Below are 141,442 nucleotides of genomic sequence, written 5' to 3'. Positions count from 1 at the left end.
TTTTTTTTCCATTTTGAGGCGAAATTGTTCCTTTGGGGGGGGTATTGCAATTTTTTGCCATTTTGAGGCGAAATTGTTCCTTTTGGGGGGTATTGAAACTTTTGGCCATTTTGAAGCGAAATTGTTCCTTTGGGGGGGGGTATTGCAACTTTTGGCCATTTTGAAGCGAAATTGTTCCTTTGGGGGGTATTGCAACTTTTCGGCATTTTGAGACGAAATTGTTCCTTTGGGGGGTATTGCAATTTTTTGCCATTTTGAGGCGAAATTGTTCCTTTGGGGGGGTATTGCAACTTTTGGCCATTTTGAAGCGAAATTGTTCTTTTGGGGGTGTATTGCAACTTTTGGCCATTTTGAAGCGAAATTGTTCCTTTCGGGGGGTAATGCAACTTTTTGGCATTTTGAGGCGAAATTGTTCCTTTTGGGGGTATTGCAATTTTTTGCCATTTTGAGGCGAAATTGTTCCTTTGGGGGGTATTGCAACTTTTGGCCATTTTGAAGCGAAATTGTTCCTTTGGGGGGTATTGCAATTCTTTTCCATTTTGAGGCGAAATTGTTCCTTTGGGGGGTATTGCAACTTTTGGCCATTTTGAAGCGAAATTGTTCCTTTCGGGGGGTATTGAAACTTTTCGGCATTTTGAGGCGAAATTGTTCCTTTGGGGGGATATTGCAATTTTTTTTTCCATTTTGAGGCGAAATTGTTCCTTTGGGGGGGTATTGCAACTTTTGGCCAGTTTGAAGCGAAATTGTACCTTTGGGGGGTATTGCAACTTTTCGGCATTTTGAAGCGAAATTGTTCCTTTGGGGGGTATTGCAATTTTTTGCCATTTTGAGGCGAAATTGTTCCTTTGGGGTATTGCAATTTTTTGCCATTTTGAGGCGAAATTGTTCCTTTGGGATGGTGTTGCAACTTTTGGCCATTTTGAAGCGAAATTGTTCCTTTCGGGGGGTATTGCAACTTTTCGGCATTTTGAGGCGAAATTGTTCCTTTGGGGGGGTATTGCAATTTTTTTTCCATTTTGAGGCGAAATTGTTCCTTTGGGGTGTATTGCAACTTTTGGCTATTTTGAAGCGAAATTGTTCCTTTCGGGGGGTAATGCAACTTTTCGGCATTTTGAGGCGAAATTGTTCCTTTGGGGGTATTGCAATTTTTTGCCATTTTGAGGCGAAATTGTTCCTTTGGGGGGGTATTGAAACTTTTGGCCATTTTGAAGCGAAATTGTTCCTTTGGGGGGTATTGCAATTCTTTGCCATTTTGAGGCGAAATTGTTCCTTTGGGGGATATTGCAACTTTTGGCCATTTTGAAGCGAAATTGTTCCTTTCGGGGGGTATTGAAACTTTTCGGCATTTTGAGGCGAAATTGTTCCTTTGGGGGGATATTGCAATTTTTTTTCCATTTTGAGGCGAAATTGTTCCTTTGGGGGGGTATTGCAACTTTTGGCCATTTTGAAGCGAAATTGTTCCTTTGGGGGGGTATTGCAACTTTTCGGCATTTTGAAGCGAAATTGTTCCTTTGGGGGGTATTGCAATTTTTTGCCATTTTGAGGCGAAATTGTTCCTTTGGGGGGGTATTGCAACTTTTGGCCATTTTGAAGCGAAATTGTTCCTTTGGGGGGTATTGCAATTTTTTGCCATTTTGAGGCGAAATTGTTCCTTTCGTTGGGTATTGAAACTTTTCGGCATTTTGAGGCGAAATTGTTCCTTTGGGGGGATATTGCAATTTTTTTTCCATTTTGAGGCGAAATTGTTCCTTTGGGGGGGTATTGCAACTTTTGGCTATTTTGAAGCGAAATTGTTCCTTTGGGGGGTGTAATGCAACTTTTCGGCATTTTGAAGCGAAATTGTTCCTTTGGGGAGGTATTGCAATTTTTTGCCATTTTGAGGCGAAATTGTTCCTTTGGGGGGTATTGCAACTTTTCGGCATTTTGAGGCAAAATTGTTCCTTTGGGGGGGTATTGCAACTTTTGGCCATTTTGAAGCGAAATTGTTCCTTTGGGGAGGTATTGCAATTTTTTGTCATTTTGAGGTGAAATTGTTCCTTTTGGGGGGTATTGCAACTTTTGGCCATATTGAAGCGAAATTGTTCCTTTGGGGTAGGTATTGCAACTTTTGGCCATTTTAAAGCGAAATTGTTCCTTTGGGGGGGTATTGCAACTTTTCGGCATTTTGAGGCGAAATTGTTCCTTTGGTGTGGTATTGCAATTTTTTGCCATTTTGAGGCGAAATTGTTCCTTTGGGGGGGTATTGCAACTTTTGGCCATTTTGAAGCGAAATTGTTCCTTTGGGGGGGTAATGCAACTTTTCGGCATTTTGAAGCGAAATTGTTCCTTTCGGGGGGTATTGAAACTTTTCGGCATTTTGAGGCGAAATTGTTCCTTTGGGAGGGTATTGCAATTTTTTTTCCATTTTGAGGCGAAATTGTTCCTTTTGGGGGGTATTGCAACTTTTGGCCATTTTGAAGCGAAATTGTTCCTTTGGGGGGGTATTGCAACTTTTGGCCATTTTGAAGCGAAATTGTTCCTTTCGGGGGGTAATGCAACTTTTCGGCATTTTGAGGCGAAATTGTTCCTTTGGGGGGGTATTGCAATTTTTTGCCATTTTGAGGCGAAATTGTTCCTTTGGGGGGGTATTGCAACTTTTGGCCATTTTGAAGCGAAATTGTTCCTTTGGGGGTGTATTGCAACTTTTGGCCATTTTGAAGCGAAATTGTTCCTTTCGGGGGGTATTGAAACTTTTCGGCATTTTGAGGCGAAATTGTTCCTTTGGGAGGGTATTGCAATTTTTTTTCCATTTTGAGGTGAAATTGTTCCTTTCGGGGGGTAATGCAACTTTTCGGCATTTTGAGGCGAAATTGTTCCTTTGGGGGGTATTGCAATTTTTTGCCATTTTAAGGCGAAATTGTTCCTTTGGGGGGGTATTGCAACTTTTGGCCATTTTGAAGCGAAATTGTTCCTTTGGGGGGGTATTGCAATTCTTTGCCATTTTGAGGCGAAATTGTTCCTTTGGGGGGGTATTGCAACTTTTGGCCATTTTGAAGCGAAATTGTTCCTTTCGGGGGGTATTGAAACTTTTCGGCATTTTGAGGCGAAATTGTTCCTTTGGGGGGATATTGCAATTTTTTTTCCATTTTGAGGCGAAATTGTTCCTTTGGGTGGGTATTGCAACTTTTGGCCATTTTGAAGCGAAATTGTTCCTTGGGGGGGTATTGCAACTTTTCGGCATTTTGAAGCGAAATTGTTCCTTTGGGGGGTATTGCAACTTTTGGCCATTTTGAAGCGAAATTGTTCCTTTGGGGGGTTATTGCAATTTTTTGCCATTTTGAGGCGAAATTGTTCCTTTGGGGGGGTATTGCAACTTTTGGCCATTTTGAAGCGAAATTGTTCCTTTGGGGGGGTATTGCAACTTTTGGCCATTTTGAAGCGAAATTGTTCCTTTCGGGGGATAATGCAACTTTTCGGCATTTTGAGGCGAAATTGTTCCTTTGGGGGGGTATTGCAATTTTTTGCCATTTTGAGGCGAAATTGTTCCTTTTGGGGGGTATTGAAACTTTTGGCCATTTTGAAGCGAAATTGTTCCTTTGGGGGGGGTATTGCAACTTTTGGCCATTTTGAAGCGAAATTGTTCCTTTGGGGGGGTAATGCAACTTTTCGGCATTTTGAAGCGAAATTGTTCCTTTCGGGGGGTATTGAAACTTTTCGGCATTTTGAGGCGAAATTGTTCCTTTGGGAGGGTATTGCAATTTTTTTTCCATTTTGAGGCGAAATTGTTCCTTTGGGGGGGTATTGCAACTTTTGGCCATTTTGAAGCGAAATTGTTCCTTTGGGGGGTATTGCAACTTTTGGCCATTTTGAAGCGAAATTGTTCCTTTCGGGGGGTAATGCAACTTTTCGGCATTTTGAGGCGAAATTGTTCTTTTGGGGGGGTATTGCAATTTTTTGCCATTTTGAGGCGAAATTGTTCCTTTGGGGGGGTATTGCAACTTTTGGCCATTTTGAAGCGAAATTGTTCCTTTGGGGGTGTATTGCAACTTTTGGCCATTTTGAAGCGAAATTGTTCCTTTCGGGGGGTATTGAAACTTTTCGGCATTTTGAGGCGAAATTGTTCCTTTGGGAGGGTATTGCAATTTTTTTTCCATTTTGAGGTGAAATTGTTCCTTTCGGGGGGTAATGCAACTTTTCGGCATTTTGAGGCGAAATTGTTCCTTTGGGGGGGTATTGCAATTTTTTGCCATTTTAAGGCGAAATTGTTCCTTTGGGGGGGTATTGCAACTTTTGGCCATTTTGAAGCGAAATTGTTCCTTTGGGGGGGTATTGCAATTCTTTGCCATTTTGAGGCGAAATTGTTCCTTTGGGGGGGTATTGCAACTTTTGGCCATTTTGAAGCGAAATTGTTCCTTTCGGGGGGTATTGAAACTTTTCGGCATTTTGAGGCGAAATTGTTCCTTTGGGGGGATATTGCAATTTTTTTTCCATTTTGAGGCGAAATTGTTCCTTTGGGGGGGTATTGCAATTTTTTGCCATTTTGAGGCGAAATTGTTCCTTTGGGGGGTATTGCAACTTTTCGGCATTTTGAGGCAAAATTGTTCCTTTGGGGGGGTATTGCAACTTTTGGCCATTTTGAAGCGAAATTGTTCCTTTCGGGAGGTATTGCAATTTTTTGCCATTTTGAGGCGAAATTGTTCCTTTTGAGGGGTATTGCAACTTTTGGCCATATTGAAGCGAAATTGTTCCTTTGGGGGGGTATTGCAACTTTTGGCCATTTTAAAGCGAAATTGTTCCTTTGGGGGGGTATTGCAACTTTTCGGCATTTTGAGGCGAAATTGTTCCTTTGGTGTGGTATTGCAATTTTTTGCCATTTTGAGGCGAAATTGTTCCTTGGGGGGGTATTGCAACTTTTGGCCATTTTGAAGCGAAATTGTTCCTTTGGGGGGGTAATGCAACTTTTCGGCATTTTGAAGCGAAATTGTTCCTTTCGGGGGGTATTGAAACTTTTCGGCATTTTGAGGCGAAATTGTTCCTTTGGGAGGGTATTGCAATTTTTTTTCCATTTTGAGGCGAAATTGTTCCTTTGGGGGGGTATTGCAACTTTTGGTCATTTTGAAGCGAAATTGTTCCTTTGGGGGGGTATTGCAACTTTTGGCCATTTTGAAGCGAAATTGTTCCTTTCGGGGGGTAATGCAACTTTTCGGCATTTTGAGGCGAAATTGTTCCTTTGGGGGGGTATTGCAATTTTTTGCCATTTTGAGGCGAAATTGTTCCTTTGGGGGGGTATTGCAACTTTTGGCCATTTTGAAGCGAAATTGTTCCTTTGGGGGTGTATTGCAACTTTTGGCCATTTTGAAGCGAAATTGTTCCTTTCGGGGGGTATTGAAACTTTTCGGCATTTTGAGGCGAAATTGTTCCTTTGGGAGGGTATTGCAATTTTTTTTCCATTTTGAGGTGAAATTGTTCCTTTCGGGGGGTAATGCAACTTTTCGGCATTTTGAGGCGAAATTGTTCCTTTGGGGGGGTATTGCAATTTTTTGCCATTTTAAGGCGAAATTGTTCCTTTGGGGGGGTATTGCAACTTTTGGCCATTTTGAAGCGAAATTGTTCCTTTGGGGGGGTATTGCAATTCTTTGCCATTTTGAGGCGAAATTGTTCCTTTGGGGGGGTATTGCAACTTTTGGCCATTTTGAAGCGAAATTGTTCCTTTCGGGGGGTATTGAAACTTTTCGGCATTTTGAGGCGAAATTGTTCCTTTGGGGGGATATTGCAATTTTTTTTCCATTTTGAGGCGAAATTGTTTCTTTGGGGGGGTATTGCAACTTTTGGCCATTTTGAAGCGAAATTGTTCCTTGGGGGGGTATTGCAACTTTTCGGCATTTTGAAGCGAAATTGTTCCTTTGGGGGGTATTGCAACTTTTGGCCATTTTGAAGCGAAATTGTTCCTTTGGGGGGGTATTGCAATTTTTTGCCATTTTGAGGCGAAATTGTTCCTTTGGGGGGGTATTGCAACTTTTGGCCATTTTGAAGCGAAATTGTTCCTTTGGGGGGGTATTGCAACTTTTGGCCATTTTGAAGCGAAATTGTTCCTTTCGGGGGATAATGCAACTTTTCGGCATTTTGAGGCGAAATTGTTCCTTTGGGGGGGTATTGCAATTTTTTGCCATTTTGAGGCGAAATTGTTCCTTTTGGGGGGTATTGAAACTTTTGGCCATTTTGAAGCGAAATTGTTCCTTTGGGGGGGGTATTGCAACTTTTGGCCATTTTGAAGCGAAATTGTTCCTTTGGGGGGGTAATGCAACTTTTCGGCATTTTGAAGCGAAATTGTTCCTTTCGGGGGGTATTGAAACTTTTCGGCATTTTGAGGCGAAATTGTTCCTTTGGGAGGGTATTGCAATTTTTTTTCCATTTTGAGGCGAAATTGTTCCTTTGGGGGGGTATTGCAACTTTTGGCCATTTTGAAGCGAAATTGTTCCTTTGGGGGGGTATTGCAACTTTTGGCCATTTTGAAGCGAAATTGTTCCTTTCGGGGGGTAATGCAACTTTTCGGCATTTTGAGGCGAAATTGTTCCTTTGGGGGGGTATTGCAATTTTTTGCCATTTTGAGGCGAAATTGTTCCTTTGGGGGGGTATTGCAACTTTTGGCCATTTTGAAGCGAAATTGTTCCTTTGGGGGTGTATTGCAACTTTTGGCCATTTTGAAGCGAAATTGTTCCTTTCGGGGGGTATTGAAACTTTTCGGCATTTTGAGGCGAAATTGTTCCTTTGGGAGGGTATTGCAATTTTTTTTCCATTTTGAGGTGATATTGTTCCTTTCAGGGGGTAATGCAACTTTTCGGCATTTTGAGGCGAAATTGTTCCTTTGGGGGGGTATTGCAATTTTTTGCCATTTTAAGGCGAAATTGTTCCTTTGGGGGGGTATTGCAACTTTTGGCCATTTTGAAGCGAAATTGTTCCTTTGGGGGGGTATTGCAATTCTTTGCCATTTTGAGGCGAAATTGTTCCTTTGGGGGGGGTATTGCAACTTTTGGCCATTTTGAAGCGAAATTGTTCCTTTCGGGGGGTATTGAAACTTTTCGGCATTTTGAGGCGAAATTGTTCCTTTGGGGGGATATTGCAATTTTTTTTCCATTTTGAGGCGAAATTGTTCCTTTGGGGGGGTATTGCAACTTTTGGCCATTTTGAAGCGAAATTGTTCCTTGGGGGGGTATTGCAACTTTTCGGCATTTTGAAGCGAAATTGTTCCTTTGGGGGGTATTGCAACTTTTGGCCATTTTGAAGCGAAATTGTTCCTTTGGGGGGGTATTGCAATTTTTTGGCATTTTGAGGCAAAATTGTTCCTTTGGGGGGGTATTGCAACTTTTGGCCATTTTGAAGCGAAATTGTTCCTTTCGGGAGGTATTGCAATTTTTTGCCATTTTGAGGCGAAATTGTTCCTTTTGAGGGGTATTGCAACTTTTGGCCATATTGAAGCGAAATTGTTCCTTTGGGGGGGGTATTGCAACTTTTGGCCATTTTAAAGCGAAATTGTTCCTTTGGGGGGGTATTGCAACTTTTCGGCATTTTGAGGCGAAATTGTTCCTTTGGTGTGGTATTGCAATTTTTTGCCATTTTGAGGCGAAATTGTTCCTTGGGGGGGTATTGCAACTTTTGGCCATTTTGAAGCGAAATTGTTCCTTTGGGGGGGTAATGCAACTTTTCGGCATTTTGAAGCGAAATTGTTCCTTTCGGGGGGTATTGAAACTTTTCGGCATTTTGAGGCGAAATTGTTCCTTTGGGAGGGTATTGCAATTTTTTTTCCATTTTGAGGCGAAATTGTTCCTTTGGGGGGGTATTGCAACTTTTGGTCATTTTGAAGCGAAATTGTTCCTTTGGGGGGGTATTGCAACTTTTGGCCATTTTGAAGCGAAATTGTTCCTTTCGGGGGGTAATGCAACTTTTCGGCATTTTGAGGCGAAATTGTTCCTTTGGGGGGGTATTGCAATTTTTTGCCATTTTGAGGCGAAATTGTTCCTTTGGGGGGGTATTGCAACTTTTGGCCATTTTGAAGCGAAATTGTTCCTTTGGGGGTGTATTGCAACTTTTGGCCATTTTGAAGCGAAATTGTTCCTTTCGGGGGGTATTGAAACTTTTCGGCATTTTGAGGCGAAATTGTTCCTTTGGGAGGGTATTGCAATTTTTTTTCCATTTTGAGGTGAAATTGTTCCTTTCGGGGGGTAATGCAACTTTTCGGCATTTTGAGGCGAAATTGTTCCTTTGGGGGGGTATTGCAATTTTTTGCCATTTTAAGGCGAAATTGTTCCTTTGGGGGGGTATTGCAACTTTTGGCCATTTTGAAGCGAAATTGTTCCTTTGGGGGGGTATTGCAATTCTTTGCCATTTTGAGGCGAAATTGTTCCTTTGGGGGGGTATTGCAACTTTTGGCCATTTTGAAGCGAAATTGTTCCTTTCGGGGGGTATTGAAACTTTTCGGCATTTTGAGGCGAAATTGTTCCTTTGGGGGGATATTGCAATTTTTTTTCCATTTTGAGGCGAAATTGTTTCTTTGGGGGGGTATTGCAACTTTTGGCCATTTTGAAGCGAAATTGTTCCTTGGGGGGGTATTGCAACTTTTCGGCATTTTGAAGCGAAATTGTTCCTTTGGGGGGTATTGCAACTTTTGGCCATTTTGAAGTGAAATTGTTCCTTTGGGGGGGTATTGCAACTTTTGGCCATTTTGAAGCGAAATTGTTCCTTTCGGGGGATAATGCAACTTTTCGGCATTTTGAGGCGAAATTGTTCCTTTGGGGGGGTATTGCAATTTTTTGCCATTTTGAGGCGAAATTGTTCCTTTTGGGGGGTATTGAAACTTTTGGCCATTTTGAAGCGAAATTGTTCCTTTGGGGGGGGTATTGCAACTTTTGGCCATTTTGAAGCGAAATTGTTCCTTTGGGGGGGTAATGCAACTTTTCGGCATTTTGAAGCGAAATTGTTCCTTTCGGGGGGTATTGAAACTTTTCGGCATTTTGAGGCGAAATTGTTCCTTTGGGAGGGTATTGCAATTTTTTTTCCATTTTGAGGCGAAATTGTTCCTTTGGGGGGGTATTGCAACTTTTGGCCATTTTGAAGCGAAATTGTTCCTTTGGGGGGGTATTGCAACTTTTGGCCATTTTGAAGCGAAATTGTTCCTTTCGGGGGGTAATGCAACTTTTCGGCATTTTGAGGCGAAATTGTTCCTTTGGGGGGGTATTGCAATTTTTTGCCATTTTGAGGCGAAATTGTTCCTTTGGGGGGGTATTGCAACTTTTGGCCATTTTGAAGCGAAATTGTTCCTTTGGGGGTGTATTGCAACTTTTGGCCATTTTGAAGCGAAATTGTTCCTTTCGGGGGGTATTGAAACTTTTCGGCATTTTGAGGCGAAATTGTTCCTTTGGGAGGGTATTGCAATTTTTTTTCCATTTTGAGGTGATATTGTTCCTTTCGGGGGGTAATGCAACTTTTCGGCATTTTGAGGCGAAATTGTTCCTTTGGGGGGGTATTGCAATTTTTTGCCATTTTAAGGCGAAATTGTTCCTTTGGGGGGGTATTGCAACTTTTGGCCATTTTGAAGCGAAATTGTTCCTTTGGGGGGGTATTGCAATTCTTTGCCATTTTGAGGCGAAATTGTTCCTTTGGGGGGGTATTGCAACTTTTGGCCATTTTGAAGCGAAATTGTTCCTTTCGGGGGGTATTGAAACTTTTCGGCATTTTGAGGCGAAATTGTTCCTTTGGGGGGGTATTGCAACTTTTGGCCATTTTGAAGCGAAATTGTTCCTTTGGGGGGGTATTGCAACTTTTGGCCATTTTGAAGCGAAATTGTTCCTTTCGGGGGGTATTGAAACTTTTCGGCATTTTGAGGCGAAATTGTTCCTTTGGGGGGATATTGCAATTTTTTTTCCATTTTGAGGCGAAATTGTTCCTTTGGGGGGGTATTGCAACTTTTGGCCATTTTGAAGCGAAATTGTTCCTTGGGGGGGTATTGCAACTTTTCGGCATTTTGAAGCGAAATTGTTCCTTTGGGGGGTATTGCAACTTTTGGCCATTTTGAAGCGAAATTGTTCCTTTGGGGGGGTATTGCAATTTTTTGCCATTTTGAGGCGAAATTGTTCCTTTGGGGGGGTATTGCAACTTTTGGCCATTTTGAAGCGAAATTGTTCCTTTGGGGGGGTATTGCAACTTTTGGCCATTTTGAAGCGAAATTGTTCCTTTCGGGGGATAATGCAACTTTTCGGCATTTTGAGGCGAAATTGTTCCTTTGGGGGGGTATTGCAATTTTTTGCCATTTTGAGGCGAAATTGTTCCTTTTGGGGGGTATTGAAACTTTTGGCCATTTTGAAGCGAAATTGTTCCTTTGGGGGGGGGGGTATTGCAACTTTTGGCCATTTTGAAGCGAAATTGTTCCTTTGGGGGGTATTGCAACTTTTCGGCATTTTCAGACGAAATTGTTCCTTTGGGGGGTATTGCAATTTTTTGCCATTTTGAGGCGAAATTGTTCCTTTGGGGGGGTATTGCAACTTTTGGCCATTTTGAAGCGAAATTGTTCCTTTGGGGGTGTATTGCAACTTTTGGCCATTTTGAAGCGAAATTGTTCCTTTCGGGGGGTAATGCAACTTTTCGGCATTTTGAGGCGAAATTGTTCCTTTGGGGGGGTATTGCAATTTTTTGCCATTTTGAGGCGAAATTGTTCCTTTGGGGGGGTATTGCAACTTTTGGCCATTTTGAAGCGAAATTGTTCCTTTTGGGGGTATTGCAATTCTTTGCCATTTTGAGGCGAAATTGTTCCTTTGGGGGGGTATTGCAACTTTTGGCCATTTTGAAGCGAAATTGTTCCTTTCGGGGGGTATTGAAACTTTTCGGCATTTTGAGGCGAAATTGTTCCTTTGGGGGGATATTGCAATTTTTTTTTCCATTTTGAGGCGAAATTGTTCCTTTGGGGGGGTATTGCAACTTTTGGCCAGTTTGAAGCGAAATTGTTCCTTTGGGGGGTATTGCAACTTTTCGGCATTTTGAAGCGAAATTGTTCCTTTGGGGGGTATTGCAATTTTTTGCCATTTTGAGGCGAAATTGTTCCTTTGGGGGGGTATTACAATTTTTCGGCATTTTGAGGCGAAATTGTTCCTTTGGTAGGGTATTGCAATTTTTTGCCATTTTGAGGCGAAATTGTTCCTTTGGGGGGGTATTGCAACTTTTGGCCATTTTGAAGCGAAATTGTTCCTTTGGGGGGGTATTGCAACTTTTGGCCATTTTGAAGCGAAATTGTTCCTTTGGGGGGGTATTGCAATTTTTTGCCATTTTGAGGCGAAATTGTTCCTTTGGGGGGGTATTGCAACTTTTGGCCATTTTGAAGTGAAATTTTTCCTTTCGGGGGGTATTGAAACTTTTGGGCATTTTGAGAAGAAATTGTTCCTTTGGGGGGTATTGCAATTTTTTTTCCATTTTGAGGCGAAATTGTTCCTTTGGGGGGTATTGCAACTTTTCGGCATTTTGAGACGAAATTGTTCCTTTGGGGGGTATTGCAATTTTTTGCCATTTTGAGGCGAAATTGTTCCTTTGGGGGGGTATTGCAACTTTTGGCCATTTTGAAACGAAATTGTTCCTTTGGGGGTGTATTGCAACTTTTGGCCATTTTGAAGCGAAATTGTTCCTTTCGGGGGGTAATGCAACTTTTCGGCATTTTGAGGCGAAATTGTTCCTTTGGGGGGGTATTGCAATTTTTTGCCATTTTGAGGCGAAATTGTTCCTTTGGGGGGGTATTGCAACTTTTGGCAATTTTGAAGCGAAATTGTTCCTTTTGGGGGTATTGCAATTCTTTGCCATTTTGAGGCGAAATTGTTCCTTTGGGGGGGGTATTGCAACTTTTGGCCATTTTGAGGCGAAATTGTTCCTTTGGGGGGGTATTGCAACTTTTGGCCATTTTGAAGTGAAATTTTTCCTTTCGGGGGGTATTGAAACTTTTGGGCATTTTGAGAAGAAATTGTTCCTTTGGGGGGTATTGCAATTTTTTTTCCATTTTGAGGCGAAATTGTTCCTTTGGGGGGTATTGCAACTTTTGGCCATTTTGAAGCGAAATTGTTCCTTTGGGGGGTATTGCAACTTTTCGGCATTTTGAGACGAAATTGTTCCTTTGGGGGGTATTGCAATTTTTTGCCATTTTGAGGCGAAATTGTTCCTTTGGGGGGGTATTGCAACTTTTGGCCATTTTGAAGCGAAATTGTTCCTTTGGGGGTGTATTGCAACTTTTGGCCATTTTGAAGCGAAATTGTTCCTTTCGGGGGGTAATGCAACTTTTCGGCATTTTGAGGCGAAATTGTTCCTTTGGGGGGGTATTGCAATTTTTTGCCATTTTGAGGCGAAATTGTTCCTTTTGGGGGGTATTGCAACTTTTGGCCATTTTGAAGCGAAATTGTTCCTTTTGGGGGTATTGCAATTCTTTGCCATTTTGAGGCGAAATTGTTCCTTTGGGGGGGGTATTGCAACTTTTGGCCATTTTGAAGCGAAATTGTTCCTTTCGGGGGGGTATTGCAACTTTTCGGAATTTTGAGGCGAAATTGTTCCTTTGGGGGATATTGCAATTTTTTGCCATTTTGAGGCGAAATTGTTCCTTTGGGGGGGTATTGCAACTTTTAGCCATATTGAAGCGAAATTGTTGCTTTGGGGGGGGTATTACAATTATTGGCCATTTTGAGGCGAAATTGTTCCTTTCGGGGGGTATTGCAACTTTTCAGCATTTTGAGGCGAATTTGTTCCTTTGGGGGTGTATTGCAACTTTTGGCCATTTTGAAGCGAAATTGTTCCTTCAGGGGGGTATTGCAACTTTTCGGCATTTTGAGGCGAAATTGTTCCTTTGGGGGGGGGTATTGCAATTTTTTTTCCATTTTGAGGCGAAATTGTTCCTTTGGGGGGTATTGCAACTTTTGGCCATTTTGAAGCGAAATTGTTCCTTTGGGGGGGTATTGCAACTTTTCGGCATTTTGAGGCGAAATTGTTCCTTTGGGGGGGTATTGCAATTTCTTGCCATTTTGAGGCGAAATTGTTCCTTTGGGGGGGTATTGCAATTTTTTGCCATTTTGAGGCGAAATTGTTCCTTTGGGGGGGTATTGCAACTTTTGGCCATTTTGAAGCGAAATTGTTCCTTTCGGGGGGTATTGCAAATTTTGGCCATATTGAAGCGAAATTGTTCCTTTGGGGGGGTATTACAATTTTTGGCCATTTTGAGGCGAAATTGTTCCTTTGGGGGGGTATTGCAACTTTTGGCCATTTTGAAGCAAAATTGTACCTCTGGGGGGTATTGCAACTTTTCGGCATTTTGAAGCGAAATTGTTCCTTTGGGGGGGTATTGCAATTTTTTGCCATTTTGAGGCAAAATTGTTCCTTTGGGGGGGTATTGCAACTTTTGGCCATTTTGAAGCGAAATTGTTCCTTTCGGGGGGTATTGCAACTTTTCGGCATTTTGAGGCGAAATTGTTCCTTTGGGGGATATTGCAATTTTTTGCCATTTTGAGGCGAAATTGTTCCTTTGGGGGGGTATTGCAACTTTTAGCCATATTGAAGCGAAATTGTTGCTTTGGGGGGGTATTACAATTATTGGCCATTTTGAGGCGAAATTGTTCCTTTGGGGGGGTATTGCAACTTTTAGCCATATTGAAGCGAAATTGTTGCTTTGGGGGGGTATTACAATTATTGGCCATTTTGAGGCGAAATTGTTCCTTTGGGGGGGTATTGCAACTTTTCGGCATTTTGAAGCGAAATTGTTCCTTTGGGGGGATATTGCAATTTTTTGCCATTTTGAGGCAAAATTGTTCCTTTGGGGGGGTATTGCAACTTTTGGCCATTTTAAAGCGAAATTGTTCTTTTGGGGGAATATTGCAATTTTTTGCCATTTTGAGGCGAAATTGTTCCTTTGGGGGGGTATTGCAACTTTTGGCCATTTTGAAGCGAAATTGTTCCTTTCAGGGGGTATTGAAACTTTTCGGCATTTTGAGGCGAAATCGTTCCTTTGGGGGGTATTGCAATTTTTTTTCCATTTTGAGGCGAAATTGTTCCTTTGGGGGGGTATTGCAATTTTTTGCCATTTTGAGGCGAAATTGTTCCTTTGGGGGGGTATTGCAACTTTTGACCATTTTGAAGCGAAATTGTTCCTTTCGGGGGGTATTGCAACTTTTCGGCATTTTGAAGCGAAATTGTTCCTTTGGGGGGGTATTGCAACTTTTCGGCATTTTGAGGTGAAATTGTTCCTTTGGGGGGGTATTGCAATTTTTTGCCATTTTGAGGCAAAATTGTTCCTTTGGGGGGGTATTGCAACTTTTGACCATTTTGAAGCGAAATTGTTCCTTTCGGGGGAGGGGTATTACAATTATTGGCCATTTTGAGGCGAAATTGTTCCTTTGGGAGGGTATTGCGACTTTTGGCCATTTTGAAGCGAAATTGTACCTTTGGGGGGGTATTGCAACTTTTCGGCATTTTGAAGCGAAATTGTTCCTTTGGGGGGGTATTGCAATTTTTTGCCATTTTGAGGCGAAATTGTAGCTTTGAGGGGGTATTGCAACTTTTGGCCATTTTGAAGCGAAATTTTTCCTTTGGGGGGGTATTGAAACTTTTCGGCATTTTAAGGCGAAATTGTTCCTTTGGGGGGTATTGCAATTTTTTTTCCATTTTGAGGCGAAATTGTTCCTTTGGGAGGGTATTGCGACTTTTGGCCATTTTGAAGCGAAATTGTACCTTTGGGGGGGTATTGCAACTTTTGACCATTTTGAAGCGAAATTTTTCCTTTCGGGGGGTATTGCAATTTTTTGCCATTTTGAGGCGAAATTGTAGCTTTGAGGGGTATTGCAACTTTTGGCCATTTTGAAGCGAAATTTTTCCTTTGGGGGGGTATTGAAACTTTTCGGCATTTTAAGGCGAAATTGTTCCTTTGGGGGGTATTGCAATTTTTTTTCCATTTTGAGGCGAAATTGTTCCTTTGGAGGGGTATTGCAACTTTTGACCATTGTGAAGCGAAATTGTTCCTTTGGGGGGGTATTGCAACTTTTCGGCATTATGAAGCGAAATTGTTCCTTTGGGGGGGTATTTAAACTTTTCGGCATTTTGAGGCGAAATTGTTCCTTTGGGGGGTATTGCAATTTTTTTTCCATTTTGAGGCGAAATTGTTCCTTTGGGGGGGTATTGCAACTTTTGGCCATTTCGAATCGAAATTGTTCCTTTGGGCGGGTATTGCAACTTTTCGGCATTTTGAAGCGAAATTGTTCCTTTAAGAGGGTATTGCAACTTTTGGCCATTTTGAAGCGAAATTGTTCCTTTGGGGGGTATTGCAACTTTTGACCATTTTGAAGTAAAATTGTTCCTTTGGGGGGGTATTGCAATTTTTGCCATTTTGAGGCGAAATTGTTCCTTTGGGGGGGTATTGCAACTTTTGCCCATTTTGAAGCGAAATTGTTCCTTTGGGGGGGTATTGCAACTTTTGGCCATTTTGAAGTGAAATTGTTCCTTTGGGGGGTATTGCAACTTTTCGGCATTTTGAGGCGAAATTGTTCCTTTGGGGGTGTATTGCAATTTCTTGCCATTATGAGGCGAAATTGTTCCTTTGGGGGGGTATTGCAACTTTTGGCCATTTTGAAGCGAAATTGTTCCTTTCGGGGGGTATATAAACTTTTCGGCATTTTGAGGCGAAATTGTTCCTTTGGGGGGTATTGCAATTTCTTTTTCCATTTTGAGGCGAAATTGTTCCTTTGGGGGGGTATTGCAACTTTTCGGCATTTTGAAGCGAAATTGTTCCTTTGGGGGGGTATTGCAACTTTTCGGCATTTTGAAGCGAAATTGTTCCTTTGGGGGGGTATTGCAGCTTTTTGCCATTTTGAAGTGAAATTGTTCCTTTGGGGGGTATTGCAACTTTTCGGCATTTTGAAGCGAAATTGTTCCTTTGGTGGGGTATTGCAACTTTTGGCCATTTTGAAGTGAAATTGTTCCTTTGGGGGGTATTGCAACTTTTGGCCATTTTGAAGCGAAATTGTTCCTTTGGGGGGGTATTGCAACTTTTCGGCATTTTGAAGCGAAATTGTTCCTTTGGGGGGGTATTGCAACTTTTGGCCATTTTGAAGTGAAATTGTTCCTTTGGGGGGGTATAGCAACTTTTGACCATTTTGAAGCGAAATTGTTCCTTTGGGGGGGTATTGCAACTTTTCGGCATTTTGAGGCGAAATTGTTCCTTTGGGGGGTATTGCAATTTTTTGCCATTTTGAGGCGAAATTGTTCCTTTGGGGGGGTATTGCAACTTTTGGCCATTTTGAAGCGAAATTGTTCCTTTGGGGGGTATTGAAATTTTTTGCCATTTTGAGGCGAAATTGTTCCTTTGGGGGTGTATTGCAATTTTTTGCCATTTTGAGGCGAAATTGTTCCTTTAGGGGGGTATTGCAACTTTTGGCCATTTTGAAGCGAAATTGTTCCTTTGGGGGGGTATTGCAATTTTTTGCCATTTTGAGGCGAAATTGTTCCTTTGGGGGGGTATTGCAACTTTTGGCCATTTTGAAGCGAAATTGTTCCTTTCGGGGGGTATTGCAACTTATCGGCATTTTGAGGCGAAATTGTTCCTTTAGGGGGGTATTGCAACTTTTGGCCATTTTGAAGCGAAATTGTTCCTTTGGGGGGGTATTGCAATTTTTTTTCCATTTTGAGGCGAAATTGTTCCTTTGGGGGGGTATTGCAACTTTTAGCCATTTTGAAGCGAAATTGTTCCTTTGGGGGGTATTGCAACTTATCGGCATTTTGAGGCGAAATTGTTCCTTTAGGGGGGTATTGCAATTTTTTGCCATTTTGAAGCGAAATTATTCCTTTGGGGGGTATTGCAACTTTTGGCCATTTTGAAGCGAAATTGTTCCTTTTGGGGGGTATTGCAACTTATCGGCATTTTGAGGCGAAATTGTTCCTTTAGGGGGGTATTGCAATTTTTTGCCATTTTGAAGCGAAATTATTCCTTTGGGGGGTATTGCAACTTTTGGCCATTTTGAAGCGAAATTGTTCCTTTTGGGGGGTATTGCAAATTTTCGGCATTTTGAGGCGAAATTGTTCCTTTGGGGGGTATTGCAACTTTTGGCCATTTTGAAGCGAAATTGATCCTTTGGTGGGTTATTGCAACTTTTTGGCATTTTGAGGCGAAATTGGTCCTTTGGGGGGGTATTGCAATTTCTTGCCATTTTGAAGCGAAATTGTTCCTTTGGGGGGTATTGCAACTTTTGGCCATTTTGAAGCGAAATTGTTCCTTTCGGGGGGTATTTAAACTTTTCCGCATTTTGAGGCGAAATTGTTCCTTTGGGGGGGTACTGCAATTTTTTTTCCATTTTGAGGCGAAATTGTTCCTTTGGGGGGGTATTGCAACTTTTGGCCATTGTGAAGCGAAATTGTTCCTTTGGGGGGGTATTGCAACTTTTCGGCATTATGAAGCGAAATTGTTCCTTTGGGGGGGTATTTAAACTTTTCGGCATTTTGAGGCGAAATTGTTCCTTTGGGGGGTATTGCAATTTTTTTTCCATTTTGAGGCGAAATTGTTCCTTTGGGGGGGTATTGCAACTTTTGGCCATTTCGAATCGAAATTGTTCTTTTGGGCGGGTATTGCAACTTTTCGGCATTTTGAAGCGAAATTGTTCCTTTAAGAGGGTATTGCAACTTTTGGCCATTTTGAAGCGAAATTGTTTCTTTGGGGGGTATTGCAACTTTTGACCATTTTGAAGCGAAATTGTTCCTTTGGGGGGGTATTGCAACTTTTGGCCATTTTGAAGTGAAATTGTTCCTTTGGGGGGTATTGCAACTTTTCGGCATTTTGAGGCGAAATTGTTCCTTTGGGGGGGTATTGCAATTTCTTGCCATTATGAGGCGAAATTGTTCCTTTGGGGGGGTATTGCAACTTTTCAGCATTTTGAAGCGAAATTGTTCCTTTGGGGGGGTATTGCAACTTTTGGCCATTTTGAAGTGAAATTGTTCCTTTGGGGGGGTATTGCAACTTTTGACCATTTTGAAGCGAAATTGTTCCTTTGGGGGGGTATTGCAACTTTTCGGCTTTTGGAGGCGAAATTGTTCCTTGGGGGGGTATTGCAACTTTTGGCCATTTTGAAGTGAAATTGTTCCTTTGGGGGGGTATAGCAACTTTTGACCATTTTGAAGCGAAATTGTTCCTTTGGGGGGGTATTGCAACTTTTTGGCATTTTGAGGCGAAATTGTTCCTTTGGGGGGTATTGCAATTTTTTGCCATTTTGAGGCGAAATTGTTCCTTTGGGGGGGTATTGCAACTTTTGGCCATTTTGAAGCGAAATTGTTCCTTTGGGGGGTATTGAAATTTTTTGCCATTTTGAGGCGAAATTGTTCCTTTGGGGGTGTATTGCAATTTTTTGCCATTTTGAGGCGAAATTGTTCCTTTAGGGGGGTATTGCAACTTTTGGCCATTTTGAAGCGAAATTGTTCCTTTGGGGGGGTATTGTAATTTTTTGCCATTTTGAGGCGAAATTGTTCCTTTGGGGGGGTATTGCAACTTTTAGCCATTTTGAAGCGAAATTGTTCCTTTCGGGGGGTATTGCAACTTATCGGCATTTTGAGGCGAAATTGTTCCTTTTGGGGGGGTATTGCAATTTTTTTTCCATTTTGAGGCAAAATTGTTCCTTTGGGGGGGTATTGCAACTTTTGGCCATTTTGAAGCGAAATTGTACCTTTGGGGGGGTATTGCAACTTTTCGGCATTTTGAAGCGAAATTGTTCCTTTGGGGGGGTATTGCAATTTTTTTTTCATTTTGGAGGCGAAATTGTTCCTTTGGGGGGGTATTGCAACTTTTCGGCATTTTGAGGCGAAATTGTTCCTTTGGGGGGTATTGCAATTTTTTGCCATTTTGAGGCGAAATTGTTCCTTTGGGGGGGTATTGCAACTTTTGGCCATTTTGAAGCGAAATAGTTCCTTTGGGGGGGTATTGCAACTTTTCGGCATTTTGAGGCGAAATTGTTCCTTTGGGGGGGTATTGCAATTTTTTGCCATTTTGAGGCGAAATTGTTCCTTTGGGGGGTATTGCAACTTTTGGCCATTTTGAAGCGAAATTGTTCCTTTGGGGGGTATTGCAATTTTTTGCCATTTTGAGGTGAAATTGTTCCTTTGGGGGGGTATTGCAACTTTTCGTCATTTTGAGGCGAAATTGTTCCTTTCGGGGGGTATTGCAATTTTTTTTCCATTTGGAGGCGAAATTGTTCCTTTGGGGGGGTATTGCAATTTTTGGCCATTTTGAAGCGAAATTGATCCTTTGGGGGGTATTGCAACTTTTCGGCATTTTGAAGCGAAATTGTTTCTTTGGGGGGGTATTGCAACTTTTGGCCATTTTGAAGCGAAATTGTTCCTTTCGGGGGGTATTTAAACTTTTCGGCATTTTGAGGCGAAATTGTTCCTTTGGGGGGGTATTGCAACTTTTGGCCATTTTGAAGCGAAATTGTTCCTTTGGGGGGTATTGCAACTTTTCGGCATTTTGAAGCGAAATTGTTCCTTTGGGGGGGTATTGCAACTTTTGGCCATTTTGAAGCGAAATTGTAACTTTGGGGGGGTATTGCAACTTTTGACCATTTTGAAGCGAAATTGTTCCTTTGGGGGGTATTGCAATTTTTTGCCATTTTGAGGCGAAATTGTTCCTTTGGGGGGGTATTGCAACTTTTGGCCATTTTGAAGCGAAATTGTTCCTTTGGGGGGTATTGCAACTTTTCGGCATTTTGAGGCGAAATTGTTCCTTTGGGGGGGTATTGCAATTTTTTGCCATTTTGAGGCGAAATTGTTCCTTTCGGGGGGTATTTAAACTTTTCGGCATTTTGAGGCGAAATTGTTCCTTTGGGGGGGTATTGCAACTTTTGGCCATTTTGAAGCGAAATTGTTCCTTTCGGGGGGTATTTAAACTTTTCGGCATTTTGAGGCGAAATTATTCCTTGGGGGGGTATTGCAATTTCTTGCCATTTTGAGGCGAAATTGTTCCTTTGGGGGGGTATTGCAACTTTTCGGCATTTTGAGGCGAAATTGTGCCTTGGGGGGGTATTGCAATTTCTTGCCATTTTGAGGCGAAATTGTTCCTTTGGGGGGGTATTGCAACTTTTGGCCATTTTGAAGCGAAATTGTTCCTTTCGGGGGGTATTTAAACTTTTCGGCATTTTAAGGCAAAATTGTTCCTTTGGGGGGGTATTGCAATTTTTTTTCCATTTTGAGGCGAAATTGTTCCTTGGGGGGGTATTGCAACTTTTGGCCATTTTGAAGCGAAATTGTTCCTTTGGGGGGGTATTGCAACTTTTCGGCATTTTGAAGCGAAATTGTTCCTTTGGGGGGGTATTGCAACTTTTGGCCATTTTGAAGCGAAATTGTTCCTTTGGGGGGGTATTGCAAGTTTTCGGCATTTTGAGGCGAAATTGTTCCTTTGGGGGGGTATTGCAACTTTTGGCCATTTTGAAGCTAAATTGTTCCTTTCGGGGGGGTATTGCAACTTTTCGGCATTTTGATTCGAAATTGTTCCTTTGGGGGGGTATTGCAATTTTTTTTCCATTTTGAGGCGAAATTGTTCCTTTGGGGGGTATTGCAACTTTTGGCCATTTTGAAGCGAAATTGTTCCTTTGGGGGGGTATTGCAACTTTTCGGCATTTTGAGGCGAAATTGTGCCTTGGGGGTATTGCAATTTCTTGCCATTTTGAGGCGAAATTGTTCCTTTGGGGGGGTATTGCAACTTTTGGCCATTTTGAAGCAAAATTGTTCCTTTCGGGGGGTATTTAAACTTTTCGGCATTTTAAGGCGAAATTGTTCCTTTGGGGGGGTATTGCAATTTTTTTTCCATTTTGAGGCGAAATTGTTCCTTTGGGGGGTATTGCAACTTTTGGCCATTTTGAAGCGAAATTGTTCCTTTGGGGGGGTATTGCAACTTTTCGGCATTTTGAAGCGAAATTGTTCCTTTGGGGGGGTATTGCAACTTTTGGCCATTTTGAAGCGAAATTGTTCCTTTGGGGGGGTATTGCAAGTTTTCGGCATTTTGAGGCGAAATTGTTCCTTTGGGGGGGTATTGCAATTTCTTGCCATTTTGAGGCGAAATTGTTCCTTTGGGGGGGTATAGCAACTTTTGGCCATTTTGAAGCAAAATTGTTCCTTTCGGGGGGTATTTAAACTTTTCGGCACTTTGAGGCGAAATTGTTCCTTTGGGGGGGTATTGCAATTTCTTGCTATTTTGAGGCGAAATTGTTCCTTTGGGGGGGTATAGCAACTTTTGGCCATTTTGAAGCGAAATTGTTCCTTTCGGGGGGTATTTAAACTTTTCGGAATTTTGAGGCGAAATTGTTCCTTTGGGGGGTATTGCAACTTTTTTTTTCCATTTTGAGGCGAAATTGTTCCTTTTGGGGGGTATTGCAACTTTTGGCCATTTTGAAGCGAAATTGTTCCTTTGGGGGGGTATTGCAACTTTTCGGCATTTTGAAGCGAAATTGTTCCTTTGGGGGGTTATTGCAACTTTTGGCCATTTTGAAGTGAAATTGTTCCTTTGGGGGGGTATTGCAACTTTTGACCATTTTGAAGCGAAATTGTTCCTTTCGGGGGGTATTGCAATTTTTTGCTATTTTGAGGTGAAATTGTTCCTTTGGGGGGGTATTGCAACTTTTGGCCATTTTGAAGCGAAATTGTTCCTTTGGGGGGTATTGCAATTTTTTGCCATTTTGAGGCGAAATTGTTCCTTTGGGGGGGTATTGCAACTTTTGGCCATTTTGAAGCGAAATTGTTCCTTTCGGGGGGTATTGCAACTTTTCGGCATTTTGAGGTGAAATTGTTCCTTTGGGGGGGTATTGCAATTTTTTTTTCATTTTGAGGCGAAATTGTTCCTTTGGGGGGTATTGCAACTTTTGGCCATTTTGAAGCGAAATTGTTCCTTTGGGGGGGTATTGTAACTTTTCGGCATTTTGAAGCGAAATTGTTCCTTTGGGGGGGTATTGCAACTTTTGGCCATTTTGAAGCGAAATTGTTCCTTTGGGGGGGTATTGCAAGTTTTCGGCATTTTTAGGCGAAATTGTTCCTTTGGGGGGGTATTGCAATTTCTTGCCATTTTGAGGCGAAATTGTTCCTTTGGGGGGGTATAGCAACTTTTGGCCATTTTGAAGCAAAATTGTTCCTTTCGGGGGGTATTTAAACTTTTCGGCACTTTGAGGCGAAATTGTTCCTTTGGGGGGGTATTGCAATTTCTTGCTATTTTGAGGCGAAATTGTTCCTTTGGGGGGGTATAGCAACATTTGGCCATTTTGAAGCGAAATTGTTCCTTTCGGGGGGTATTTAAACTTTTTGGAATTTTGAGGCGAAATTGTTCCTTTGGGGGGGTATTGCAACTTTTTTTTTCCATTTTGAGGCGAAATTGTTCCTTTTGGGGGGTATTGCAACTTTTGGCCATTTTGAAGCGAAATTGTTCCTTTGGGGGGGTATTGCAACTTTTCGGCATTTTGAAGCGAAATTGTTCCTTTGGGGGGTTATTGCAACTTTTGGCCATTTTGAAGTGAAATTGTTCCTTTGGGGGGGTATTGCAACTTTTGACCATTTTGAAGCGAAATTGTTCCTTTCGGGGGGTATTGCAATTTTTTGCTATTTTGAGGTGAAATTGTTCCTTTGGGGGGGTATTGCAACTTTTGGCCATTTTGAAGCGAAATTGTTCCTTTGGGGGGTATTGCAATTTTTTGCCATTTTGAGGCGAAATTGTTCCTTTGGGGGGGTATTGCAACTTTTGGCCATTTTGAAGCGAAATTGTTCCTTTCGGGGGGTATTGCAACTTTTCGGCATTTTGAGGCGAAATTGTTCCTTTGGGGGGGGTATTGCAATTTTTTTTTCATTTTGAGGCGAAATTGTTCCTTTGGGGGGGTATTGCAACTTTTGGCCATTTTGAAGCGAAATTGTACCTTTGGGGGGTATTGCAACTTTTCGGCATTTTGAAGCGAAATTGTTCCTTTGGGGGGGTATTGCAATTTTTTTTTCATTTTGAGGCGAAATTGTTCCTTTGGGGGGGTATTGCAACTTTTGGCCATTTTGAGGCGAAATGGTTCCTTTGGGGGGGTATTGCAATTTTTTGCCATTTTGAGGCGATATTGTTCCTTTGGGGGGGTATTGCAACTTTTGGCCATTTTGAAGCGAAATTGTTCCTTTGGGGGGTACTGCAATTTTTTGCCATTTTGATGCGAAATTGTTCTTTTGGGGGGGTATTGCAACTTTTGGCCATTTTGAAGCGAAATTGTTCCTTTCGGAGGGTATTGCAACTTTTCGGCATTTTGAGGTGAAATTGTTCCTTTGGGGGGGTATTGCAATTTTTTGCCATTTTGAGGCGAAATTGTTCCTTTGGGTTGGTATTGCAACTATTGGCCATTTTGAAGCGAAATTGTTCCTTTCGGGGGGTATTGCAACTTTTCGGCATTTTGAGGCGAAATTGTTCCTTTGGGGGGGTATTGCAACTTTTGGCCATTTTGAAGCGAAATTGTTCCTTTGGGGGGTATTGCAATTTTTTGCCATTTTGAGATGAAATTGTTCCTTTGGGGGGTATTGCAATTTTTTGCCATTTTGAGGCGAAATTGTTCCTTTGGGGGGGGTATTGCAACTTTTGGCCATTTTGAAGCGAAATTGTTCCTTTCGGGGGGTAATGCAACTTTTCGGCATTTTGATTCGAAATTGTTCCTTTGGGGGGGTATTGCAATTTTTTTTCCATTTTGAGGCGAAATTGTTCCTTTGGGGGGGTATTGCAACTTTTGGCCATTTTGAAGCGAAATTGTTCCTTTGGGGGGGTATTGCAACTTTTCGGCATTTTGAGGCGAAATTGTTCCTTTGGGGGGGTATTGCAATTTCTTGCCATTTTGAGGCGAAATTGTTCCTTTGGGAGGGTATTGCAACTTTTGGCCATTTTGAAGCGAAATTGTTCCTTTCGGGGGGTATTTAAACTTTTCGGCATTTTGAGGCGAAATTGTTCCTTTGGGGGGGTATTGCAACTTTTCGGCATTTTGAGGCGAAATTGTTCCTTTGGGGGGTATTGCAACTTTTGGCCATTTTGAAGCGAAATTGTTCATTTGGGGGGGTATTGCAACTTTTCGTCATTTTGAAGCGAAATTGTTCCTTTGGGGGGGTATTGCAACTTTTGGCCATTTTGAAGCGAAATAGTTCCTTTGGGGGGGTATTGCAACTTTTCGGCATTTTGAGGCGAAATTGTTCCTTTGGGGGGTATTGCAATTTTTTGCCATTTTGAGGCGAAATTGTTCCTTTGGGGGGGTATTGCAACTTTTGGCCATTTTGAAGCGAAATTGTTCCTTTGGGGGGTATTGCAATTTTTTGCCATTTTGAGGTGAAATTGTTCCTTTGGGGGGGTATTGCAACTTTTCGTCATTTTGAGGCGAAATTGTTCCTTTCGGGGGGTATTGCAATTTTTTTTCCATTTGGAGGCGAAATTGTTCCTTTGGGGGGGTATTGCAATTTTTGGCCATTTTGAAGCGAAATTGATCCTTTGGGGGGTATTGCAACTTTTCGGCATTTTGAAGCGAAATTGTTTCTTTGGGGGGGTATTGCAACTTTTGGCCATTTTGAAGCGAAATTGTTCCTTTCGGGGGGTATTTAAACTTTTCGGCATTTTGAGGCGAAATTGTTCCTTTGGGGGGGTATTGCAACTTTTGGCCATTTTGAAGCGAAATTATTCCTTTGGGGGGGTATTGCAACTTTTGACCATTTTGAAGCGAAATTGTTCCTTTGGGGGGTATTGCAATTTTTTGCCATTTTGAGGCGAAATTGTTCCTTTGGGGGGGTATTGCAACTTTTGGCCATTTTGAAGCGAAATTGTTCCTTTGGGGGGTATTGCAACTTTTCGGCATTTTGAGGCGAAATTGTTCCTTTGGGGGAGTATTGCAATTTTTTGCCATTTTGAGACGAAATTGTTCCTTTCGGGGGGTATTTAAACTTTTCGGCATTTTGAGGCGAAATTGTTCCTTTGGGGGGGTATTGCAACTTTTGGCCATTTTGAAGCGAAATTGTTCCTTTCGGGGGGTATTTAAACTTTTCGGCATTTTGAGGCGAAATTGTTCCTTTGGGGGGGTATTGCAATTTCTTGCCATTTTGTGGCGAAATTGTTCCTTTGGGGGTGTAGCAACTTTTGGCCATTTTGAAGCGAAATTGTTCATTTGGGGGGGTATTGCAACTTTTCGGCATTTTGAGGCGAAATTGTGCCTTGGGGGGGTATATCAATTTCTTGCCATTTTGAGGCGAAATTGTTCCTTTGGGGGGGTATTGCAACTTTTGGCCATTTTGAAGCGAAATTGTTCCTTTCGGGGGGTATTTAAACTTTTCGGCATTTTAAGGCGAAATTGTTCCTTTGGGGGGGAATTGCAATTTTTTTTCCATTTTGAGGCGAAATTGTTCCTTTGGGGGGGTATTGCAACTTTTGGCCATTTTGAAGCGAAATTGTACCTTTGGGGGGTATTGCAACTTTTCGGCATTTTGAAGCGAAATTGTTCCTTTGGGGGGGTATTGCAATTTTTTTTTTATTTTGAGGCGAAATTGTTCCTTTGGGGGGGTATTGCAACTTTTGGCCATTTTGAAGCGAAATTGTTCCTTTGGGGGGGTATTGCAACTTTTCGGCATTTTGAGGCGAAATTGTTCCTTTGGGGGGGTATTGCAATTTTTTTTTCATTTTGAGGCGAAATTGTTCCTTTGGGGGGGTATTGCAACTTTTGGCCATTTTGAGGCGAAATGGTTCCTTTGGGGGGGTATTGCAATTTTTTGCCATTTTGAGGCGAAATTGTTCCTTTGGGGGGGTATTGCAATTCTTTGCCATTTTGAGGCGAAATTGTTCCTTTGGGGGGGTATTGCAACTTTTGGCCATTTTGAAGCGAAATTGTTCCTTTCGGGGGGTATTGAAACTTTTCGGCATTTTGAGGCGAAATTGTTCCTTTGGGGGGATATTGCAATTTTTTGCCATTTTAAGGCGAAATTGTTCCTTTGGGGGGGTATTGCAACTTTTGGCCATTTTGAAGCGAAATTGTTCCTTTGGGGGGGTATTGCAATTCTTTGCCATTTTGAGGCGAAATTGTTCCTTTGGGGGGGGTATTGCAACTTTTGGCCATTTTGAAGCGAAATTGTTCCTTTCGGGGGGTATTGAAACTTTTCGGCATTTTGAGGCGAAATTGTTCCTTTGGGGGGATATTGCAATTTTTTTTCCATTTTGAGGCGAAATTGTTCCTTTGGGGGGGTATTGCAACTTTTGGCCATTTTGAAGCGAAATTGTTCCTTGGGGGGGTATTGCAACTTTTCGGCATTTTGAAGCGAAATTGTTCCTTTGGGGGGTATTGCAACTTTTGGCCATTTTGAAGCGAAATTGTTCCTTTGGGGGGGTATTGCAATTTTTTGGCATTTTGAGGCAAAATTGTTCCTTTGGGGGGGTATTGCAACTTTTGGCCATTTTGAAGCGAAATTGTTCCTTTCGGGAGGTATTGCAATTTTTTGCCATTTTGAGGCGAAATTGTTCCTTTTGAGGGGTATTGCAACTTTTGGCCATATTGAAGCGAAATTGTTCCTTTGGGGGGGTATTGCAACTTTTGGCCATTTTAAAGCGAAATTGTTCCTTTGGGGGGGTATTGCAACTTTTCGGCATTTTGAGGCGAAATTGTTCCTTTGGTGTGGTATTGCAATTTTTTGCCATTTTGAGGCGAAATTGTTCCTTGGGGGGGTATTGCAACTTTTGGCCATTTTGAAGCGAAATTGTTCCTTTGGGGGGGTAATGCAACTTTTCGGCATTTTGAAGCGAAATTGTTCCTTTCGGGGGGTATTGAAACTTTTCGGCATTTTGAGGCGAAATTGTTCCTTTGGGAGGGTATTGCAATTTTTTTTCCATTTTGAGGCGAAATTGTTCCTTTGGGGGGGTATTGCAACTTTTGGTCATTTTGAAGCGAAATTGTTCCTTTGGGGGGGTATTGCAACTTTTGGCCATTTTGAAGCGAAATTGTTCCTTTCGGGGGGTAATGCAACTTTTCGGCATTTTGAGGCGAAATTGTTCCTTTGGGGGGGTATTGCAATTTTTTGCCATTTTGAGGCGAAATTGTTCCTTTGGGGGGGTATTGCAACTTTTGGCCATTTTGAAGCGAAATTGTTCCTTTGGGGGTGTATTGCAACTTTTGGCCATTTTGAAGCGAAATTGTTCCTTTCGGGGGGTATTGAAACTTTTCGGCATTTTGAGGCGAAATTGTTCCTTTGGGAGGGTATTGCAATTTTTTTTCCATTTTGAGGTGAAATTGTTCCTTTCGGGGGGTAATGCAACTTTTCGGCATTTTGAGGCGAAATTGTTCCTTTGGGGGGGTATTGCAATTTTTTGCCATTTTAAGGCGAAATTGTTCCTTTGGGGGGGTATTGCAACTTTTGGCCATTTTGAAGCGAAATTGTTCCTTTGGGGGGGTATTGCAATTCTTTGCCATTTTGAGGCGAAATTGTTCCTTTGGGGGGGTATTGCAACTTTTGGCCATTTTGAAGCGAAATTGTTCCTTTCGGGGGGTATTGAAACTTTTCGGCATTTTGAGGCGAAATTGTTCCTTTGGGGGGATATTGCAATTTTTTTTCCATTTTGAGGCGAAATTGTTTCTTTGGGGGGGTATTGCAACTTTTGGCCATTTTGAAGCGAAATTGTTCCTTGGGGGGGTATTGCAACTTTTCGGCATTTTGAAGCGAAATTGTTCCTTTGGGGGGTATTGCAACTTTTGGCCATTTTGAAGCGAAATTGTTCCTTTGGGGGGGTATTGCAATTTTTTGCCATTTTGAGGCGAAATTGTTCCTTTGGGGGGGTATTGCAACTTTTGGCCATTTTGAAGCGAAATTGTTCCTTTGGGGGGGTATTGCAACTTTTGGCCATTTTGAAGCGAAATTGTTCCTTTCGGGGGATAATGCAACTTTTCGGCATTTTGAGGCGAAATTGTTCCTTTGGGGGGTATTGCAATTTTTTGCCATTTTGAGGCGAAATTGTTCCTTTTGGGGGGTATTGAAACTTTTGGCCATTTTGAAGCGAAATTGTTCCTTTGGGGGGGGTATTGCAACTTTTGGCCATTTTGAAGCGAAATTGTTCCTTTGGGGGGGTAATGCAACTTTTCGGCATTTTGAAGCGAAATTGTTCCTTTCGGGGGGTATTGAAACTTTTCGGCATTTTGAGGCGAAATTGTTCCTTTGGGAGGGTATTGCAATTTTTTTTCCATTTTGAGGCGAAATTGTTCCTTTGGGGGGGTATTGCAACTTTTGGCCATTTTGAAGCGAAATTGTTCCTTTGGGGGGGTATTGCAACTTTTGGCCATTTTGAAGCGAAATTGTTCCTTTCGGGGGGTAATGCAACTTTTCTTCATTTTGAGGCGAAATTGTTCCTTTGGGGGGGTATTGCAATTTTTTGCCATTTTGAGGCGAAATTGTTCCTTTGGGGGGGTATTGCAACTTTTGGCCATTTTGAAGCGAAATTGTTCCTTTGGGGGTGTATTGCAACTTTTGGCCATTTTGAAGCGAAATTGTTCCTTTCGGGGGGTATTGAAACTTTTCGGCATTTTGAGGCGAAATTGTTCCTTTGGGAGGGTATTGCAATTTTTTTTCCATTTTGAGGTGATATTGTTCCTTTCGGGGGGTAATGCAACTTTTCGGCATTTTGAGGCGAAATTGTTCCTTTGGGGGGGTATTGCAATTTTTTGCCATTTTAAGGCGAAATTGTTCCTTTGGGGGGGTATTGCAACTTTTGGCCATTTTGAAGCGAAATTGTTCCTTTGGGGGGGCATTGCAATTCTTTGCCATTTTGAGGCGAAATTGTTCCTTTGGGGGGGTATTGCAACTTTTGGCCATTTTGAAGCGAAATTGTTCCTTTCGGGGGGTATTGAAACTTTTCGGCATTTTGAGGCGAAATTGTTCCTTTGGGGGGATATTGCAATTTTTTTTCCATTTTGAGGCGAAATTGTTCCTTTGGGGGGGTATTGCAACTTTTGGCCATTTTGAAGCGAAATTGTTCCTTGGGGGGGTATTGCAACTTTTCGGCATTTTGAAGCGAAATTGTTCCTTTGGGGGGTATTGCAACTTTTGGCCATTTTGAAGCGAAATTGTTCCTTTGGGGGGGTATTGCAATTTTTTGCCATTTTGAGGCGAAATTGTTCCTTTGGGGGGGTATTGCAACTTTTGGCCATTTTGAAGCGAAATTGTTCCTTTGGGGGGGTATTGCAACTTTTGGCCATTTTGAAGCGAAATTGTTCCTTTCGGGGGATAATGCAACTTTTCGGCATTTTCAGACGAAATTGTTCCTTTGGGGGGTATTGCAATTTTTTTCCATTTTGAGGCGAAATTGTTCCTTTGGGGGGGTATTGCAACTTTTGGCCATTTTGAAGCGAAATTGTTCCTTTGGGGGTGTATTGCAACTTTTGGCCATTTTGAAGCGAAATTGTTCCTTTCGGGGGGTAATGCAACTTTTCGGCATTTTGAGGCGAAATTGTTCCTTTGGGGGGGTATTGCAATTTTTTGCCATTTTGAGGCGAAATTGTTCCTTTGGGGGGGTATTGCAACTTTTGGCCATTTTGAAGCGAAATTGTTCCTTTTGGGGGTATTGCAATTCTTTGCCATTTTGAGGCGAAATTGTTCCTTTGGGGGGGGTATTGCAACTTTTGGCCATTTTGAAGCGAAATTGTTCCTTTCGGGGGGTATTGAAACTTTTCGGCATTTTGAGGCGAAATTGTTCCTTTGGGGGGATATTGCAATTTTTTTTTCCATTTTGAGGCGAAATTGTTCCTTTGGGGGGGTATTGCAACTTTTGGCCAGTTTGAAGCGAAATTGTTCCTTTGGGGGGTATTGCAACTTTTCGGCATTTTGAAGCGAAATTGTTCCTTTGGGGGGTATTGCAATTTTTTGCCATTTTGAGGCGAAATTGTTCCTTTGGGGGGGTATTACAATTTTTCGGCATTTTGAGGCGAAATTGTTCCTTTGGTAGGGTATTGCAATTTTTTGCCATTTTGAGGCGAAATTGTTCCTTTGGGGGGGTATTGCAACTTTTGGCCATTTTGAAGCGAAATTGTTCCTTTGGGGGGGTATTGCAACTTTTGGCCATTTTGAAGCGAAATTGTTCCTTTGGGGGGGTATTGCAATTTTTTGCCATTTTGAGGCGAAATTGTTCCTTTGGGGGGGTATTGCAACTTTTGGCCATTTTGAAGTGAAATTTTTCCTTTCGGGGGGTATTGAAACTTTTGGGCATTTTGAGAAGAAATTGTTCCTTTGGGGGGTATTGCAATTTTTTTTCCATTTTGAGGCGAAATTGTTCCTTTGGGGGGTATTGCAACTTTTCGGCATTTTGAGACGAAATTGTTCCTTTGGGGGGTATTGCAATTTTTTGCCATTTTGAGGCGAAATTGTTCCTTTGGGGGGGTATTGCAACTTTTGGCCATTTTGAAGCGAAATTGTTCCTTTGGGGGTGTATTGCAACTTTTGGCCATTTTGAAGCGAAATTGTTCCTTTCGGGGGGTAATGCAACTTTTCGGCATTTTGAGGCGAAATTGTTCCTTTGGGGGGGTATTGCAATTTTTTGCCATTTTGAGGCGAAATTGTTCCTTTGGGGGGGTATTGCAACTTTTGGCAATTTTGAAGCGAAATTGTTCCTTTTGGGGGTATTGCAATTCTTTGCCATTTTGAGGCGAAATTGTTCCTTTGGGGGGGTATTGCAACTTTTGGCCATTTTGAGGCGAAATTGTTCCTTTGGGGGGGTATTGCAACTTTTGGCCATTTTGAAGTGAAATTTTTCCTTTCGGGGGGTATTGAAACTTTTGGGCATTTTGAGAAGAAATTGTTCCTTTGGGGGGTATTGCAATTTTTTTTCCATTTTGAGGCGAAATTGTTCCTTTGGGGGGTATTGCAACTTTTGGCCATTTTGAAGCGAAATTGTTCCTTTGGGGGGTATTGCAACTTTTCGGCATTTTGAGACGAAATTGTTCCTTTGGGGGGTATTGCAATTTTTTGCCATTTTGAGGCGAAATTGTTCCTTTGGGGGGGTATTGCAACTTTTAGCCATTTTGAAGCGAAATTGTTCCTTTGGGGGTGTATTGCAACTTTTGGCCATTTTGAAGCGAAATTGTTCCTTTCGGGGGGTAATGCAACTTTTCGGCATTTTGAGGCGAAATTGTTCCTTTGGGGGGGTATTGCAATTTTTTGCCATTTTGAGGCGAAATTGTTCCTTTTGGGGGGTATTGCAACTTTTGGCCATTTTGAAGCGAAATTGTTCCTTTTGGGGGTATTGCAATTCTTTGCCATTTTGAGGCGAAATTGTTCCTTTGGGGGGGGTATTGCAACTTTTGGCCATTTTGAAGCGAAATTGTTCCTTTCGGGGGGGTATTGCAACTTTTCGGAATTTTGAGGCGAAATTGTTCCTTTGGGGGATATTGCAATTTTTTGCCATTTTGAGGCGAAATTGTTCCTTTGGGGGGGTATTGCAACTTTTAGCCATATTGAAGCGAAATTGTTGCTTTGGGGGGGGTATTACAATTATTGGCCATTTTGAGGCGAAATTGTTCCTTTCGGGGGGTATTGCAACTTTTCAGCATTTTGAGGCGAATTTGTTCCTTTGGGGGTGTATTGCAACTTTTGGCCATTTTGAAGCGAAATTGTTCCTTCAGGGGGGTATTGCAACTTTTCGGCATTTTGAGGCGAAATTGTTCCTTTGGGGGGGGGTATTGCAATTTTTTTTCCATTTTGAGGCGAAATTGTTCCTTTGGGGGGTATTGCAACTTTTGGCCATTTTGAAGCGAAATTGTTCCTTTGGGGGGGTATTGCAACTTTTCGGCATTTTGAGGCGAAATTGTTCCTTTGGGGGGGTATTGCAATTTCTTTCCATTTTGAGGCGAAAATGTTCCTTTGGGGGGGTATTGCAATTTTTTGCCATTTTGAGGCGAAATTGTTCCTTTGGGGGGGTATTGCAACTTTTGGCCATTTTGAAGCGAAATTGTTCCTTTCGGGGGGTATTGCAAATTTTGGCCATATTGAAGCGAAATTGTTCCTTTGGGGGGGTATTACAATTTTTGGCCATTTTGAGGCGAAATTGTTCCTTTGGGGGGGTATTGCAACTTTTGGCCATTTTGAAGCAAAATTGTACCTCTGGGGGGTATTGCAACTTTTCGGCATTTTGAAGCGAAATTGTTCCTTTGGGGGGGTATTGCAATTTTTTGCCATTTTGAGGCAAAATTGTTCCTTTGGGGGGGTATTGCAACTTTTGGCCATTTTGAAGCGAAATTGTTCCTTTCGGGGGGTATTGCAACTTTTCGGCATTTTGAGGCGAAATTGTTCCTTTGGGGGATATTGCAATTTTTTGCCATTTTGAGGCGAAATTGTTCCTTTGGGGGGGTATTGCAACTTTTAGCCATATTGAAGCGAAATTGTTGCTTTGGGGGGGTATTACAATTATTGGCCATTTTGAGGCGAAATTGTTCCTTTGGGGGGGTATTGCAACTTTTAGCCATATTGAAGCGAAATTGTTGCTTTGGGGGGGTATTACAATTATTGGCCATTTTGAGGCGAAATTGTTCCTTTGGGGGGGTATTGCAACTTTTCGGCATTTTGAAGCGAAATTGTTCCTTTGGGGGGATATTGCAATTTTTTGCCATTTTGAGGCAAAATTGTTCCTTTGGGGGGGTATTGCAACTTTTGGCCATTTTAAAGCGAAATTGTTCTTTTGGGGGAATATTGCAATTTTTTGCCATTTTGAGGCGAAATTGTTCCTTTGGGGGGGTATTGCAACTTTTGGCCATTTTGAAGCGAAATTGTTCCTTTCAGGGGGTATTGAAACTTTTCGGCATTTTGAGGCGAAATCGTTCCTTTGGGGGGTATTGCAATTTTTTTTCCATTTTGAGGCGAAATTGTTCCTTTGGGAGGGTATTGCGACTTTTGGCCATTTTGAAGCGAAATTGTACCTTTGGGGGGGTATTGCAACTTTTGACCATTTTGAAGCGAAATTTTTCCTTTCGGGGGGTATTGCAATTTTTTGCCATTTTGAGGCGAAATTGTAGCTTTGAGGGGGTATTGCAACTTTTGGCCATTTTGAAGCGAAATTTTTCCTTTGGGGGGGTATTGAAACTTTTCGGCATTTTAAGGCGAAATTGTTCCTTTGGGGGGTATTGCAATTTTTTTTCCATTTTGAGGCGAAATTGTTCCTTTGGGGGGGGTATTGCAACTTTTGGCCATTTTGAAGCGAAATTGTTCCTTTCGGGGGGGTATTGCAACTTTTCGGAATTTTGAGGCGAAATTGTTCCTTTGGGGGATATTGCAATTTTTTGCCATTTTGAGGCGAAATTGTTCCTTTGGGGGGGGTATTGCAACTTTTGGCCATTTTGAAGCGAAATTGTTCCTTTCGGGGGGGTATTGCAACTTTTCGGAATTTTGAGGCGAAATTGTTCCTTTGGGGGATATTGCAATTTTTTGCCATTTTGAGGCGAAATTGTTCCTTTGGGGGGGGTATTGCAACTTTTAGCCATATTGAAGCGAAATTGTTGCTTTGGGGGGGGTATTACAATTATTGGCCATTTTGAGGCGAAATTGTTCCTTTCGGGGGGTATTGCAACTTTTCAGCATTTTGAGGCGAATTTGTTCCTTTGGGGGTGTATTGCAATTTTTTGCCATTTTGAGGCGAAATTGTTCCTTTGGGGGGGTATTGCAACTTTTGGCCATTTTGAAGCGAAATTGTTCCTTTCGGGGGGTATTGCAAATTTTGGCCATATTGAAGCGAAATTGTTCCTTTGGGGGGGTATTACAATTTTTGGCCATTTTGAGGCGAAATTGTTCCTTTGGGGGGGTATTGCAACTTTTGGCCATTTTGAAGCAAAATTGTACCTCTGGGGGGTATTGCAACTTTTCGGCATTTTGAAGCGAAATTGTTCCTTTGGGGGGGTATTGCAATTTTTTGCCATTTTGAGGCAAAATTGTTCCTTTGGGGGGGTATTGCAACTTTTGGCCATTTTGAAGCGAAATTGTTCCTTTCGGGGGGTATTGCAACTTTTCGGCATTTTGAGGCGAAATTGTTCCTTTGGGGGATATTGCAATTTTTTGCCATTTTGAGGCGAAATTGTTCCTTTGGGGGGGTATTGCAACTTTTAGCCATATTGAAGCGAAATTGTTGCTTTGGGGGGGGTATTACAATTATTGGCCATTTTGAGGCGAAATTGTTCCTTTGGGGGGGTATTGCAACTTTTAGCCATATTGAAGCGAAATTGTTGCTTTGGGGGGGTATTACAATTATTGGCCATTTTGAGGCGAAATTGTTCCTTTGGGGGGGTATTGCAACTTTTCGGCATTTTGAAGCGAAATTGTTCCTTTGGGGGGATATTGCAATTTTTTGCCATTTTGAGGCAAAATTGTTCCTTTGGGGGGGTATTGCAACTTTTGGCCATTTTAAAGCGAAATTGTTCTTTTGGGGGAATATTGCAATTTTTTGCCATTTTGAGGCGAAATTGTTCCTTTGGGGGGGTATTGCAACTTTTGGCCATTTTGAAGCGAAATTGTTCCTTTCAGGGGGTATTGAAACTTTTCGGCATTTTGAGGCGAAATCGTTCCTTTGGGGGGTATTGCAATTTTTTTTCCATTTTGAGGCGAAATTGTTCCTTTGGGAGGGTATTGCGACTTTTGGCCATTTTGAAGCGAAATTGTACCTTTGGGGGGGTATTGCAACTTTTGACCATTTTGAAGCGAAATTTTTCCTTTCGGGGGGTATTGCAATTTTTTGCCATTTTGAGGCGAAATTGTAGCTTTGAGGGGGTATTGCAACTTTTGGCCATTTTGAAGCGAAATTTTTCCTTTGGGGGGGTATTGAAACTTTTCGGCATTTTAAGGCGAAATTGTTCCTTTGGGGGGTATTGCAATTTTTTTTCCATTTTGAGGCGAAATTGTTCCTTTGGAGGGGTATTGCAACTTTTGACCATTGTGAAGCGAAATTGTTCCTTTGGGGGGGTATTGCAACTTTTCGGCATTATGAAGCGAAATTGTTCCTTTGGGGGGGTATTTAAACTTTTCGGCATTTTGAGGCGAAATTGTTCCTTTGGGGGGTATTGCAATTTTTTTTCCATTTTGAGGCGAAATTGTTCCTTTGGGGGGGTATTGCAACTTTTGGCCATTTCGAATCGAAATTGTTCCTTTGGGCGGGTATTGCAACTTTTCGGCATTTTGAAGCGAAATTGTTCCTTTAAGAGGGTATTGCAACTTTTGGCCATTTTGAAGCGAAATTGTTCCTTTGGGGGGTATTGCAACTTTTGACCATTTTGAAGTAAAATTGTTCCTTTGGGGGGGTATTGCAATTTTTGCCATTTTGAGGCGAAATTGTTCCTTTGGGGGGGTATTGCAACTTTTGCCCATTTTGAAGCGAAATTGTTCCTTTGGGGGGGTATTGCAACTTTTGGCCATTTTGAAGTGAAATTGTTCCTTTGGGGGGTATTGCAACTTTTCGGCATTTTGAGGCGAAATTGTTCCTTTGGGGGTGTATTGCAATTTCTTGCCATTATGAGGCGAAATTGTTCCTTTGGGGGGGTATTGCAACTTTTGGCCATTTTGAAGCGAAATTGTTCCTTTCGGGGGGTATATAAACTTTTCGGCATTTTGAGGCGAAATTGTTCCTTTGGGGGGTATTGCAATTTCTTTTTCCATTTTGAGGCGAAATTGTTCCTTTGGGGGGGTATTGCAACTTTTCGGCATTTTGAAGCGAAATTGTTCCTTTGGGGGGGTATTGCAACTTTTCGGCATTTTGAAGCGAAATTGTTCCTTTGGGGGGGTATTGCAACTTTTTGCCATTTTGAAGTGAAATTGTTCCTTTGGGGGGTATTGCAACTTTTCGGCATTTTGAAGCGAAATTGTTCCTTTGGTGGGGTATTGCAACTTTTGGCCATTTTGAAGTGAAATTGTTCCTTTGGGGGGTATTGCAACTTTTGGCCATTTTGAAGCGAAATTGTTCCTTTGGGGGGGTATTGCAACTTTTCGGCATTTTGAAGCGAAATTGTTCCTTTGGGGGGGTATTGCAACTTTTGGCCATTTTGAAGTGAAATTGTTCCTTTGGGGGGGTATAGCAACTTTTGACCATTTTGAAGCGAAATTGTTCCTTTGGGGGGGTATTGCAACTTTTCGGCATTTTGAGGCGAAATTGTTCCTTTGGGGGGTATTGCAATTTTTTGCCATTTTGAGGCGAAATTGTTCCTTTGGGGGGGTATTGCAACTTTTGGCCATTTTGAAGCGAAATTGTTCCTTTGGGGGGTATTGACATTTTTTGCCATTTTGAGGCGAATATGTTCCTTTGGGGGTGTATTGCAATTTTTTGCCATTTTGAGGCGAAATTGTTCCTTTAGGGGGGTATTGCAACTTTTGGCCATTTTGAAGCGAAATTGTTCCTTTGGGGGGGTATTGCAATTTTTTGCCATTTTGAGGCGAAATTGTTCCTTTGGGGGGGTATTGCAACTTTTGGCCATTTTGAAGCGAAATTGTTCCTTTCGGGGGGTATTGCAACTTATCGGCATTTTGAGGCGAAATTGTTCCTTTAGGGGGGTATTGCAACTTTTGGCCATTTTGAAGCGAAATTGTTCCTTTGGGGGGGTATTGCAATTTTTTTTCCATTTTGAGGCGAAATTGTTCCTTTGGGGGGGTATTGCAACTTTTAGCCATTTTGAAGCGAAATTGTTCCTTTGGGGGGTATTGCAACTTATCGGCATTTTGAGGCGAAATTGTTCCTTTAGGGGGGTATTGCAATTTTTTGCCATTTTGAAGCGAAATTATTCCTTTGGGGGGTATTGCAACTTTTGGCCATTTTGAAGCGAAATTGTTCCTTTTGGGGGGTATTGCAACTTATCGGCATTTTGAGGCGAAATTGTTCCTTTAGGGGGGTATTGCAATTTTTTGCCATTTTGAAGCGAAATTGTTCCTTTGGGGGGGTATTGCAACTTTTGGCCATTTTGAAGCGAAATTGTTCCTTTTGGGGGGTATTGCAAATTTTCGGCATTTTGAGGCGAAATTGTTCCTTTGGGGGGTATTGCAATTTTTTTTCCATTTTGAGGCGAAATTGTTCCTTTGGGGGGTATTGCAACTTTTGGCCATTTTGAAGCGAAATTGATCCTTTGGTGGGTTATTGCAACTTTTTGGCATTTTGAGGCGAAATTGGTCCTTTGGGGGGGTATTGCAATTTCTTGCCATTTTGAAGCGAAATTGTTCCTTTGGGGGGTATTGCAACTTTTGGCCATTTTGAAGCGAAATTGTTCCTTTCGGGGGGTATTTAAACTTTTCCGCATTTTGAGGCGAAATTGTTCCTTTGGGGGGGTACTGCAATTTTTTTTCCATTTTGAGGCGAAATTGTTCCTTTGGGGGGGTATTGCAACTTTTGGCCATTGTGAAGCGAAATTGTTCCTTTGGGGGGGTATTGCAACTTTTCGGCATTATGAAGCGAAATTGTTCCTTTGGGGGGGTATTTAAACTTTTCGGCATTTTGAGGCGAAATTGTTCCTTTGGGGGGTATTGCAATTTTTTTTCCATTTTGAGGCGAAATTGTTCCTTTGGGGGGGTATTGCAACTTTTGGCCATTTCGAATCGAAATTGTTCTTTTGGGCGGGTATTGCAACTTTTCGGCATTTTGAAGCGAAATTGTTCCTTTAAGAGGGTATTGCAACTTTTGGCCATTTTGAAGCGAAATTGTTTCTTTGGGGGGTATTGCAACTTTTGACCATTTTGAAGCGAAATTGTTCCTTTGGGGGGGTATTGCAACTTTTGGCCATTTTGAAGTGAAATTGTTCCTTTGGGGGGTATTGCAACTTTTCGGCATTTTGAGGCGAAATTGTTCCTTTGGGGGGGTATTGCAATTTCTTGCCATTATGAGGCGAAATTGTTCCTTTGGGGGGGTATTGCAACTTTTCAGCATTTTGAAGCGAAATTGTTCCTTTGGGGGGGTATTGCAACTTTTGGCCATTTTGAAGTGAAATTGTTCCTTTGGGGGGGTATTGCAACTTTTGACCATTTTGAAGCGAAATTGTTCCTTTGGGGGGGTATTGCAACTTTTCGGCTTTTGGAGGCGAAATTGTTCCTTGGGGGGGTATTGCAACTTTTGGCCATTTTGAAGTGAAATTGTTCCTTTGGGGGGGTATAGCAACTTTTGACCATTTTGAAGCGAAATTGTTCCTTTGGGGGGGTATTGCAACTTTTTGGCATTTTGAGGCGAAATTGTTCCTTTGGGGGGTATTGCAATTTTTTGCCATTTTGAGGCGAAATTGTTCCTTTGGGGGGGTATTGCAACTTTTGGCCATTTTGAAGCGAAATTGTTCCTTTGGGGGGTAATGAAATTTTTTGCCATTTTGAGGCCAAATTGTTCCTTTGGGGGTGTATTGCAATTTTTTGCCATTTTGAGGCGAAATTGTTCCTTTAGGGGGGTATTGCAACTTTTGGCCATTTTGAAGCGAAATTGTTTCTTTGGGGGGGTATTGTAATTTTTTGCCATTTTGAGGCGAAATTGTTCCTTTGGGGGGGTATTGCAACTTTTAGCCATTTTGAAGCGAAATTGTTCCTTTCGGGGGGTATTGCAACTTATCGGCATTTTGAGGCGAAATTGTTCCTTTTGGGGGGGTATTGCAATTTTTTTTCCATTTTGAGGCGAAATTGTTCCTTTGGGGGGGTATTGCAACTTTTGGCCATTTTGAAGCGAAATTGTACCTTTGGGGGGGTATTGCAACTTTTCGGCATTTTGAAGCGAAATTGTTCCTTTGGGGGGGTATTGCAATTTTTTTTTCATTTTGGAGGCGAAATTGTTCCTTTGGGGGGGTATTGCAACTTTTCGGCATTTTGAGGCGAAATTGTTCCTTTGGGGGGTATTGCAATTTTTTGCCATTTTGAGGCGAAATTGTTCCTTTGGGGGGGTATTGCAAGTTTTCGGCATTTTGAGGCGAAATTGTTCCTTTGGGGGGGTATTGCAATTTTTTGCCATTTTGAGGCGAAATTGTTCCTTTGGGGGGTAATGCAACTTTTGGCCATTTTGAAGCGAAATTGTTCCTTTGGGGGGGTATTGCAACTTTTGGCCATTTTGAAGCGAAATAGTTCCTTTGGGGGGGTATTGCAACTTTTCGGCATTTTGAGGCGAAATTGTTCCTTTGGGGGGTATTGCAATTTTTTGCCATTTTGAGGCGAAATTGTTCCTTTGGGGGGTATTGCAACTTTTGGCCATTTTGAAGCGAAATTGTTCCTTTGGGGGGTATTGCAATTTTTTGCCATTTTGAGGTGAAATTGTTCCTTTGGGGGGGTATTGCAACTTTTCGTCATTTTGAGGCGAAATTGTTCCTTTCGGGGGGTATTGCAATTTTTTTTCCATTTGGAGGCGAAATTGTTCCTTTGGGGGGGTATTGCAATTTTTGGCCATTTTGAAGCGAAATTGATCCTTTGGGGGGTATTGCAACTTTTCGGCATTTTGAAGCGAAATTGTTTCTTTGGGGGGGTATTGCAACTTTTGGCCATTTTGAAGCGAAATTGTTCCTTTCGGGGGGTATTTAAACTTTTCGGCATTTTGAGGCGAAATTGTTCCTTTGGGGGGGTATTGCAACTTTTGGCCATTTTGAAGCGAAATTGTTCCTTTGGGGGGTATTGCAACTTTTCGGCATTTTGAAGCGAAATTGTTCCTTTGGGGGGGTATTGCAACTTTTGGCCATTTTGAAGCGAAATTGTAACTTTGGGGGGGTATTGCAACTTTTGACCATTTTGAAGCGAAATTGTTCCTTTGGGGGGTATTGCAATTTTTTGCCATTTTGAGGCGAAATTGTTCCTTTGGGGGGGTATTGCAACTTTTGGCCATTTTGAAGCGAAATTGTTCCTTTGGGGGGTATTGCAACTTTTCGGCATTTTGAGGCGAAATTGTTCCTTTGGGGGGGTATTGCAATTTTTTGCCATTTTGAGGCGAAATTGTTCCTTTCGGGGGGTATTTAAACTTTTCGGCATTTTGAGGCGAAATTGTTCCTTTGGGGGGGTATTGCAACTTTTGGCCATTTTGAAGCGAAATTGTTCCTTTCGGGGGGTATTTAAACTTTTCGGCATTTTGAGGCGAAATTATTCCTTTGGGGGGGTATTGCAATTTCTTGCCATTTTGAGGCGAAATTGTTCCTTTGGGGGGGTATTGCAACTTTTCGGCATTTTGAGGCGAAATTGTGCCTTGGGGGGGTATTGCAATTTCTTGCCATTTTGAGGCGAAATTGTTCCTTTGGGGGGGTATTGCAACTTTTGGCCATTTTGAAGCGAAATTGTTCCTTTCGGGGGGTATTTAAACTTTTCGGCATTTTAAGGCAAAATTGTTCCTTTGGGGGGGTATTGCAATTTTTTTTCCATTTTGAGGCGAAATTGTTCCTTGGGGGGGTATTGCAACTTTTGGCCATTTTGAAGCGAAATTGTTCCTTTGGGGGGGTATTGCAACTTTTCGGCATTTTGAAGCGAAATTGTTCCTTTGGGGGGGTATTGCAACTTTTGGCCATTTTGAAGCGAAATTGTTCCTTTGGGGGGGTATTGCAAGTTTTCGGCATTTTGAGGCGAAATTGTTCCTTTGGGGGGGTATTGCAACTTTTGGCCATTTTGAAGCTAAATTGTTCCTTTCGGGGGGGTATTGCAACTTTTCGGCATTTTGATTCGAAATTGTTCCTTTGGGGGGGTATTGCAATTTTTTTTCCATTTTGAGGCGAAATTGTTCCTTTGGGGGGTATTGCAACTTTTGGCCATTTTGAAGCGAAATTGTTCCTTTGGGGGGGTATTGCAACTTTTCGGCATTTTGAGGCGAAATTGTGCCTTGGGGGTATTGCAATTTCTTGCCATTTTGAGGCGAAATTGTTCCTTTGGGGGGGTATTGCAACTTTTGGCCATTTTGAAGCAAAATTGTTCCTTTCGGGGGGTATTTAAACTTTTCGGCATTTTAAGGCGAAATTGTTCCTTTGGGGGGGTATTGCAATTTTTTTTCCATTTTGAGGCGAAATTGTTCCTTTGGGGGGTATTGCAACTTTTGGCCATTTTGAAGCGAAATTGTTCCTTTGGGGGGGTATTGCAACTTTTGGGCATTTTGAAGCGAAATTGTTCCTTTGGGGGGGTATTGCAACTTTTGGCCATTTTGAAGCGAAATTGTTCCTTTGGGGGGGTATTGCAAGTTTTCGGCATTTTGAGGCGAAATTGTTCCTTTGGGGGGGTATTGCAATTTCTTGCCATTTTGAGGCGAAATTGTTCCTTTGGGGGGGTATAGCAACTTTTGGCCATTTTGAAGCAAAATTGTTCCTTTCGGGGGGTATTTAAACTTTTCGGCACTTTGAGGCGAAATTGTTCCTTTGGGGGGGTATTGCAATTTCTTGCTATTTTGAGGCGAAATTGTTCCTTTGGGGGGGTATAGCAACTTTTGGCCATTTTGAAGCGAAATTGTTCCTTTCGGGGGGTATTTAAACTTTTCGGAATTTTGAGGCGAAATTGTTCCTTTGGGGGGGTATTGCAACTTTTTTTTTCCATTTTGAGGCGAAATTGTTCCTTTTGGGGGGTATTGCAACTTTTGGCCATTTTGAAGCGAAATTGTTCCTTTGGGGGGGTATTGCAACTTTTCGGCATTTTGAAGCGAAATTGTTCCTTTGGGGGGTTATTGCAACTTTTGGCCATTTTGAAGTGAAATTGTTCCTTTGGGGGGGTATTGCAACTTTTGACCATTTTGAAGCGAAATTGTTCCTTTCGGGGGGTATTGCAATTTTTTGCTATTTTGAGGTGAAATTGTTCCTTTGGGGGGGTATTGCAACTTTTGGCCATTTTGAAGCGAAATTGTTCCTTTGGGGGGTATTGCAATTTTTTGCCATTTTGAGGCGAAATTGTTCCTTTGGGGGGGTATTGCAACTTTTGGCCATTTTGAAGCGAAATTGTTCCTTTCGGGGGGTATTGCAACTTTTCGGCATTTTGAGGCGAAATTGTTCCTTTGGGGGGGTATTGCAATTTTTTTTTCATTTTGAGGCGAAATTGTTCCTTTGGGGGGTATTGCAACTTTTGGCCATTTTGAAGCGAAATTGTTCCTTTGGGGGGGTATTGTAACTTTTCGGCATTTTGAAGCGAAATTGTTCCTTTGGGGGGGTATTGCAACTTTTGGCCATTTTGAAGCGAAATTGTTCCTTTGGGGGGGTATTGCAAGTTTTCGGCATTTTTAGGCGAAATTGTTCCTTTGGGGGGGTATTGCAATTTCTTGCCATTTTGAGGCGAAATTGTTCCTTTGGGGGGGTATAGCAACTTTTGGCCATTTTGAAGCAAAATTGTTCCTTTCGGGGGGTATTTAAACTTTTCGGCACTTTGAGGCGAAATTGTTCCTTTGGGGGGGTATTGCAATTTCTTGCTATTTTGAGGCGAAATTGTTCCTTTGGGGGGGTATAGCAACATTTGGCCATTTTGAAGCGAAATTGTTCCTTTCGGGGGGTATTTAAACTTTTTGGAATTTTGAGGCGAAATTGTTCCTTTGGGGGGGTATTGCAACTTTTTTTTTCCATTTTGAGGCGAAATTGTTCCTTTTGGGGGGTATTGCAACTTTTGGCCATTTTGAAGCGAAATTGTTCCTTTGGGGGGGTATTGCAACTTTTCGGCATTTTGAAGCGAAATTGTTCCTTTGGGGGGTTATTGCAACTTTTGGCCATTTTGAAGTGAAATTGTTCCTTTGGGGGGGTATTGCAACTTTTGACCATTTTGAAGCGAAATTGTTCCTTTCGGGGGGTATTGCAATTTTTTGCTATTTTGAGGTGAAATTGTTCCTTTGGGGGGGTATTGCAACTTTTGGCCATTTTGAAGCGAAATTGTTCCTTTGGGGGGTATTGCAATTTTTTGCCATTTTGAGGCGAAATTGTTCCTTTGGGGGGGTATTGCAACTTTTGGCCATTTTGAAGCGAAATTGTTCCTTTCGGGGATATTGCAACTTTTCGGCATTTTGAGGCGAAATTGTTCCTTTGGGGGGGGTATTGCAATTTTTTTTCCATTTTGAGGCGAAATTGTTCCTTTGGGGGGGTATTGCAACTTTTGGCCATTTTGAAGCGAAATTGTACCTTTGGGGGGTATTGCAACTTTTCGGCATTTTGAAGCGAAATTGTTCCTTTGGGGGGGTATTGCAATTTTTTTTTCATTTTGAGGCGAAATTGTTCCTTTGGGGGGGTATTGCAACTTTTGGCCATTTTGAGGCGAAATGGTTCCTTTGGGGGGGTATTGCAATTTTTTGCCATTTTGAGGCGATATTGTTCCTTTGGGGGGGTATTGCAACTTTTGGCCATTTTGAAGCGAAATTGTTCCTTTGGGGGGTACTGCAATTTTTTGCCATTTTGATGCGAAATTGTTCTTTTGGGGGGGTATTGCAACTTTTGGCCATTTTGAAGCGAAATTGTTCCTTTCGGAGGGTATTGCAACTTTTCGGCATTTTGAGGTGAAATTGTTCCTTTGGGGGGGTATTGCAATTTTTTGCCATTTTGAGGCGAAATTGTTCCTTTGGGTTGGTATTGCAACTATTGGCCATTTTGAAGCGAAATTGTTCCTTTCGGGGGGTATTGCAACTTATCGGCATTTTGAGGAGAAATTGTTCCTTTGGGGGGGTATTGCAACTTTTGGCCATTTTGAAGCGAAATTGTTCCTTTGGGGGGTATTGCAATTTTTTGCCATTTTGAGATGAAATTGTTCCTTTGGGGGGGGTATTGCAACTTTTGGCCATTTTGAAGCGAAATTGTTCCTTTCGGGGGGTAATGCAACTTTTCGGCATTTTGATTCGAAATTGTTCCTTTGGGGGGGTATTGCAATTTTTTTTCCATTTTGAGGCGAAATTGTTCCTTTGGGGGGGTATTGCAACTTTTGGCCATTTTGAAGCGAAATTGTTCCTTTGGGGGGGTATTGCAACTTTTCGGCATTTTGAGGCGAAATTGTTCCTTTGGGGGGGTATTGCAATTTCTTGCCATTTTGAGGCGAAATTGTTCCTTTGGGAGGGTATTGCAACTTTTGGCCATTTTGAAGCGAAATTGTTCCTTTCGGGGGGTATTTAAACTTTTCGGCATTTTGAGGCGAAATTGTTCCTTTGGGGGGGTATTGCAACTTTTCGGCATTTTGAGGCGAAATTGTTCCTTTGGGGGGTATTGCAACTTTTGGCCATTTTGAAGCGAAATTGTTCATTTGGGGGGGTATTGCAACTTTTCGTCATTTTGAAGCGAAATTGTTCCTTTGGGGGGGTATTGCAACTTTTGGCCATTTTGAAGCGAAATAGTTCCTTTGGGGGGGTATTGCAACTTTTCGGCATTTTGAGGCGAAATTGTTCCTTTGGGGGGTATTGCAATTTTTTGCCATTTTGAGGCGAAATTGTTCCTTTGGGGGGGTATTGCAACTTTTGGCCATTTTGAAGCGAAATTGTTCCTTTGGGGGGTATTGCAATTTTTTGCCATTTTGAGGTGAAATTGTTCCTTTGGGGGGGTATTGCAACTTTTCGTCATTTTGAGGCGAAATTGTTCCTTTCGGGGGGTATTGCAATTTTTTTTCCATTTGGAGGCGAAATTGTTCCTTTGGGGGGGTATTGCAATTTTTGGCCATTTTGAAGCGAAATTGATCCTTTGGGGGGTATTGCAACTTTTCGGCATTTTGAAGCGAAATTGTTTCTTTGGGGGGGTATTGCAACTTTTGGCCATTTTGAAGCGAAATTGTTCCTTTCGGGGGGTATTTAAACTTTTCGGCATTTTGAGGCGAAATTGTTCCTTTGGGGGGGTATTGCAACTTTTGGCCATTTTGAAGCGAAATTATTCCTTTGGGGGGGTATTGCAACTTTTGACCATTTTGAAGCGAAATTGTTCCTTTGGGGGGTATTGCAATTTTTTGCCATTTTGAGGCGAAATTGTTCCTTTGGGGGGGTATTGCAACTTTTGGCCATTTTGAAGCGAAATTGTTCCTTTGGGGGGTATTGCAACTTTTCGGCATTTTGAGGCGAAATTGTTCCTTTGGGGGAGTATTGCAATTTTTTGCCATTTTGAGACGAAATTGTTCCTTTCGGGGGGTATTTAAACTTTTCGGCATTTTGAGGCGAAATTGTTCCTTTGGGGGGGTATTGCAACTTTTGGCCATTTTGAAGCGAAATTGTTCCTTTCGGGGGGTATTTAAACTTTTCGGCATTTTGAGGCGAAATTGTTCCTTTGGGGGGGTATTGCAATTTCTTGCCATTTTGAGGCGAAATTGTTCCTTTGGGGGTGTAGCAACTTTTGGCCATTTTGAAGCGAAATTGTTCATTTGGGGGGGTATTGCAACTTTTCGGCATTTTGAGGCGAAATTGTGCCTTGGGGGGGTATTGCAATTTCTTGCCATTTTGAGGCGAAATTGTTCCTTTGGGGGGGTATTGCAACTTTTGGCCATTTTGAAGCGAAATTGTTCCTTTCGGGGGGTATTTAAACTTTTCGGCATTTTAAGGCGAAATTGTTCCTTTGGGGGGGTATTGCAATTTTTTTTCCATTTTGAGGCGAAATTGTTCCTTTGGGGGGGTATTGCAACTTTTGGCCATTTTGAAGCGAAATTGTTCCTTTGGGGGGGTATTGCAACTTTTCGGCATTTTGAAGCGAAATTGTTCCTTTGGGGGGGTATTGCAACTTTTGGCCATTTTGAAGCGAAATTGTTCCTTTGGGGGGGTATTGCAAGTTTTCGGCATTTTGAGGCGAAATTGTTCCTTTGGGGGGGTATTGCAACTTTTGGCCATTTTGAAGCGAAATTGTTCCTTTCGGGGGGGTATTGCAACTTTTCGGCATTTTGATTCGAAATTTTTCCTTTGGGGGGGTATTGCAATTTTTTTTCCATTTTGAGGCGAAATTGTTCCTTTGGGGGGTATTGCAACTTTTGGCCATTTTGAAGCGAAATTGTTCCTTTGGGGGGGTATTGCAACTTTTTGGCATTTTGAGGCGAAATTTTGCCTTGGGGGGGTATTGCAATTTCTTGCCATTTTAAAGCGAAATTGTTCCTTTGGGGGGGTATTGCAACTTTTGGCCATTTTGAAGCGAAATTGTTCCTTTCGGGGGGTATTTAAACTTTTCGGCATTTTAAGGCGAAATTGTTCCTTTGGGGGGGAATTGCAATTTTTTTTCCATTTTGAGGCGAAATTGTTCCTTTGGGGGGGTATTGCAACTTTTGGCCATTTTGAAGCGAAATTGTACCTTTGGGGGGTATTGCAACTTTTCGGCATTTTGAAGCGAAATTGTTCCTTTGGGGGGGTATTGCAATTTTTTTTTTATTTTGAGGCGAAATTGTTCCTTTGGGGGGGTATTGCAATTTTTGGCCATTTTGAAGCGAAATTGTTCCTTTGGGGGGGTATTGCAACTTTTCGGCATTTTGAGGCGAACTTGTTCCTTTGGGGGGGTATTGCAATTTTTTTTTCATTTTGAGGCGAAATTGTTCCTTTGGGGGGGTATTGCAACTTTTGGCCATTTTGAGGCGAAATGGTTCCTTTGGGGGGGTATTGCAATTTTTTGCCATTTTGAGGCGATATTGTTCCTTTGGGGGGGTATTGCAACTTTTGGCCATTTTGAAGCGAAATTGTTCCTTTGGGGGGTACTGCAATTTTTTGCCATTTTGATGCGAAATTGTTCTTTTGGGGGGGTATTGCAACTTTTGGCCATTTTGAAGCGAAATTGTTCCTTTCGGAGGGTATTGCAACTTTTCGGCATTTAAGGTGAAATTGTTCCTTTGGGGGGGTATTGCAATTTTTTGCCATTTTGAGGCGAAATTGTTCCTTTGGGTTGGTATTGCAACTATTGGCCATTTTGAAGCGAAATTGTTCCTTTCGGGGGGTATTGCAACTTTTCGGCATTTTGAGGCGAAATTGTTCCTTTGGGGGGGTATTGCAACTTTTGGCCATTTTGAAGCGAAATTGTTCCTTTGGGGGGTATTGCAATTTTTTGCCATTTTGAGATGAAATTGTTCCTTTGGGGGGTATTGCAATTTTTTGCCATTTTGAGGCGAAATTGTTCCTTTGGGGGGGGTATTGCAACTTTTGGCCATTTTGAAGCGAAATTGTTCCTTTCGGGGGGTATTGCAACTTTTCGGCATTTTGATTCGAAATTGTTCCTTTGGGGGGGTATTGCAATTTTTTTTCCATTTTGAGGCGAAATTGTTCCTTTGGGGGGGTATTGCAACTTTTAGCCATTTTGAAGCGAAATTGTTCCTTTGGGGGGGTATTGCAACTTTTCGGCATTTTGAGGCGAAATTGTTCCTTTGGGGGGGTATTGCAATTTCTTGCCATTTTGAGGCGAAATTGTTCCTTTGGGAGGGTATTGCAACTTTTGGCCATTTTGAAGCGAAATTGTTCCTTTCGGGGGGTATTTAAACTTTTCGGCATTTTGAGGCGAAATTGTTCCTTTGGGGGGGTATTGCAACTTTTCGGCATTTTGAGGCGAAATTGTTCCTTTGGGGGGTATTGCAACTTTTGGCCATTTTGAAGCGAAATTGTTCATTTGGGGGGGTATTGCAACTTTTCGTCATTTTGAAGCGAAATTGTTCCTTTGGGGGGGTATTGCAACTTTTGGCCATTTTGAAGCGAAATAGTTCCTTTGGGGGGGTATTGCAACTTTTCGGCATTTTGAGGCGAAATTGTTCCTTTGGGGGGTATTGCAATTTTTTGCCATTTTGAGGCGAAATTGTTCCTTTGGAGGGGTATTGCAACTTTTGGCCATTTTGAAGCGAAATTGTTCCTTTGGGGGGTATTGCAATTTTTTGCCATTTTGAGGTGAAATTGTTCCTTTGGGGGGGTATTGCAACTTTTCGTCATTTTGAGGCGAAATTGTTCCTTTCGGGGGGTATTGCAATTTTTTTTCCATTCGGAGGCGAAATTGTTCCTTTGGGGGGTATTGCAATTTTTGACCATTTTGAAGCGAAATTGATCCTTTGGGGGGTATTGCAACTTTTCGGCATTTTGAAGCGAAATTGTTTCTTTGGGGGGGTATTGCAGCTTTTGGCCATTTTGAAGCGAAATTGTTCCTTTCGGGGGGTATTTAAACTTTTCGGCATTTTGAGGCGAAATTGTTCCTTTGGGGGGGTATTGCAACTTTTGGCCATTTTGAAGCGAAATTATTCCTTTGGGGGGGTATTGCAACTTTTGACCATTTTGAAGCGAAATTGTTCCTATGGGGGGTATTGCAATTTTTTGCCATTTTGAGGCGAAATTGTTCCTTTGGGGGGGTATTGCAACTTTTGGCCATTTTGAAGCGAAATTGTTCCTTTGGGGGGTATTGCAACTTTTCGGCATTTTGAGGCGAAATTGTTCCTTTGGGGGAGTATTGCAATTTTTTGCCATTTTGAGACGAAATTGTTCCTTTCGGGGGGTATTTAAACTTTTCGGCCTTTTGAGGCGAAATTGTTCCTTTGGGGGGGTATTGCAACTTTTGGCCATTTTGAAGCGAAATTGTTCCTTTCGGGGGGTATTTAAACTTTTCGGCATTTTGAGGCGAAATTGTTCCTTTGGGGGGGTATTGCAATTTCTTGCCATTTTGAGGCGAAATTGTTCCTTTGGGGGTGTAGCAACTTTTGGCCATTTTGAAGCGAAATTGTTCATTTGGGGGGGTATTGCAACTTTTCGGCATTTTGAGGCGAAATTGTGCCTTGGGGGGGTATTGCAATTTCTTGCCATTTTGAGGCGAAATTGTTCCTTTGGGGGGGTATTGCAACTTTTGGCCATTTTGAAGCGAAATTGTTCCTTTCGGGGGGTATTTAAACTTTTCGGCATTTTAAGGCGAAATTGTTCCTTTGGGGGGGTATTGCAATTTTTTTTCCATTTTGAGGCGAAATTGTTCCTTTGGGGGGGTATTGCAACTTTTGGCCATTTTGAAGCGAAATTGTTCCTTTGGGGGGGTATTGCAACTTTTCGGCATTTTGAAGCGAAATTGTTCCTTTGGGGGGGTATTGCAACTTTTGGCCATTTTGAAGCGAAATTGTTCCTTTGGGGGGGTATTGCAAGTTTTCGGCATTTTGAGGCGAAATTGTTCCTTTGGGGGGGTATTGCAACTTTTGGCCATTTTGAAGCGAAATTGTTCCTTTCGGGGGGGTATTGCAACTTTTCGGCATTTTGATTCGAAATTTTTCCTTTGGGGGGGTATTGCAATTTTTTTTCCATTTTGAGGCGAAATTGTTCCTTTGGGGGGGTATTGCAACTTTTGGCCATTTTGAAGCGAAATTGTTCCTTTGGGGGGGTATTGCAACTTTTCGGCATTTTGAAGCGAAATTGTTCCTTTGGGGGGGTATTGCAACTTTTGGCCATTTTGAAGCGAAATTGTTCCTTTGGGGGGGTATTGCAAGTTTTCGGCATTTTGAGGCGAAATTGTTCCTTTGGGGGGTATTGCAACTTTTGGCCATTTTGAAGCGAAATTGTTCCTTTCGGGGGGTATTGCAACTTTTCGGCATTTTGATTCGAAATTTTTCCTTTGGGGGGGTATTGCAATTTTTTTTCCATTTTGAGGCGAAATTGTTCCTTTGGGGGGTATTGCAACTTTTGGCCATTTTGAAGCGAAATTGTTCCTTTGGGGGGCTATTGCAACTTTTTGGCATTTTGAGGCGAAATTGTGCCTTGGGGGGGTATTGCAATTTCTTGCCATTTTAAAGCGAAATTGTTCCTTTGGGGGGGTATTGCAACTTTTGGCCATTTTGAAGCGAAATTGTTCCTTTCGGGGGGTATTTAAACTTTTCGGCATTTTAAGGCGAAATTGTTCCTTTGGGGGGGAATTGCAATTTTTTTTCCATTTTGAGGCGAAATTGTTCCTTTGGGGGGGTATTGCAACTTTTGGCCATTTTGAAGCGAAATTGTACCTTTGGGGGGTATTGCAACTTTTCGGCATTTTGAAGCGAAATTGTTCCTTTGGGGGGGTATTGCAATTTTTTTTTTATTTTGAGGCGAAATTGTTCCTTTGGGGGGGTATTGCAACTTTTGGCCATTTTGAAGCGAAATTGTTCCTTTGGGGGGGTATTGCAACTTTTCGGCATTTTGAGGCGAAATTGTTCCTTTGGGGGGGTATTGCAATTTTTTGCCATTTTGAGGCGATATTGTTCCTTTGGGGGGGTATTGCAACTTTTGGCCATATTGAAGCGAAATTGTTCCTTTGGGGGGTACTGCAATTTTTTGCCATTTTGAGGCGAAATTGTTCTTTTGGGGGGGGTATTGCAACTTTTGGCCATTTTGAAGCGAAATTGTTCCTTTCGGAGGGTATTGCAACTTTTCGGCATTTTGAGGTGAAATTGTTCCTTTGGGGGGTATTGCAATTTTTTGCCATTTTGAGGCGAAATTGTTCCTTTGGGGGGGTATTGCAACTATTGGCCATTTTGAAGCGAAATTGTTCCTTTCGGGGGGTATTGCAACTTTTCGGCATTTTGAGGCGAAATTGTTCCTTTGGGGGGGTATTGCAACTTTTGGCCATTTTGAAGCGAAATTGTTCCTTTGAGGGTATTGCAATTTTTTGCCATTCTGAGGCGAAATTGTTCCTTTGGGGGGTATTGCAATTTTTTGCCATTTTGAGGCGAAATTGTTCCTTTGGGGGGGGTATTGCAACTTTTGGCCATTTTGAAGCGAAATTGTTCCTTTCGGGGGGTATTGCAAATTTTCGGCATTTTGATTCGAAATTGTTCCTTTGGGGGGGTATTGCAATTTTTTTTCCATTTTGAGGCGAAATTGTTCCTTTGGGGGGGTATTGCAACTTTTGGCCATTTTGAAGCGAAATTGTTCCTTTGGGGGGGTATTGCAACTTTTCGGCATTTTGAGGCGAAATTGTTCCTTTGGGGGGGTATTGCAATTTCTTGCCATTTTGAGGCGAAATTGTTCCTTTTTGGGGGTATTGCAACTTTTGGCTATTTTGAAGCGAAATTGTTCCTTTCGGGGGGTATTTAAACTTTTCGGCATTTTGAGGCGAAATTGTTCCTTTGTGGGGTATTGCAATTTTTTTTCCATTTTGAGGCGAAATTGTTCCTTTGGGGGGGTATTGCAACTTTTGGCCATTTTGAAGCGAAATTGTTCCTTTGGGGGGGTATTGAAACTTTTCGGCATTTTGAAGCGAAATTGTTCCTTTGGGGGGGTATTGCAACTTTTGGCCATTTTGAAGTGAAATTGTTCCTTTGGGGGGGTATTGCAACTTTTGACCATTTTGAAGCGAAATTGTTCCTTTGGGGGGGGTATTGCAACTTTTCGGCATTTTGAGGCAAAACTGTTCCATTGGGGGGGTATTGCAATTTTTTGCCATTTTGAGGCGAAATTGTTCCTTTGGGCGGGTATTGCAACTTTTCGGCATTTTGAGGCGAAATTGTTCCTTTGGGGGGGTATTGCAATTTCTTGCCATTTTGAGGCGAAATTGTTCCTTTGGGGGGGTATTGCAACTTTTGGCCATTTTGAAGCGAAATTGTTCCTTTGGGGGGATATTGCAACTTTTCGGCATTTTGAAGCGAAATTGTTCCCTTGGGGGGGTATTGCAACTTTTGGCCATTTTGAAGTGAAATTGTTCCTTTGGGGGGGTAGTGCAACTTTTCGGCATTTTGAAGCGAAATTGTTCCTTTGGGGGGGTATTGCAACTTTTGGCCATTTTGAAGTAAAATTGTTCCTTTGGGGAAGTATTGACACTTTTGACCATTTTGAAGCGAAATTGTTCCTTTGGGGGGGTATTGCAACTTTTCGGCATTTTGAGGCGAAATTGTTCCTTTGGGGGGGTATTGCAATTTTTTGCCATTTTGAGGCGAAATTGTTCCTTTGGGGGGGTATTGCAACTTTTGGCCATTTTGAAGCGAAATTGTTCCTTTGGGGGGGTATTGCAATTTTTTGCCATTTTGAAGCGAATTGTTCCTTTGGGGGGGTATTGCAACTTTTGGCCATTTTGAAGCGAAATTGTTCCTTTCGGGGGGTATTTAAACTTTTCGGCATTTTGCGGCGAAAGTGTTCCTTTGGGGGGGTATTGCAATTTTTTTTCCATTTTGAAGCGAAATTGTTCCTTTGGGGGGGTATTGCAATTTTTTGCCATTTTGAGGCGAAATTGTTCCTTTGGGGGGTATTGCAACTTTTGGCCATTTTGAAGCGAAATTGTTCCTTTGGGGGGGTATTGCAATTTTTTGCCATTTTGAGGCGAAATTGTTCCTTTGGGGGTATTGCAACTTTTGGCCATTTTGAAGCGAAATTGTTCCTTTCGTGGGGTATTGCAACTTTTCGGCATTTTGAGGCGAAATTGTTCCTTTGGGGGAGTATTGCAATTTTTTTTTCATTTTGAGGCAACATTGATCCTTTGGGGGGGTATTGCAACTTTTGGCCATTTTGAAGCGAAATTGTTCCTTTGGGGGGGTATTGCAACTTTTCGGCATTTTGAGGCGAAATTGTTCCTTTTGGGGGGGTATTGCAATTTTTTGCCATTTTGAGGCGAAATTGTTCCTTTGGGGGGGTATTGCAACTTTTGGCCATTTTGAAGCGAAATTGTTCCTTTGGGGGGTATTGCAATTTTTTGCCATTTTGAGGCGAAATTGTTCCTTTGGGGGGGTATTACAACTTTTGGTTATTTTGAAGCGAAATTGTTCGTTTCGGAGGGTATTGCAACTTTTCGGCATTTTGAGGTGAAATTGTTCCTTTGGGGGGGTATTGCAATTTTTTGCCATTTTGAGGCGAAATTGTTCCTATGGGGGGGTATTGCAACTATTGGCGATTTTGAAGCGAAATTGTTCCTTTCGGGGGGTATTGCAACTTTTCGGCATTTTGAGGCGAAATTGTTCCTTTGGGGGGGTATTGCAACTTTTGGCCATTTTGAGGCGAAATTGTTCCTTTGGGGGGTATTGCAACATTTCGGCATTTTGATTCGAAATTGTTCCTTTGGGGGGGTATTGCAATTTTTTTTCCATTTTGAGGCGAAATTGTTCTTTTGGAAGGTATTGCAACTTTTGGCAATTTTGAAGCGAAATTGTTCCTTTGGGGGGGTATTGCAACTTTTCGTCATTTTGAGGCGAAATTGTTCCTTTGGGGGGGTATTGCAATTTCTTGCCATTTTGAGGCGAAATTGTTCCTTTGGGGGGTATTGCAACTTTTGGCCATTTTGAAGCGAAATTGTTCCTTTCGGGGGATATTTAAACTTTTCGGCATTTTGAGGCGAAATTGTTCCTTTGGGGGGGTATTGCAACTTTTGGCCATTTTGAAGCGAAATTGTTCCTTTGGGGGGGTATTGCAATTTTTTGCCATTTTGAAGCGAATTGTTCCTTTGGGGGGGTATTGCAACTTTTGGCCATTTTGAAGCGAAATTGTTCCTTTCGGGGGGTATTTAAACTTTTCGGCATTTTGCGGCGAAAGTGTTCCTTTGGGGGGGTATTGCAATTTTTTTTCCATTTTGAAGCGAAATTGTTCCTTTGGGGGGGTATTGCAATTTTTTGCCATTTTGAGGCGAAATTGTTCCTTTGGGGGGTATTGCAACTTTTGGCCATTTTGAAGCGAAATTGTTCCTTTGGGGGGGTATTGCAATTTTTTGCCATTTTGAGGCGAAATTGTTCCTTTGGGGGTATTGCAACTTTTGGCCATTTTGAAGCGAAATTGTTCCTTTCGTGGGGTATTGCAACTTTTCGGCATTTTGAGGCGAAATTGTTCCTTTGGGGGAGTATTGCAATTTTTTTTTCATTTTGAGGCAACATTGATCCTTTGGGGGGGTATTGCAACTTTTGGCCATTTTGAAGCGAAATTGTTCCTTTGGGGGGGTATTGCAACTTTTCGGCATTTTGAGGCGAAATTGTTCCTTTTGGGGGGGTATTGCAATTTTTTGCCATTTTGAGGCGAAATTGTTCCTTTGGGGGGGTATTGCAACTTTTGGCCATTTTGAAGCGAAATTGTTCCTTTGGGGGGTATTGCAATTTTTTGCCATTTTGAGGCGAAATTGTTCCTTTGGGGGGGTATTACAACTTTTGGTTATTTTGAAGCGAAATTGTTCGTTTCGGAGGGTATTGCAACTTTTCGGCATTTTGAGGTGAAATTGTTCCTTTGGGGGGTATTGCAATTTTTTGCCATTTTGAGGCGAAATTGTTCCTATGGGGGGTATTGCAACTATTGGCGATTTTGAAGCGAAATTGTTCCTTTCGGGGGGTATTGCAACTTTTCGGCATTTTGAGGCGAAATTGTTCCTTTGGGGGGGTATTGCAACTTTTGGCCATTTTGAGGCGAAATTGTTCCTTTGGGGGGTATTGCAACATTTCGGCATTTTGATTCGAAATTGTTCCTTTGGGGGGGTATTGCAATTTTTTTTCCATTTTGAGGCGAAATTGTTCTTTTGGAAGGTATTGCAACTTTTGGCAATTTTGAAGCGAAATTGTTCCTTTGGGGGGGTATTGCAACTTTTCGTCATTTTGAGGCGAAATTGTTCCTTTGGGGGGGTATTGCAATTTCTTGCCATTTTGAGGCGAAATTGTTCCTTTGGGGGGTATTGCAACTTTTGGCCATTTTGAAGCGAAATTGTTCCTTTCGGGGGATATTTAAACTTTTCGGCATTTTGAGGCGAAATTGTTCCTTTGGGGGGGTATTGAAACTTTTCAGCATTTTGAGGCGAAATTGTTCCTTTGGGGGGGGTATTGCAATTTCTTGCCATTTTGAGGCGAAATTGTTCCTTTGGGGGGGTATTGCAACTTTTGGCCATTTTGAAGCGAAATTGTTCCTTTCGGGGGGTATTTAAACTTTTTGGCATTTTGAGGCGAAATTGTTCATTTGGGAGGGTATTGCAATTTTTTTTCCATTTTGAGGCGAAATTGTTCCTTTGAGGGGGTATTGCAACTTTTCGGCATTTTGAGGTGAAATTGTTCCTTTGGGGGGTATTGCAACTTTTGGCCATTTTTTGAAGCGAAATTGTTCCTTTGGGGGGTATTGCAATTTTTTGCCATTTTGAGGCGAAATTGTTCCTTTGGGGGGGTATTGCAACTTTTGGCCATTCTGAGGCGAAATTGTTCCTTTGGGGGGGTATTGCAACTTTTGGCCATTTTGAAGCGAAATTGTTCCTTTCGGAGGGTATTTAAACTTTTCGGCATTTTGAGGCGAAATTGTTCATTTGGGAGGGTATTGCAACTTTTTTGCATATTGAAGCGAAATTGTTTCTTTGGGGGGGTATTGCAACTTTTCGGCATTTTGAGGTGAAATTGTTCCTTTGGGGGGGTATTGCAACTTTTGGCCATTTTGAAGCGAAATTGTACCTTTGGGGGGTATTGCAACTTTTCGGCATTTTGAAGCGAAATTGTTCCTTTGGGGGGGTATTGCAATTTTTTTTTTATTTTGAGGCGAAATTGTTCCTTTGGGGGGGTATTGCAACTTTTGGCCATTTTGAAGCGAAATTGTTCCTTTGGGGGGGTATTGCAACTTTTCGGCATTTTGAGGCGAAATTGTTCCTTTGGGGGGGTATTGCAATTTTTTGCCATTTTGAGGCGATATTGTTCCTTTGGGGGGGTATTGCAACTTTTGGCCATATTGAAGCGAAATTGTTCCTTTGGGGGGTACTGCAATTTTTTGCCATTTTGAGGCGAAATTGTTCTTTTGGGGGGGGTATTGCAACTTTTGGCCATTTTGAAGCGAAATTGTTCCTTTCGGAGGGTAATGCAACTTTTCGGCATTTTGAGGTGAAATTGTTCCTTTGGGGGGTATTGCAATTTTTTGCCATTTTGAGGCGAAATTGTTCCTTTGGGGGGGTATTGCAACTATTGGCCATTTTGAAGCGAAATTGTTCCTTTCGGGGGGTATTGCAACTTTTCGGCATTTTGAGGCGAAATTGTTCCTTTGGGGGGGTATTGCAACTTTTGGCCATTTTGAAGCGAAATTGTTCCTTTGAGGGTATTGCAATTTTTTGCCATTCTGAGGCGAAATTGTTCCTTTGGGGGGTATTGCAATTTTTTGCCATTTTGAGGCGAAATTGTTCCTTTGGGGGGGGTATTGCAACTTTTGGCCATTTTGAAGCGAAATTGTTCCTTTCGGGGGGTATTGCAAATTTTCGGCATTTTGATTCGAAATTGTTCCTTTGGGGGGGTATTGCAATTTTTTTTCCATTTTGAGGCGAAATTGTTCCTTTGGGGGGGTATTGCAACTTTTGGCCATTTTGAAGCGAAATTGTTCCTTTGGGGGGGTATTGCAACTTTTCGGCATTTTGAGGCGAAATTGTTCCTTTGGGGGGGTATTGCAATTTCTTGCCATTTTGAGGCGAAATTGTTCCTTTTTGGGGGTATTGCAACTTTTGGCTATTTTGAAGCGAAATTGTTCCTTTCGGGGGGTATTTAAACTTTTCGGCATTTTGAGGCGAAATTGTTCCTTTGTGGGGTATTGCAATTTTTTTTCCATTTTGAGGCGAAATTGTTCCTTTGGGGGGGTATTGCAACTTTTGGCCATTTTGAAGCGAAATTGTTCCTTTGGGGGGGTATTGAAACTTTTCGGCATTTTGAAGCGAAATTGTTCCTTTGGGGGGGTATTGCAACTTTTGGCCATTTTGAAGTGAAATTGTTCCTTTGGGGGGGTATTGCAACTTTTGACCATTTTGAAGCGAAATTGTTCCTTTGGGGGGGGTATTGCAACTTTTCGGCATTTTGAGGCAAAACTGTTCCATTGGGGGGGTATTGCAATTTTTTGCCATTTTGAGGCGAAATTGTTCCTTTTGGCGGGTATTGCAACTTTTCGGCATTTTGAGGCGAAATTGTTCCTTTGGGGGGGTATTGCAATTTCTTGCCATTTTGAGGCGAAATTGTTCCTTTGGGGGGGTATTGCAACTTTTGGCCATTTTGAAGCGAAATTGTTCCTTTGGGGGGATATTGCAACTTTTCGGCATTTTGAAGCGAAATTGTTCCCTTGGGGGGGTATTGCAACTTTTGGCCATTTTGAAGTGAAATTGTTCCTTTGGGGGGGTAGTGCAACTTTTCGGCATTTTGAAGCGAAATTGTTCCTTTGGGGGGGTATTGCAACTTTTGGCCATTTTGAAGTAAAATTGTTCCTTTGGGGAAGTATTGACACTTTTGACCATTTTGAAGCGAAATTGTTCCTTTGGGGGGGTATTGCAACTTTTCGGCATTTTGAGGCGAAATTGTTCCTTTGGGGGGGTATTGCAATTTTTTGCCATTTTGAGGCGAAATTGTTCCTTTGGGGGGGTATTGCAACTTTTGGCCATTTTGAAGCGAAATTGTTCCTTTGGGGGGGTATTGCAATTTTTTGCCATTTTGAAGCGAATTGTTCCTTTGGGGGGGGTATTGCAACTTTTGGCCATTTTGAAGCGAAATTGTTCCTTTCGGGGGGTATTTAAACTTTTCGGCATTTTGCGGCGAAAGTGTTCCTTTGGGGGGGTATTGCAATTTTTTTTCCATTTTGAAGCGAAATTGTTCCTTTGGGGGGGTATTGCAATTTTTTGCCATTTTGAGGCGAAATTGTTCCTTTGGGGGGTATTGCAACTTTTGGCCATTTTGAAGCGAAATTGTTCCTTTGGGGGGGTATTGCAATTTTTTGCCATTTTGAGGCGAAATTGTTCCTTTGGGGGTATTGCAACTTTTGGCCATTTTGAAGCGAAATTGTTCCTTTCGTGGGGTATTGCAACTTTTCGGCATTTTGAGGCGAAATTGTTCCTTTGGGGGAGTATTGCAATTTTTTTTTCATTTTGAGGCAACATTGATCCTTTGGGGGGGTATTGCAACTTTTGGCCATTTTGAAGCGAAATTGTTCCTTTGGGGGGGTATTGCAACTTTTCGGCATTTTGAGGCGAAATTGTTCCTTTTGGGGGGGTATTGCAATTTTTTGCCATTTTGAGGCGAAATTGTTCCTTTGGGGGGGTATTGCAACTTTTGGCCATTTTGAAGCGAAATTGTTCCTTTGGGGGGTATTGCAATTTTTTGCCATTTTGAGGCGAAATTGTTCCTTTGGGGGGGTATTACAACTTTTGGTTATTTTGAAGCGAAATTGTTCGTTTCGGAGGGTATTGCAACTTTTCGGCATTTTGAGGTGAAATTGTTCCTTTGGGGGGGTATTGCAATTTTTTGCCATTTTGAGGCGAAATTGTTCCTATGGGGGGGTATTGCAACTATTGGCGATTTTGAAGCGAAATTGTTCCTTTCGGGGGGTATTGCAACTTTTCGGCATTTTGAGGCGAAATTGTTCCTTTGGGGGGGTATTGCAACTTTTGGCCATTTTGAGGCGAAATTGTTCCTTTGGGGGGTATTGCAACATTTCGGCATTTTGATTCGAAATTGTTCCTTTGGGGGGGTATTGCAATTTTTTTCCATTTTGAGGCGAAATTGTTCTTTTGGAAGGTATTGCAACTTTTGGCAATTTTGAAGCGAAATTGTTCCTTTGGGGGGGTATTGCAACTTTTCGTCATTTTGAGGCGAAATTGTTCCTTTGGGGGGGTATTGCAATTTCTTGCCATTTTGAGGCGAAATTGTTCCTTTGGGGGGTATTGCAACTTTTGGCCATTTTGAAGCGAAATTGTTCCTTTCGGGGGATATTTAAACTTTTCGGCATTTTGAGGCGAAATTGTTCCTTTGGGGGGGTATTGAAACTTTTCAGCATTTTGAGGCGAAATTGTTCCTTTGGGGGGGGTATTGCAATTTCTTGCCATTTTGAGGCGAAATTGTTCCTTTGGGGGGGTATTGCAACTTTTGGCCATTTTGAAGCGAAATTGTTCCTTTCGGGGGGTATTTAAACTTTTCGGCATTTTGAGGCGAAATTGTTCATTTGGGAGGGTATTGCAATTTTTTTTCCATTTTGAGGCGAAATTGTTCCTTTGAGGGAGTATTGCAACTTTTCGGCATTTTGAGGTGAAATTGTTCCTTTGGGGGGTATTGCAACTTTTGGCCATTTTTTGAAGCGAAATTGTTCCTTTGGGGGGTATTGCAATTTTTTGCCATTTTGAGGCGAAATTGTTCCTTTGGGGGGGTATTGCAACTTTTGGCCATTCTGAGGCGAAATTGTTCCTTTGGGGGGGTATTGCAACTTTTGGCCATTTTGAAGCGAAATTGTTCCTTTCGGAGGGTATTTAAACTTTTCGGCATTTTGAGGCGAAATTGTTCATTTGGGAGGGTATTGCAACTTTTTTGCATATTGAAGCGAAATTGTTTCTTTGGGGGGGTATTGCAACTTTTCGGCATTTTGAGGTGAAATTGTTCCTTTGGGGGGGTATTGCAACTTTTGGCCATTTTGAAGCGAAATTGTTCCTTTCGGGGGGTATTGAAACTTTTCGGCATTTTGAGGCGAAATTGTTCCTTTGGGGGGGTATTGCAATTTTTTTTCCATTTTGAGGCGAAATTGTTCCTTTGGGGGGGTATTGCAAGTTTTGGCCATTTTGAAGCGAAATTGTTCCTTTGGGGGGGTATTGCAACTTTTCGGCATTTTGAAGCAAAACTGTTCCTTTGGGGGGGTATTGCAATTGTTTTCCATTTTGAGGCGAAATTGTTCCTTTGGGGGGGTATTGCAACTTTTGGCCATTTTGAAGTGAAATTGTTCCTTTCGGGGGGTATTGCAACTTTTGGCCATTTTGAGGCGAAATTGTTCCTTTGGGGGGGTATTGCAATTTTTTTTCCATTTTGAGGCGAAATTGTTCCTTTGGGGGGGTATTGCAACTTTTCGGCAATTTGAAGCGAAATTGTTCCTTTGGGGGGTATTGCAATTTTTTTCCATTTTGAGGCGAAATTGTTCCTTTGGGGGGGTATTGAAACTTTTGGCCATTTTGAAGCGAAATTGTTCCTTTCAGTGGGTATTGCAACTTTTCGGCATTTTGAGGCGAAATTGTTCCTTTGGGGAGGTATTGCAATTTCTTGCCATTTTGAGGCGAAATTGTTCCTTTGGGGGGGTATTGCAACTTTTGGCCATTTTGAAGCGAAATTGCTCCTTTCGGGGGGTATTTAAACTTTTCGGCATTTTGAGGCGAAATTGTTCCTTTAGGGGGGTATTCCAATTTTTTTTCCATTTTGAGGCGAAATTGTTCCTTTGGGGGGGTATTGCAAGTTTTGGCCATTTTGAAGCGAAATTGTTCCTTTCGGGGGGTATTGCAACTTTTCGGCATTTTGAGGCGAAATTGTTCCTTTGGGGGGGTATTGCAACTTTTGGGGGGGTATTGCAATTTTTTGCCATTTTGAGGCGAAATTGTTCCTTTGGGGGGGGTTTGCAACTTTTGGCCATTTTGAAGCGAAATTGTTCCTTTGGGGGGGTATTGCAACTTTTGGGGGGGTATTGCAATTTTTTTCCATTTTGAGGCGAAATTGTTCCTTTGGGGGGTATTGCAAGTTTTGGCCATTTTGAAGCGAAATTGTTCCTTTCGGGGGGTATTGCAACTTTTCGGCATTTTGAGGCGAAATTGTTCCTTTGGGGGGGCATTGCAACTTTTGGGGGGGTATTGCAATTTTTTTCCATTTTGAGGCGAAATTGTTCCTTTGGGGGGGTATTGCAACTTTTGGCCATTTTGAAGCGAAATTGTTCCTTTGGGGGGGTATTGCAACTTTTCGGCATTTTGAAGCAAAATTGTTCCTTTGGGGGGGTATTGCAATTGTTTTCCATTTTGAGGCGAAATTGTTCCTTTGGGGGGGTATTGCAACTTTTGGCCATTTTGAAGTGAAATTGTTCCTTTCGGGGGGTATTGCAATTTTTTGCCATTTTGAGGCGAAATTGTTCCTTTGGGGGGGTATTTAAACTTTTCGGCATTTTAAGGCGAAATTGTTCCTTTGGGGGGGTATTGCAATTTTTTTTCCATTTTGAGGCGAAATTGTTCCTTTGGGGGGGTATTGCAACTTTTGGCCATTTTGAAGCGAAATTGTTCCTTTGGGGGGGTTTTGCAACTTTTCGGCATTTTGAAGCGAAATTGTTCCTTTGGGGGGGTATTTCAACTTTTGGCCATTTTGAAGCGAAATTGTTCCTTTGGGGGGGTATTGCAAGTTTTCGGCATTTTGAGGCGAAATTGTTCCTTTGGGGGGGTATTGCAACTTTTGGCCATTTTGAAGCGAAATTGTTCCTTTCGGGGGGGTATTGCAACTTTTCGGCATTTTGATTCGAAATTGTTCCTTTGGGGGGGTATTGCAATTTTTTTTCCATTTTGAGGCGAAATTGTTCCTTTGGGGGGTATTGCAACTTTTGGCCATTTTGAAGCGAAATTGTTCCTTTGGGGGGTATTGCAACTTTTCGGCATTTTGAGGCGAAATTGTGCCTTGGGGGGGTATTGCAATTTCTTGCCATTTTAAAGCGAAATTGTTCCTTTGGGGGGGTATTGCAACTTTTGGCCATTTTGAAGCGAAATTGTTCCTTTCGGGGGGTATTTTAACTTTTCGGCATTTTAAGGCGAAATTGTTCCTTTGGGGGGGAATTGCAATTTTTTTTCCATTTTGAGGGGAAATTGTTCCTTTGGGGGGGTATTGCAACTTTTGGCCATTTTGAAGCGAAATTGTTCCTTTGGGGGGGTATTGCAACTTTTGGATATTTTGAAGCGAAATTGTACCTTTGGGGGGTATTGCAACTTTTCGGCATTTTGAAGCGAAATTGTTCCTTTGGGGGGGTATTGCAATTTTTTTTTCATTTTGAGGCGAAATTGTTCCTTTGGGGGGGTCTTGCAACTTTTGGCCATTTTGAAGCGAAATTGTTCCTTTGGGGGGGTATTGCAACTTTTCGGCATTTTGAGGCGAAATTGTTCCTTTGGGGGGGTATTGCAATTTTTTGCCATTTTGAGGCGATATTGTTCCTTTGGGGGGGTATTGCAACTTTTGGCCATATTGAAGCGAAATTGTTCCTTTGGGGGGTACTGCAATTTTTTGCCATTTTGAGGCAAAATTGTTCTTTTGGGGGGGTATTGCAACTTTTGGCCATTTTGAAGCGAAATTGTTCCTTTCGGGGGGTATTGCAACTTTTCGGCATTTTGAGGCGAAATTGTTCCTTTGGGGGGGTATTGCAACTTTTGGCCATTTTGAAGCGAAATTGTTCCTTTTAAGGTATTGCAATTTTTTGCCATTTTGAGGCGAAATTGTTCCTTTGGGGGGTATTGCAATTTTTTGCCATTTTGAGGCGAAATTGTTCCTTTGGGGGGGTATTGCAACTTTTGGCCATTTTGAAGCGAAATTGTTCCTTTCGGGGGGTATTGCAAATTTTCGGCACTTTGATTCGAAATTGTTCCTTTGGGGGGGTATTGCAATTTTTTTTCCATTTTGAGGCGAAATTGTTCCTTTGGGGGGGTATTGCAACTTTTGGCCATTTTGAAGCGAAATTGTTCCTTTGGGGGGGTATTGCAACTTTTGGCCATTTTGAAGCGAAATTGTTCCTTTCGGGGGGTATTTAAACTTTTCGGCATTTTGAGGCGAAATTGTTCCTTTGTGGGGTATTGCAATTTTTTTTCCATTTTGAGGCGAAATTGTTCCTTTGGGGGGGTATTGCAACTTTTGGCCATTTTGAAGCGAAAGTGTTCCTTTGGGGGGGTATTGAAACTTTTCGGCATTTTGAAGCGAAATTGTTTTTTTGGGGGGGTATTGCAACTTTTGACCATTTTGAAGCGAAATTGTTCCTTTGGGGGGGTATTGCAACTTTTCGGCATTTTGAGGCGAAATTGTTCCTTTGGGGGGTATTGCAATTTCTTGCCATTTTGAGGCGAAATTGTTCCTTTGGGCGGGTATTGCAACTTTTCGGCATTTTGAGGCGAAATTGTTCCTTTGGGGGGGTATTGCAATTTCTTGCCATTTTGAGGCGAAATTGTTCCTTTGGGGGGGTATTGCAACTTTTGGCCATTTTGAAGCGAAATTGTTCCTTTGGGGGGATATTGCAACTTTTCGGCATTTTGAAGCGAAATTGTTCCCTTGGGGGGGTATTGCAACTTTTGGCCATTTTGAAGTGAAATTGTTCCTTTGGGGGGGTAGTGCAACTTTTCAGGATTTTGAAGTGAAATTGTTCCTTTGGGGGGGTATTGCAACTTTTGGCCATTTTGAAGTAAAATTGTTCCTTTGGGGGGGTATTGCAACTTTTGACCATTTTGAAGCGAAATTGTTCCTTTGGGGGGGTATTGCAACTTTTCGGCATTTTGAGGCGAAATTGTTCCTTTGGGGGGGTATTGCAGTTTTTTGCCATTTTGAGGCGAAATTGTTCCTTTGGGGGGGTATTGCAACTTTTGGCCATTTTGAAGCGAAATTGTTCCTTTGGGGGGGTATTGCAATTTTTTGCCATTTTGAAGCGAAATTGTTCCTTTGGGGGGGTATTGCAACTTTTGGCCATTTTGAAGCGAAATTGTTCCTTTCGGGGGGTATTTAAACTTTTCGGCATTTTGAGGCGAAAGTGTTCGTTTGGGGGGGTATTGCAATTTTTTTTCCATTTTGAAGCGAAATTGTTCCTTTGGGGGGGTATTGCAATTTTTTGCCATTTTGAGGCGAAATTGTTCCTTTGGGGGGGTATTGCAACTTTTGGCCATTTTGAAGCGAAATTGTTCCTTTGGGGGGGTATTGCAATTTTTTGCCATTTTGAGGCGAAATTGTTCCTTTGGGGGGTATTGCAACTTTTGGCCATTTTGAAGCGAAATTGTTCCTTTCGTGGGGTATTGCAACTTTTCGGCATTTTGAGGCGAAATTGTTCCTTTGGGGGGTATTGCAATTTTTTTTTTCATTTTGAGGCAAAATTGATCCTTTGGGGGGGTATTGCAACTTTTGGCCATTTTGAAGCGAAATTGTTCCTTTGGGGGGGTATTGCAATTTTTTGCCATTTTGAGGCGAAATTGTTCCTTTGGGGGGTATTGCAACTTTTGGCCATTTTGAAGCGAAATTGTTCCTTTCGTGGGGTATTGCAACTTTTCGGCATTTTGAGGCGAAATTGTTCCTTTTGGGGGGGTATTGCAATTTTTTGCCATTTTGAGGCGAAATTGTTCCTTTGGGGGGTATTGCAATTTTTTGCCATTTTGAGGCGAAATTGTTCCTTTGGGGGGGTATTGCAACTTTTGGCCATTTTGAAGCGAAATTGTTCGTTTCGGAGGGTATTGCAACTTTTCGGCATTTTGAGGTGAAATTGTTCCTTTGGGGGGGTATTGCAATTTTTTGCCATTTTGAGGCGAAATTGTTCCTATGGGGGGGTATTGCAACTATTGGCGATTTTGAAGCGAAATTGTTCCTTTCGGGGGGTATTGCAACTTTTCGGCATTTTGAGGCGAAATTGTTCCTTTGGGGGGGGTATTGCAATTTTTTTTCCATTTTGAGGCGAAATTGTTCCTTTGGGGGGTATTGCAACTTTTGGCAATTTTGAAGCGAAATTGTTCCTTTGGGGGGGTATTGCAACTTTTCGTCATTTTGAGGCGAATTTGTTCCTTTGGGGGGGTATTGCAATTTCTTGCCATTTTGAGGCGAAATTGTTCCTTTGGGGGTATTGCTACTTTTGGCTATTTTGAAGCGAAATTGTTCCTTTCGGGGGATATTTAAACTTTTCGGCATTTTGAGGCGAAATTGTTCCTTTGTGGGGTATTGCAATTTTTTTTCCATTTTGAGGCGAAATTGTTCCTTTGGGGGGGTATTGCAACTTTTGGCCATTTTGAAGCGAAATTGTTCCTTTGGGGGGGTATTGCAACTTTTGGCCATTTTAAAGCGAAATTGTTCCTTTGGGGGGTATTGCAATTTTTTGCCATTTTGAGGTGAAATTGTTCCTTTGGGGGGTATTGCAACTTTTGGCCATTTTGAAGCGAAATTGTTCCTTTGGGGGGGTATTGCAACTTTTCGGCATTTTGAGGTGAAATTCTTCCTTTGGGGGGTATTGCAATTTTTTGCCATTTTGAGGCGAAATTGTTCCTTTGGGGTGGGGTATTGATACTTTTGGCCATTTTGAAGCAAAATTGTTCCTTTGGGGGGTATTGCAATTTTTTGCCATTTTGAGGTGAAATTGTTCCTTTGGGGGGTTATTGCAACTTTTGGCCATTTTGAAGCAAAATTGTTCCTTTCGTGGGGTATTGAAACTTTTCGTCATTTTGAGGCGAAATTGTTCCTTTGGGGGGGTATTGCAATTTTTTGCCATTTTGAGGCGAAATTGTTCCTTTGGGGGGGTATTGCAATTTTTTGCCATTTTGAGGCGAAATTGTTCCTTTGGGGGGGTATTGCAACTTTTGGCCATTTTGAAGCGAAATTGTTCCTTTGGGGGGGTATTGCAACTTTTGACCATTTTGAAGCGAAATTGTTCCTTTGGGGGGGTATTGCAACTTTTCAGCATTTTGAGGCGAAATTGTTCCTTTGGGGGGTATTGCAATTTTTTTTCCATTTTGAGGCAAAATTGTTCCTTTGGGGGGGTATTGCAACTTTTGGCCATTTTGAAGCGAAATTGTTCCTTTGGGGGGTATTGCAACTTTTGGCCTGTTTAAAGCGAAATTGTTCCTTTGGGGGGTATTGCAATTTTTTGCCATTTTGAGGTTAAATTGTTCCTTTGGGGGGGTATTGCAACTTTTGGCCATTTTGAAGCGAAATTGTTCCTTTGGGGGGGGGGGTATTGCAACTTTTCGGCATTTTGAAGCGAAATTGTTCCTTTGGGGGGGTATTGCAACTTTTGACCATTTTGAAGCGAAATTGTTCCTTTGGGGGGTATTGCAATTTTTTGCCATTTTGAGGCGAAATTGTTCCTTTGGGAGGGTATTTCAATTTTTCGGCATTTTGAGGCGAAATTGTTCCTTTGGGGGGGTATTGCAATTTTTTGCCATTTTGAGGCGAAATTGTTCCTTTGGGGGGGTATTGCAACTTTTGGCCATTTTGAAGCGAAATTGTTCCTTTGGGGGGTATTGCAACTTTTGGCCATTTTGAAGCAAAATTGTTCCTTTCGTGGGGTATTGAAACTTTTCGTCATTTTGAGGCGAAATTGTTCCTTTGGGGGGGTATTGCAACTTTTGGCCATTTTGAAGCGAAATTGTTCCTTTGGGGGGAGTATTGCAACTTTTGACCATTTTGAAGCGAAATTGTTCCTTTGGGGGGTATTGCAATTTTTTGCCATTTTGAGGCGAAATTGTTCCTTTGGGGGGGTATTGCAACTTTTGGCCATTTTGAAGCGAAATTGTTCCTTTGGGGGGTATTGCAACTTTTGGCCATTTTGAAGCGAAATTGTTCCTTTGGGGGGGTATTGCAATTTTTTGCCATTTTGAGGCGAAATTGTTCCTTTGGGGGGGTACTGCAACTTTTGGCCATTTTGAAGCGAAATTGTTCCTTTCGGGGGGTATTGCAACTTTTCGGCATTTTAAAGCGAAATTGTTCCTTTGGGGGGGTATTGCAATTTTTTTTCCATTTTGAGGCGAAATTGTTCCTTTGGGGGGTATTGCAACTTTTGGCCATTTTGCAGCGAAATTGTACCTTTGGGGGGTATTGCAACTTTTCGGCATTTTGAAGCGAAATTGTTCCTTTGGGGGGGTATTGCAATTTTTTTTTCATTTTGAGGCGAAATTGTTCCTTTGGGGGGGTATTGCAACTTTTGGCCATTTTGAAGCGAAATTGTTCCTTTGGGGGGTATTTCAATTTTTCGGCATTTTGAGGCGAAATTGTTCCTTTGGGGGGTATTGCAATTTTTTGCCATTTTGAGGCGAAATTGTTTCTTTGGGGGGGTATTGCAACTTTTGGCCATTTTGAAGCGAAATTGTTCCTTTGGGGGGTATTGCAACTTTTGGCCATTTTGAAGTGAAATTGTTCCTTTGGGGGGGTATTGCAACTTTTGACCATTTTGAAGCGAAATTGTTCCTTTGGGGGGGTATTGCAATTTTTTTTCCATTTTGAGGCGAAATTGTTCCTTTGGGGGGGTATTGCAACTTTTGGCCATTTTGAAGCAAAATTGTTCCTTTCGTGGGGTATTGAAACTTTTCGTCATTTTGAGGCGAAATTGTTCCTTTGGGCGGGTATTGCAACTTTTGGCCATTTTGAAGCGAAATTGTTCCTTTGGGGGAGTATTGCAACTTTTGACCATTTTGAAGCGAAATTGTTCCTTTGGGGGGTATTGCAATTTTTTGCCATTTTGAGGCGAAATTGTTCCTTTGGGGGGGTATTGCAACTTTAGGCCATTTTGAAGCGAAATTGTTCCTTTGGGGGGGTATTGCAATTTTTTGCCATTTTGAGGCGAAATTGTTCCTTTGGGGGGGTATTGCAACTTTTGGCCATTTTGAAGCGAAATTGTTCCTTTCGGGGGGTATTGCAACTTTTCGGCATTTTAAAGCGAAATTTTTCCTTTGGGGGGGTATTGCAATTTTTTTTCCATTTTGAGGCGAAATTGTTCCTTTGGGGGGGTATTGCAACTTTTGGCCATTTTGCAGCGAAATTGTACCTTTGGGGGGGTATTGCAACTTTTCGGCATTTTGAAGCGAAATTGTTCCTTTGGGGGGGTATTGCAATTTTTTTTTTTTTATTTTGAGGCGAAATTGTTCCTTTGGGGGGTATTGCAATTTTTTGCCATTTTGAGGCGAAATTGTTCCTTTCGGGGGGTAATGCAACTTTTCGGCATTTTGAAGCGAAATTGTTCCTTTGGGGGGGTATTGCAATTTTCTTTTCATTTTGAGGCGAAATTGTTCCTTTGGGGGGGTATTGCAACTTTTGGCCATTTTGAAGCGAAATTGTTCCTTTGGGGGGTATTGCAACTTTTCGGCATTTTGAAGCGAAATTGTTCCTTTGGGGGTGTATTGCAACTTTTGGCCATTTTGAAGCGAAATTGTTCCTTTGGGGGGTATTGCAATTTTTTGCCATTTTGAGGCGAAATTGTTCCTTTTGGGGGGTATTGCAACTTTTGGCCATTTTGAAGCGAAATTGTTCCTTTGGGGGGTATTTCAACTTTTCGGCATTTTGAGGCGAAATTGTTCCTTTGGGGGGGTATTGCAATTTTTTGCCATTTTGAGGTGAAATTGTTCCTTTGGGGGGGTATTGCAACTTTTGGCCATTTTGAAGCGAAATTGTTCCTTTCGGGGGGTATTGAAACTTTTCGGCATTTTGAAGCGAAATTGTTCCTTTGGGGGGTATTGCAACTTTTGGCCATTTTGAAGTGAAATTGTTCCTTTGGGGGGGTATTGCAACTTTTGACCATTTTGAAGCGAAATTGTTCCTTTGGGGGGGTATTGCAATTTTTTGCCATTTTGAGGCGAAATTGTTCCTTTGGGGGGGTATTGCAACTTTTGGCCATTTTGAAGCGAAATTGTTCCTTTCGGGGGGTATTGCAACTTTTCGGCATTTTGAGGCGAAATTGTTCCTTTGGGGGGGTATTGCAATTTTTTTTCCATTTTGAGGCGAAATTGTTCCTTTGGGGGGGTATTGCAACTTTTGGCCATTTTGAAGCGAAATTGTTCCTTTGGGGGGTATTGCAACTTTTGACCATTTTGAAGCGAAATTGTTCCTTTGGGGGGTATTGCAGTTTTTTGCCATTTTGAGGCGAAATTGTTCCTTTCGGGGGGTATTGCAACTTTTCGGCATTTTGAAGCGAAATTGTTCCTTTGGGGGGGTATTGCAAATTTTTTTTTCATTTTGAGGCGAAATTGTTCCTTTCGGGGGGTATTGCAACTTTTGGCCATTTTGAAGCGAAATTGTTTCTTTGGGGGGTATTGCAATTTTTTGCCATTTTGAGGCGAAATTGTTCCTTTCGGGGGGTATTGCAACTTTTCTGCATTTTGAAGCGAAATTGTTCCTTTGGGGGGTATTGCAACTTTTCGGCATTTTGAAGCGAAATTGTTCCTTTGGGGGTGTATTGCAACTTTTGGCCATTTTGAAGCGAAATTGTTCCTTTGGGGGGGTATTGCAACTTTTGACCATTTTGAAGCGAAATTGTTCCTTTGGGGGGTATTGCAATTTTTTGCCATTTTGAGGCGAAATTGTTCCTTTGGGGGGTATTGCAACTTTTCGGCATTTTGAAGCGAAATTGCTCCTTTGGGGGTGTATTGCAACTTTTGGCCATTTTGAAGCGAAATTGTTCCTTTGGGGAGTATTGCAACTTTTCGGCATTTTGAAGCGAAATTGTTCCTTTGGGGGTGTATTGCAACTTTTGGCCATTTTGAAGCGAAATTGTTCCTTTGGGGGGTATTGCAACTTTTGACCATTTTGAAGCAAAATTGTTCCTTTGGGGGGTATTGCAATTTTTTGCCATTTTAAGGCGAAATTGTTCCTTTGGGGAGTATTGCAACTTTTCGGCATTTTGAAGCGAAATTGTTCCTTTGGGGGTGTATTGCAACTTTTGGCCATTTTGAAGCGAAATTGTTCCTTTGGGGGGGTATTGCAACTTTTGACCATTTTGAAGCAAAATTGTTCCTTTGGGGGGTATTGCAATTTTTTGCCATTTTGAGGCGAAATTGTTCCTTTCGGGGGGTATTGCAACTTTTCGGCATTTTGAAGCGAAATTGTTCCTTTGGGGGGTATTGCAATTTTTTTTTCATTTTGAGGCGAAATTGTTCCTTTCGGGGGGTATTGCAACTTTTGGCCATTTTGAAGCGAAATTGTTCCTTTGGGGGGTATTGCAATTTTTTGCCATTTTGAGGCGAAATTGTTCCTTTCGGGGGGTATTGCAACTTTTCTGCATTTTGAAGCGAAATTGTTCCTTTGGGGGGTATTGCAACTTTTCGGCATTTTGAAGCGAAATTGTTCCTTTGGGGGTGTATTGCAACTTTTGGCCATTTTGAAGCGAAATTGTTCCTTTGGGGGGGTATTGCAACTTTTGACCATTTTGAAGCGAAATTGTTCCTTTGGGGGGTATTGCAATTTTTTGCCATTTTGAGGCGAAATTGTTCCTTTGGGGGGTATTGCAACTTTTCGGCATTTTGAAGCGAAATTGTTCCTTTGGGGGTGTATTGCAACTTTTGGCCATTTTGAAGCGAAATTGTTCCTTTGGGGAGTATTGCAACTTTTCGGCATTTTGAAGCGAAATTGTTCCTTTGGGGGTGTATTTCAACTTTTGGCCATTTAGAAGCGAAATTGTTCCTTTGGGGGGGTATTGCAACTTTTGACCATTTTGAAGCGAAATTGTTCCTTTGGGGGGTATTGCAATTTTTTGCCATTTTGAGGCGAAATTGTTCCTTTGGGGGGGTATTGCAACTTTTGGCCATTTTGAAGCGAAATTGTTCCTTTGGGGGGTATTTCAACTTTTCGGCATTTTGAGGCGAAATTGTTCCTTTGGGGGGGTATTGCAATTTTTTGCCATTTTGAGGCGAAATTGTTCCTTTGGGGGGGTATTGCAACTTTTGGCCATTTTTAAGCGAAATTGTTCCTTTGGGGGGGTATTGCAATTTTTTGCCATTTTGAGGTGAAATTGTTCCTTTGGGGAAGTATTGCAACTTTTGGCCATTTTGAAGCGAAATTGTTCCTTTCGGGGGGTATTGAAACTTTTCGGCATTTTGAAGTGAAATTGTTCCTTTGGGGGGTATTGCAACTTTTGACCATTTTGAAGCGAAATTGTTTCTTTGGGGGGGTATTGCAACTTTTCGGCATTTTGAGGCAAAATTGTTCCTTTGGGGGGGTATTGCAATTTTTTTTCCATTTTGAGGCGAAATTGTTCCTTTGGGGGGGTATTGCAACTTTTGGCCATTTTGAAGCGAAATTGTTCCTTTCGGGGGGTATTGCAACTTTTCGGCATTTTGAGGCGAAATTGTTCCTTTGGGGGGGTAATGCAATTTTTTTTCCATTTTGAGGCGAAATTGTTCCTTTGGGGGCGTATTGCAACTTTTGGCCATTTTGAAGCGAAATTGTACCTTTGGGGGGTATTGCAACTTTTCGGCATTTTGAAGCGAAATTGTTCCTTTGGGGGGGTATTGCAATTTTTTTTTCATTTTGAGGCGAAATTGTTCCTTTGGGGGGGTATTGACACTTTTGGCCATTTTGAAGCGAAATTGTTCCTTTGGGGGGTATTGCAATTTTTTGCCATTTTGAGGCGAAATTGTTCCTTTCGGGGGGGTATTGCAACTTTTCGGCATTTTGAAGCGAAATTGTTCCTTTGGGGGGGTATTGCAATTTTTTTTTCATTTTGAGGCGAAATTGTTCCTTTGGGGGGTATTGCAACTTTTGGCCATTTTGAAGCGAAATTGTATCTTTCGGGGGGTATTGCAATTTCTTGCCATTTTGAGGCGAAATTGTTCCTTTGGGGGGGTATTGCAACTTTTGGCCATTTTGAAGCAAAATTGTTCCTTTCGGGGGGTATTTAAACTTTTCGGCATTTTGAGGCGAAATTGTTCCTTTGGGGGGTATTGCAACTTTTGGCCATTTTGAGGCGAAATTGTTCCTTTGGGGGGGTATTGCAACTTTTGGCCATTTTGAAGCGAAATTGTTCCTTTGGGGGGTATTGCAACTTTTCGGCATTTTGAGGCGAAATTGTTCCTTTGGGGGGGTATTGCAATTTTTTGCCATTTTGAGGCGAAATTGTTCCTTTGGGGGGGGTATTGCAACTTTTGCCCATTTTGAAGCGAAATTGTTCCTTTGGGGGGCTATTGCAATTTTTTGCCATTTTGAGGTGAAATTGTTCCTTTGGGGGGGTATTGCAACTTTTGGCCATTTTGAAGCGAAATTGTTCCTTTGGGGAGTATTGCAACTTTTCGGCATTTTGAAGCGAAATTGTTCCTTTGGGGGTGTATTTCAACTTTTGGCCATTTAGAAGCGAAATTGTTCCTTTGGGGGGGTATTGCAACTTTTGACCATTTTGAAGCGAAATTGTTCCTTTGGGGGGTTTTGCAATTTTTTGCCATTTTGAGGCGAAATTGTTCCTTTGGGGGGGTATTGCAACTTTTGGCCATTTTGAAGCGAAATTGTTCCTTTGGGGGGTATTTCAACTTTTCGGCATTTTGAGGCGAAATTGTTCCTTTGGGGGGGTATTGCAATTTTTTGCCATTTTGAGGCGAAATTGTTCCTTTGGGGGGGTATTGCAATTTTTTGCCATTTTGAGGTGAAATTGTTCCTTTGGGGAAGTATTGCAACTTTTGGCCATTTTGAAGCGAAATTGTTCCTTTCGGGGGGTATTGAAACTTTTCGGCATTTTGAAGTGAAATTGTTCCTTTGGGGGGGTATTGCAATTTTTTTTTCATTTTGAGGCGAAATTGTTCCTTTGGGGGGTATTGCAACTTTTGGCCATTTTGAAGCGAAATTGTATCTTTCGGGGGTATTGCAATTTCTTGCCATTTTGACGCGAAATTGTTCCTTTGGGGGGGTATTGCAACTTTTGGCCATTTTGAAGCAAAATTGTTCCTTTCGGGGGGTATTTAAACTTTTCGGCATTTTGAGGCGAAATTGTTCCTTTGGGGGGTATTGCAACTTTTGGCCATTTTGAGGCGAAATTGTTCCTTTGGGGGGGTATTGCAACTTTTGGCCATTTTGAAGCGAAATTGTTCCTTTGGGGGGTATTGCAACTTTTCGGCATTTTGAGGCGAAATTGTTCCTTTGGGGGGGTATTGCAATTTTTTGCCATTTTGAGGCGAAATTGTTCCTTTGGGGGGGTATTGCAACTTTTGGCCATTTTGAAGCGAAACTGTTCCTTTGGGGGGCTATTGCAATTTTTTGCCATTTTGAGGTGAAATTGTTCCTTTGGGGGGGTATTGCAACTTTTGGCCATTTTGAAGCGAAATTGTTCCTTTGGGGAGTTTTGCAACTTTTCGGCATTTTGAAGCGAAATTGTTCCTTTGGGGGTGTATTTCAACTTTTGGCCATTTAGAAGCGAAATTGTTCCTTTGGGGGGGTATTGCAACTTTTGACCATTTTGAAGCGAAATTGTTCCTTTGAGGGGTATTGCAATTTTTTGCCATTTTGAGGCGAAATTGTTCCTTTGGGGGGGTATTGCAACTTTTGGCCATTTTGAAGCGAAATTGTTCCTTTGGGGGGTATTTCAACTTTTCGGCATTTTGAGGCGAAATTGTTCCTTTGGGGGGGTATTGCAATTTTTTGCCATTTTGAGGCGAAATTGTTCCTTTGGGGGGGTATTGCAACTTTTGGCCATTTTTAAGCGAAATTGTTTCTTTGGGGGGGTATTGCAATTTTTTGCCATTTTGAGGTGAAATTGTTCCTTTGGGGAAGTATTGCAACTTTTGGCCATTTTGAAGCGAAATTGTTCCTTTCGGGGGGTATTGAAACTTTTCGGCATTTTGAAGTGAAATTGTTCCTTTGGGGGGTATTGCAACTTTTGACCATTTTGAAGCGAAATTGTTTCTTTGGGGGGGTATTGCAACTTTTCGGCATTTTGAGGCGAAATTGTTCCTTTGGGGGGGTATTGCAATTTTTTTTCCATTTTGAGGCGAAATTGTTCCTTTGGGGGGGTATTGCAACTTTTGGCCATTTTGAAGCGAAATTGTTCCTTTCGGGGGGTATTGCAACTTTTCGGCATTTTGAGGCGAAATTGTTCCTTTGGGGGGGTATTGCAATTTTTTTTCCATTTTGAGGCGAAATTGTTCCTTTGGGGGCGTATTGCAACTTTTGGCCATTTTGAAGCGAAATTGTACCTTTGGGGGGTATTGCAATTTTTTTTCCATTTTGAGGCGAAATTGTTCCTTTGGGGGGGTATTGCAACTTTTGGCCATTTTGAAGCGAAATTGTTCCTTTCGGGGGGTATTGCAACTTTTCGGCATTTTGAGGCGAAATTGTTCCTTTGGGGGGGTATTGCAATTTCTTGCCATTTTGAGGCGAAATTGTTCCTTTGGGGGGGTATTGCAACTTTTGGCCATTTTGAAGCAAAATTGTTCCTTTCGGGGGGTATTTAAACTTTTCGGCATTTTGAGGCGAAATTGTTCCTTTGGGGGGTATTGCAACTTTTGGCCATTTTGAGGCGAAATTGTTCCTTTGGGGGGGTATTGCAACTTTTGGCCATTTTGAAGCGAAATTGTTCCTTTGGGGGTATTGCAACTTTTCGGCATTTTGAGGCGAAATTGTTCCTTTGGGGGGGTATTGCAATTTTTTGCCATTTTGAGGCGAAATTGTTCCTTTGGGGGGGTATTGCAACTTTTGGCCATTTTGAAGCGAAATTGTTCCTTTGGGGGGCTATTGCAATTTTTTGCCATTTTGAGGCGAAATTGTTCCTTTGGGGGGGTATTGCAATTTTTTTTCCATTTTGAGGCGAAATTGTTCCTTTGGGGGGGTATTGCAACTTTTGGCCATTTTGAAGCGAAATTGTTCCTTTCGGGGGGTATTGCAACTTTTCGGCATTTTGAGGCGAAATTGTTCCTTTGGGGGGGTATTGCAATTTTTTTTCCATTTTGAGGCGAAATTGTTCCTTTGGGGGGGTATTGCAACTTTTGACCATTTTGAAGCGAAATTGTTCCTTTGGGGGTATTGCAATTTTTTGCCATTTTGAGGCGAAATTGTTCCTTTGGGGGGGTATTGCAACTTTTGGCCATTTTGAAGCGAAATTGTTCCTTTGGGGGGTATTTCAACTTTTCGGCATTTTGAGGCGAAATTGTTCCTTTGGGGGGGTATTGCAATTTTTTGCCATTTTGAGGCGAAATTGTTCCTTTGGGGGGGTATTGCAACTTTTGGCCATTTTTAAGCGAAATTGTTCCTTTGGGGGGGTATTGCAATTTTTTGCCATTTTGAGGTGAAATTGTTCCTTTGGGGAAGTATTGCAACTTTTGGCCATTTTGAAGCGAAATTGTTCCTTTCGGGGGGTATTGAAACTTTTCGGCATTTTGAAGTGAAATTGTTCCTTTGGGGGGTATTGCAACTTTTGACCATTTTGAAGCGAAATTGTTTCTTTGGGGGGGTATTGCAACTTTTCGGCATTTTGAGGCGAAATTGTTCCTTTAGGGGGGTATTGCAATTTTTTTTCCATTTTGAGGCGAAATTGTTCCTTTGGGGGGGTATTGCAACTTTTGGCCATTTTGAAGCGAAATTGTTCCTTTCGGGGGGTATTGCAACTTTTCGGCATTTTGAGGCGAAATTGTTCCTTTGGGGGGGTATTGCAATTTTTTTTCCATTTTGAGGCGAAATTGTTCCTTTGGGGGCGTATTGCAACTTTTGGCCATTTTGAAGCGAAATTGTACCTTTGGGGGGGTATTGCAACTTTTCGGCATTTTGAAGCGAAATTGTTCCTTTGGGGGGGTATTGCAATTTTTTTTTCATTTTGAGGCAAAATTGTTCCTTTAGGGGGGTATTGACACTTTTGGCCATTTTGAAGCGAAATTGTTCCTTTGGGGGGTATTGCAATTTTTTGCCATTTTGAGGCGAAATTGTTCCTTTCGGGGGGTATTGCAACTTTTCGGCATTTTGAAGCGAAATTGTTCCTTTGGGGAGGTATTGCAATTTTTTTTTCATTTTGAGGCGAAATTGTTCCTTTGGGGGGTATTGCAACTTTTGGCCATTTTGAAGCGAAATTGTTCCTTTCGGGGGGTATTGCAATTTCTTGCCATTTTGAGGCGAAATTGTTCCTTTGGGGGGGGTATTGCAACTTTTGGCCATTTTGAAGCAAAATTGTTCCTTTCGGGGGGTATTTAAACTTTTCGGCATTTTGAGGCGAAATTGTTCCTTTGGGGGTATTGCAACTTTTGGCCATTTTGAGGCGAAATTGTTCCTTTGGGGGGGTATTGCAACTTTTGGCCATTTTGAAGCGAAATTGTTCCTTTGGGGGGTATTGCAACTTTTCGGCATTTTGAGGCGAAATTGTTCCTTTGGGGGTTATTGCAATTTTTTGCCATTTTGAGGCAAAATTGTTCCTTTGGGGGGGTATTGCAACTTTTGGCCATTTTGAAGCGAAATTGTTCCTTTGGGGGGCTATTGCAATTTTTTGCCATTTTGAGGTGAAATTGTTCCTTTGGGGGGTATTGCAACTTTTGGCCATTTTGAAGCGAAATTGTTCCTTTCGGGGGGTATTGAAACTTTTCGTCATTTTGAGGCAAAATTGTTCCTTTGGGGGGTATTGCAAGTTTTTTTTCCATTTTGAGGCGAAATTGTTCCTTTGGGGGGGTATTGCAACTTTTGGCCATTTTGAAGCGAAATTGTTCCTTTGGGGGGGGTATTGCAACTTTTCAGCATTTTGAGGCGAAATTGTTCCTTTGGGAGGGTATTGCAATTTTTTTTCCATTTTGAGGCGAAATTGTTCCTTTGGGGGGTATTGCAACTTTTGGCCATTTTGAAGCGAAATTGTTCCTTTGGGGGGTATTGCAACTTTTCGGCATTTTGAAGCGAAATTGTTCCTTTGGGGGGGTATTGCAACTTTTCAGCATTTTGAGGCGAAATTGTTCCTTTGGGAGGGTATTGCAATTTTTTTTCCATTTTGAGGCGAAATTGTTCCTTTCGGGGGGGTATTGCAACTTTTCGGCATTTTGAAGCGAAATTGTTCCTTTGGGGGGGTATTGCAATTTTTTTTTCATTTTGAGGCGAAATTGTTCCTTTGGGGGGTATTGCAACTTTTGGCCATTTTGAAGCGAAATTGTATCTTTCGGGGGGTATTGCAATTTCTTGCCATTTTGAGGCGAAATTGTTCCTTTGGGGGGGTATTGCAACTTTTGGCCATTTTGAAGCAAAATTGTTCCTTTCGGGGGGTATTTAAACTTTTCGGCATTTTGAGGCGAAATTGTTCCTTTGGGGGGTATTGCAACTTTTGGCCATTTTGAGGCGAAATTGTTCCTTTGGGGGGGTATTGCAACTTTTGGCCATTTTGAAGCGAAATTGTTCCTTTGGGGGGTATTGCAACTTTTCGGCATTTTGAGGCGAAATTGTTCCTTTGGGGGGGTATTGCAATTTTTTGCCATTTTGAGGCGAAATTGTTCCTTTGGGGGGGGTATTGCAACTTTTGCCCATTTTGAAGCGAAATTGTTCCTTTGGGGGGCTATTGCAATTTTTTGCCATTTTGAGGTGAAATTGTTCCTTTGGGGGGGTATTGCAACTTTTGGCCATTTTGAAGCGAAATTGTTCCTTTGGGGAGTATTGCAACTTTTCGGCATTTTGAAGCGAAATTGTTCCTTTGGGGGTGTATTTCAACTTTTGGCCATTTAGAAGCGAAATTGTTCCTTTGGGGGGGTATTGCAACTTTTGACCATTTTGAAGCGAAATTGTTCCTTTGGGGGGTTTTGCAATTTTTTGCCATTTTGAGGCGAAATTGTTCCTTTGGGGGGGTATTGCAACTTTTGGCCATTTTGAAGCGAAATTGTTCCTTTGGGGGGTATTTCAACTTTTCGGCATTTTGAGGCGAAATTGTTCCTTTGGGGGGGTATTGCAATTTTTTGCCATTTTGAGGCGAAATTGTTCCTTTGGGGGGGTATTGCAATTTTTTGCCATTTTGAGGTGAAATTGTTCCTTTGGGGAAGTATTGCAACTTTTGGCCATTTTGAAGCGAAATTGTTCCTTTCGGGGGGTATTGAAACTTTTCGGCATTTTGAAGTGAAATTGTTCCTTTGGGGGGGTATTGCAATTTTTTTTTCATTTTGAGGCGAAATTGTTCCTTTGGGGGGTATTGCAACTTTTGGCCATTTTGAAGCGAAATTGTATCTTTCGGGGGTATTGCAATTTCTTGCCATTTTGACGCGAAATTGTTCCTTTGGGGGGGTATTGCAACTTTTGGCCATTTTGAAGCAAAATTGTTCCTTTCGGGGGGTATTTAAACTTTTCGGCATTTTGAGGCGAAATTGTTCCTTTGGGGGGTATTGCAACTTTTGGCCATTTTGAGGCGAAATTGTTCCTTTGGGGGGGTATTGCAACTTTTGGCCATTTTGAAGCGAAATTGTTCCTTTGGGGGGTATTGCAACTTTTCGGCATTTTGAGGCGAAATTGTTCCTTTGGGGGGGTATTGCAATTTTTTGCCATTTTGAGGCGAAATTGTTCCTTTGGGGGGGTATTGCAACTTTTGGCCATTTTGAAGCGAAACTGTTCCTTTGGGGGGCTATTGCAATTTTTTGCCATTTTGAGGTGAAATTGTTCCTTTGGGGGGGTATTGCAACTTTTGGCCATTTTGAAGCGAAATTGTTCCTTTGGGGAGTTTTGCAACTTTTCGGCATTTTGAAGCGAAATTGTTCCTTTGGGGGTGTATTTCAACTTTTGGCCATTTAGAAGCGAAATTGTTCCTTTGGGGGGGTATTGCAACTTTTGACCATTTTGAAGCGAAATTGTTCCTTTGAGGGGTATTGCAATTTTTTGCCATTTTGAGGCGAAATTGTTCCTTTGGGGGGGTATTGCAACTTTTGGCCATTTTGAAGCGAAATTGTTCCTTTGGGGGGTATTTCAACTTTTCGGCATTTTGAGGCGAAATTGTTCCTTTGGGGGGGTATTGCAATTTTTTGCCATTTTGAGGCGAAATTGTTCCTTTGGGGGGGTATTGCAACTTTTGGCCATTTTTAAGCGAAATTGTTTCTTTGGGGGGGTATTGCAATTTTTTGCCATTTTGAGGTGAAATTGTTCCTTTGGGGAAGTATTGCAACTTTTGGCCATTTTGAAGCGAAATTGTTCCTTTCGGGGGGTATTGAAACTTTTCGGCATTTTGAAGTGAAATTGTTCCTTTGGGGGGTATTGCAACTTTTGACCATTTTGAAGCGAAATTGTTTCTTTGGGGGGGTATTGCAACTTTTCGGCATTTTGAGGCGAAATTGTTCCTTTGGGGGGGTATTGCAATTTTTTTTCCATTTTGAGGCGAAATTGTTCCTTTGGGGGGGTATTGCAACTTTTGGCCATTTTGAAGCGAAATTGTTCCTTTCGGGGGGTATTGCAACTTTTCGGCATTTTGAGGCGAAATTGTTCCTTTGGGGGGGTATTGCAATTTTTTTTCCATTTTGAGGCGAAATTGTTCCTTTGGGGGCGTATTGCAACTTTTGGCCATTTTGAAGCGAAATTGTACCTTTGGGGGGTATTGCAATTTTTTTTCCATTTTGAGGCGAAATTGTTCCTTTGGGGGGGTATTGCAACTTTTGGCCATTTTGAAGCGAAATTGTTCCTTTCGGGGGGTATTGCAACTTTTCGGCATTTTGAGGCGAAATTGTTCCTTTGGGGGGGTATTGCAATTTCTTGCCATTTTGAGGCGAAATTGTTCCTTTGGGGGGGTATTGCAACTTTTGGCCATTTTGAAGCAAAATTGTTCCTTTCGGGGGGTATTTAAACTTTTCGGCATTTTGAGGCGAAATTGTTCCTTTGGGGGGTATTGCAACTTTTGGCCATTTTGAGGCGAAATTGTTCCTTTGGGGGGGTATTGCAACTTTTGGCCATTTTGAAGCGAAATTGTTCCTTTGGGGGTATTGCAACTTTTCGGCATTTTGAGGCGAAATTGTTCCTTTGGGGGGGTATTGCAATTTTTTGCCATTTTGAGGCGAAATTGTTCCTTTGGGGGGGTATTGCAACTTTTGGCCATTTTGAAGCGAAATTGTTCCTTTGGGGGGCTATTGCAATTTTTTGCCATTTTGAGGCGAAATTGTTCCTTTGGGGGGGTATTGCAATTTTTTTTCCATTTTGAGGCGAAATTGTTCCTTTGGGGGGGTATTGCAACTTTTGGCCATTTTGAAGCGAAATTGTTCCTTTCGGGGGGTATTGCAACTTTTCGGCATTTTGAGGCGAAATTGTTCCTTTGGGGGGGTATTGCAATTTTTTTTCCATTTTGAGGCGAAATTGTTCCTTTGGGGGGGTATTGCAACTTTTGACCATTTTGAAGCGAAATTGTTCCTTTGGGGGTATTGCAATTTTTTGCCATTTTGAGGCGAAATTGTTCCTTTGGGGGGGTATTGCAACTTTTGGCCATTTTGAAGCGAAATTGTTCCTTTGGGGGGTATTTCAACTTTTCGGCATTTTGAGGCGAAATTGTTCCTTTGGGGGGGTATTGCAATTTTTTGCCATTTTGAGGCGAAATTGTTCCTTTGGGGGGGTATTGCAACTTTTGGCCATTTTTAAGCGAAATTGTTCCTTTGGGGGGGTATTGCAATTTTTTGCCATTTTGAGGTGAAATTGTTCCTTTGGGGAAGTATTGCAACTTTTGGCCATTTTGAAGCGAAATTGTTCCTTTCGGGGGGTATTGAAACTTTTCGGCATTTTGAAGTGAAATTGTTCCTTTGGGGGGTATTGCAACTTTTGACCATTTTGAAGCGAAATTGTTTCTTTGGGGGGGTATTGCAACTTTTCGGCATTTTGAGGCGAAATTGTTCCTTTAGGGGGGTATTGCAATTTTTTTTCCATTTTGAGGCGAAATTGTTCCTTTGGGGGGGTATTGCAACTTTTGGCCATTTTGAAGCGAAATTGTTCCTTTCGGGGGGTATTGCAACTTTTCGGCATTTTGAGGCGAAATTGTTCCTTTGGGGGGGTATTGCAATTTTTTTTCCATTTTGAGGCGAAATTGTTCCTTTGGGGGCGTATTGCAACTTTTGGCCATTTTGAAGCGAAATTGTACCTTTGGGGGGGTATTGCAACTTTTCGGCATTTTGAAGCGAAATTGTTCCTTTGGGGGGGTATTGCAATTTTTTTTTCATTTTGAGGCAAAATTGTTCCTTTAGGGGGGTATTGACACTTTTGGCCATTTTGAAGCGAAATTGTTCCTTTGGGGGGTATTGCAATTTTTTGCCATTTTGAGGCGAAATTGTTCCTTTCGGGGGGTATTGCAACTTTTCGGCATTTTGAAGCGAAATTGTTCCTTTGGGGAGGTATTGCAATTTTTTTTTCATTTTGAGGCGAAATTGTTCCTTTGGGGGGTATTGCAACTTTTGGCCATTTTGAAGCGAAATTGTTCCTTTCGGGGGGTATTGCAATTTCTTGCCATTTTGAGGCGAAATTGTTCCTTTGGGGGGGGTATTGCAACTTTTGGCCATTTTGAAGCAAAATTGTTCCTTTCGGGGGGTATTTAAACTTTTCGGCATTTTGAGGCGAAATTGTTCCTTTGGGGGTATTGCAACTTTTGGCCATTTTGAGGCGAAATTGTTCCTTTGGGGGGGTATTGCAACTTTTGGCCATTTTGAAGCGAAATTGTTCCTTTGGGGGGTATTGCAACTTTTCGGCATTTTGAGGCGAAATTGTTCCTTTGGGGGTTATTGCAATTTTTTGCCATTTTGAGGCAAAATTGTTCCTTTGGGGGGGTATTGCAACTTTTGGCCATTTTGAAGCGAAATTGTTCCTTTGGGGGGCTATTGCAATTTTTTGCCATTTTGAGGTGAAATTGTTCCTTTGGGGGGTATTGCAACTTTTGGCCATTTTGAAGCGAAATTGTTCCTTTCGGGGGGTATTGAAACTTTTCGTCATTTTGAGGCAAAATTGTTCCTTTGGGGGGTATTGCAAGTTTTTTTTCCATTTTGAGGCGAAATTGTTCCTTTGGGGGGGTATTGCAACTTTTGGCCATTTTGAAGCGAAATTGTTCCTTTGGGGGGGGTATTGCAACTTTTCAGCATTTTGAGGCGAAATTGTTCCTTTGGGAGGGTATTGCAATTTTTTTTCCATTTTGAGGCGAAATTGTTCCTTTGGGGGGTATTGCAACTTTTGGCCATTTTGAAGCGAAATTGTTCCTTTGGGGGGTATTGCAACTTTTCGGCATTTTGAAGCGAAATTGTTCCTTTGGGGGGGTATTGCAACTTTTCAGCATTTTGAGGCGAAATTGTTCCTTTGGGAGGGTATTGCAATTTTTTTTCCATTTTGAGGCGAAATTGTTCCTTTGGGAGGGTATTGCAACTTTTGGCCATTTTGAAGCGAAATTGTTCCTTTGGGGGGTATTGCAACTTTTCGGCATTTTGAAGCGAAATTGTTCCTTTGGGGGTGTTTGAAGCGAAATTGTTCCTTTGGGGGGGTATTGCAAATTTTGACCATTTTGAAGCGAAATTGTTCCTTTGGGGGGTATTGTAACTTTTCGGCATTTTGAGGCGAAATTGTTCCTTTGGGGGGGTATTGCAATTTTTTGTTATTTTGAGGCAAAATTGTTCCTTTGGGGGGGTATTGCAACTTTTGGCCATTTTGAAGCGAAATTGTTCCTTTCGGGGGGTATTGCAACTTTTCGGCATTTTGAGGCGAAATTCTTCCTTTGGGGGTATTGCAATTTTTTGCCATTTTGAGGCGAAATTGTTCCTTTGGGGGGGTATTGCAACTTTTGGCCATTTTGAAGCAAAATTGTTCCTTTGGGGGGTATTGTAACTTTTCGGCATTTTGAGGCGAAATTGTTCCTTTGGGGGGGTATTGCAATTTTTTGTTATTTTGAGGCAAAATTGTTCCTTTGGGGGGGTATTGCAACTTTTGGCCATTTTGAAGCGAAATTGTTCCTTTCGGGGGGTATTGCAACTTTTCGGCATTTTGAGGCGAAATTCTTCCTTTGGGGGGTATTGCAATTTTTTGCCATTTTGAGGCGAAATTGTTCCTTTGGAGGGGTATTGCAACTTTTGGCCATTTTGAAGCGAAATTGTTCCTTTGGGGGGTATTGCAATTTTTGCCATTTTGAGGTGAAATTGTTCATTTGGGGGGGTATTGCAACTTTTGGCCATTTTGAAGCAAAATTGTTCCTTTCGTGGGGTATTGAAACTTTTCGTCATTTTGAGGCGAAATTGTTCCTTTGGGGGGGTATTGCAACTTTTGGCCATTTTGAAGCGAAATTGTTCCTTTGGGGGGGTATTGCAACTTTTGGCCATTTTGAAGCGAAATTGTTCCTTTGGGGGGTATTTCAACTTTTCGGCATTTTGAGGCGAAATTGTTCCTTTGAGGGGGTATTGCAATTTTTTGCCATTTTGAGACGAAATTGTTCCTTTGGGGGGGTATTGCAACTTTTGGCCATTTTTAAGCGAAATTGTTCCTTGGGGGGGGTATTGCAATTTTTTGCCATTTTGAGGTGAAATTGTTCCTTTGGGGGGGTATTGCAACTTTTGGCCATTTTGAAGCGAAATTGTTCCTTTCGGGGGGTATTGAAACTTTTCGGCATTTTGAAGCGAAATTGTTCCTTTGGGGGGTATTGCAACTTTTGGCCATTTTGAAGTGAAATTGTTCCTTTAGGGGGGTATTGCAACTTTTGACCATTTTGAAGCGAAATTGTTCCTTTGGGGGGGTATTGCAATTTTTTGCCATTTTGAGGTGAAATTGTTCCTTTGGGGGGGTATTGCAACTTTTGGCCATTTTTAAGCGAAATTGTTCCTTTGGGGGGGTATTGCAATTTTTTGCCATTTTGAGGTGAAACTGTTCCTTTGGGGGGGTATTGCAACTTTTGGCCATTTTGAAGCGAAATTGTTCCTTTCGGGGGGTATTGAAACTTTTCGGCATTTTGAAGCGAAATTGTTCCTTTGGGGGTATTGCAACTTTTGGCCATTTTGAAGTGAAATTGTTCCTTTGGGGGGGTATTGCAACTTTTGACCATTTTGAAGCGAAATTGTTCCTTTGGGGGGGTATTGCAACTTTTCGGCATTTTGAGGCGAAATTGTTCCTTTGGGGGGTATTGCAACTTTTGGCCATTTTGAAGCGAAATTGTTCCTTTCGGGGGGTATTGCAACTTTTCGGCATTTTGAGGCGAAATTGTTCCTTTGGGGGGGTATTGCAATTTTTTTTCCATTTTGAGGCGAAATTGTTCCTTTGGGGGGGTATTGCAACTTTTGGCCAATTTGAAGCGAAATTGTACCTTTGGGGGGGTATTGCAACTTTTCGGCATTTTGAAGCGAAATTGTTCCTTTGGGGGGGTATTGCAATTTTTTTTTCATTTTGAGGCGAAATTGTTCCTTTGGGGGGTGTATTGCAACTTTTGGCCATTTTGAAGCGAAATTGTTCCTTTGGGGGTATTGCAATTTTTTGCCATTTTGAGGCGAAATTCTTCCTTTCGGGGGGTATTGCAACTTTTCGGCATTTTGAAGCGAAATTGTTCTTTTGGGGGGGTATTGCAATTTTTTTTTCATTTTGAGGCGAAATTGTTCCTTTGGGGGGTATTGCAATTTCTTGCCATTTTGAGGCGAAATTGTTCCTTTGGGGGGGTATTGCAACTTTTGGCCATTTTGAAGCAAAATTGTTCCTTTCGGGGGGTATTTAAACTTTTCGGCATTTTGAGGCGAAATTGTTCCTTTGGTGGGGTATTGCAACTTTTGGCCATTTTGAGGCGAAATTGTTCCTTTGGGGGGGTATTGCAACTTTTGATTATTTTGAAGCGAAATTGTTCCTTTGGGGGGGTATTGCATCTTTTGATTATTTTGAAGCGAAATTGTTCCTTTGGGGGGGTATTGCAACTTTTCGGCATTTTGAGGCGAAATTGTTCCTTTGGGGGGGTATTGCAATTTTTTTTCCATTTTGAAGCGAAATTGTTCCTTTCGGGGGGTATTGCAACTTTTCGGCATTTTGAGGCGAAATTGTTCCTTTTGGGGGGTATTGCAATTTTTTGCCATTTTGAGGCGAAATTGTTCCTTTGGGGGGGTATTGCAACTTTTGGCCATTTTGAAGCGAAATTGTTCCTTTCGGGGGGTATTGCAACTTTTCGGCATTTTGAGGCGAAATTGTTCATGTGGGGGGTATTGCATTTTTTTTTCCATTTTGAGGCGAAATTGTTCCTTTGGGGGGGTATTTCAACTTTTGGCCGTTTTGAAGCGAAATTGTACCTTTGGGGGGGTATTGCAACTTTTCGGCATTTTGAAGCGAAATTGTTCCTTTGGGGGGATATTGCAATTTTTTTTTCATTTTGAGGCGAAATTGTTCCTTTGGGGGGTATTGCAACTTTTGGCCATTTTGAAGCGAAATTGTTCCTTTGGGGGGATATTGCAACTTTTGGCCATTTTGAAGCGAAATTGTTCCTTTCGGGGGATAATGCAACTTTTGGCCATTTTGAAGCGAAATTGTTCCTTTCGGGGGATAATGCAACTTTTCGGTATTTTGAAGCGAAATTGTTCCTTTGGGGGGGTATTGCAATTTTTTTTTCATTTTGAGGCGAAATTGTTCCTTTGGGGGGCTATTGCACTTTTTTGCGATTTTGAGGTGAAATTGTTCCTTTGGGGGGGTATTGCAAGTTTTGGCCATTTTGAAGCGAAATTGTTCCTTTGGGGGGTATTGCAACTTTTCGGCATTTTGAAGCGAAATTGTTCCTTTGGGGGGGTATTGCAACTTTTGGCCATTTTGAAGCGAAATTGTTCCTTTTCGGGTATTGCAACTTTTGACCATTTTGAAGCGAAATTGTTCCTTTGGGGGGTATTGCAACTTTTCGTCATTTTGAGGCGAAATTGTTCCTTTGGGGGGGTATTGCAATTTTTTTTTCCATTTTGAGGCGAAATTGTTCCTTTGGGGGGTATTGCAACTTTTGGCCATTTTGAAGCGAAATTGTTCCTTTAGGGGGGTATTGCAACTTTTCGGCATTTTGAAGCGAAATTGTTCCTTTGGGGGGGTATTGCAATTTTTTTTTCCATTTTGAGGCGAAATTGTTCCTTTGGGGGTGTATTGCAACTTTTGGCCATTTTGAAGCGAAATTGTTCCTTTGGGGGGTATTGCAATTTTTTGCCATTTTGAGGCGAAATTGTTAGTTTGGGGGGGTATTGCAAATTTTGGCCATTTTGAAGCGAAATTGTTCCTTTGGGGGGTATTGCAACTTTTCGGCATTTTGAGGCGAAATTGTTCCTTTGGGGGGGTATTGCAATTTTTTGTTATTTTGAGGCAAAATTGTTCCTTTGGGGGGGTATTGCAACTTTTGGCCATTTTGAAGCGAAATTGTTCCTTTGGGGAGGTATTGCAACTTTTGACCATTTTGAAGCGAAATTGTTCCTTTGGGGGGTATTGCAATTTTTTGCCATTTTGAGGCGAAATTGTTCCTTTGGGGGGGTATTTAAACTTTTCTGCATTTTGAGGCGAAATTGTTCCTTTGGTGGGGTATTGCAACTTTTGGCCATTTTGAGGCGAAATTGTTCTTTTGGGGGAGTATTGCAACTTTTGGCCATTTTGAAGCGAAATTGTTCCTTTGGGGGGTATTGCAACTTTTCGGCATTTTGAGGCGAAATTGTTCCTTTGGGGGGTATTGCAACTTTTGGCCATTTTGAAGCGAAATTGTTCCTTTGGGGGGCTATTGCAATTTTTTGCCATTTTGAGGTGAAATTGTTCCTTTGGGGGAGTATTGCAACTTTTGGCCATTTTGAAGCGAAATTGTTCCTTTCGGGGGGTATTGAAACTTTTCATCATTTTGAGGCGAAATTGTTCCTTTGGGGGGGTATTGCAATTTTTTTTCCATTTTGAGGCGAAATTGTTCCTTTCGGGGGGTATTGCAAGTTTTGGCCATTTTGAAGCGAAATTGTTCCTTTGGGGAGTATTGCAACTTTTCGGAATTTTGAAGCGAAATTGTTCCTTTGGGGGGGTATTGCAACTTTTGGCCATTTTGAAGCGAAATTGTTCCATTGGGGGGGTATTGCAACTTTTCGGCATTTTGAAGCGAAATTGTTCCTTTGGGGGGGTATTGCAACTTTTGGCCATTTTGAAGCGAAATTGTTTCTTTGGGAAGTATTGCAACTTTTGACCATTTTGAAGCGAAATTGTTCCTTTGGGGGGTATTGCAATTTTTTGCCATTTTGAGGCGAAATTGTTCCTTTGGGGGGGTATTGCAACTTTTGGCCATTTTGAAGCGAAATTGTTCCTTTGGGGGGTATTGCAACTTTTCGTCATTTTGAGGCGAAATTGTTCCTTTGGGGGGGTATTGCAATTTTTTTTTCCATTTTGAGGCGAAATTGTTCCTTTGGGGGGTATTGCAACTTTTGGCCATTTTGAAGCGAAATTGTTCCTTTAGGGGGGTATTGCAACTTTTCGGCATTTTGAAGCGAAATTGTTCCTTTGGGGGGGTATTGCAACTTTTGGCCATTTTGAAGTGAAATTGTTCCTTTGGGGGGGTATTGCAACTTTTGACCATTTTGAAGCGAAATTGTTCCTTTGGGGGGGTATTGCAACTTTTCAGCATTTTGAGGCGAAATTGTTCCTTTGGGGGGTATTGCAATTTTTTTTCCATTTTGAAGCGAAATTGTTCCTTTCGGGGGGTATTGAAACTTTTCATCATTTTGAGGCGAAATTGTTCCTTTGGGGGGGTATTGCAATTTTTTTTCCATTTTGAGGCGAAATTTTTCCTTTGGGGGGGTATTGCAAGTTTTGGCCATTTTGATGCGAAATTGTTCCTTTGGGGAGTATTGCAACTTTTCGGAATTTTGAAGCGAAATTGTTCCTTTGGGGGGGTATTGCAACTTTTGGCCATTTTGAAGCGAAATTGTTCCTTTGGGGGGGTATTGCAACTTTTCGGCATTTTGAAGCGAAATTGTTCCTTTGGAGGGGTATTGCAACTTTTGGCCATTTTGAAGCGAAATTGTTCCTTTGGGGGGTATTGCAACTTTTGACCATTTTGAAGCGAAATTGTTCCTTTGGGGGGTATTGCAATTTTTTGCCATTTTGAGGCGAAATTGTTCCTTTGGGGGGGTATTGCAACTTTTGGCCATTTTGAAGCGAAATTGTTCCTTTGGGGGGTATTGCAACTTTTCGTCATTTTGAGGCGAAATTGTTCCTTTGGGGGGGTATTGCAATTTTTTTTTCCATTTTGAGGCGAAATTGTTCCTTTAAGGGGTATTGCAACTTTTGGCCATTTTGAAGCGAAATTGTTCCTTTAGGGGGGTATTGCAACTTTTCGGCATTTTGAAGCGAAATTGTTCCTTTGGAGGGGTATTGCAACTTTTGGCCATTTTGAAGCGAAATTGTTCCTTTGGGGGGGTATTGCAACTTTTGACCATTTTGAAGCGAAATTGTTCCTTTGGGGGGGTATTGCAACTTTTGACCATTTTGAAGCGAAATTGTTCCTTTGGGGGGTATTGCAATTTTTTGCCATTTTGAGGCGAAATTGTTCCTTTGGGGGGGTATTGCAACTTTTGGCCATTTTGAAGCGAAATTGTTCCTTTGGGGGGGTATTGCAACTTTTGGCCATTTTGAAGCGAAATTGTTCCTTTGGGGGGGTATTGCAACTTTTGACCATTTTGAAGCGAAATTGTTCCTTTGGGGGGTATTCCAATTTTTTGCGATTTTGAGGCGAAATTGTTCCTTTGGAGGGGTATTGCAACTTTTGGCCATTTTGAAGCGAAATTGTTCCTTTGGGGGGGTATTGCAACTTTTGACCATTTTGAAGCGAAATTGTTCCTTTGGGGGGGTATTGCAACTTTTGACCATTTTGAAGCGAAATTGTTCCTTTGGGGGGTATTGCAATTTTTTGCCATTTTGAGGCGAAATTGTTCCTTTGGGGGGGTATTGCAACTTTTGGCCATTTTGAAGCGAAATTGTTCCTTTGGGGGGGTATTGCAACTTTTGACCATTTTGAAGCGAAATTGTTCCTTTGGGGGGTATTGCAATTTTTTGACATTTTGAGGCGAAATTGTTCCTTTGGGGGGGTATTGCAACTTTTGATTATTTTGAAGCGAAATTGTTCCTTTGGGGGGGTATTGCAACTTTTCGGCATTTTGAGGCGAAATTGTTCCTTTGGGGGGGTATTGCAATTTTTTTTCCATTTTGAGGCGAAATTGTACCTTTGGGGGGGTATTGCAATTTTTTGCCATTTTGAGGCGAAATTGTTCCTTTGGGGGGGTATTGCAACTTTTGGCCATTTTGAAGCGAAATTGTTCCTTTCGGGGGGTATTGCAACTTTTCGGCATTTTGAGGCGAAATTGTTCCTTTGGGGGGTATTGCAATTTTTTTTCCATTTTGAGGCGAAATTGTTCCTTTGGGGGGGTATTGCAACTTTTGGCCATTTTGAAGCGAAATTGTACCTTTGGGGGGGTATTGCAACTTTTCGGCATTTTGAAGCGAAATTGTTCCTTTGGGGGGATATTGCAATTTTTTATTCATTTTGAGGCGAAATTGTTCCTTTGGGGGGGTATTGCAACTTTTGGCCATTTTGAAGCGAAATTGTTCCTTTGGGGGGGTATTGCAACTTTTCGGCATTTTGAAGCGAAATTGTTCCTTTGGGGGGTATTGCAATTTTTTGCCATTTTGAGGCGAAATTGTTCCTTTGGGGGGGTATTGCAACTTTTGGCCATTTTAAAGCGAAATTGTTCCTTTGGGGGGTATTGCAACTTTTCGTCATTTTGAGGCGAAATTGTTCCTTTGGGGGGGTATTGCAATTTTTTTTTCCATTTTGAGGCGAAATTGTTCCTTTGGGGGGTATTGCAACTTTTGGCCATTTTGAAGCGAAATTGTTCCTTTAGGGGGGTATTGCAACTTTTCGGCATTTTGAAGCGAAATTGTTCCTTTGGGGGGGTATTGCAACTTTTGGCCATTTTGAAGCGAAATTGTTCCTTTGGGGGGGTATTGCAACTTTTCGGCATTTTGAAGCGAAATTGTTCCTTTGGGGGGGTATTGCAACTTTTGGCCATTATGAAGCGAAATTGTTCCTTTGGGGGGTATTGCAACTTTTGACCATTTTGAAGCGAAATTGTTCCTTTGGGGGGTATTGCAATTTTTTGCCATTTTGAGGCGAAATTGTTCCTTTGGGGGGGTATTGCAACTTTTGGCCGTTTTGAAGCGAAATTGTTCCTTTGGGGGGTATTGCAACTTTTCGTCATTTTGAGGCGAAATTGTTCCTTTGGGGGGGTATTGCAACTTTTCAGCATTTTGAGGCGAAATTGTTCCTTTGGGGGGGTATTGCAATTTTTTTCCATTTTGAGGCGAAATTGTTCCTTTGGGGGGGTATTGCAACTTTTGGCCATTTTGAAGCGAAATTGTTCCTTTGGGGGGTATTGCAACTTTTCGGCATTTTGAAGCGAAATTGTTCCTTTGGGGGTGTATTGCAACTTTTGGCCATTTTGAAGCAAAATTTTTCCTTTGGGGGGTATTGCAATTTTTTGCCATTTTGAGGCGAAATTGTTCCTTTGGGGGGATATTGCAACTTTTGGCCATTTTGAAGCGAAATTGTTCCTTTGGGGGGTATTGCAACTTTTCGGCATTTTGAGGCGAAATTGTTTCTTTGGGGGGGTATTGCAATTTTTTGTTATTTTGAGGCAAAATTGTTCCTTTGGGGGGGTATTGCAACTTTTGGCCATTTTGAAGCGAAATTGTTCCTTTCGGGGGGTATTGCAACTTTTCGGCATTTTGAGGCGAAATTCTTCCTTTGGGGGGTATTGCAATTTTTTGCCATTTTGAGGCGAAATTGTTCCTTTGGAGGGGTATTGCAACTTTTGGCCATTTTGAAGCGAAATTGTTCCTTTGGGGGGTATTCCAATTTTTTGCCATTTTGAGGCGAAATTGTTCCTTTGGAGGGGTATTGCAACTTTTGGCCATTTTGAAGCGAAATTGTTCCTTTGGGGGGGTATTGCAACTTTTGACCATTTTGAAGCAAAATTGTTCCTTTGGGGTGGGGGTATTGCAACTTTTGACCATTTTGAAGCGAAATTGTTCCTTTGGGGGGTATTGCAATTTTTTGCCATTTTGAGGCGAAATTGTTCCTTTGGGGGGGTATTGCAACTTTTGATTATTTTGAAGCGAAATTGTTCCTTTGGGGGGGTATTGCAACTTTTGGCCATTTTGAAGCGAAATTGTTCCTTTGGGGGGTATTGCAACTTTTCGGCATTTTGAGGCGAAATTGTTCCTTTGGGGGGGTATTGCAATTTTTTGTTATTTTGAGGCAAAATTGTTCCTTTGAGGGGTATTGAAACTTTTGGCCATTTTGAAGCGAAATTGTTCCTTTCGGGGGGTATTGCAACTTTTCGGCATTTTGAGGCGAAATTCTTCCTTTGGGGGGTATTGCAATTTTTTTTCCATTTTGAGGCGAAATTGTTCCTTTGGGGGGGTATTGCAATTTTTTGCCATTTTGAGGCGAAATTGTTCCTTTGGGGGGGTATTGCAACTTTTGGCCATTTTGAAGCGAAATTGTTCCTTTCGGGGGGTATTGCAACTTTTCGGCATTTTGAGGCGAAATTGTTCCTTTGGGGGGGTATTGCAATTTTTTGCCATTTTGAGGCGAAATTGTTCCTTTGGGGGGGTATTGCAACTTTTGGCCATTTTGAAGCGAAATTGTTCCTTTCGGGGGGTATTGCAACTTTTCGGCATTTTGAGGCGAAATTGTTCCTTTGGGGGGTATTGCAATTTTTTTTCCATTTTGAGGCGAAATTGTTCCTTTGGGGGGGTATTGCAACTTTTGGCCATTTTGAAGCGAAATTGTACCTTTGGGGGGGTATTGCAACTTTTCGGCATTTTGAAGCGAAATTGTTCCTTTGGGGGATATTGCAATTTTTTTTTCATTTTGAGGCGAAATTGTTCCTTTGGGGGGTATTGCAACTTTTGGCCATTTTGAAGCGAAATTGTTCCTTTGGGGGGTATTGCAATTTTTTGCCATTTTGAGGCGAAATTGTTCCTTTCGAGGGGTATTGCAACTTTTCGGCATTTTGAAGCGAAATTGTTCCTTTGGGGGGATATTGCAATTTTTTTTTCATTTTGAGGCGAAATTGTTCCTTTGGGGGGGGTATTGCAACTTTTGGCCATTTTGAAGCGAAATTGTTCCTTTCGGGGGGTATTGCAATTTCTTGCCATTTTGAGGCGAAATTGTTCCTTTGGGGGGGTATTGCAACTTTTGGCCATTTTGAAGCGAAATTGTTCCTTTGGGGGGGCTATTGCAATTTTTTGCCATTTTGAGGTGAAATTGTTCCTTTGGGGGGGTATTGCAACTTTTGGCCATTTTGAAACGAAATTGTTCCTTTGGGGGGGTATTGCAATTTTTTTTCGATTTTGAGGCGAAATTGTTTCTTTGGGGGGGTATTGCAACTTTAGGCCAATTTGAGGCGAAATTGTTCCTTTGGGGGGGTATTGCAACTTTTGGCCATTTTGAAGCGAAATTGTTCCTTTGGGGGGTATTGCAACTTTTGACCATTTTGAAGCGAAATTGTTCCTTTGGGAGGTATTGCAATTTTTTGCCATTTTGAGGCGAAATTGTTCCTTTGGGGGGGTATTGCAACTTTTGGCCATTTTGAAGCGAAATTGTTCCTTTGGGGGGTATTGCAACTTTTCGTCATTTTGAGGCGAAATTGTTCCTTTGGGGGGGTATTGCAACTTTTCGGCATTTTGAAGCGAAATTGTTCCTTTGGGGGGGTATTGCAACTTTTGGCCATTTTGAAGTGAAATTGTTCCTTTGGGGGGGTATTGCAACCTTTGACCATTTTGAAGCGAAATTGTTCCTTTGGGGGGGTATTGCAACTTTTCAGCATTTTGAGGCGAAATTGTTCCTTTGGGGGGGTATTGCAACTTTTCAGCATTTTGAGGCGAAATTGTTCCTTTGGGGGGGTATTGCATTTTTTTTTCCATTTTGAGGCGAAATTGTTCCTTTGGGGTGGTATTGCAACTTTTGGCCATTTTGAAGCGAAATTGTTCCTTTGGGGGGTATTGCAACTTTTCGGCATTTTGAAGCGAAATTGTTCCTTTGGGGGTGTATTGCAACTTTTGGCCATTTTGAAGCGAAATTTTTCCTTTGGGGGGTATTGCAATTTTTTGCCATTTTGAGGCGAAATTGTTCCTTTGGGGGGTATTACAATTTTTGGCCATTTTGAGGCGAAATTGTTCCTTTGGAGGGGTATTGCATCTTTTGGCCATTTTGAAGCGAAATTGTTCCTTTCGGGGGGTATTGCAACTTTTCGGCATTTTGAGGTGAAATTGTTCCTTTGGGGGGGTATTGCAATTTTTTGCCATTTTGAGGCGAAATTGTTCCTTTGGGGGGGTATTGCAACTTTTGGCCATTTTGAAGCGAAATTGTACCTTTGGGGGGGTATTGCAACTTTTCGGCATTTTAAAGCGAAATTGTTCCTTTGGGGGGGTATTGCAATTTTTTTTTCATTTTGAGGCGAAATTGTTCCTTTGGGGGGTTATTGCAACTTTTGGCCATTTTGAGGCGAAATTGTTCCTTTGGGGGGGCTATTGCAATTTTTTGCCATTTTGAGGTGAAATTGTTCCTTTGGTGGGGTATTGCAACTTTTGGCCATTTTGAAACGAAATTGTTCCTTTGGGGGGGTATTGCAATTTTTTTTCGATTTTGAGGCGAAATTGTTCCTTTGGGGGGGTATTGCAACTTTAGGCCAATTTGAGGCGAAATTGTTCCTTTGGGGGGGTATTGCAACTTTTGGCCATTTTGAAGCGAAATTGTTCCTTTGGGGGGTATTGCAACTTTTGACCATTTTGAAGCGAAATTGTTCCTTTGGGAGGTATTGCAACTTTTCGTCATTTTGAGGCGAAATTGTTCCTTTGGGGGGGTATTGCAATTTTTTTTTCCATTTTGAGGCGAAATTGTTCCTTTGGGGGGTATTGCAACTTTTGGCCATTTTGAAGCGAAATTGTTCCTTTAGGGGGGTATTGCAACTTTTCGGCATTTTGAAGCGAAATTGTTCCTTTGGGGGGGTATTGCAACTTTTGGCCATTTTGAAGTGAAATTGTTCCTTTGGGGGGGTATTGCAACCTTTGACCATTTTGAAGCGAAATTGTTCCTTTGGGGGGGTATTGCAACTTTTCAGCATTTTGAGGCGAAATTGTTCCTTTGGGGGGGTATTGCAACTTTTCAGCATTTTGAGGCGAAATTGTTCCTTTGGGGGGGTATTGCAATTTTTTTTCCATTTTGAGGCGAAATTGTTCCTTTGGGGGGGTATTGCAACTTTTGGCCATTTTGAAGCGAAATTGTTCCTTTGGGGGGTATTGCAACTTTTCGGCATTTTGAAGCGAAATTGTTCCTTTGGGGGTGTATTGCAACTTTTGGCCATTTTGAAGCGAAATTTTTCCTTTGGGAGGTATTGCAATTTTTTGCCATTTTGAGGCGAAATTGTTCCTTTCGGGGGGTATTGCAACTTTTCGGCATTTTGAGGTGAAATTGTTCCTTTGGGGGGGTATTGCAATTTTTTGCCATTTTGAGGCGAAATTGTTCCTTTGGGGGGGTATTGCAACTTTTGGCCATTTTGAAGCGAAATTGTACCTTTGGGGGGGTATTGCAACTTTTCGGCATTTTAAAGCGAAATTGTTCCTTTGGGGGGGTATTGCAATTTTTTTTCATTTTGAGGCGAAATTGTTCCTTTGGGGGGTTATTGCAACTTTTGGCCATTTTGAGGCGAAATTGTTCCTTTGGGGGGGTATTGCAACTTTTGGCCATTTTGAAGCAAAATTGTTCCTTTCGGGGGGTATTGCAACTTTTCGGCATTTTGAGGTGAAATTTTTCCTTTGGGGGGGTATTGCAACTTTTGGCCATTTTGAAGCGAAATATTTCCTTTGGGGGGGTATTGCAACTTTTCGGCATTTTGAGGCGAAATTGTTCATTTGGGGGGGTATTACAATTTTTGGCTTATTTTGAGGCGAAATTGTTCCTTTGGGGGGGTATTGCAACTTTTGGCCATTTTGAAGTGAAATTGTTCCTTTGGGGGGGTATTGCAACTTTTTGGCATTTTGAAGCGAAATTGTTCCTTTGGGGGGGTATTGCAACTTTTGGCCATTTTGAAGCGAAATTGTTCTTTTGGGGGGGTATTGCAACTTTTGACCATTTTGAAGCGAAATTGTTCCTTTGGGGGGTATTGCAACTTTTCGGCATTTTGAGGCGAAATTGTTCCTTTGGGGGGGTGGCCATTTTGAAGCGAAATTGTTCCTTTGGGGGGTATTGCAATTTTTTGCCATTTTGAGGCGAAATTGTTCCTTTCGGGGGGTATTGCAACTTTTGACCATTTTGACGCGAAATTGTTCCTTTCGGGCGGTATTGAAACTTTTCGGCATTTTGAGGCGAAATTGTTCCTTTGGGGGGTGGCCATTTTGAAGCGAAATTGTTCCTTTGGGGGGGTATTGCAATTTTTTGCCATTTTGAGGCGAAATTGTTGCTTTGGGGGTGTATTGCAACTTTTGGCCATTTTGAAGCGAAATTGTTCCTTTCGGGGAGTATTGCAACTTTTCGGCATTTTGAGGCGAAATTGTTCCTTTGGGGGGGTATTGCAATTTTTTTTCCATTTTGAGGCGAAATTGTTTCTTGGGGGAGTATTGCAACTTTTGGCCATTTTGAAGCGAAATTGTACCTTTGGGGGGGTATTGCAACTTTTCGGCATTTTGAAGCGAAATTGTTCCTTTGGGGGGTATTGCAATTTTTCGCAATTTTGAGGCGAAATTGTTCCTTTGGGGGGTATTGCAACTTTTGGACATTTTGAAGCGAAATTGTTCCTTTGGGGGGGTATTGCAATTTTTTGCAATTTTGAGGCGATATTGTTCCTTTGGGGGGGTATTACAATTTTTGCCATTTTGAGGCGAAATTGTTCCTTTGGGGGGGTATTGCAACTTTTGACCATTTTGAAGCGAAATTGTTCCTTTGGGAGGTATTGCAACTTTTCGTCATTTTGAGGCGAAATTGTTCCTTTGGGGGGGTATTGCAATTTTTTTTTCCATTTTGAGGCGAAATTGTTCCTTTGGGGGGTATTGCAACTTTTGGCCATTTTGAAGCGAAATTGTTCCTTTAGGGGGGTATTGCAACTTTTCGGCATTTTGAAGCGAAATTGTTCCTTTGGGGGGGTATTGCAACTTTTGGCCATTTTGAAGTGAAATTGTTCCTTTGGGGGGGTATTGCAACCTTTGACCATTTTGAAGCGAAATTGTTCCTTTGGGGGGGTATTGCAACTTTTCAGCATTTTGAGGCGAAATTGTTCCTTTGGGGGGGTATTGCAACTTTTCAGCATTTTGAGGCGAAATTGTTCCTTTGGGGGGGTATTGCAATTTTTTTTCCATTTTGAGGCGAAATTGTTCCTTTGGGGGGGTATTGCAACTTTTGGCCATTTTGAAGCGAAATTGTTCCTTTGGGGGGTATTGCAACTTTTCGGCATTTTGAAGCGAAATTGTTCCTTTGGGGGTGTATTGCAACTTTTGGCCATTTTGAAGCGAAATTTTTCCTTTGGGAGGTATTGCAATTTTTTGCCATTTTGAGGCGAAATTGTTCCTTTCGGGGGGTATTGCAACTTTTCGGCATTTTGAGGTGAAATTGTTCCTTTGGGGGGGTATTGCAATTTTTTGCCATTTTGAGGCGAAATTGTTCCTTTGGGGGGGTATTGCAACTTTTGGCCATTTTGAAGCGAAATTGTACCTTTGGGGGGGTATTGCAACTTTTCGGCATTTTAAAGCGAAATTGTTCCTTTGGGGGGGTATTGCAATTTTTTTTTCATTTTGAGGCGAAATTGTTCCTTTGGGGGGTTATTGCAACTTTTGGCCATTTTGAGGCGAAATTGTTCCTTTGGGGGGGTATTGCAACTTTTGGCCATTTTGAAGCAAAATTGTTCCTTTCGGGGGGTATTGCAACTTTTCGGCATTTTGAGGTGAAATTTTTCCTTTGGGGGGGTATTGCAACTTTTGGCCATTTTGAAGCGAAATATTTCCTTTGGGGGGGTATTGCAACTTTTCGGCATTTTGAGGCGAAATTGTTCATTTGGGGGGGTATTACAATTTTTGGCTTATTTTGAGGCGAAATTGTTCCTTTGGGGGGATATTGCAACTTTTGGCCATTTTGAAGCGAAATTGTTCCTTTCGGGGGGTATTGCAACTTTTCGGCATTTTGAGGTGAAATTGGGGTATTATATGGGGGGGTATTGCAATTTTTTTTCCATTTTGAGGCGAAATTGTTCCTTTGGGGGGGTATTGCAACTTTTGGCCATTTTGAAGTGAAATTGTTCCTTTGGGGGGGTATTGCAACTTTTTGGCATTTTGAAGCGAAATTGTTCCTTTGGGGGGGTATTGCAACTTTTGGCCATTTTGAAGCGAAATTGTTCTTTTGGGGGGGTATTGCAACTTTTGACCATTTTGAAGCGAAATTGTTCCTTTGGGGGGTATTGCAACTTTTCGGCATTTTGAGGCGAAATTGTTCCTTTGGGGGGGTGGCCATTTTGAAGCGAAATTGTTCCTTTGGGGGGTATTGCAATTTTTTTCCATTTTGAGGCGAAATTGTTCCTTTCGGGGGGTATTGCAACTTTTGACCATTTTGACGCGAAATTGTTCCTTTCGGGCGGTATTGAAACTTTTCGGCATTTTGAGGCGAAATTGTTCCTTTGGGGGGTGGCCATTTTGAAGCGAAATTGTTCCTTTGGGGGGGTATTGCAATTTTTTGCCATTTTGAGGCGAAATTGTTGCTTTGGGGGTGTATTGCAACTTTTGGCCATTTTGAAGCGAAATTGTTCCTTTCGGGGAGTATTGCAACTTTTCGGCATTTTGAGGCGAAATTGTTCCTTTGGGGGGGTATTGCAATTTTTTTTCCATTTTGAGGCGAAATTGTTTCTTGGGGGAGTATTGCAACTTTTGGCCATTTTGAAGCGAAATTGTACCTTTGGGGGGGTATTGCAACTTTTCGGCATTTTGAAGCGAAATTGTTCCTTTGGGGGGTATTGCAATTTTTCGCAATTTTGAGGCGAAATTGTTCCTTTGGGGGGTATTGCAACTTTTGGCCATTTTGAAGCGAAATTGTTCCTTTGGGAGGGTATTGCAATTTTTTGCAATTTTGAGGCGATATTGTTCCTTTGGGGGGGTATTACAATTTTTGGCCATTTTGAGGCGAAATTGTTCCTTTGGGGGGGTATTGCATCTTTTGGCCATTTTGAAGCGAAATTGTTCCTTTCGGGGGGTATTGCAACTTTTCGGCATTTTGAGGTGAAATTGTTCCTTTGGGGGGGTATTGCAAATTTTTGCCATTTTGAGGCGAAATTGTTCCTTTGGGGGGGGTATTGCAACTTTTGGCCATTTTGAAGCGAAATTGTTCCTTTCGTGGGGTATTGCAACTTTTCGGCATTTTGAGGCAAAATTGTTCCTTTGGGGGGGTATTGCAACTTTTGGCCATTTTGAAGCGAAATTGTTCCTTTTGGGGGGTATTGCAACTTTTCGGCATTTTGAGGCGAAATTGTTCCTTTGGGGGGATATTGCAACTTTTGGCCATTTTGAAGCGAAATTGTTCCTTTGGGGGTATTGCAATTTTTTGCCATTTTGAGGCGAAATTGTTCCTTTGGGGGGTATTGCAACTTTTGGCCATTTTGAAGCGAAATTGTTCCTTTCGGGGTGTATTGCAACTTTTCGGCATTTTGAGGCGAAATTGTTCTTTTGGGGGGGTATTGCAATTTTTTTTTCCATTTTGAGGCGAAATTGTTCCTTTGGGGGTGTATTGCAACTTTTGGCCATTTTGAGGCGAAATTGTTCCTTTGGGGGGGTATTGCAACTTTTGGCCATATTGAAGCGAAATTGTTCCTTTGGGGGGGTATTACAATTTTTGGCCATTTTGAGGCGAAATTGTTCCTTTGGGGGGGGTTTGCAATTTTTTGCCATTTTGAGGCGAAATTGTTGCTTTGGGGGGGTATTGCAACTTTTGGCCATTTTGAAGCGAAATTGTTCCTTTCGGGGGGTATTGCAAGTTTTCGGCATTTTGAGGCGAAATTGTTCCTTTGGGGGGGTATTGCAACTTTTGGCCATTTTGAAGCGAAATTGTTCCTTTGGGGGGGTATTGTAATTTTTCGGCATTTTAAGGCGAAATTGTTCCTTTGGGGGGGTATTGCAACTTTTGGCCATTTTGAAGCGAAATTCCTTTTGGGGGTATTTAAACTTTTCGGCATTTTGAGGCGAAATTGTTCCTTTGGGGCGGTATTGCAATTTTTTTTCTATTTTGAGGCGAAATTGTTCCTTTGGGGGGGTATTGCAACTTTTGGCCATTTTGAAGCGAAATTGTTCCTTTCGGGGTGTATTGCAACTTTTCAGCATTTTCAGGCGAAATTGTTCCTTTGGGGGGGTATTGCAATTTTTTGCCATTTTGAGGCGAAATTGTTCCTTTGGGGGGGTATTGCATCTTTTGGCCATTTTGAAGCGAAATTGTTCCTTTCGGGGGGTATTGCAACTTTTCGGCATTTTGAGGTGAAATTGTTCCTTTGGGGGGGTATTGCAATTTTTTGCCATTTTGAGGCGAAATTGTTCCATTGGGGGGGTATTGCAATTTTTTGCCATTTTGAGGCGAAATTGTTGCTTTGGGGGTGTATTGCAACTTTTGGCCATTTTGAAGCGAAATTGTTCCTTTCGGGGAGTATTGCAACTTTTCGGCATTTTGAGGCGAAATTGTTCCTTTGGGGGGGTATTGCAATTTTTTTTCCATTTTGAGGCGAAATTGTTTCTTGGGGGGGTATTGCAACTTTTGGCCATTTTGAAGCGAAATTGTACCTTTGGGGGGGTATTGCAACTTTTCGGCATTTTGAAGCGAAATTGTTCCTTTGGGGGGTATTGCAATTTTTTGCAATTTTGAGGCGAAATTGTTCCTTTGGGGGGTATTGCAACTTTTGGCCATTTTGAAGCGAAATTGTTCCTTTGGGGGGGTATTGCAATTTTTTGCAATTTTGAGGCGATATTGTTCCTTTGGGGGGGTATTACAATTTTTGGCCATTTTGAGGCGAAATTGTTCCTTTGGGGGGGTATTGCATCTTTTGGCCATTTTGAAGCGAAATTGTTCCTTTCGGGGGGTATTGCAACTTTTCGGCATTTTGAGGTGAAATTGTTCCTTTGGGGGGGTATTGCAAATTTTTGCCATTTTGAGGCGAAATTGTTCCTTTGGGGGGGGTATTGCAACTTTTGGCCATTTTGAAGCGAAATTGTTCCTTTCGTGGGGTATTGCAACTTTTCGGCATTTTGAGGCAAAATTGTTCCTTTGGGGGGGTATTGCAACTTTTGGCCATTTTGAAGCGAAATTGTTCCTTTTGGGGGGTATTGCAACTTTTCGGCATTTTGAGGCGAAATTGTTCCTTTGGGGGGATATTGCACCTTTTGGCCATTTTGAAGCGAAATTGTTCCTTTGGGGGTATTGCAATTTTTTGCCATTTTGAGGCGAAATTGTTCCTTTGGGGGGTATTGCAACTTTTGGCCATTTTGAAGCGAAATTGTTCCTTTCGGGGTGTATTGCAACTTTTCGGCATTTTGAGGCGAAATTGTTCTTTTGGGGGGGTATTGCAATTTTTTTTTCCATTTTGAGGCGAAATTGTTCCTTTGGGGGTGTATTGCAACTTTTGGCCATTTTGAGGCGAAATTGTTCCTTTGGGGGGGTATTGCAACTTTTGGCCATATTGAAGCGAAATTGTTCCTTTGGGGGGGTATTACAATTTTTGGCCATTTTGAGGCGAAATTGTTCCTTTGGGGGGGTTTGCAATTTTTTGCCATTTTGAGGCGAAATTGTTGCTTTGGGGGGGTATTGCAACTTTTGGCCATTTTGAAGCGAAATTGTTCCTTTCGGGGGGTATTGCAAGATTTCGGCATTTTGAGGCGAAATTGTTCCTTTGGGGGGGTATTGCAACTTTTGGCCATTTTGAAGCGAAATTGTTCCTTTGGGGGGGTATTGCAATTTTTCGGCATTTTAAGGCGAAATTGTTCCTTTGGGGCGGTATTGCAATTTTTTTTCTATTTTGAGGCGAAATTGTTCCTTTGGGGGGGTATTGCAACTTTTGGCCATTTTGAAGCGAAATTGTTCCTTTCGGGGTGTATTGCAACTTTTCAGCATTTTGAGGCGAAATTGTTCCTTTGGGGGGGTATTGCAATTTTTTGCCATTTTGAGGCGAAATTGTTACTTTGGGGGGGTATTGCATCTTTTGGCCATTTTGAAGCGAAATTGTTCCTTTCGGGGGGTATTGCAACTTTTCGGCATTTTGAGGTGAAATTGTTCCTTTGGGGGGGTATTGCAATTTTTTGCCATTTTGAGGCGAAATTGTTCCTTTGGGGGGGTATTGCAATTTTTTTTCTATTTTGAGGCGAAATTGTTCCTTTGGGGGGGTATTGCATCTTTTGGCCATTTTGAAGCGAAATTGTTCCTTTCGGGGGGTATTGCAACTTTTCGGCATTTTGAGGTGAAATTGTTCCTTTGGGGGGGTATTGCAATTTTTTGCCATTTTGAGGCGAAATTGTTCCTTTGGGGGGTATTGCAACTTTTGGCCATTTTGAAGTGAAATTGTTCCTTTGGGGGGTATTGCAATTTTTTGCTATTTTGAGGCGAAATTGTTCCTTTGGGGGGGTATTGCAACTTTTGGCCATTTTGAAGCGAAATTGTTCCTTTCGGGGTGTATTGCAACTTTTCGGCATTTTGAGGCGAAATTGTTCCTTTGGGTGGGTATTGCAATTTTTTTTCCATTTTGACCCGAAATTGTTCCTTTGGGGGGGTATTGCAACTTTTGGCCATTTTGAAGTGAAATTGTTCCTTTGGGGGGGTATTGCAACTTTTTGGCATTTTGAAGCGAAATTGTTCCTTTGGGGGGGTATTGCAACTTTTGGCCATTTTGAAGCGAAATTGTTCCTTTGGGGGGGTATTGCAATTTTTTTTTCCATTTTGAGGCGAAATTGTTCCTTTGGGGGGGTATTGCAACTTTTGGCCATTTTGAAGTGAAATTGTTCCTTTGGGGGGTATTGCAACTTTTTGGCATTTTGAAGCGAAATTGTTCCTTTGGGGGTGTATTGCAACTTTTGGCCATTTTGAAGCAAAATTGTTCTTTTGGGGGGGTATTGCAACTTTTGACCATTTTGAAGCGAAATTGTTCCTTTGGGGGGTATTGCAACTTTTCGGCATTTTGAGGCGAAATTGTTCCTTTGGGGGGGTGGCCATTTTGAAGCGAAATTGTTCCTTTGGGGGGGTATTGCAATTTTTTGCCATTTTGAGGCGAAATTGTTCCTTTCGGGGGGTATTGCAACTTTTGACCATTTTGACGCGAAATTGTTCCTTTCGGGCGGTATTGAAACTTTTCGGCATTTTGAGGCGAAATTGTTCCTTTGGGGGGTGGCCATTTTGAAGCGAAATTGTTCCTTTGGGGGGGTATTGCAATTTTTTGCCATTTTGAGGCGAAATTGTTGCTTTGGGGGTGTATTGCATCTTTTGGCCATTTTAAAGCGAAATTGTTCTTTTCGGGGGGTATTGCAACTTTTCGGCATTTTGAGGTGAAATTGTTCCTTTGGGGGGGTATTGCAATTTTTTGCCATTTTGAGGCGAAATTGTTCCTTTATGGGGGTATTGCAACTTTTGGCCATTTTGAAGCGAAATTGTTCCTTTCGGGGGGTATTGCAACTTTTCGGCATTTTGAGGCGAATATGTTCCTTTGGGGGGGTATTGCAATTTTTTTTCCATTTTGAGGCGAAATTGTTCCTTTGGGGGGGTATTGCAACTTTTGGCCATTTTGAAGCGAAATTGTACCTTTGGGGGGGTATTGCAACTTTTCGGCATTTTGAAGCGAAATTGTTCCTTTGGGGGGGTATTGCAATTTTTTGCAATTTTGAGGCGATATTGTTCCTTTGGGGGGGTATTACAATTTTTGGCCATTTTGAGGCGAAATTGTTCCTTTGGGGGGGTATTGCATCTTTTGGCCATTTTGAAGCGAAATTGTTCCTTTCGGGGGGTATTGCAACTTTTCGGCATTTTGAGGTGAAATTGTTCCTTTGGGGGGGTATTGCAATTTTTTGCCATTTTGAGGCGAAATTGTTCCTTTGGGGGGGTATTGCAACTTTTGGCCATTTTGAAGCGAAATTGTTCTTTTCGTGGGGTATTGCAACTTTTCGGCATTTTGAGGCGAAATTGTTCCTTTGGGGGGGTATTGCAACTTTTGGCCATTTTGAAGCGAAATTGTTCCTTTCGGGGGGTATTGCAACTTTTCGGCATTTTGAAGCGAAATTGTTCCTTTGGGGGGGTATTGCAACTTTTGGCCATTTTGAAGCAAAATTGTTCCTTTGGGGGTATTGCAATTTTTTGCCATTTTGAGGCGAAATTGTTCCTTTGGGGGGTATTGCAACTTTTGGCCATTTTGAAGCGAAATTGTTCCTTTCGGGGTGTTTTGCAACTTTTCGGCATTTTGAGGCGAAATTGTTCTTTTGGGGGGGTATTGCAATTTTTTTTTCTATTTTTAGGCGAAATTGTTCCTTTGGGGGGGTATTGCAACTTTTGGCCATTTTGAGGCGAAATTGTTCCTTTGGGGGGGTATTGCAACTTTTGGCCATATTGAAGCGAAATTGTTCCTTTGGGGGGTATTACAATTTTTGGCCATTTTGAGGCGAAATTGTTCCTTTGGGGGGGTTTGCAATTTTTTGCCATTTTGAGGCGAAATTGTTGCTTTGGGGGGGTATTGCAACTTTTGGCCATTTTGAAGCGAAATTGTTCCTTTCGGGGGGTATTGCAAGTTTTCGGCATTTTGAGGCGAAATTGTTCCTTTTGGGGGGTATTGCAACTTTTGGCCATTTTGAAGCGAAATTGTTCCTTTGGGGGGGTATTGCAATTTTTCGGCATTTTAAGGCGAAATTGTTCCTTTGGGGGGGTATTGCAACTTTTGGCCATTTTGAAGCGAAATTCCTTTTGGGGGTATTTAAACTTTTCGGCATTTTGAGGCGAAATTGTTCCTTTGGGGGGGTATTGCAATTTTTTTTCTATTTTGAGGCGAAATTGTTCCTTTGGGGGGTATTGCAACTTTTGGCCATTTTGAAGCGAAATTGTTCCTTTCGGGGTGTATTGCAACTTTTCAGCATTTTGAGGCGAAATTGTTCCTTTGGAGGGGTATTGCAATTTTTTGCCATTTTGAGGCGAAATTGTTCCTTTGGGGGGGGTATTGCATCTTTTGGCCATTTTGAAGCGAAATTGTTCCTTTCGGGGGGTATTGCAACTTTTCGGCATTTTGAGGTGAAATTGTTCCTTTGGGGGGGTATTGCAATTTTTTGCCATTTTGAGGCGAAATTGTTCCTTTGGGGGGGTATTGCAATTTTTTTTCTATTTTGAGGCGAAATTGTTCCTTTGGGGGGGTATTGCATCTTTTGGCCATTTTGAAGCGAAATTGTTCCTTTCGGGGGGTATTGCAACTTTTCGGCATTTTGAGGTAAAATTGTTCCTTTGGGGGGTATTGCAATTTTTTGCCATTTTGAGGCGAAATTGTTCCTTTGGGGGGTATTGCAACTTTTGGCCATTTTGAAGCGAAATTGTTCCTTTCGTGGGGTATTGCAACTTTTCGGCATTTTGAGGCGAAATTGTTCCTTTGGGGGGGTATTGCAACTTTTGGCCATTTTGAAGCGAAATTGTTCCTTTCGGGGGGTATTGCAATTTTTTGCCATTTTGAGGCGAAATTGTTCCTTTGGGGGGTATTGGAACTTTTGGCCATTTTGAAGCGAATTTGTTCCTTTCGGGGTGTATTGCAACTTTTGGCCATTTTGAAGCGAAATTGTTCCTTTGGGGGGGTATTGCAATTTTTTTTCTATTTTGAGGCGAAATTGTTCCTTTGGGGGGGTATTGCATCTTTTGGCCATTTTGAAGCGAAATTGTTCCTTTCGGGGGGTATTGCAACTTTTCGGCATTTTGAGGTGAAATTGTTCCTTTGGGGGGTATTGCAATTTTTTGCCATTTTGAGGCGAAATTGTTCCTTTGGGGGGTATTGCAACTTTTGGCCATTTTGAAGCGAAATTGTTCCTTTCGTGGGGTATTGCAACTTTTCGGCATTTTGAGGCGAAATTGTTCCTTTGGGGGGGTATTGCAACTTTTGGCCATTTTGAAGCGAAATTGTTCCTTTCGGGGGGTATTGCAATTTTTTGCCATTTTGAGGCGAAATTGTTCCTTTGGGGGGTATTGGAACTTTTGGCCATTTTGAAGCGAATTTGTTCCTTTCGGGGTGTATTGCAACTTTTCGGCATTTTGAGGCGAAATTGTTCTTTTGGGGGGGTATTGCAATTTTTTTTTCCATTTTGAGGCGAAATTGTTCCTTTGGGGGGGTATTGCAACTTTTGGCCATATTGAAGCGAAATTGTTCCTTTGGGGGGTATTACAATTTTTGGCCATTTTGAGGCGAAATTGTTCCTTTGGGGGGGTTTGCAATTTTTTGCCATTTTGAGGCGAAATTGTTGCTTTGGGGGGGTATTGCAACTTTTGGCCATTTTGAAGCGAAATTGTTCCTTTCGGGGGGTATTGCAAGTTTTCGGCATTTTGAGGCGAAATTGTTCCTTTTGGGGGGTATTGCAACTTTTGGCCATTTTGAAGCGAAATTGTTCCTTTGGGGGGGTATTGCAATTTTTCGGCATTTTAAGGCGAAATTGTTCCTTTGGGGGGGTATTGCAACTTTTGGCCATTTTGAAGCGAAATTCCTTTTGGGGGTATTTAAACTTTTCGGCATTTTGAGGCGAAATTGTTCCTTTGGGGGGGTATTGCAATTTTTTTTCTATTTTGAGGCGAAATTGTTCCTTTGGGGGGTATTGCAACTTTTGGCCATTTTGAAGCGAAATTGTTCCTTTCGGGGTGTATTGCAACTTTTCAGCATTTTGAGGCGAAATTGTTCCTTTGGAGGGGTATTGCAATTTTTTGCCATTTTGAGGCGAAATTGTTCCTTTGGGGGGGGTATTGCATCTTTTGGCCATTTTGAAGCGAAATTGTTCCTTTCGGGGGGTATTGCAACTTTTCGGCATTTTGAGGTGAAATTGTTCCTTTGGGGGGGTATTGCAATTTTTTGCCATTTTGAGGCGAAATTGTTCCTTTGGGGGGGTATTGCAATTTTTTTTCTATTTTGAGGCGAAATTGTTCCTTTGGGGGGGTATTGCATCTTTTGGCCATTTTGAAGCGAAATTGTTCCTTTCGGGGGGTATTGCAACTTTTCGGCATTTTGAGGTAAAATTGTTCCTTTGGGGGGTATTGCAATTTTTTGCCATTTTGAGGCGAAATTGTTCCTTTGGGGGGTATTGCAACTTTTGGCCATTTTGAAGCGAAATTGTTCCTTTCGTGGGGTATTGCAACTTTTCGGCATTTTGAGGCGAAATTGTTCCTTTGGGGGGGTATTGCAACTTTTGGCCATTTTGAAGCGAAATTGTTCCTTTCGGGGGGTATTGCAATTTTTTGCCATTTTGAGGCGAAATTGTTCCTTTGGGGGGTATTGGAACTTTTGGCCATTTTGAAGCGAATTTGTTCCTTTCGGGGTGTATTGCAACTTTTGGCCATTTTGAAGCGAAATTGTTCCTTTGGGGGGGTATTGCAATTTTTTTTCTATTTTGAGGCGAAATTGTTCCTTTGGGGGGGTATTGCATCTTTTGGCCATTTTGAAGCGAAATTGTTCCTTTCGGGGGGTATTGCAACTTTTCGGCATTTTGAGGTGAAATTGTTCCTTTGGGGGGGTATTGCAATTTTTTGCCATTTTGAGGCGAAATTGTTCCTTTGGGGGGTATTGCAACTTTTGGCCATTTTGAAGCGAAATTGTTCCTTTCGTGGGGTATTGCAACTTTTCGGCATTTTGAGGCGAAATTGTTCCTTTGGGGGGGTATTGCAACTTTTGGCCATTTTGAAGCGAAATTGTTCCTTTCGGGGGGTATTGCAATTTTTTGCCATTTTGAGGCGAAATTGTTCCTTTGGGGGGTATTGGAACTTTTGGCCATTTTGAAGCGAATTTGTTCCTTTCGGGGTGTATTGCAACTTTTCGGCATTTTGAGGCGAAATTGTTCTTTTGGGGGGGTATTGCAATTTTTTTTTCCATTTTGAGGCGAAATTGTTCCTTTGGGGGGGTATTGCAACTTTTGGCCATTTTGAGGCGAAATTGTTCCTTTGGGGGGGTATTGCAACTTTTGGCCATATTGAAGCGAAATTGTTCCTTTGGGGGGGTATTACAATTATTGGCCATTTTGAGGCGAAATTGTTCCTTTGGGGGGGTTTGCAATTTTTTGCCATTTTGAGGCGAAAGTGTTGCTTTGGGGGGGTATTGCAACTTTTGGCCATTTTGAAGCGAAATTGTTCCTTTCGGGGGTATTGCAAGTTTTCGGCATTTTGAGGCGAAATTGTTCCTTTGGGGGGGTATTGCATCTTTTGGCCATTTTGAAGCGAAATTGTTCCTTTCGGGGGGTATTGCAACTTTTCGGCATTTTGAGGTGAAATTGTTCCTTTGGGGGGGTATTGCAATTTTTTGCCATTTTGAGGCGAAATTGTTCCTTTGGGGGGGTATTGCAATTTTTTTTCTATTTTGAGGCGAAATTGTTCCTTTGGGGGGGTATTGCATCTTTTGGCCATTTTGAAGCGAAATTGTTCCTTTCGGGGGGTATTGCAACTTTTCGGCATTTTGAGGTAAAATTGTTCCTTTGGGGGGGTATTGCAATTTTTTGCCATTTTGAGGCGAAATTGTTCCTTTGGGGGGTATTGCAACTTTTGGCCATTTTGAAGCGAAATTGTTCCTTTCGTGGGGTATTGCAACTTTTCGGCATTTTGAGGCGAAATTGTTCCTTTGGGGGGGTATTGCAACTTTTGGCCATTTTGAAGCGAAATTGTTCCTTTCGGGGGGTATTGCAATTTTTTGCCATTTTGAGGCGAAATTGTTCCTTTGGGGGGTATTGGAACTTTTGGCCATTTTGAAGCGAATTTGTTCCTTTCGGGGTGTATTGCAACTTTTGGCCATTTTGAAGCGAAATTGTTCCTTTGGGGGGGTATTGCAATTTTTTTTCTATTTTGAGGCGAAATTGTTCCTTTGGGGGGGTATTGCATCTTTTGGCCATTTTGAAGCGAAATTGTTCCTTTCGGGGGGTATTGCAACTTTTCGGCATTTTGAGGTGAAATTGTTCCTTTGGGGGGTATTGCAATTTTTTGCCATTTTGAGGCGAAATTGTTCCTTTGGGGGGTATTGCAACTTTTGGCCATTTTGAAGCGAAATTGTTCCTTTCGTGGGGTATTGCAACTTTTCGGCATTTTGAGGCGAAATTGTTCCTTTGGGGGGGTATTGCAACTTTTGGCCATTTTGAAGCGAAATTGTTCCTTTCGGGGGGTATTGCAATTTTTTGCCATTTTGAGGCGAAATTGTTCCTTTGGGGGGTATTGGAACTTTTGGCCATTTTGAAGCGAATTTGTTCCTTTCGGGGTGTATTGCAACTTTTCGGCATTTTGAGGCGAAATTGTTCTTTTGGGGGGGTATTGCAATTTTTTTTTCCATTTTGAGGCGAAATTGTTCCTTTGGGGGGGTATTGCAACTTTTGGCCATTTTGAGGCGAAATTGTTCCTTTGGGGGGGTATTGCAACTTTTGGCCATATTGAAGCGAAATTGTTCCTTTGGGGGGGTATTACAATTTTTGGCCATTTTGAGGCGAAATTGTTCCTTTGGGGGGGTTTGCAATTTTTTGCCATTTTGAGGCGAAAGTGTTGCTTTGGGGGGGTATTGCAACTTTTGGCCATTTTGAAGCGAAATTGTTCCTTTCGGGGGGTATTGCAAGTTTTCGGCATTTTGAGGCGAAATTGTTCCTTTGGGGGGGTATTGCAACTTTTGGCCATTTTGAAGCGAAATTGTTCCTTTGGGGGGGTATTGCAATTTTTCGGCATTTTAAGGCGAATTTGTTCCTTTGGGGGGGTATTGCAACTTTTGGCCATTTTGAAGCGAAATTCCTTTTGGGGGTATTTAAACTTTTCGGCATTTTGAGGCGAAATTGTTCCTTTGGGGGGGTATTGCAATTTTTTTTCTATTTTGAGGCGAAATTGTTCCTTTGGGGGGGTATTGCAACTTTTGGCCATTTTGAAGCGAAATTGTTCCTTTCGGGGTGTATTGCAACTTTTCAACATTTTGAGGCGAAATTGTTCCTTTGGGGGGTATTGCAATTTTTTTTTTCCATTTTGAGGCGAAATTGTTTCTTTGGGGGGGTATTGCAACTTTTGGCCATTTTGAGGCGAAATTGTTCCTTTGGGGGGGTATTACAACTTTTGGCCATATTGAAGCGAAATTGTTCCTTTGGAGGGGTTTTACAATTTTTGGCCATTTTGAGGCGAAATTGTTCCTTTGGGGGGGTTTTGCAATTTTTTGTCATTTTGAGGCGAAATTGTTGCTTTGGGGGGGGTATTGCAACTTTTGGCCATTTTGAAGCGAAATTGTTCCTTTCGGAGGGTATTGCAAGTTTTGGCCATTTTGAGGCGAAATTGTTCCTTTGGGGGGGTTTTGCAATTTTTTGCCATTTTGAGGCGAAATTGTTGCTTTGGGGGTGTATTGCAACTTTTGGCCATTATGAGGCGAAATTGTTCCTTTGGGGGGGTATTGCAACTTTTGGCCATTTTGAGGCGAAATTGTTCCTTTGGGGCGGTTTTGCAATTTTTCGGCATTTTGAGGCGAAATTGTTCCTTTGGGGGGGTATTGCAACTTTTGGCCATTTTGAAGCGAAATTCCTTTTGGGGGGTATTTAAACTTTTCCGCATTTTGAGACGAAATTGTTCTTTTGGGGGGTATTGCAATTTTTTTTTCCATTTTGAGGCGAAATTGTTTCTTTGGGGGGGTATTGCAACTTTTGGCCATTTTGAGGCGAAATTGTTCCTTTGGGGGGGTATTACAACTTTTGGCCATATTGAAGCGAAATTGTTCCTTTGGAGGGGTTTTACAATTTTTGGCCATTTTGAGGCGAAATTGTTCCTTTGGGGGGATTTTGCAATTTTTTGTCATTTTGAGGCGAAATTGTTGCTTTGGGGGGGTATTGCAACTTTTGGCCATTTTGAAGCGAAATTGTTCCTTTCGGAGGGTATTGCAAGTTTTGGCCATTTTGAGGCGAAATTGTTCCTTTGGGGGGGTTTTGCAATTTTTTGCCATTTTGAGGCGAAATTGTTGCTTTGGGGGTGTATTGCAACTTTTGGCCATTATGAGGCGAAATTGTTCCTTTGGGGGGGTATTGCAACTTTTGGCCATTTTGAGGCGAAATTGTTCCTTTGGGGGGGTTTTGCAATTTTTCGGCATTTTGAGGCGAAATTGTTCCTTTGGGGGGGTATTGCAACTTTTGGCCATTTTGAAGCGAAATTCCTTTTGGGGGGTATTTAAACTTTTCCGCATTTTGAGGCGAAATTGTTCTTTTGGGGGGTATTGCAATTTTTTTTCCATTTTGAGGCGAAATTGTTCCTTTGGGGGGGTATTGCAACTTTTGGCCATATTGAAGCGAAATTGTTCCTTTGGGGGGGTATTACAATTTTTGGCCATTTTGAGGCGAAATTGTTCCTTTGGGGGGGTTTGCAATTTTTTGCCATTTTGAGGCGAAATTGTTGCTTTGGGGGGGTATTGCAACTTTTGGCCATTTTGAAGCGAAATTGTTCCTTTCGGGGGGTATTGCAAGTTTTCGGAATTTTGAGGCGAAATTGTTCCTTTGGGGGGGTATTGCAACTTTTGGCCATTTTGAAGCGAAATTGTTCCTTTGGGGGGGTATTGCAATTTTTCGGCATTTTGAGGCGAAATTGTTCCTTTGGGGGGGTATTGCAACTTTTGGCCATTTTGAAGCGAAATTGTTCCTTTGGGGGGTATTGGAACTTTTGGCCATTTTGAAGCGAATTTGTTCCTTTCGGGGTGTATTGCAACTTTTCGGCATTTTGAGGCGAAATTGTTCTTTTGGGGGGGTATTGCAATTTTTTTTTCCATTTTGAGGCGAAATTGTTCCTTTGGGGGGGTATTGCAACTTTTGGCCATTTTGAGGCGAAATTGTTCCTTTGGGGGGGTATTGCAACTTTTGGCCATATTGAAGCGAAATTGTTCCTTTGGGGGGGTATTACAATTTTTGGCCATTTTGAGGCGAAATTGTTCCTTTGGGGGGGTTTGCAATTTTTTGCCATTTTGAGGCGAAAGTGTTGCTTTGGGGGGGTATTGCAACTTTTGGCCATTTTGAAGCGAAATTGTTCCTTTCGGGGGGTATTGCAAGTTTTCGGCATTTTGAGGCGAAATTGTTCCTTTGGGGGGGTATTGCAACTTTTGGCCATTTTGAAGCGAAATTGTTCCTTTGGGGGGGGTATTGCAATTTTTCGACATTTTAAGGCGAATTTGTTCCTTTGGGGGGGTATTGCAACTTTTGGCCATTTTGAAGCGAAATTGTTCCTTTCGGGGTGTATTGCAACTTTTCAGCATTTTGAGGCGAAATTTTTCCTTTGGGGGGGTATTGCAATTTTTTTTTTCCATTTTGAGGCGAAATTGTTTCTTTGGGGGGGTATTGCAACTTTTGGCCATTTTGAGGCGAAATTGTTCCTTTGGGGGGGTATTACAACTTTTGGCCATATTGAAGCGAAATTGTTCATTTGGAGGGGTTTTACAATTTTTGGCCATTTTAAGGCGAAATTGTTCCTTTGGGGGGGTTTTGCAATTTTTTGTCATTTTGAGGTGAAATTGTTGCTTTGGGGGGGTATTGCAACTTTTGGCCATTTTGAAGCGAAATTGTTCCTTTCGGAGGGTATTGCAAGTTTTGGCCATTTTGAGGCGAAATTGTTCCTTTGGGGGGGTTTTGCAATTTTTTGCCATTTTGAGGCGAAATTGTTGCTTTGGGGGTGTATTGCAACTTTTGGCCATTATGAGGCGAAATTGTTCCTTTGGGGGGGTATTGCAACTTTTGGCCATTTTGAGGCGAAATTGTTCCTTTGGGGGGTTTTGCAATTTTTCGGCATTTTGAGGCGAAATTGTTCCTTTGGGGGGGTATTGCAACTTTTGGCCATTTTGAAGCGAAATTCCTTTTGGGGGGTATTTAAACTTTTCCGCATTTTGAGGCGAAATTGTTCTTTTGGGGGATATTGCAATTTTTTTTTCCATTTTGAGGCGAAATTGTTCCTTTGGGGGGGTATTGCAACTTTTGGCCATTTTGAGGCGAAATTGTTCCTTTGGGGGGTATTGCAACTTTTGGCCATATTGAAGCGAAATTGTTCCTTTGGGGGGGTATTACAATTTTTGGCCATTTTGAGGCGAAATTGTTCCTTTGGGGGGGTTTGCAATTTTTTGCCATTTTGAGGCGAAATTGTTGCTTTGGGGGGGTATTGCAACTTTTGGCCATTTTGAAGCGAAATTGTTCCTTTCGGGGGGTATTGCAAGTTTTCGGAATTTTGAGGCGAAATTGTTCCTTTGGGGGGGTATTGCAACTTTTGGCCATTTTGAAGCGAAATTGTTCCTTTAGGGGGGTATTGCAATTTTTCGGCATTTTGAGGCGAAATTGTTCCTTTGGGGGGGTATTGCAACTTTTGGCCATTTTGAAGCGAAATTCCTTTTGGGGGTATTTAAACTTTTCGGCATTTTGAGGCGAAATTGTTCCTTTGGGGTGGTATTGCAATTTTTTTTCTATTTTGAGGCGAAATTGTTCCTTTGGGGGGGTATTGCAACTTTTGGCCATTTTGAAGCGAAATTGTTCCTTTCGGGGTGTATTGCAACTTTTCGGCATTTTGAGGCGAAATTGTTCCTTTGGGGGTATTGCAATTTTTTTTTCCATTTTGAGGCGAAATTGTTCCTTTGGGGGGGTATTGCAACTTTGGCCATTTTGAGGCGAAATTGTTCCTTTGGGGGGGTATTGCAACTTTTGGCCATTTTGAAGCGAAATTCCTTTTGGGGGTATTTAAACTTTTCGGCATTTTGAGGCGAAATTGTTCCTTTGGGGGGGTATTGCAATTTTTTTTCTATTTTGAGGCGAAATTGTTCCTTTGGGGGGGTATTGCAACTTTTGGCCATTTTGAAGCGAAATTGTTCCTTTCGGGGTGTATTGCAACTTTTCGGCATTTTGAGGCGAAATTGTTCCTTTGAGGGGGTAATGCAATTTTTTTTTCCATTTTGAGGCGAAATTGTTCCTTTGGGGGGGTATTGCAACTTTTGGCCATTTTGAGGCGAAATTGTTCCTTTGGGGGGGTATTGCAACTTTTGGCCATATTGAAGCGAAATTGTTCCTTTGGAGGGGTTTTACAATTTTTGGCCATTTTGAGGCGAAATTGTTCCTTTGGGGGGGTTTGCAATTTTTTGCCATTTTGAGGCGAAATTGTTGCTTTGGGGGGTATTGCAACTTTTGGCCATTTTGAAGCGAAATTGTTCCTTTCGGAGGGTATTGCAAGTTTTGGCCATTTTGAGGCGAAATTGTTCCTTTGGGGGGGTTTTGCAATTTTTTGCCATTTTGAGGCGAAATTGTTGCTTTGGGGGGGTATTGCAACTTTTGGACATTATGAGGCGAAATTGTTCCTTTGGGGGGGTATTGCAACTTTTGGCCATTTTGAGGCGAAATTGTTCCTTTGGGGGGGTTTTGCAATTTTTCGGCATTTTGAGGCGAAATTGTTCCTTTGGGGGGGTATTGCAACTTTTGGCCATTTTGAAGCGAAATTCCTTTTGGGGGGTATTTAAACTTTTCCGCATTTTGAGGCGAAATTGTTCTTTTGGGGGGTATTGCAATTTTTTTTTCCATTTTGAGGCGAAATTGTTCCTTTGGGGGGGTATTGCAACTTTTGGCCATTTTGAGGCGAAATTGTTCCTTTGGGGGGGTATTGCAACTTTTGGCCATATTGAAGCGAAATTGTTCCTTTGGGGGGGTATTACAATTTTTGGCCATTTTGAGGCGAAATTGTTCCTTTGGGGGGATTTGCAATTTTTTGCCATTTTGAGGCGAAATTGTTGCTTTGGGGGGGTATTGCAACTTTTGGCCATTTTGAAGCGAAATTGTTCCTTTCGGGGGGTATTGCAAGTTTTTGGCATTTTGAGGCGAAATTATTCCTTTGGGGGGGTATTGCAACTTTTGGCCATTTTGAAGCGAAATTGTTCCTTTGGGGGGGTATTGCAATTTTTCGGCATTTTGAGGCGAAATTGTTCCTTTGGGGGGGGTTTGCAATTTTTTGCCATTTTGAGGCGAAATTGTTGCTTTGGGGGGGTATTGCAACTTTTGGCCATTTTGAGGCGAAATTGTTCCTTTGGGGGGGTATTGCAACTTTTGGCCATTTTGAGGCGAAATTGTTCCTTTGGGGGGGTTTTGCAATTTTTCGGCATTTTGAGGCGAAATTGTTCCTTTGGGGGGGTATTGCAACTTTTGGCCATTTTGAAGCGAAATTCCTTTTGGGGGGTATTTAAACTTTTCGGCATTTTGAGGCGAAATTGTTCCTTTGGGGGGGTATTGCAATTTTTTTTCCATTTTGAGGCGAAATTGTTCCTTTGGGGGGTGTTGCAACTTTTTGGCATTTTGAAGCGAAATTGTTCCTTTGGGGGGGTATTGCAACTTTTTGGCATTTTGAAGCGAAATTGTTCCTTTGGGGGGGTTTTGCAATTTTTTGTCATTTTGAGGCGAAATTGTTGCTTTGGGGGGGTATTGCAACTTTTGGCCATTTTGAAGCGAAATTGTTCCTTTCGGAGGGTATTGCAAGTTTTGGCCATTTTGAGGCGAAATTGTTCCTTTGGGGGGGTTTTGCAATTTTTTGCCATTTTGAGGCGAAATTGTTGCTTTGGGGGTGTATTGCAACTTTTGGCCATTATGAGGCGAAATTGTTCCTTTGGGGGGGTATTGCAACTTTTGGCCATTTTGACGCGAAATTGTTCCTTTGGGGGGGTTTTGCAATTTTTCGGCATTTTGAGGCGAAATTGTTCCTTTGGGGGGGTATTGCAACTTTTGGCCATTTTGAAGCGAAATTCCTTTTGGGGGGTATTTAAACTTTTCCGCATTTTGAGGCGAAATTGTTCTTTTGGGGGGTATTGCAATTTTTTTTCCCATTTTGAGGCGAAATTGTTCCTTTGGGGGGGTATTGCAACTTTTGGCCATTTTGAGGCGAAATTGTTCCTTTGGGGGGGTATTGCAACTTTTGGCCATATTGAAGCGAAATTGTTCCTTTGGGGGGTATTACAATTTTTGGCCATTTTGAGGCGAAATTGTTCCTTTGGGGGGGGTTTGCAATTTTTTGCCATTTTGAGGCGAAATTGTTGCTTTGGGGGGGTATTGCAACTTTTGGCCATTTTGACGCGAAATTGTTCCTTTCGGGGAGTATTGCAAGTTTTCGGAATTTTGAGGCGAAATTGTTCCTTTGGGGGGGTATTGCAACTTTTGGCCATTTTGAAGCGAAATTGTTCCTTTGGGGGGGTATTGCAATTTTTCGGCATTTTGAGGCGAAATTGTTCCTTTGGGGGGGTATTGCAACTTTTGGCCATTTTGAAGCGAAATTCCTTTTGGGGGTATTTAAACTTTTCGGCATTTTGAGGCGAAATTGTTCCTTTGGGGTGGTATTGCAATTTTTTTTCTATTTTGAGGCGAAATTGTTCCTTTGGGGGGGTATTGCAACTTTTGGCCATTTTGAAGCGAAATTGTTCCTTTCGGGGTGTATTGCAACTTTTCGGCATTTTGAGACGAAATTGTTCCTTTGGGGGTATTGCAATTTTTTTTTCCATTTTGAGGTGAAATTGTTCCTTTGGGGGGGTATTGCAACTTTGGCCATTTTGAGGCGAAATTGTTCGTTTGGGGGGGTATTGCAACTTTTGGCCATTTTGAAGTGAAATTCCTTTTGGGGGTATTTAAACTTTTCGGCATTTTGAGGCGAAATTGTTCCTTTGGTGGGGTATTGCAATTTTTTTTCTATTTTGAGGCGAAATTGTTCCTTTGGGGGGGTATTGCAACTTTTGGCCATTTTGAAGCGAAATTGTTCCTTTCGGGGTGTATTGCAACTTTTCGGCATTTTGAGGCGAAATTGTTCCTTTGAGGGGGTAATGCAATTTTTTTTTCCATTTTGAGGCGAAATTGTTCCTTTGGGGGGGTATTGCAACTTTTGGTCATTTTGAGGCGAAATTGTTCCTTTGGGGGGGTATTGCAACTTTTGGCCATATTGAAGCGAAATTGTTCCTTTGGAGGGGTTTTACAATTTTTGGCCATTTTGAGGCGAAATTGTTCCTTTGGGGGGGTTTGCAATTTTTTGCCATTTTGAGGCGAAATTGTTGCTTTGGGGGGTATTGCAACTTTTGGCCATTTTGAAGCGAAATTGTTCCTTTCGGAGGGTATTGCAAGTTTTGGCCATTTTGAGGCGAAATTGTTCCTTTGGGGGCGTTTTGCAATTTTTTGCCATTTTGAGGCGAAATTGTTGCTTTGGGGGGGTATTGCAACTTTTGTCCATTATGAGGCGAAATTGTTCCTTTGGGGGGGTATTGCAACTTTTGGCCATTTTGAGGCGAAATTGTTCCTTTGGGGGGGTTTTGCAATTTTTCGGCATTTTGAGGCAAAATTGTTCCTTTGGGGGGGTATTGCAACTTTTGGCCATTTTGAAGCGAAATTCCTTTTGGGGGGTATTTAAACTTTTCCGCATTTTGAGGCGAAATTGTTCTTTTGGGGGGTATTGCAATTTTTTTTTCCATTTTGAGGCGAAATTGTTCCTTTGGGGGGGTATTGCAACTTTTGGCCATTTTGAGGCGAAATTGTTCCTTTGGGGGGGTATTGCAACTTTTGGCCATATTGAAGCGAAATTGTTCCTTTGGGGGGGTATTACAATTTTTGGCCATTTTGAGGCGAAATTGTTCCTTTGGGGGGGTTTGCAATTTTTTGCCATTTTGAGGCGAAATTGTTGCTTTGGGGGGGTATTGCAACTTTTGGCCATTTTGAAGCGAAATTGTTCCTTTCGGGGGGTATTGCAAGTTTTCGGCATTTTGAGGCGAAATTGTTCCTTTGGGGGGGTATTGCATCTTTTGGCCATTTTGAAGCGAAATTGTTCCTTTGGGGGGGTATTGCAATTTTTCGGCATTTTGAGGCGAAATTGTTCCTTTGGGGGGGGTTTGCAATTTTTTGCCATTTTGAGGCGAAATTGTTGCTTTGGGGGGGTATTGCAACTTTTGGCCATTTTGAAGCGAAATTGTTCCTTTCGGGGGGTATTGCAAGTTTTGGCCATTTTGAGGCGAAATTGTTCCTTTGGGGGGGTTTTGCAATTTTTTGCCATTTTGAGGCGAAATTGTTGCTTTGGGGGGGTATTGCAACTTTTGGCCATTTTGAGGCGAAATTGTTCCTTTGGGGGGGTTTTGCAATTTTTCGGCATTTTGAGGCGAAATTGTTCCTTTGGGGGGGTATTGCAACTTTTGGCCATTTTGAAGCGAAATTCCTTTTGGGGGGTATTTAAACTTTTCGGCATTTTGAGGCGAAATTGTTCCTTTGGGGGGGTATTGCAATTTTTTTTCCATTTTGAGGCGAAATTGTTCCTTTGGGGGGAATTGCAACTTTTTGGCATTTTGAAGCGAAATTGTTCCTTTGGGGGGGTATTGCAACTTTTTGGCATTTTTAAGCGAAATTGTTCCTTTGGGGGGGTATTGCAACTTTTGGCCATTTTGAAGCGAAATTGTTCTTTTGGGGGGGTATTGCAACTTTTGACCATTTTGAAGCAAAATTGTTCCTTTGGGGGGTATTGCAACTTTTCGGCATTTTGAAGCGAAATTGTTCCTTTGGGGGGGTATTGCAATTTTTTGCCATTTTGAGGCGAAATTGTTCCTTTGGGGGGTATTACAATTTTTGGACATTTTGAGGCGAAATTGTTCCTTTGGGGGGGTATTGCATCTTTTGGCCATTTTGAAGCGAAATTGTTCCTTTCGGGGGGTATTGCAACTTTTCGGCATTTTGAGGTGAAATTGTTCCTTTCGGGGGGGTATTGCAATTTTTTGCCATTTTGAGGCGAAATTGTTCCTTTGGGAGGGATTTCAACTTTTGGCCATTTTGAAGCGAAATTGTTCCTTTCGGGGGGTATTGCAACTTTTCGGCATTTTGAGGCGAAATTGTTCCTTTGGAGGGGTATTGCAACTTTTGGCCATTTTGAAGCGAAATTGTTCCTTTCGGGGGGTATTGCAACTTTTCGGCATTTTGAGGCGAAATTGTTCCTTTGGGGGGGTATTGCAACTTTTGGCCATTTTGAAGCGAAATTGTTCCTTTCGGGGGGTATTTAAACTTTTCGGCATTTTGAGGCGAAATTGTTCCTTTGGGGGGATATTGCAATTTTTTTTCCATTTTGAGGTGAAATTGTTCCTTTGGGGGGGTATTGCAACTTTTTGCCATTTTGAAGCGAAATTGTTCCTTTGGGGGGGTATTGCAACTTTTTGGCATTTTGAAGCGAAATTGTTCCTTTGGGGGGTTATTGCACTTTTTGGCCATTTTGAAGCAAAATTGTTCTTTTGGGGGGGTATTGCAACTTTTGACCATTTTGAAGCGAAATTGTTCCTTTGGGGGTATTGCAAATTTTCGGCATTTTGAGGCGAAATTGTTCCTTTGGGGGGGTATTGCAATTTTTTGCCATTTTGAGGCGAAATTGTTCCTTTGGGGAGGTGGCCATTTTCAAGCGAAATTGTTCCTTTGGGGGGGTATTGCAATTTTTTGCCATTTTGAGGCGAAATTGTTCCTTTGGGGGGGTATTGCAACTTTTGACTATTTTGAAGCGAAATTGTTCCTTTCGGGCGGTATTGAAACTTTTCGGCATTTTAAGGCGAAATTGTTCCTTTAGGGGGGTATTGCAACTTTTGGCCATTTTGAAGCGAAATTGTTCCTTTGGGGAGTATTGCAATTTTTTGCCATTTTGAGGCGAAATTGTTCCTTTGGGGAGTATTGCAATTTTTTTTCCATTTTGAGGCGAAATTGTTCCTTTGGGGGGGTATTGCAACTTTTGGCCATTTTGAAGCGAAATTGTTCCTTGGGGGGGGTATTGCAACTTTTCAGCATTTTGAGGCGAAATTGTTCCTTTGGGGGGGTATTGCAATTTCTTGCCATTTTGAGGCGAAATTGTTCCTTTGGGGGGTATTTAAACTTTTCGGCATTTTCAGGCGAAATTGTTCCTTTGGGGGGGTATTGCAACTTTTGTCCATATTGAAGCGAAATTGTTCCTTTGGGGGGGTATTACAATTTTTGGCCATTTTTAGGCGAAATTGTTCCTTTGGGGGGGGTATTGCAATTTTTTGCCATTTTGAGGCGAAATTGTTGCTTTGGGGGGGTATTGCATCTTTTGACCATTTTGAAGCGAAATCGTTCTTTTCGGGGGATATTTCAACTTTTTAGCATTTTGAGGCGAAATTGTTCCTTTGGGGGGTATTGCAATTTTTTACCATTTTGAGGCGAAATTGTTCCTTTGGGGGGGATTTGCAACTTTTGGCCATTTTGAAGCGAAATTGTTCCTTTCGGGGGGTATTGCAACTTTTTGGCATTTTAAAGGCGAAATTGTTCCTTTGGGGGGGTATTGCAACTTTTGGCCATTTTGAAGCGAAATTGTTCCTTTCGGGCGGTATTGCAACTTTTCGGCATTTTGAGGCGAAATTGTTCCTTTGGGGGGGTATTGCAATTTTTGGCCATTTTGAAGCGAAATTGTTCCTTTCGGGGGGTATTGCAACTTTTCAGCATTTTGAGGCGAAATTGTTCCTTTGGGGGGGTATTGCAATTTTTTTTTCCATTTTGAGGCGAAATTGTTCCTTTGGGGGGGTATTGCAACTTTTGGCCATTTTGAAGCGAAATTGTTCCTTTCGGGGGGTATTGCAATTTTTTGCCATTTTGAGGCGAAATTGTTCCTTTGGGGGGGTATTGAAACTTTTGGCCATTTTGAAGCGAAATTGTTCCTTTGGGGTGGTATTGCAATTTTTTGCCATTTTGAGGCGAAATTGTTCCTTTGGGGGGGTATTGCAACTTTTGGCCATTTTGAGGCGAAATTGTTCCTTTGGGGAGGTATTGCAACTTTTGGCCATTTTGAAACGAAATTGTTCCTTTCGGGGGATATTGCAACTTTTCAGCATTTTGAGGCGAAATTGTTCCTTTGGGGGTGTATTGCAACTTTTGGCCATTTTGAAGTGAAATTGTTCCTTTGGGGGGTATTGCAATTTTTTGCCATTTTGAGGCGAAACTGTTCCTTTGGGGGGGTATTGCAACTTTTGGCCATATTGAAGCGAAATTGTTCCTTTGGGGGGTATTACAATTTTTTTCCATTTTGAGGCGAAATTGTTCCTTTGGGGGGTTATTGCAACTTTTGGCCATTTTGAAGCGAAATTGTTCCTTTGGGGGGGTATTGCAACTTTTGTCCATATTGAAGCGAAATTGTTCCTTTGGGGGGGTATTACAATTTTTGGCCATTTTTAGGCGAAATTGTTCCTTTGGGGGGGGTATTGCAATTTTTTGCCATTTTGAGGCGAAATTGTTGCTTTGGGGGGGTATTGCATCTTTTGGCCATTTTGAAGCGAAATTGTTCCTTTCGGGGGGTATTGCAACTTTTCGGCATTTTGAGGTGAAATTGTTCCTTTGGGGGGGTATTGCAATTTTTTGCCATTTTGAGGTGAAATTGTTCCTTTGGGGGGGTATTGCAACTTTTGGCCATTTTGAAGCGAAATTGTTCCTTTCGGGGGGTATTGCAACTTTTCGGCATTTTGAGGCGAAATTGTTCCTTTGGGGTGGTATTGCAATTTTTTGCCATTTTGAGGCGAAATTGTTCCTTTGGGGGGGTATTGCAACTTTTGGCCATTTTGAAGCGAAATTGTTCCTTTGGGGGGGTATTGCAATTTTTTGCCATTTTGAGGCGAAATTGTTCCTTTGGGGAGGTATTGCAACTTTTGGCCATTTTGAAACGAAATTGTTCTTTTCGGGGGATATTTCAACTTTTCAGCATTTTGAGGCGAAATTGTTCCTTTGGGGGGTATTGCAATTTTTTACCATTTTGAGGCGAAATTGTTCCTTTGGGGGTGTATTGCAACTTTTGGCCATATTGAAGCGAAATTGTTCCTTTGGTAGGGTATTACAATTTTTGGCCATTTTGAGGCGAAATTGTTCCTTTGGGGGATATTGCAACTTTTCGGCATTTTGAAGCGAAATTGTTCCTTCGGGGGGTATTGCAATTTTTTTCCATTTTGAGGCGAAATTGTTCCTTTGGGGGGGTATTGCAACTTTTGGCCATTTTGAAGCGAAATTGTTCCTTTGGGGGGGTATTGCAACTTTTGTCCATATTGAAGCGAAATTGTTCCTTTGGGGGGGTATTACAATTTTTGGCCAATTTTAGGCGAAATTGTTCCTTTGGGGGGGTATTGCAATTTTTTGCCATTTTGAAGCGAAATTGTTCCTTTCGGGGGGTATTGCAACTTTTCGGCATTTTGAGGCGAAATTGTTCCTTTGGGGGGGTATTGCAATTTTTTGCCATTTTGAGGCGAAACTGTTCCTTTGGGGGGTATTGCAACTTTTGGCCATATTGAAACGAAATTGTTCCTTTCGGGGGGTATTGCAACTTTTCGGCATTTTGAGGCGAAATTGTTCCTTTGGGGGTGTATTGCAACTTTTGGCCATTTTGAAGCGAAATTGTTCCTTTGGGGGGGTATTGCAATTTTTTGCCATTTTGAGGCGAAACTGTTCCTTTGGGGGGTATTGCAACTTTTGGCCATATTGAAACGAAATTGTTCCTTTGGGGGGTATTACAATTTTTTTCCATTTTGAGGCGAAATTGTTCCTTTCGTGGGGTATTGCAACTTTTGGCCATTTTGAAGCGAAATTGTTCCTTTCGGGGGGTATTGCAACTTTTCGGCATTTTGAGGCGAAATTGTTCCTTTGGGGGGGTATTGCAACTTTTGGCCATTTTGAAGCGAAATTGTTCCTTTGGGGGTATTGCAATTTTTTGCCATTTTGAGGCGAAATTGTTCCTTTGGGGGGTATTGGAACTTTTGGCCATTTTGAAGCGAAATTGTTCCTTTCGGGGTGTATTGCAACTTTTCGGCATTTTGAGGCGAAATTGTTCTTTTGGGGGGGTATTGCAACTTTTGGCCATTTTGAGGCGAAATTGTTCCTTTGGGGGGGTATTGCAACTTTTGGCCATTTTGAGGCGAAATTGTTCCTTTGGGGGGGTATTGCAACTTTTGGCCATATTGAAGCGAAATTGTTCCTTTGGGGGGGTATTACAATTTTTGGCCATTTTGAGGCGAAATTGTTCCTTTGGGGGGGTTTGCAATTTTTTGCCATTTTGAGGCGAAATTGTTGCTGTGGGGGGGTATTGCAACTTTTGGCCATTTTGAAGCGAAATTGTTCCTTTCGGGGGGTATTGCAAGTTTTCGGCATTTTGAGGCGAAATTGTTCCTTTGGGGGGGTATTGCAACTTTTGGCCATTTTGAAGCGAAATTGTTCCTTTGGGGGGGTATTGCAATTTTTCGGCATTTTAAGGCGAAATTGTTCCTTTGGGGGGGTATTGCAACTTTTGGCCATTTTGAAGCGAAATTCCTTTTGGGGGTATTTAAACTTTTCGGCATTTTGAGGCGAAATTGTTCCTTTGGGGGGGTATTGCAATTTTTTTTCTATTTTGAGGCGAAATTGTTCCTTTGGGGGGGTATTGCAACTTTTGGCCATTTTGAAGCGAAATTGTTCCTTTCGGGGTGTATTGCAACTTTTCAGCATTTTGAGGCGAAATTGTTCCTTTGGGGAGGTATTGCAATTTTTTTTTCCATTTTGAGGCGAAATTGTTCCTTTGGGGGGGTATTGCAACTTTTGGCCATTTTGAGGCGAAATTGTTCCTTTGGGGGGGTATTGCAACTTTTGGCCATATTGAAGCGAAATTGTTCCTTTGGAGGGGTTTTACAATTTTTGGCCATTTTGAGGCGAAATTGTTCCTTTGGGGGGTATTGCAATTTTTTTTTCCAATTTGAGGCGAAATTGTTCCTTTGGGGGGTATTGCAACTTTTGGCCATTTTGAGGCGAAATTGTTCCTTTGGGGGGGTATTGCAACTTTTGGCCATATTGAAGCGAAATTGTTCCTTTGGGGGGTATTACAATTTTTGGCCATTTTGAGGCGAAATTGTTGCTTTGGGGGGGTATTGCAACTTTTGGCCATTTTGAAGCGAAATTGTTCCTTTCGGGGGGTATTGCAAGTTTTCGGCATTTTGAGGCGAAATTGTTCCTTTGGGGGGGTATTGCAACTTTTGGCCATTTTGAAGCGAAATTGTTCCTTTGGGTGGGTATTGCAATTTTTCGGCATTTTGAGGCGAAATTGTTCCTTTGGGGGGGTATTGCAACTTTTGGCCATTTTGAAGCGAAATTGTAGCGAAATTGTTCCTTTGGAGGGGTTTTACAATTTTTGGCCATTTTGAGGCGAAATTGTTCCTTTGGGGGGGTTTTGCAATTTTTTGCCATTTTGAGGCGAAATTGTTGCTTTGGGGGGGTATTGCAACTTTTGGCCATTTTGAGGCGAAATTGTTCCTTTGGGGGGGTATTGCAACTTTTGGCCATTTTGAGGCGAAATTGTTCCTTTGGGGGGGTTTTGCAATTTTTCGACATTTTGAGGCGAAATTGTTCCTTTGGGGGGGTATTGCAACTTTTGGCCATTTTGAAGCGAAATTCCTTTTGGGGGGTATTTAAACTTTTCGGCATTTTGAGGCGAAATTGTTCCTTTGGGGGGTATTGCAATTTTTTTTTCATTTTGAGGCGAAATTGTTCCTTTGGGGGGTATTGCAACTTTTTGGCATTTTGAAGCGAAATTGTTCCTTTGGGGGGGTATTTCAACTTTTTGGCATTTTGAAGCGAAATTGTTCCTTTGGGGGGGTATTGCAACTTTTGGCCATTTTGAAGCGAAATTGTTCCTTTCGGGGGGTATTGCAAGTTTTGGCCATTTTGAGGCGAAATTGTTCCTTTGGGGGGGTTTTGCAATTTTTTGCCATTTTGAGGCGAAATTGTTGCTTTGGGGGGGTATTGCAACTTTTGGCCATTTTGAGGCGAAATTGTTCCTTTGGGGGGTATTGCAACTTTTGGCCATTTTGAGGCGAAATTGTTCCTTTGGGGGGGTTTTGCATTTTTTCGACATTTTGAGGCGAAATTGTTCCTTTGGGGGGGTATTGCAACTTTTGGCCATTTTGAAGCGAAATTGTTCCTTTGGAGGGGTTTTACAATTTTTGGCCATTTTGAGGCGAAATTGTTCCTTTGGGGGGGTTTTGCAATTTTTTGCCATTTTGAGGCGAAATTGTTGCTTTGGGGGGTATTGCAACTTTTGGCCATTTTGAAGCGAAATTGTTCCTTTCGGAGGGTATTGCAAGTTTTGGCCATTTTGAGGCGAAATTGTTCCTTTGGGGGGGTTGTGCAATTTTTTGCCATTTTGAGGCGAAATTGTTGCTTTGGGGGGGTATTGCAACTTTTGGCCATTATGAGGCGAAATTGTTCCTTTTTTGGGGGGGTATTGCAACTTTTGGCCATTTTGAGGCGAAATTGTTCCTTTGGGGGGGTTTTGCAATTTTTCGGCATTTTGAGGCGAAATTGTTCCTTTGGGGGGGTATTGCAACTTTTGGCCATTTTGAAGCGAAATTCCTTTTGGGGGGTATTTAAACTTTTCCGCATTTTGAGGCGAAATTGTTCTTTTGGGGGGTATTGCAATTTTTTTTTCCATTTTGAGGCGAAATTGTTCCTTTGGGGGGGTATTGCAACTTTTGACCATTTTGAGGCGAAATTGTTCCTTTGGGGGGGTATTGCAACTTTTGGCCATATTGAAGCGAAATTGTTCCTTTGGGGGGGTATTACAATTTTTGGCCATTTTGAGGCGAAATTGTTCCTTTGGGGGGGGTTTGCAATTTTTTCCCATTTTGAGGCGAAATTGTTGCTTTGGGGGGTATTGCAAGTTTTCGGCATTTTGAGGCGAAATTGTTCCTTTGGGGGGGTATTGCAACTTTTGGCCATTTTGAAGCGAAATTGTTCCTTTGGGGGGGTATTGCAATTTTTCGGCATTTTGAGGCGAAATTGTTCCTTTGGGGGGGTATTGCAACTTTTGGCCATATTGAAGCGAAATTGTTCTTTGGAGGGGTTTTACAATTTTTGGCCATTTTGAGGCGAAATTGTTCCTTTGGGGGGTTTTGCAATTTTTTGCCATTTTGAGGCGAAATTGTTGCTTTGGGGGGGTATTGCAACTTTTGGCCATTTTGAAGCGAAATTGTTCCTTTCGGGGGGTATTGCAAGTTTTGGCCATTTTGAGGCGAAATTGTTCCTTTGGGGGGGTTTTGCAATTTTTTGCCATTTTGAGGCGAAATTGTTGCTTTGGGGGGGTATTGCAACTTTTGGCCATTTTGAGGCGAAATTGTTCCTTTGGGGGGGTATTGCAACTTTTGGCCATTTTGAGGCGAAATTGTTCCTTTGGGGGGGTTTTGCAATTTTTCGACATTTTGAGGCGAAATTGTTCCTTTGGGGGGGTATTGCAACTTTTGGCCATTTTGAAGCGAAATTCCTTTTGGGGGGTATTTAAACTTTTCGGCATTTTGAGGCGAAATTGTTCCTTTGGGGGGTATTGCAATTTTTTTTCCATTTTGAGGCGAAATTGTTCCTTTGGGGGGTATTGCAACTTTTTGGCATTTTGAAGCGAAATTGTTCCTTTGGGGGGGTATTTCAACTTTTTGGCATTTTGAAGCGAAATTGTTCCTTTGGGGGGGTATTGCAACTTTTGGCCAATTTGAAGCGAAATTGTTCCTTTCGGGGTGTATTGCAACTTTTCGGCATTTTGAGGCGAAATTGTTCCTTTGGGGGGGTATTGCAATTTTTTTTTCCATTTTGAGGCGAAATTGTTCCTTTGGGGGGGTATTGCAACTTTTGGCCATTTTGAGGCGAAATTGTTCCTTTGGGGGGGTATTGCAACTTTTGGCCATTTTGAAGCGAAATTCCTTTTGGGGGTATTTAAACTTTTCGGCATTTTGAGGCGAAATTGTTCCTTTGGGGGGGTATTGCAATTTTTTTCTATTTTGAGGCGAAATTGTTCCTTTGGGGGGGTATTGCAACTTTTGGCCATTTTGAAGCGAAATTGTTCCTTTCGGGGTGTATTGCAACTTTTCGGCATTTTGAGGCGAAATTGTTCCTTTGAGGGGGTAATGCAATTTTTTTTTCCATTTTGAGGCGAAATTGTTTCTTTGGGGGGGTATTGCAACTTTTGGCCATTTTGAGGCGAAATTGTTCCTTTGGGGGGGTATTGCAACTTTTGGCCATATTGAAGCGAAATTGTTCCTTTGGGGGGGTTTTGCAATTTTTCGACATTTTGAGGCGAAATTGTTCCTTTGGGGGGGTATTGCAACTTTTGGCCATTTTGAAGCGAAATTCCTTTTGGGGGGTATTTAAGCTTTTCGGCATTTTGAGGCGAAATTGTTCCTTTGGGGGGTATTGCAATTTTTTTTCCATTTTGAGGCGAAATTGTTCCTTTGGGGGGTATTGCAACTTTTTGGCATTTTGAAGCGAAATTGTTCCTTTGGGGGGGTATTTCAACTTTTTGGCATTTTGAAGCGAAATTGTTCCTTTGGGGGGGTATTGCAACTTTTGGCCAATTTGAAGCGAAATTGTTCCTTTCGGGGTGTATTGCAACTTTTCGGCATTTTGAGGCAAAATTGTTCCTTTGGGGGGGTATTGCAATTTTTTTTTCCATTTTGAGGCGAAATTGTTCCTTTGGGGGGGTATTGCAACTTTTGGCCATTTTGAGGCGAAATTGTTCCTTTGGGGGGGTATTGCAACTTTTGGCCATTTTGAAGCGAAATTCCTTTTGGGGGTATTTAAACTTTTCGGCATTTTGAGGCGAAATTGTTCCTTTGGGGGGGTATTGCAATTTTTTTCTATTTTGAGGCGAAATTGTTCCTTTGGGGGGGTATTGCAACTTTTGGCCATTTTGAAGCGAAATTGTTCCTTTCGGGGTGTATTGCAACTTTTCGGCATTTTGAGGCGAAATTGTTCCTTTGAGGGGGTAATGCAATTTTTTTTTCCATTTTGAGGCGAAATTGTTTCTTTGGGGGGGTATTGCAACTTTTGGCCATTTTGAGGCGAAATTGTTCCTTTGGGGGGGTATTGCAACTTTTGGCCATATTGAAGCGAAATTGTTCCTTTGGAGGGGTTTTACAATTTTTGGCCATTTTGAGGCGAAATTGTTCCTTTGGGGGGGTTTTGCAATTTTTTGCCATTTTGAGGCGAAATTGTTGCTTTGGGGGGTATTGCAACTTTTGGCCATTTTGAAGCGAAATTGTTCCTTTCGGAGGGTATTGCAAGTTTTGGCCATTTTGAAGCGAAATTGTTCCTTTGGGGGGGTTGTGCAATTTTTTGCCATTTTGAGGCGAAATTGTTGTTTTGGGGGGGTATTGCAACTTTTGGCCATTATGAGGCGAAATTGTTCCTTTGGGGGGGTATTGCAACTTTTGGCCATTTTGAGGCGAAATTGTTCCTTTGGGGGGGTTTTGCAATTTTTCGGCATTTTGAGGCGAAATTGTTCCTTTGGGGGGGTATTGCAACTTTTGGCCATTTTGAAGCGAAATTGTTCCTTTGGGGGGGTATTACAATTTTTGGCCATTTTGAGGCGAAATTGTTCCTTTGGGGGGGGGGTTTGCAATTTTTTGCCATTTTGAGGCGAAATTGTTGCTTTGGGGGGTATTGCAAGTTTTCGGCATTTTGAGGCGAAATTGTTCCTTTGGGGGGGTATTGCAACTTTTGGCCATTTTGAAGCGAAATTGTTCCTTTGGGGGGGTATTGCAATTTTTCGGCATTTTGAGGCGAAATTGTTCCTTTGGGGGGGTATTGCAACTTTTGGCCATTTTGAAGCGAAATTCCTTTTGAGGGTATTTAAACTTTTCGGCATTTTGAGGCGAAATTGTTCCTTTGGGGTGGTATTGCAATTTTTTTTCTATTTTGAGGCGAAATTGTTCCTTTGGGGGGGTATTGCAACTTTTGGCCATTTTGAAGTGAAATTGTTCCTTTCGTGGTGTATTGCAACTTTTCGGCATTTTGAGGCGAAATTGTTCCTTTGGGGGGGTATTGCAATTTTTTTTTCCATTTTGAGGCGAAATTGTTCCTTTGGGGGGTTTTGCAATTTTTTGCCATTTTGAGGCGAAATTGTTGCTTTGGGGGGGTATTGCAACTTTTGGCCATTTTGAGGCGAAATTGTTCCTTTGGGGGGGTATTGCAACTTTTGGCCATTTTGAGGCGAAATTGTTCCTTTGGGGGGGTTTTGCAATTTTTTGCCATTTTGAGGCGAAATTTTTGCTTTGGGGGGGTATTGCAACTTTTGGCCATTTTGAAGCGAAATTCCTTTTGGGGGGTATTTAAACTTTTCGGCATTTTGAGGCGAAATTGTTCCTTTGGGGGGGTATTGCAATTTTTTTTCCATTTTGAGGCGAAATTGTTCCTTTGGGGGGTATTGCAAATTTTGGCATTTTGAAGCGAAATTGTTCCTTTGGGGGGGTATTGCAACTTTTTGGCATTTTGAAGCGAAATTGTTTCTTTGGGGGGGTATTGCAACTTTTGGCCATTTTGAAGCGAAATTGTTCTTTTGGGGGGGTATTGCAACTTTTGACCATTTTGAAGCGAAATTGTTCCTTTGGGGGGTATTGCAACTTTTCGGCATTTTGAGGCGAAATTGTTCCTTTGGGTGGGTGGCCATTTTGAAGCGAAATTGTTCCTTTGGGGGGGTATTGCAATTTTTTGCCATTTTGAGGCGAAATTGTTCCTTTCGGGGGTATTGCAACTTTTGACCATTTTGAAGCGAAATTGTTCCTTTCGGGCGGTATTGAAACTTTTCGGCATTTTGAGGCGAAATTGTTCCTTTGGGGGGGTATTGCAATCTTTTTTCCATTTTGAGGCGAAATTGTTCCTTTGGGAGGGTATTGCAACTTTTGGCCATTTTGAAGCGAAATTGTTCCTTTGTGGGGGTATTGCAACTTTTCGGCATTTTGAAGCGAAATTGTTACTTTGGGGGGGTATTGCAATTTTTTGCCATTTTGAGGCGAAATTGTTCCTTTGGGGGGTATTACAATTTTTGGACATTTTGAGGCGAAATTGTTCCTTTGGGGGGGTATTGCATCTTTTGGCCATTTTGAAGCGAAATTGTTCCTTTCGGGGGGTATTGCAACTTTTCGGCATTTTGATGTGAAATTGTTCCTTTCGGGGGGGTATTGCAATTTTTTGCAATTTTGAGGCGAAATTGTTCCTTTGGGAGGTATTGCAACTTTTGGCCATTTTGAAGCGAAATTGTTCCTTTCGGGGGGTATTGCAACTTTTCGGCATTTTGAGGCGAAATTGTTCCTTTGGAGGGGTATTGCAACTTTTGGCCATTTTGAAGCGAAATTGTTCCTTTCGGGGGGTATTGCAACTTTTCGGCATTTTGAGGCGAAATTGTTCCTTTGGGGGGGTGTTGCAACTTTTGGCCATTTTGAAGCGAAATTGTTCCTTTGGGGGAGTATTGCAATTTCTTGCCATTTTGAGGCGAAATTTTTCCTTTGGGGGGGTATGGCAACTTTTGGCAATTTTGAAGCGAAATTGTTCCTTTTGGGGGGTATTTAAACTTTTAGGCATTTTGAGGCGAAATTGTTCCTTTGGGGGGTATTGCATTTTTTTTTCCATTTTGAGGCGAAATTGTTCCTTTGGGGGGGTATTGCAACTTTTTGCCATTTTGAAGCGAAATTGTTCCTTTGGGGGGGTATTGCAACTTTTTGGCATTTTGAAGCGAAATTGTTCCTTTGGGGGGGTTATTGCACTTTTTGGCCATTTTGAAGCGAAATTGTTCTTTTGGGGGGGTATTGCAACTTTTGACCATTTTGAAGCGAAATTGTTCCTTTGGGGGGTATTGCAATTTTTTGCCATTTTGAGGCGAAATTGTTCCTTTGGGGAGGTGGCCATTTTGAAGCGAAATTGTTCCTTTGGGGGGGTATTGCAACTTTTCGGCATTTTGAGTCGAAATTGTTCCTTTAGGGGGGTATTGAAACTTTTGGCCATTTTGAAGCGAAATTGTTCCTTTGGGGAGTATTGCAATTTTTTGCTATTTTGAGGCGAAATTGTTCCTTTGGGGGGTATTGCAATTTTTTTTCCATTTTGAGGCGAAATTGTTCCTTTGGGGGGTATTGCAACTTTTGGCCATTTTGAAGCGAAATTGTTCCTTTGGGGGGGTATTGCAACTTTTCGGCATTTTGAGGCGAAATTGTTCCTTTGGGGGGGTATTGCAATTTCTTGCCATTTTGAGGCGAAATTGTTCCTTTGGGGGGGTATTTAAACTTTTCGGCATTTTCAGGCGAAATTGTTCCTTTGGGGGGGTATTGCAACTTTTGTCCATATTGAAGCGAAATTGTTCCTTTGGGGGGGTATTACAATTTTTGGCCATTTTTAGGCGAAATTGTTCCTTTGGGGGGGGTATTGCAATTTTTTGCCATTTTGAGGCGAAATTGTTCCTTTGGGGAGGTATTGCAACTTTTGGCCATTTTGAAACGAAATTGTTCTTTTCGGGGGATATTTCAACTTTTTAGCATTTTGAGGCGAAATTGTTCCTTTGGGGGGTATTGCAATTTTTTACCATTTTGAGGCGAAATTGTTCCTTTGGGGGGGATTTGCAACTTTTGGCCATTTAGAAGCGAAATTTTTCCTTTCGGGGGGTATTGCAACTTTTTGGCATTTTGAGGCGAAATTGTTCCTTTGGGGGGGTATTGCAATTTTTGGCCATTTTGAAGCGAAATTGTTCCTTTAGGGGGGTATTGCAACTTTTCAGCATTTTGAGGCAAAATTGTTCCTTTGGGGGGGTATTGCAATTTTTTTTTCCATTTTGAGGCGAAATTGTTCCTTTGGGGGGGTATTGCAACTTTTGGCCATTTTGAAGCGAAATTGTTCCTTTCGGGGGGTATTGCAACTTTTCGGCATTTTGAGGCGAAATTGTTCCTTTGGGGGGGTATTGCAACATTTGGCCATTTTGAAGCGAAATTGTACCTTTGGGGGGGTATTGCAACTTTTCGGCATTTTGAAGCGAAATTGTTCCTTTGGGGGGGTATTGCAATTTTTTGCCATTTTGAGGCGAAATTGTTCCTTTGGGGGGTATTGAAACGTTTGGCCATTTTGAAGCAAAATTGTTCCTTTGGGGTGGTATTGCAATTTTTTTCCATTTTGAGGCGAAATTGTTCCTTTGGGGGGGTATTGCAACTTTTGGCCATTTTGAAGCGAAATTGTTCCTTTGGGGAGGTATTGCAACTTTTGGCCATTTTGAAACGAAATTGTTCCTTTCGGGGGATATTGCAACTTTTCAGCATTTTGAGGCGAAATTGTTCCTTTGGGGGGTATTGCAATTTTTTACCATTTTGAGGCGAAATTGTTCCTTTGGGGGTGTATTGCAACTTTTGGCCATTTTGAAGCGAAATTGTTCCTTTGGGGGGGTATTGCAATTTTTTGCCATTTTGAGGCGAAACTGTTCCTTTGGGGGGGTATTGCAACTTTTGGCCATATTGAAGCGAAATTGTTCCTTTGGGGGGGTATTACAATTTTTTTCCATTTTGAGGCGAAATTGTTCCTTTGGGGGGTTATTGCAACTTTTGGCCATTTTGAAGCGAAATTGTTCCTTTGGGGGGGTATTGCAACTTTTGTCCATATTGAAGCGAAATTGTTCCTTTGGGGGGGTATTACAATTTTTTGCCATTTTGAGGCGAAATTGGTTCTTTGGAGGGGTATTGCATCTTTTGGCCATTTTGAAGCGAAATTGTTCCTTTCGGGGGGTATTGCAACTTTTCGGCATTTTGAGGTGAAATTGTTCCTTTAAGGGGGTATTGCAATTTTTTGCCATTTTGAGGTGAAATTGTTCCTTTGGGGGGGTATTGCAACTTTTGGCCATTTTGAAGCGAAATTGTTCCTTTCGGGAGGTATTGCAACTTTTCGGCATTTTGAGGCGAAATTGTTCCTTTGGGGTGGTAGTGCAATTTTTTGCCATTTTGGGGCGAAATTGTTCCTTTGGGGGGGTATTGCAACTTTTGGCCATTTTGAAGCAAAATTGTTCCTTTGGGGGGGTATTGCAATTTTTTGCCATTTTGAGACGAAATTGTTCCTTTGGGGAGGTATTGCAACTTTTGGCCATTTTGAAACAAAATTGTTCTTTTCGGGGGATATTTCAACTTTTCCGCATTTTGAGGCGAAATTGTTCCTTTGGGCGGTATTGCAATTTTTTACCATTTTGAGGCGAAATTGTTCCTTTGGGGGGGTATTGCAACTTTTGGCCATTTTGAAGCGAAATTGTTCCTTTGGGGGGGTATTGCAATTTTTTGCCATTTTGAGGCGAAACTGTTCCTTTGGGGGGGTATTGCAACTTTTGGCCATATTGAAGCGAAATTGTTCCTTTGGTAGGGTATTACAATTTTTGGCCATTTTGAGGCGAAATAGTTCCTTTGGGGGGGTATTGCAACTTTTGGCCATTTTGAAGCGAAATTGTTCCTTTGGGGATATTGCAACTTTTCGGCATTTTGAAGCGAAATTGTTCCTTTCGGGGGGTATTGCAAGTTTTGGCCATTTTGAGGCGAAATTGTTCCTTTGGGGGGTTTTGCAATTTTTTGCCATTTTGAGGCGAAATTGTTGCTTTGGGGGGGTATTGCAACTTTTGGCCATTTTGAGGCGAAATTGTTCCTTTGGGGGGGTATTGCAACTTTTGGCCATTTTGAGGCGAAATTGTTCCTTTGGGGGGGTTTGCAATTTTTTGCCATTTTGAGGCGAAATTGTTGCTTTGGGGGGGTATTGCAACTTTTGGCCATTTTGAGGCGAAATTGTTCCTTTGGGGGGGTATTGCAACTTTTGGCCATTTTGAAGCGAAATTCCTTTTGGGGGGTATTTAAACTTTTCGGCATTTTGAGGCGAAATTGTTCCTTTGGGGGGGTATTGCAATTTTTTTTCCATTTTGAGGCGAAATTGTTCCTTTGGGGGGTATTGCAACTTTTTGGCATTTTGAAGCGAAATTGTTCCTTTGGGGGGGTATTGCAACTTTTGGCCATTTTGAAGCGAAATTGTTCTTTTGGGGGGGTATTGCAACTTTTGACCATTTTGAAGCGAAATTGTTCCTTTGGGGGGTATTGCAACTTTTCAGCATTTTGAGGCGAAATTGTTCCTTTGGGTGGGTGGCCATTTTGAAGCGAAATTGTTCCTTTGGGGGGGTATTGCAATTTTTTGCCATTTTGAGGCGAAATTGTTCCTTTCGGGGGGTATTGCAACTTTTGACCATTTTGAAGCGAAATTGTTCCTTTGGGGATATTGCAACTTTTCGGCATTTTGAAGCGAAATTGTTCCTTTCGGGGGGTATTGCAAGTTTTGGCCATTTTGAGGCGAAATTGTTCCTTTGGGGGGTTTTGCAATTTTTTGCCATTTTGAGGCGAAATTGTTGCTTTGGGGGGGTATTGCAACTTTTGGCCATTTTGAGGCGAAATTGTTCCTTTGGGGGGGTATTGCAACTTTTGGCCATTTTGAGGCGAAATTGTTCCTTTGGGGGGGTTTGCAATTTTTTGCCATTTTGAGGCGAAATTGTTGCTTTGGGGGGGTATTGCAACTTTTGGCCATTTTGAGGCGAAATTGTTCCTTTGGGGGGGTATTGCAACTTTTGGCCATTTTGAAGCGAAATTCCTTTTGGGGGGTATTTAAACTTTTCGGCATTTTGAGGCGAAATTGTTCCTTTGGGGGGGTATTGCAATTTTTTTTCCATTTTGAGGCGAAATTGTTCCTTTGGGGGGTATTGCAACTTTTTGGCATTTTGAAGCGAAATTGTTCCTTTGGGGGGGTATTGCAACTTTTGGCCATTTTGAAGCGAAATTGTTCTTTTGGGGGGGTATTGCAACTTTTGACCATTTTGAAGCGAAATTGTTCCTTTGGGGGGTATTGCAACTTTTCAGCATTTTGAGGCGAAATTGTTCCTTTGGGTGGGTGGCCATTTTGAAGCGAAATTGTTCCTTTGGGGGGGTATTGCAATTTTTTGCCATTTTGAGGCGAAATTGTTCCTTTCGGGGGGTATTGCAACTTTTGACCATTTTGAAGCGAAATTGTTCCTTTCGGGCGGTATTGAAACTTTTCGGCATTTTGAGGCGAAATTGTTCCTTTGGGGGGGTATTGCAATTTTTTGCCATTTTGAGGCGAAATTGTTCCTTTGGGGGGGTATTGCATCTTTTGGCCATTTTGAAGCGAAATTGTTCCTTTCGGGGGGTATTGCAACTTTTCGGCATTTTGATGTGAAATTGTTCCTTTCGGGGGGGTATTGCAATTTTTTGCAATTTTGAGGCGAAATTGTTCCTTTGGGAGGTATTGCAACTTTTGGCCATTTTGAAGCGAAATTGTTCCTTTCGGGGGGTATTGCAACTTTTCGGCATTTTGAGGCGAAATTGTTCCTTTGGAGGGGTATTGCAACTTTTGGCCATTTTGAAGCGAAATTGTTCCTTTCGGGGGGTATTGCAACTTTTCGGCATTTTGAGGCGAAATTGTTCCTTTGGGGGGGTGTTGCAACTTTTGGCCATTTTGAAGCGAAATTGTTCCTTTGGGGGAGTATTGCAATTTCTTCCCATTTTGAGGCGAAATTTTTCCTTTGGGGGGTATTGCAACTTTTGGCCATTTTGAAGCGAAATTGTTCCTTTTGGGGGGTATTTAAACTTTTCGGCATTTTGAGGTGAAATTGTTCCTTTGGGGGGTATTGCAATTTTTTTTCCATTTTGAGGCGAAATTGTTCCTTTGGGGGGGTATTGCAACTTTTTGCCATTTTGAAGCGAAATTGTTCCTTTGGGGGGGTATTGCAACTTTTTGGCATTTTGAAGCGAAATTGTTCCTTTGGGGGGGTTATTGCACTTTTTGGCCATTTTGAAGCGAAATTGTTCTTTTGGGGGGGTATTGCAACTTTTGACCATTTTGAAGCGAAATTGTTCCTTTGGGGGGTATTGCAATTTTTTGCCATTTTGAGGCGAAATTGTTCCTTTGGGGAGGTGGCCATTTTGAAGCGAAATTGTTCCTTTGGGGGGGTATTGCAATTTTTTGCCATTTTGAGGCGAAATTGTTCCTTTGGGGGGGTATTGCAACTTTTGACCATTTTGAAGCGAAATTGTTCCTTTCGGGCGGTATTGAAACTTTTCGGCATTTTAAGGCGAAATTGTTCCTTTGGGGGGGTATTGCAACTTTTCGGCATTTTAAAGCGAAATTGTTCCTTTGGGGGGGTATTGCAACTTTTAGCCATTTTAAAGCGAAATTGTTCCTTTCGGGGGGTATTGCAACTTTTCGGCATTTTGAGGCGAAATTGTTCCTTTAGGGGGGTATTGCAACTTTTGGCCATTTTGAAGCGAAATTGTTCCTTTGGGGAGTATTGCAATTTTTTGCTATTTTGAGGCGAAATTGTTCCTTTGGGGGGGTATTGCAATTTTTTTTCCATTTTGAGGCGAAATTGTTCCTTTGGGGGGGTATTGCAACTTTTGGCCATTTTGAAGCGAAATTGTTCCTTTGGGGGGGTATTGCAACTTTTCGGCATTTTGAGGCGAAATTGTTCCTTTGGGGGGGTATTGCAATTTCTTGCCATTTTGAGGCGAAATTGTTCCTTTGGGGGGGTATTTAAACTTTTCGGCATTTTCAGGCGAAATTGTTCCTTTGGGGGGGTATTGCAACTTTTGTCCATATTGAAGCGAAATTGTTCCTTTGGGGGGGTATTACAATTTTTGGCCATTTTTAGGCGAAATTGTTCCTTTGGGGGGTATTGCAATTTTTTGCCATTTTGAGGCGAAATTGTTCCTTTGGGGAGGTATTGCAACTTTTGGCCATTTTGAAACGAAATTGTTCTTTTCGGGGGATATTTCAACTTTCTAGCATTTTGAGGCGAAATTGTTCCTTTGGGGGGTATTGCAATTTTTTACCATTTTGAGGCGAAATTGTTCCTTTGGGGGGGATTTGCAACTTTTGGCCATTTAGAAGCGAAATTTTTCCTTTCGGGGGGTATTGCAACTTTTTGGCATTTTGAGGCGAAATTGTTCCTTTGGGGGGGTATTGCAACTTTTGGCCATTTTGAAGCGAAATTGTTCCTTTCGGGGGTATTGCAACTTTTCGGCATTTTGAGGCGAAATTGTTCCTTTGGGGGGGTATTGCAATTTTTGGCCATTTTGAAGCGAAATTGTTCCTTTCGGGGGTATTGCAACTTTTCAGCATTTTGAGGCGAAATTGTTCCTTTGGGGGGGTATTGCAATTTTTTTTTCCATTTTGAGGCGAAATTGTTCCTTTGGGGGGGTATTGCAACTTTTGGCCATTTTGAAGCGAAATTGTTCCTTTCGGTGGGTATTGCAACTTTTCGGCATTTTGAGGCGAAATTGTTCCTTTGGGGGGGTATTGCAACATTTGGCCATTTTGAAGCGAAATTGTACCTTTGGGGGGGTATTGCAACTTTTCGGCATTTTGAAGCGAAATTGTTCCTTTGGGGGGGTATTGCAATTTTTTGCCATTTTGAGGCGAAATTGTTCCTTTGGGGGGTATTGAAACTTTTGGCCATTTTGAAGCGAAATTGTTCCTTTGGGGTGGTATTGCAATTTTTTTCCATTTTGAGGCGAAATTGTTCCTTTGGGGGGGTATTGCAACTTTTGGCCATTTTGAAGCGAAATTGTTCCTTTGGGGAGGTATTGCAACTTTTGGCCATTTTGAAACGAAATTGTTCCTTTCGGGGGATATTGCAACTTTTCAGCATTTTGAGGCGAAATTGTTCCTTTGGGGGGTATTGCAATTTTTTACCATTTTGAGGCGAAATTGTTCCTTTGGGGGTGTATTGCAACTTTTGGCCATTTTGAAGCGAAATTGTTCCTTTGGGGGGGTATTGCAATTTTTTGCCATTTTGAGGCGAAACTGTTCCTTTGGGGGGGTATTGCAACTTTTGGCCATATTGAAGCGAAATTGTTCCTTTGGGGGGTATTACAATTTTTTTCCATTTTGAGGCGAAATTGTTCCTTTGGGGGGTTATTGCAACTTTTGGCCATTTTGAAGCGAAATTGTTCCTTTGGGGGGGTATTGCAACTTTTGTCCATATTGAAGCGAAATTGTTCCTTTGGGGGGGTATTACAATTTTTGGCCATTTTTAGGCGAAATTGTTCCTTTGGGGGGGGTATTGCAATTTTTTGCCATTTTGAGGCGAAATTGTTGCTTTGGAGGGGTATTGCATCTTTTGGCCATTTTGAAGCGAAATTGTTCCTTTCGGGGGGTATTGCAACTTTTCGGCATTTTGAGGTGAAATTGTTCCTTTAAGGGGGTATTGCAATTTTTTGCCATTTTGAGGTGAAATTGTTCCTTTGGGGGGGTATTGCAACTTTTGGCCATTTTGAAGCGAAATTGTTCCTTTCGGGAGGTATTGCAACTTTTCGGCATTTTGAGGCGAAATTGTTCCTTTGGGGTGGTAGTGCACTTTTTTGCCATTTTGAGGCGAAATTGTTCCTTTGGGGGGGTATTGCAACTTTTGGCCATTTTGAAGCGAAATTGTTCCTTTGGGGAGTATTGCAATTTTTTGCTATTTTGAGGCGAAATTGTTCCTTTGGGGGGGTATTGCAATTTTTTTTCCATTTTGAGGCGAAATTGTTCCTTTGGGGGGGTATTGCAACTTTTGGCCATTTTGAAGCGAAATTGTTCCTTTGGGGGGGTATTGCAACTTTTCGGCATTTTGAGGCGAAATTGTTCCTTTGGGGGGTATTGCAATTTCTTGCCATTTTGAGGCGAAATTGTTCCTTTGGGGGGGTATTTAAACTTTTCGGCATTTTCAGGCGAAATTGTTCCTTTGGGGGGGTATTGCAACTTTTGTCCATATTGAAGCGAAATTGTTCCTTTGGGGGGGTATTACAATTTTTGGCCATTTTTAGGCGAAATTGTTCCTTTGGGGGGGGTATTGCAATTTTTTGCCATTTTGAGGCGAAATTGTTCCTTTGGGGAGGTATTGCAACTTTTGGCCATTTTGAAACGAAATTGTTCTTTTCGGGGGATATTTCAACTTTCTAGCATTTTGAGGCGAAATTGTTCCTTTGGGGGGTATTGCAATTTTTTACCATTTTGAGGCGAAATTGTTCCTTTGGGGGGGATTTGCAACTTTTGGCCATTTAGAAGCGAAATTTTTCCTTTCGGGGGGTATTGCAACTTTTTGGCATTTTGAGGCGAAATTGTTCCTTTGGGGGGGTATTGCAACTTTTGGCCATTTTGAAGCGAAATTGTTCCTTTCGGGGGTATTGCAACTTTTCGGCATTTTGAGGCGAAATTGTTCCTTTGGGGGGGTATTGCAATTTTTTTTTCCATTTTGAGGCGAAATTGTTCCTTTGGGGGGGTATTGCAACTTTTGGCCATTTTGAAGCGAAATTGTTCCTTTCGGTGGGTATTGCAACTTTTCGGCATTTTGAGGCGAAATTGTTCCTTTGGGGGGGTATTGCAACATTTGGCCATTTTGAAGCGAAATTGTACCTTTGGGGGGGTATTGCAACTTTTCGGCATTTTGAAGCGAAATTGTTCCTTTGGGGGGGTATTGCAATTTTTTGCCATTTTGAGGCGAAATTGTTCCTTTGGGGGGGTATTGAAACTTTTGGCCATTTTGAAGCGAAATTGTTCCTTTGGGGTGGTATTGCAATTTTTTTCCATTTTGAGGCGAAATTGTTCCTTTGGGGGGGTATTGCAACTTTTGGCCATTTTGAAGCGAAATTGTTCCTTTGGGGAGGTATTGCAACTTTTGGCCATTTTGAAACGAAATTGTTCCTTTCGGGGGATATTGCAACTTTTCAGCATTTTGAGGCGAAATTGTTCCTTTGGGGGGTATTGCAATTTTTTACCATTTTGAGGCGAAATTGTTCCTTTGGGGGTGTATTGCAACTTTTGGCCATTTTGAAGCGAAATTGTTCCTTTGGGGGGGTATTGCAATTTTTTGCCATTTTGAGGCGAAACTGTTCCTTTGGGGGGGTATTGCAACTTTTGGCCATATTGAAGCGAAATTGTTCCTTTGGGGGGGTATTACAATTTTTTTCCATTTTGAGGCGAAATTGTTCCTTTGGGGGGTTATTGCAACTTTTGGCCATTTTGAAGCGAAATTGTTCCTTTGGGGGGGTATTGCAACTTTTGTCCATATTGAAGCGAAATTGTTCCTTTGGGGGGGTATTACAATTTTTGGCCATTTTTAGGCGAAATTGTTCCTTTGGGGGGGGTATTGCAATTTTTTGCCATTTTGAGGCGAAATTGTTGCTTTGGAGGGGTATTGCAACTTTTGGCCATTTTGAAGCGAAATTCCTTTTGGGGGGTATTTAAACTTTTCGGCATTTTGAGGCGAAATTGTTCCTTTGGGGGGGTATTGCAATTTTTTTTCCATTTTGAGGCGAAATTGTTCCTTTGGGGGGTATTGCAACTTTTTGGCATTTTGAAGCGAAATTGTTCCTTTGGGGGGGTATTGCAACTTTTTGGCATTTTGAAGCGAAATTGTTCCTTTGGGGGGGTATTGCAACTTTTGGCCATTTTGAAGCGAAATTGTTCTTTTGGGGGGGTATTGCAACTTTTGACCATTTTGAAGCGAAATTGTTCCTTTGGGGGGTATTGCAACTTTTCAGCATTTTGAGGCGAAATTGTTCCTATGGGTGGGTGGCCATTTTGAAGCGAAATTGTTCCTTTGGGGGGGTATTGCAATTTTTTGCCATTTTGAGGCGAAATTGTTCCTTTCGGGGGGTATTGCAACTTTTGACCATTTTGAAGCGAAATTGTTCCTTTCGGGCGGTATTGAAACTTTTCGGCATTTTGAGGCGAAATTGTTCCTTTGGGGGGGTATTGCAATTTTTTGCCATTTTGAGGCGAAATTGTTGCTTTGGGGGGGTATTGCAACTTTTGGCCATTTTGAGGCGAAATTGTTCCTTTGGGGGGGTATTGCAACTTTTGGCCATTTTGAAGCGAAATTCCTTTTGGGGGGTATTTAAACTTTTCGGCATTTTGAGGCGAAATTGTTCCTTTGGGGGGGTATTGCAATTTTTTTTCCATTTTGAGGCGAAATTGTTCCTTTGGGGGGTATTGCAACTTTTTGGCATTTTGAAGCGAAATTGTTCCTTTGGGGGGGTATTGCAACTTTTTGACATTTTGAAGCGAAATTGTTCCTTTGGGGGGGTATTGCAACTTTTGGCCATTTTGAAGCGAAATTGTTCTTTTGGGGGGGTATTGCAACTTTTGACCATTTTGAAGCGAAATTGTTCCTTTGGGGGGTATTGCAACTTTTCAGCATTTTGAGGCGAAATTGTTCCTATGGGTGGGTGGCCATTTTGAAGCGAAATTGTTCCTTTGGGGGGGTATTGCAATTTTTTGCCATTTTGAGGCGAAATTGTTCCTTTCGGGGGGTATTGCAACTTTTGACCATTTTGAAGCGAAATTGTTCCTTTCGGGCGGTATTGAAACTTTTCGGCATTTTGAGGCGAAATTGTTCCTTTGGGGGGGTATTGCAATTTTTTGCCATTTTGAGGCGAAATTGTTCCTTTGGGGGGTATCACAATTTTTGGACATTTTGAGGCGAAATTGTTCCTTTGGGGGGGTATTGCATCTTTTGGCCATTTTGAAGCGAAATTGTTCCTTTCGGGGGGTATTGCAACTTTTCGGCATTTTGATGTGAAATTGTTCCTTTCGGGGGGGTATTGCAATTTTTTGCAATTTTGAGGCGAAATTGTTCCTTTGGGAGGTATTGCAACTTTTGGCCATTTTGAAGCGAAATTGTTCCTTTCGGGGGGTATTGCAACTTTTCGGCATTTTGAGGCGAAATTGTTCCTTTGGAGGGGTATTGCAACTTTTGGCCATTTTGAAGCGAAATTGTTCCTTTCGGGGGGTATTGCAACTTTTCGGCATTTTGAGGCGAAATTGTTCCTTTGGGGGGGTGTTGCAACTTTTGGCCATTTTGAAGCGAAATTGTTCCTTTGGGGGAGTATTGCAATTTCTTGCCATTTTGAGGCGAAATTTTTCCTTTGGGGGGTATTGCAACTTTTGGCCATTTTGAAGCGAAATTGTTCCTTTTGGGGGGTATTTAAACTTTTCGGCATTTTGAGGCGAAATTGTTCCTTTGGGGGGTATTGCAATTTTTTTTCCATTTTGAGGCGAAATTGTTCCTTTGGGGGGGTATTGCAACTTTTTGCCATTTTGAAGCGAAATTGTTCCTTTGGGGGGGTATTGCAACTTTTTGGCATTTTGAAGCGAAATTGTTCCTTTGGGGGGGTTATTGCACTTTTTGGCCATTTTGAAGCGAAATTGTTCTTTTGGGGGGGTATTGCAACTTTTGACCATTTTGAAGCGAAATTGTTCCTTTGGGGGGTATTGCAATTTTTTGCCATTTTGAGGCGAAATTGTTCCTTTGGGGAGGTGGCCATTTTGAAGCGAAATTGTTCCTTTGGGGGGGTATTGCAATTTTTTGCCATTTTGAGGCGAAATTGTTCCTTTGGGGGGTATTGCAACTTTTGACCATTTTGAAGCGAAATTGTTCCTTTCGGGCGGTATTGAAACTTTTCGGCATTTTAAGGCGAAATTGTTCCTTTGGGGGGGATTTCAACTTTTCGGCATTTTAAAGCGAAATTGTTCCTTTGGGGGGGTATTGCAACTTTTAGCCATTTTAAAGCGAAATGGTTCCTTTCGGGGGGTATTGCAACTTTTCGGCATTTTGAGGCGAAATTGTTCCTTTAGGGGGGTATTGCAACTTTTGGCCATTTTGAAGCGAAATTGTTCCTTTGGGGAGTATTGCAATTTTTTGCTATTTTGAGGCGAAATTGTTCCTTTGGGGGGGTATTGCAATTTTTTTTCCATTTTGAGGCGAAATTGTTCCTTTGGGGGGGTATTGCAACTTTTGGCCATTTTGAAGCGAAATTGTTCCTTTGGGGGGTATTGCAATTTCTTGCCATTTTGAGGCGAAATTGTTCCTTTGGGGGGGTATTTAAACTTTTCGGCATTTTCAGGCGAAATTGTTCCTTTGGGGGGGTATTGCAACTTTTGTCCATATTGAAGCGAAATTGTTCCTTTGGGGGGGTATTACAATTTTTGGCCATTTTTAGGCGAAATTGTTCCTTTGGGGGGGGTATTGCAATTTTTTGCCATTTTGAGGCGAAATTGTTCCTTTGGGGGGGTATTGCAATTTTTTGCCATTTTGAGGCGAAATTGTTCCTTTGGGGGGGTATTGCAACTTTTGTCCATATTGAAGCGAAATTGTTCCTTTGGGGGGGTATTACAATTTTTGGCCATTTTTAGGCGAAATTGTTCCTTTGGGGGGGGTATTGCAATTTTTTGCCATTTTGAGGCGAAATTGTTCCTTTGGGGAGGTATTGCAACTTTTGGCCATTTTGAAACGAAATTGTTTTTTTCGGGGGATATTTCAACTTTCTAGCATTTT

Source organism: Anomaloglossus baeobatrachus, chromosome 4, assembly GCF_048569485.1.
Source record: "Anomaloglossus baeobatrachus isolate aAnoBae1 chromosome 4, aAnoBae1.hap1, whole genome shotgun sequence".
NCBI classification, from domain to species: Eukaryota; Metazoa; Chordata; class Amphibia; order Anura; family Aromobatidae; genus Anomaloglossus; species Anomaloglossus baeobatrachus.
The sequence above is the reverse complement of the archived record's forward strand: the minus strand, read 5'-3'. Positions refer to the sequence as shown.